General features: G+C 46.9%; 8 protein-coding genes and 3 long non-coding RNA genes across 23 annotated transcripts in view; 5 read left to right on the top strand and 6 right to left on the bottom strand.

Annotated features, from left to right (window-relative positions):
- dnajc5ab (DnaJ (Hsp40) homolog, subfamily C, member 5ab) overlaps positions 1-3,561 on the top strand; it is a 29,218-nt gene extending 25,657 nt beyond the window's left edge. The window contains exon 5 of the mRNA XM_082520077.1: positions 888-3,561. Coding sequence (XP_082376203.1) covers positions 888-985 — 98 coding nt within the window. The 3' untranslated portion in view covers positions 986-3,561. The remainder of the gene's footprint in view (positions 1-887) is intronic.
- Positions 3,562-7,023: 3,462 nt separating this feature from the next.
- On the top strand, positions 7,024-34,359 carry trim101 (tripartite motif containing 101; the record flags this gene model as incomplete). 7 transcript variants are annotated; one of them, XM_082520024.1, is made up of 12 exons in its annotated part: positions 7,024-10,028; positions 11,890-12,096; positions 14,475-14,644; positions 14,731-14,905; positions 15,075-15,170; positions 26,455-26,532; positions 27,187-27,342; positions 27,418-27,440; positions 27,541-27,665; positions 28,629-28,873; positions 30,194-30,323; positions 31,380-34,359. In XM_082520024.1, 10 exons carry the CDS (start codon positions 11,914-11,916, stop codon positions 30,278-30,280), a joined length of 1,338 nt encoding a protein of 445 aa, XP_082376150.1. In that variant the 3' UTR covers positions 30,281-30,323; positions 31,380-34,359. The 7 variants fall into 7 exon arrangements, 6 of the variants coding, with proteins under 6 accessions (XP_082376150.1, XP_082376151.1, XP_082376152.1 ...); XM_082520025.1 differs by having other exon boundaries at positions 7,024-10,040; XM_082520026.1 differs by having other exon boundaries at positions 7,024-12,096; positions 28,656-28,873.
- On the bottom strand, positions 15,069-26,179 carry LOC309697875. The gene is made up of 4 exons (XR_014273944.1): positions 25,246-26,179; positions 15,695-15,909; positions 15,484-15,561; positions 15,069-15,154 (listed from the first exon to the last, which is right to left on the bottom strand). It is a non-coding gene; the product is annotated as an uncharacterized lncRNA (long non-coding RNA).
- LOC309697874 lies at positions 16,210-16,644 on the bottom strand. The gene is made up of 2 exons (XR_014273943.1): positions 16,460-16,644; positions 16,210-16,266 (listed from the first exon to the last, which is right to left on the bottom strand). It is a non-coding gene; the product is annotated as an uncharacterized lncRNA (long non-coding RNA).
- On the bottom strand, positions 23,525-23,958 carry LOC309697872. Its single transcript, XR_014273941.1, has 2 exons — positions 23,775-23,958; positions 23,525-23,581 (listed from the first exon to the last, which is right to left on the bottom strand). It is a non-coding gene; the product is annotated as an uncharacterized lncRNA (long non-coding RNA).
- A 1,130-nt stretch (positions 34,360-35,489) lies between the features above and the next one.
- Positions 35,490-51,375, top strand: tpd52l2b (tpd52 like 2b). 5 transcript variants are annotated; one of them, XM_082520066.1, is made up of 9 exons: positions 35,490-35,711; positions 38,641-38,798; positions 39,772-39,920; positions 44,073-44,120; positions 46,617-46,718; positions 47,304-47,330; positions 47,838-47,879; positions 49,062-49,110; positions 49,465-51,375. In XM_082520066.1, exons 1-9 carry the CDS (start codon positions 35,693-35,695, stop codon positions 49,549-49,551), a joined length of 681 nt encoding a protein of 226 aa, XP_082376192.1. In that variant the 5' UTR covers positions 35,490-35,692; the 3' UTR covers positions 49,552-51,375. The 5 variants fall into 5 exon arrangements, with proteins under 5 accessions (XP_082376192.1, XP_082376191.1, XP_082376193.1 ...); XM_082520065.1 differs by having other exon boundaries at positions 47,835-47,879; XM_082520067.1 differs by lacking the exon at positions 44,073-44,120 and having other exon boundaries at positions 47,835-47,879.
- A 1,827-nt stretch (positions 51,376-53,202) lies between these two features.
- Positions 53,203-56,336, top strand: ppdpfb (pancreatic progenitor cell differentiation and proliferation factor b). Its single transcript, XM_082520086.1, has 5 exons — positions 53,203-53,389; positions 54,620-54,714; positions 54,798-54,875; positions 55,718-55,811; positions 55,891-56,336. Exons 2-5 carry the CDS (start codon positions 54,660-54,662, stop codon positions 56,003-56,005), a joined length of 342 nt encoding a protein of 113 aa, XP_082376212.1. The 5' UTR covers positions 53,203-53,389; positions 54,620-54,659; the 3' UTR covers positions 56,006-56,336.
- Positions 56,337-59,602: 3,266 nt separating this feature from the next.
- LOC309697690 (uncharacterized protein) lies at positions 59,603-96,147 on the top strand (the record flags this gene model as incomplete). The annotated part of the gene is made up of 3 exons (XM_082519804.1): positions 59,603-59,619; positions 95,309-96,082; positions 96,130-96,147. Exons 2-3 carry the CDS (start codon positions 95,591-95,593, stop codon positions 96,145-96,147), a joined length of 510 nt encoding a protein of 169 aa, XP_082375930.1. The 5' UTR covers positions 59,603-59,619; positions 95,309-95,590.
- Positions 61,606-72,391, bottom strand: LOC309697870 (uncharacterized protein). Of its 2 annotated transcripts, none has more exons than XM_082520087.1 (4): positions 72,192-72,391; positions 63,974-64,069; positions 63,035-63,193; positions 61,606-62,910 (listed from the first exon to the last, which is right to left on the bottom strand). In XM_082520087.1, the coding sequence occupies exons 2-4, from the start codon at positions 64,026-64,028 to the stop codon at positions 62,807-62,809; spliced, it is 318 nt and encodes a 105-aa protein (XP_082376213.1). In that variant the 5' UTR covers positions 64,029-64,069; positions 72,192-72,391; the 3' UTR covers positions 61,606-62,806. The 2 variants fall into 2 exon arrangements, with proteins under 2 accessions (XP_082376213.1, XP_082376214.1); XM_082520088.1 differs by having other exon boundaries at positions 63,098-63,193; positions 72,192-72,343.
- ptk6b (PTK6 protein tyrosine kinase 6b) lies at positions 75,267-101,809 on the bottom strand. Of its 2 annotated transcripts, none has more exons than XM_082520021.1 (8): positions 101,181-101,809; positions 88,782-88,903; positions 88,167-88,327; positions 87,873-88,038; positions 85,794-85,955; positions 84,458-84,639; positions 84,226-84,379; positions 75,267-78,542 (listed from the first exon to the last, which is right to left on the bottom strand). In XM_082520021.1, exons 1-8 carry the CDS (start codon positions 101,585-101,587, stop codon positions 78,367-78,369), a joined length of 1,530 nt encoding a protein of 509 aa, XP_082376147.1. In that variant the 5' UTR covers positions 101,588-101,809; the 3' UTR covers positions 75,267-78,366. The 2 variants fall into 2 exon arrangements, with proteins under 2 accessions (XP_082376147.1, XP_082376146.1); XM_082520020.1 differs by lacking the exon at positions 75,267-78,542 and adding an exon at positions 82,935-83,235 and having other exon boundaries at positions 101,181-101,807.
- A 15,476-nt stretch (positions 101,810-117,285) lies between these two features.
- The window catches only part of srms (src-related kinase lacking C-terminal regulatory tyrosine and N-terminal myristylation sites), a 29,289-nt gene continuing 26,574 nt past the window's right edge, over positions 117,286-120,000 (bottom strand). The window contains exons 6-8 of the mRNA XM_082520022.1: positions 119,953-120,000; positions 119,366-119,522; positions 117,286-118,864 (exon numbers count right to left, since the gene is read on the bottom strand). The exon at positions 119,953-120,000 is cut by the window's right edge and continues 134 nt beyond it. Coding sequence (XP_082376148.1) covers positions 118,665-118,864; positions 119,366-119,522; positions 119,953-120,000 — 405 coding nt within the window. The 3' untranslated portion in view covers positions 117,286-118,664. The remainder of the gene's footprint in view (positions 118,865-119,365; positions 119,523-119,952) is intronic.

Here is a 120,000-nt window from a genome sequence, read left to right as displayed (position 1 = left end):
AGTGTTTGGAGATGCAGAGACTAAGATGTCAGTTTGTGTTTTCTTCCAGCATGCTACTAAGGGCTTGGTAATACTGTCCTGCATCGTTATAGAACTGTGTAGACTCAAAAATGTTTCTCTTGTTGGAGATAGTTTGCCATATTCAGGTGTAGGATTCACAGCTAGGACTGTTGATTGGTTTTGTTATTTACGTCTAAACATTGGGGCCTTATGAGTTGAAAGTTCCAAAAAAATTGCTGAGATGTTTTTCAAAGGATACAAGCAAACAAGTGTTTGTATATTTACAATAGAACACAAGGTAATTAATTTTTATAGTAAATTCACAGTATTTCATGCTAAGTGCTCAGGCGCATGTAGTCCACTGGAGTGGACAAGTTTATAACTTTATAAAAAAACATATTTTTGGGGAAAAAAGAGTTGAACATTTTTTTTCATGTCCTGAGAAGAATAAAAGCACTTAAGAAAAAAATCTTGACCAAGGCTTTCATAATTCATGCATCAGAGGGTTAAAAGTCCTTTTACCTGATGTTGTACATGTGCGTTTTGTGTTGGCGCTGTGGAGCTGTTGTGTTACAGTTGCTCTGGTATACAGAGGTTAGTCAGAAACGTGGAACCAGAGTTACTTTGATACATTGATGAAGATATATTAGTGGAAACATGCCGGCCACTTTATTAGGTACACCTTGAAGGGCAGTGAAGTTTGCCTAATAAAGTGGTGATTTTATATTTCTGTGCATCATAGTTTGTTCAGTGTTGTAATTTAGTTCTATTCTAGTTCATTTATGCAGTTAATGCATGTTTATTTTCATTGTGTGTGTGTGTGTGTGTGTGTGTGTGTGTGTGTGTGTGTGTGTGTGTGTGTGTGTGTGTGTGTGTTTTGTCATCAGATGGCGGCGACCCCATCGTGATGCAGCCATCTTCAGCCACAGAAACCACTCAGCTCACCTCTGATGCCCACCAAAGCTACAAGACCGATGCATACTAAACACACACACACACACACACACACACACACACACACACACACACACACACACACACACACACTCTCTCTCTCTCTCTCCTGGAAATCCCACTCAGCTTCTGTCACAATGAGCTCAGCCCAGATTTTCCCTTTTTCACGTTTCCATGTTTGAATTTCTGAGGTGAAACGAGGAAGAGGAGGGAGGAAACCACGAGGAGGAAGAGAAAAAAACACTTGCAGTAACGCTCTGGTTTGGTTAATGTTCAGATGAAAGTATAGACAGGAAGTGACACGCTGACTCTCTCAGCTGGGCGCCAGCGAGGCAGCTTCTTCTCAGCTCTGAGGTTTCATCAGGTAACCAACAGGTGAACAAGGTCAGGTCACTTTTAACCGTCCAATCACTGGACGGAAGGCGGGACAAATGCTAAACCAACCCACCGCCATGGCCTGCTCGTCTAACAGTTTTCACTTCCTCACCGGTGAGAGTCGTTACTAACAAAGTAACTACACATACTGCATTACTTCTAGGAAAAGTAACAAGTATGTTGTAACTAGACTGTTTGTTACATTACTTTCTCATTACTCTGCAAAATGACCTGAAACTCATCGTCTCACAATCTACGGTGGCCCTGAGAGGTCAAACATACTGCAACTCAATGACAAGCTAACAGTACATGGCTAATAGCAAACATGTTATTACAGGAATCATGTGATTAAAACACACATTAGCAGCATCTCCCTCACACTGCAGGTGAATGCTTTTTATTCAGCACGTGCCAGTGCGACACGTTCATGTCTCCATCATGTTAATGTCTCCATCATGTCTCCATCATGTTAATGTCTCCATCATGTCTCCATCACGCCTCCATCACGTTAATGTCTCCTCAAAAACCCAGTTTTTGCGCCGTTTCTGTTTGCTGGTGTTTTGAGTTGCCGTGGATTTGTCCCTTCAGAGTCGGCGTATTAACAATATAAACCTGAGCCTACAGTCGCGCACACACGAGCACTGAGATGAAAACCAGCCCAAAGCCGCGGTGATAAAACATGAGACACCAACGGCTCTGGCTGCCGGGCTGGAGTCTGCATACACTCGGCTTTAACATCACTCGGGATTCTTTGTTTGTGCAGATGTTAGCAGCATAATGCAGATGTTTCTGTCAGTCTGCACTTCCCCAGCACACGCCTGGTAATTCTGACCACTCCGCCATTTTCCTCCATCAGCTGATTGCCATGAGAATAAAAACTTTGCTTAGTTTTTAATTTTTTCTGCCTGCCGTGCTGATCACTGAAGAACTTTTGTAATGCGAGTAACAGCGTACTAGTAACTGTAATGTGATTACAGTAACGTGTTGCACAAACACTGAGCAACCACAGCGTCCCCATGAAAACAGAGATCAGGGGAGAGCACGCCATCAAACAAGGAGTCACGTTTCCGTCAGAGAGCGCCGAGCACGCAGTTACCAAATTGGTAAATCCAATGATGAATCGTCACGGACAGCACACACAGCGGGATGGCTCTCTTCCACTCAGTTACTTTTTAGTCTAAGAGTAATCAGACTACTGTAGTTCTCAGCAGTAATTAAGCTCCAGTTTCCTCCTCCGAGCTTCGTCCCTCCTCCTCCTCCTCCTCCCTTCATGTTTATGGTCTTCCACAGGTGAAGGATTGAGGCGCTGTGTGTCTGCGTGCACACTGATCGAGCCCCGTGTTTGTTGTAGTTTAGTGTGCGGAGGTAGCGATGCTGTACATGTGGTGTAAGTTTAGACCTCACCGTTCTTCCCTCTGTCTCTAGGTTTGCTTTTCCTTCTTTTTATTAATGGTGTTGATGAAGGGACGCTTTCACATCCAAAGTCTTATTATTGTTCAGACAAGCAGTTTTCTAGCAGAACAATCAGTTTGTACCAATCACACAAGTTTTATTTTGTAGGCTTTTATTTGTCACAGAAGTTTCCTGTTAGTTCGTGTCTGTAGATTGATTTTTGTAAAAACAAAAAACAAAGAAAAAAGACGACGTTGAACCAAACGGGCTAAATTTCTTCACCACATCTCGATGCTCGATCAGACACTCGTTGATGTCCATATGTATCGATGCTAGCGGCCGAGTCGACTCCTGACTGGTCTGAGCCAAACTGCAGATCCGTGAAAATCAGAGGTTTTATTTTCCCAAACACGTTTAAGTTGCTGTGTTCCTGTTTTCACATTGACCCCATTGCTGGGTTAAAAAGGCTTCTGAATGAGCTTCGGTGAAACCTGCAGACGCCTCGTTACCTGATTGGCTGACCAAACCTGGAGTCGGCACATTTCCATCATCGAATAATGAAACCGATGTATGTAAGAAGATAGCAGCCACATGGTGATAATAATGATGCATTATTTAATTTATTTTGATTTTCTGATCTTTGTAATGATTGATGAACTAGCCGCTGTGAGGAGGATGTAGACATCTTTAGATGTGAACCGTTCTGATGGCGAGGTGACAAATGGCAGACGTGCTGTACATACACACAGAGACGTAGAGGTTTGTGTTTGTAGCGTGGACGTTTGCCTGAAACGACTATCTGATGTACTGTTGTAAAATAAATGTTTCTGATGCTTCGGAGCCTCTTTGTGTTTAATCTACCACTGTAATCTGTAATCCACACATTGTATCAGAAGTCGTTACTTTATTCTCAAAGAGTACCACTCTAGTTGTAAGAAAGAGGTAGGATGCAGCCTTAGCCTTACTAGCTGAAGGCTTTCAGGGAGTTTTTAGGACTTCCTGATAATAATGAATTACAGTCGTCCAGCCTGGAAGTAATAAATGCATGAACTAGTTTTTCAGCGTCACTCTGAGACAGGATATTTTTAATTTTAGAGATGTTGCACAAATGGAAGAACGCAGTCTTACATATTTGTTTAATATGTGCGTTGAAGGACATGTCCTGGTCAAAAATGACTCCAAGGTTCCTCACAGTGTTACTGGAGGCCAAGGTAATGCCATCCAGAGTAAGAATCTGCTTAGATACCATATTTCTAAGATTTTCAGGGCCGAGTACAATAACCTCAGTTTGATCTGAATTAAGAAGCAGAAAGTTAGCGGCCATCCAGGTCTTTATGTCTTTAAGACATTCCTGCAGTTTAACTCATTGGTGTGTGTTATCTGGCTTCATGGACAGATAGAGCTGGGTGTCATCTGCATAGCAGTGTAAATGTATGCTATGTCTTCTAATGATGCTGCCTAAGGGAAGCATGTATAATGTAAACAGAATTGGTCCTAGCACTGAACCCTGTGGAACTCCATAACTAACCTCAGTGTGTGAAGAGGACTCTCCATTTACATGCACAAACTGGAGTCTATTAGATAGATATGATACAAACCACTGCAGCACAGTACCTGTAATACCTACAGCATGTTCTAATCGCTCTAATAGGATATTATGGTCGACAGTATCGAACGCTGCACTGAGGTCTAGCAGGACAAGCACAGAGATGAGTCCACTGTCAGAGGCCATAAGAAGATCATTTGTAACCTTCACTAAAGCTGTTTCTGTGCTGTGCTGAGCTCTGAAACCTGACTGAAACTCTTCAAATAAACCTCTGCAGATGATCTGTTAGCTGTTTGACAACTACTCTTTCAAGGATGTTTGATATGAAAGGAAGGTTGGAGATTGGCCTATAATTAGCTAAGACTGCTGGGTCTAGAGATGCTTTTTGAGTAAAGGTTTAACTACAGCTAGCTTGAAGGCCTGTGGTACATAGCCGATCATTAGAGATAGGTTGATCATATTTAAGATCGAAGAATTAATTACGACCAGAGTCGTACGTAGTGAGGAGGTAAAATTATTAACAAGATGATCGACCTCTGTTAGCGTTCAGATAGCTGCTCTGCTCTGTGTTGGTACAGGGCATTGAAGATGATAACAGTGGGTGGATTATATTCTTAAACTTAGTTACAGCGCTTTCAGAAAGACATCTACTGTGATGAAGTCTACTCTCCACTGCTCTAACCAATATGTGGCTGGTCAAAACTAACAACTGACATCAAATCAAATCAAAATTTATTTATATAGCACATATTAAAAACAACAGTGTTGACCATAGTGCTTCACAGTCAATAAAAACATGAGACAGTTAAAAAAAACAATAGAAGAGGACAACAAACAATAGGTAACAACGCAACAAGCTAAAACAGCCAACTAGACAGAATCAAAAGCCAAAGTAAAAAAAAATAAGTTTTAAGACGTAATTTAAAAGACTGGATCGACTCGGCAGTGCGAATATGAACGGGGAGGTTATTCCAGAGTCTGGGTGCCACGGATGCAAAGGCCCGGTCGCCTCTCGACTTCATTCGAGTCCTAGGTTGTGCTAGGAGCCTGTGGTTGGATGATCTAAGTGCCCTGTTGGGATTGTATGAATGGAGTAAATCAGAAAGATAACTGGGCGCTAAATTATTCAAAATATTAAAAGTGAACAAAAGAATTTTAAAATCTATACGATATTTAACAGGGAGCCAATGTAATTTGGCTAAAATTGGAGTTATGTGTTCATGAATTCTCGTACCTGTTAAAAGACGCGCAGCTGCATTTTGAATTAACTGGAGCCGGCAAAGAGAGGAGTGTTGGAGGCCCGAGTAGAGGGAGTTACAGTCGTCCAATCTGGATGTAATAAATGCGTGGATAAGCTTTTCAAGATCTTTTAAAGGAAGGAACGGCTTTGCTTTGGAAATCTGACGCAACTGGTAAAAGCTGTTTTTTACCACAGTGGACACCTGTTTCTCGAGTTTAAAAGAGCCATCCAGGAACACTCCGAGGTTTCTTACAGTGGACGAAAGATGGCTAGCGAGAGGGCCTAGGGCGTCAGCTAACTGGTCTAGCGGAGTGTGACTACCAAAGACTATGATTTCGGTCTTATTCTCGTTCAATGTAAGAAAATTATGTGATAACCAAATTTTTACTTCATGCAAACAGTTGAACAGAGGTTGCAAAGAAGCAGTCACATCGGATTTCAAAGGTAAATAAATCTGGATATCATCGGCATAACAGTGAAAGGAGATGTTATGTTTTCTAAAAATTAATCCCAACGGCAACATGTACAAAGAGAAAAGAGCAGGACCGAGCACGGACCCTTGAGGCACACCACAATAAATAGGGGCAGAAGCCGAGGAGTGTTGCCCCATAGCAACAGAGAACGACCTCTCTGAGAGGTAGGATTTAAACCAAGATAAAACCGTACCTTTGAGACCAACAACATGTTCCAATCTTGATAGAAGAATGTTGTGGTTAACCGTGTCAAAAGCAGCAGACAAGTCAAGTAAAACTAAGACCACAGAATATCCAGAATCTACAGTTAAAAGAAGATCATTAAAAACTCTAAGTAAGGCTGTCTCTGTGCTGTGGCGAGGTTTCAAACCAGACTGAAACTTTTCATTAATACCATTTGCATCTAAAAAGGCCTGAAGTTGTTTTAGAACTACCTTTTCCAATATTTTGGAAATAAAAGGGAGTTTAGAGATCGGCCTGTAGTTAGTGAGACCATTAGGGTAAAGATTTTTCTTTTTCATAATAGGTTGCACAACAGCATGCTTAAAGACAGACGGTACACAACCTGATGACAATGATGCATTCAGCAGAGATAAGCTACAAGAACCAATAACATGTAAAGCTTCCTTAAAGAAACGAGAAGGAAGAATATCATGCGGGGAACCAGAGATTTTGAGATGATCAATTATATCTTTTAAAGCAGAATAAGACACTGGCTCAAACTGTTGAAAGACAGTCAAGCATTCAGGAGCTGGAACTGGGTCTAAAACTGATGATGGATGAGATGGATGAGAAGCCCTTAGAGCTGAGATTTTATCAGAGAAATACTTTAAGAATTTATCACAAAGAGCAGGGGAGGCATCCCTATAAGTGGTAGTGCGAGGGTTTATCACAGAGTTAAAAGTATTAAAAAGTGCTCGGGGGTTGTGGCTATTAGTCATAATAATGCTGGACAAAAAGGCAGATTTGGCAGCTTTAACAGACTTTTGATACTTAGATAGACAATTTTGAAGGATGGCCAGAGAGACGTGGAGTTTGTCTTTCTTCCATTTTATTTCAGCACGACGACATTCACGCCTAAGGGCGCGAGTAGTATCATTTAGCCAGGGTTGGGAGGATTTGCCACGTTTAATCCTCAGAGGTGCCACAGAGTTAAGGATGTCAGCGCATGTAGTATAAAAGAGGTCAGCAAGCTCATCCGCTGATAAAACCCCATTACAGTTAGCATCAGAGAGGGGAGAGTCAAGGAAAGCATCAATGAAGTGGGCGATTGACTGGGAGTTAATCGTGCGCGATTGCCGCACAGGACCATCACTGTTCAAATCCACATCGCTCGCTACAGTATTAAACAAAACCGGAAAGTGATCTGAAATCCCAAAGTCCTCTATGTCCGTGATGCAAATATCCAGACCATAAGATAGTACCAAATCAAGTATATGACCTTTAGTGTGAGTTGGTTCACTTACCCACTGGGTGAAATTGAGGGTGCTAATAAGAGCGAGGAAATCCTTAGCTAGCGAACTGTCCTCACAGCAAACATGAATGTTGAAGTCACCAACAATTAATATACGGTCATAACGTGGCACTAGGCTCCCCAGTAGATCAGCAAATTCTGGAAGAAAATCCTTAATAAGTTTCGGGGGACGATACACCACAGCGCAGAGGATGGAGGGGACGCAGTTCACTTCCAATAACTGCACCTCGAAACTGCGGTACAGAACAGGTGGCAGCTGCCGACATCGAAGTTTGTTTTTAAAAACTGAAGCTAGCCCTCCACCTCTTCCAGTGGTCGGGGGTGAGCTAATAAAAGCATAGTCAGGTGGGAGCAGCTCCGAGAAGGGAAAAAGGTCGCCGTAGCGAAGCCAAGTTTCCGTCAGGAATAAGAAATCCAGTCCCGACGATAGAATAAGGTCATTTAAAATAAAAGTCTTATTCGTCAGTGACCTTGTATTTAATAAGGCCATACGGAGAGTGGTCACACTGTTACTGGTAGGAGAACGCCGCAGCAGGCGAAGGTTGCTGAGATTCACGCCTCCTCTGGAGGACCGCACCCAGCACCGACCGGGTGGAAGATCAGCTGGGAGGTTCAGGTAACCATAAGGTCCGACAGGGCGAATCCAGCGATGACAGAACAGTCTGAAGTTAGCATGGTCCCGGAGGGCAGAAATACATGACAAAATGTTTGTAGAATAGCGATCATTTATTGCAACATAGGACTTTAAAAGGGCCTTGATACGAACACGGATGCCGCCACGTTTACCCCTTCTCCGTGAACATTTCCTTTGAGAGAAGGTAGATGGTAAGTGGCGGAGGTAATCAGGAAAGTCCTTCGAAAGCGGAGGAGGATCGTCAGATCTCCATTTAAAATCTTGTGTCTGGTAGTCCAAAGGCCGGAGATTCAAAAGAGTTTGGCGATCATAGACAAGTAACGTGGAGACATCAGGGCAGCACATAGAGAGAAGGACAATAAACAACAAACAAAAACGGAGGAGACGGCTTGCCGTGAACACTGGTGCCATCTTGTTATGTAAAATGGGCCTTAACATCCACCAAGGCAGGAAGAAGTGCCTCAGCGAGCTGAGAAAGGGGCCTGGCATTGACACATACTTTTTAAGAAGTAAGTCAAGAGGCAGGAGAATCCCCACAGTCCTCAGGGCATCAGCACCCCGTTCGAAGTTCATTGTCGTACAGACCCTCCCATAGTTTTCAGATTGGAACTCCAGTAGCAGTTCCCAGTCTACAGTTTAGCAATCTACACTCAGTATTAGATTCTAGCCCAGCCGGCCATTTAATATCAGCCCCTAGCTTGGAGTTTAGCCACCAAATGCTAGCAACACACTTGTGTACAGATGTAAGCCAGCTAGTGAGCTTCTCTGACTCACTGACTCGTATCATACTCCTTTCACAAAGTTTTACAGCCTCCCCCAGAGCATTATCATTCCCAACGTGTAACATACGGACGATTCGTCACATTCGTTGGTATGTTTATATTATTCTAATACGGTAAAATATATTTGTCCTACAGCGGCCACCATAGCTAGGATTATGCACTTCAGTTGGGTAGAAGACAGAACTCTGCTGACATCTAGTGGTGAGGTTTAACACGCTGTATCTCAAGTATTGTAGAAAAAGAGTGTGGAGACAATAAAGATGCATTTAAGCTTAACTACTGAATTACAGTGATGAGATTTAATTATTATATAATAACTGATCCTGTGTGAGGAATAAAATGTAGTCTGGTTTAGAAGTGTGCAGTGCTGGGTTCCCTTTCATAGAATAATATTATCAAGATGTGTCAGTACCAAAGTGGTCAGCAGGAGGTGCTGTTGTGTCAGACTGAACAACAAAAAAGCTAAAAACCCAAACTGCTGCGAGTGTTTCGCTGTTTCAGTCTCACAGGCTTACCAGCCGGGTGCCGGAGCTCTGAAACAAATGATTTTCACAGTAGCACACCTGAACTGCCCCGCCAACATGACCTCACTCCGAAAAAAAAACAGAGAGCCCTTCAAAATAAAGGCCCACATAGGAGACGGTTAACTGTTGAGGATAAACGCTGTAATCTGACAGCCATTCTCAAACACTTACATCAGACAGATATTGTAAACTAGCAGATAAAAGCTGTACTGATGTGTTGTTTTCCTCTGTGACCTGTTTGTGAAATACTGCTTCAGATCTAAAACTTTAAAAGGTCGAAGCAGAAAACCAGAGCTGAAGGATCAGGCTGAGCTGGCTGTTCCAGCACGGCCAGGGCTTAATCTGTCCACATACCAGCCTCCTCATATGGAAAGTGTGTGTGTGTGTGTGTGTGTGTGTGTGTGTGAGAGGCTGAAACCTGACGCCCCCTCAGGTCAGCCCCCCTCCACACTTTTCTGCAGATGGTGAGGAAGTACAAGCAGACTCAGAGAACAGGACAGTTTTGGTGAGGAAGACGTCTGGACTCTTTCTCGCGGGACACATTTGGAGTCTCTGAAGAGAAGAGCTCACGAACCGTCTGACCTCCGGCCGTCTCTGGGTGGGTACTCGCAGCACCAACCGGACGACGGCAGAGGTAAAACATCCAGTGAGTCTTTGACAATCCATCTGAACTATCAAGAGGACCACTTCATGCTAGTGGCTGCCTCTGTTTAGGAAACTGTGTGCATCACTTAGAGCAGAGTTTCCAAAGTGTGGGGCCCATCCCTTAGGGGGGCGCAGAGCCATTGCAGGGGGGGGGTATGAAAAGAAAAAAGTAAAAGAACGCTTGGACGCTGCTAGCATAACGGTTTTGATGAGGCGCCCACACAAACGCAATCAGGAGATGAAGCATCGCTGAATGTTTCCAAACCAACTTCATTCTGAGCCAAAGACTAGAAAATATGGTGAAGCAAATCTTCCCTTTGGCTTCACCTGCACAGGTGCTGAGGTAGGTCTCCCTGCAGGATTGGTTTTCCCTGCATCAGGAGCAGCGCTGGGCTCTTCAAATCACGGACAAACAGGATCCCACAGCTGTTTATGTTTTTGAACCCATTTTGCACAGAGAGGCATTTTTTGAAAAATGTATTGATGCAATGTTGAACATTATTACAGAGGAAAAACAACATGTAAAATAATCACAGCGTGACGCCTCTGCCTTTGTAAGCGGAGGGACAGTAACTGCGTGTAAACCTGCAGACAGTCAGATTAACAGTATTTTGTCGCTATCTGCCATTCTGCTATTCATCTCATGTAAACAATAACGTGGCCAAAAAATCTCCGTTTACGGTGATTCGAAACGTTTACGTGGACGAAACAGCTGCGTGTTCAAAAATACTCGTGTAGGTGCGGACGCAGCGTAAAAGAGTTAGTAGTTTGTTTTATTACTACCTGTAATTTATTGCAGTTTACTTGCATTTGCTTAATTGTTTGCTAAATGTTTGAGGTGAAATAAACTGCAATGCGGCAAAATATGGGTGTGTGTGGTTGGAGGATGTGTTTGTGCGGGGGGGGGGCATTTTTCCTGGGGCCTAGCAAAAGAGGTTTGGGAGCCACTGACTTAGAGAGTTCCTGAGTTTGACAGCCTGAACTCTTCCACCTGCGGCAGATACGCAGGAGTTTGTTTCCTGTCTCTTTCTCGTGGCGCAGCTGTGGGGTCTCTCCATCATCACCTCCGCACTCGTCAGCCTCGTTAAACTGAACCACAACTCAAACTGTGTTGAGGAATGGGCTCTGAGTCGGGTGTTTGTGTTGTGACCGTATGCATGGAGCTGCAGACAAACACAGCATTTCGATTGGCTTCTTTTCCCTAAAGTCCGCACAGCTGACTGAGAGGTGCACAGGTCTGTGTGAACTTCAGAGCCGAAGGGGAAACCTGCAGTCTGAGCTCGTGTGTTCACAGGTGTCCCAACCGCGATACTAAATGAATTATTAATAATTGCATTAAGTCTGATTCAGAGTCTCATCTGTCACCTTATAAGAATGAATCTCCTGTCAGTGTAGCAAAGGCATCGCGCCTCTATTTTGAAAGGCTGCCAAAACCAGTCCAAACAGTGTGAATAACAAGGCTGGACAGATGTTAACGATGGATGATTTTAAATGATCATCCCATGAATCAGCACAGCTGCCAAACACTTGTCACTTTGCACAAACAGGGTCGTTCACAATTAACAGCCGCCTCACAGTCGGGGTCATGCAGCCATCTTGAATTTTGTTTCATCAGCAGGCTGATTAGAAGAGCAGATGTGCAGATGTTGGTACCTGTGAAATGAAATGTTCCGCTTCTCTCTTAGAAAAACTGCAGATTTAAGTTTCACATCTTAGACCCCGAGGTTACGTCCACCTTTTAACTACAGTCTGTGTGTGTGTGTCTGTGTGAGTCACTGGTGCTGCTTCACAAACGTCACAGCTTTGTGTCTTTGCTGATGTGAAGTGAGTGTTTGTACTGCTTCTACCAGGAGGTGAAGCTCGGCGGAGCGCCCATGTCGCTGTCAGCTGACCTGAGCTGCCTGCAGGGCAGCAGAGGCGCCGAGCGCGAGGCGGCGCTGACCACGCTGGAGAAACAGCTGATCTGCCCCATCTGCCTGGAGATCTTCAACAAACCCGTCGTCATCCTGCCGTGCGAGCACAACCTGTGCAGGAAGTGTGCCAACGAGCTCTACCAGGTCTCTCTCTCTCTCTCACACACACACACACACACACACACACACACACACACACACACACACACACGTGGTGTGCGGACAGATTAAGTGGATTATCTGTGGCTAAACTGGGACATGTGGATGTTTAACTGGTTTGCTCACGGAGGCACCACAAAGTCAGCTGTCATGAACACATTCACTGTTATTGTTCTGTGTGTGTGTGTGTGTGAGTGAGCACAGCACAGACACACACAAGTAACCAAGTAAAGATGGCCACAGTGATGTCACAGGTTGGTGAGCGCTCGAAGCTCCCCCCTCATACAGAGGTTACCTGTCCATCACTGTGTAGCCCCGCCCTAATCCTCCTCCACTACCTGCTCCTCTCTGACTCTAACAGGACCATCATTTCTAAAATGAACTTCCTTTTTGTTCACTCACACCTGAAACCATGAACCAATCAGGAAAGACTTCAGGCGATCGTGGCTCAAGAGTTGGGAGTTCGTCTTGTAATCGGAAGGTTGCCGGTTCGAGCCCCGGCTCCGACAGTCTCGGTCGTTGTGTCCTTGGGCGAGACACTTCACCCGTAGCCTGCTGGTGGTGGTCAGAGGGCCCGGTGGCGCCAGTGTCCGGCAGCCTCGCCTCTGTCAGTGCGCCCCAGGGCAGCTGTGGCTACAACGTAGCTGCCATCACCAGTGTGTGAATGTGTGGATGTGCGAAGCACTTTGGGGTCCTTAGGGACGAGTAAAGCGCTTTACAAATACAGGGCGTCCGTCTTGTCACAGACCGCAGCTGCCCTCTGCTGGACATTACAGAGAAGGTGTATTGTAAACACAGCGTGTGCCCTGCAGAGCCTTCTCCCCCAGCAGTTCCTCCACTCGCACATCCAGGAGCATCAACATCTACACTGCTGCCATTTTTCTTATTTCACTGTCTGTGTATGAAGATATGACTCCAAATGTGCAACATGGTAATGAAACCTGCTGCTGCCTCACATCTGCGAACATTTTCACGTAAATCAGAGCCGTGCTAATGTTGACCTCCTCCGGTGCTCCAGCCTGAAGACAGAGGAGGGGAGGGGGGAACAAACGCTGTGATGGTAAAGGAGGAGCAGAGCGAAGGTTTATGGAGGACAGGCAGAAGGTTATGTTACAGAGGAAGATGCTGGGATAGGAGGAGGTGGAGCTAAATCTCAGGGCTGTGTGTCGTCACTGATTTCTAGAATCGATTCGATTGGAATCGGGGGAATTTTGCCTCAGACAGTCAGAAATATTATAATTCTGATCACGCATCAGCACATTTCCATATTTTTGCATCTATAAAAAGGAAGCTGACACTTGTGAGACTTTGTCACAGGTGTGAGCATCACAGCAGACGCCTTTGTGTCAAAGTAACTGAGGATAAAACAGAAAAACATGGAGGTGGTTTTCCTGGTCTGGGATTTATACAAATATTCTGCAGTAGATCAAAAACGAAAGAAAACCATTAATCAACATATGAACATGACCTGATGCTGCTGACGTGAAGCAGAGCAACGTTATGGAGGTTTGATTACAGACACAGCTGAGTTTTGCTCCTCGTCATCATTTTAAAAAGTTTACATCTCTTCAGTCTTGAACCGCAGAAAGGAGACTTCCTTGTTGGAAGTCAGCACATAACAGTAGACTGGTGGGTAACAAGCCAGTGAAAATGCAGAAACAGATCTGTAGATGGGAAGCTGTTCGTGCCGTTCACTGAGACACAGAGCTGTGCATTACGTGTGATGGAAGCAAAACAGAAAAGCTAAGAGGCAATTCATGAGAAAGTGAACTGCGAAGCGTAGTTTGGATCTTCTTTTGCTTGGTTGTGTCAACTTTGCTTGGAGAGAGATGAAACCTTCAGCTCAGAATCTAGCACAAAACAACCGAGCACCGACTCCAGCTGTGAGCTGAGAGCTGAGAATGAAACTGAAGGTTGCTGAAATCCGGACAACGGCTTTGTTTGTATTTCATTAGTAAAGGCTGAACAGAAATAGAGTAGAAGGAAGCTCGGTCCGTCCTGTAAGGGAGTGCAGACGTGGAGCTGTGATCACAGTAAAGCAGTGAGGAAGGACACAGGTGGGCACAGGTAAGCCGGGGCTGGCAACAACAACAGGAAGTAAAACCACAATAAGACAGACCGCCAAAGTAAAACTGGAGGTGACCAAGCACAGCTAACAGTACAGCAGATACACAAAGATCACGTAGCGAGGATCATTTCTGTCACTTTGATGTTGTGTGTTCGGGCTGTGTTGTGTGTCTTCGATGCTCCAGTAACAGATGTTGTGTGATGGGAGGCTCGGCCGCTGTTTGCCGCCCGGTTTGTGCGTCACGATGGCGTTCGGGGTTAAGCTGGCATTTTGGTTTCTTGCTTCCTGTGTGCAGCCGTCTCTGTTCCACGCTCGGACCACCATGTCGGTGAACAGCGGGCGTTTCCGCTGTCCGTCCTGCAGACAAGAAGTGCTGCTGGACCGCCACGGCGTCTACGGCCTTCAGCGAAACCTGCTGGTGGAGAACATCATCGACATCTACAAAGAGGAAATCAACAGCACCAGGTTGAGTCACAGCCAGGTGATGTCTGACGACAGGTGATTAAAGCAGAGACGCGGTGTTTAACCACTTCCTGTGTGTTCACCTCCAGGCCCCTCCCTCCGCCTTCACCTCCACCTCATTCAACATGCTCCGACCACGAGGGAGAAAAGGTGAACATCTACTGCCTCACCTGTCAGGTTCCCACCTGCTCGCTCTGCAAAGTCTTCGGGGCCCATCAGTCCTGCGAGGTGGCTCCTCTGAGCGCCATCTACCAGCAGCAGAAGGTACTGCAGTGACCTGCTGCCTGCGTTATTATTGTTATTAGGCGCTTAAATAAATGATCTCTGTGTTTGTGTGTCCGGCTCACACTGTTGCTCAGCTCTCACAGCTGTTTTCTGCTGAATGACCTGCAGCTGTTACCACCTCATGCAGTCACTTCCTTCTGTTCTCCAGGACCAGCTGCGCGAAGGCGTCGCCTCTCTGAGGGCGTTCAGCGACAAAGTCCAGACTGTGATCAATGAGCTGGAGGAGACCTGCAGACACATAGAGGTGTGTGATGTCAGCGATAACCAATAAACAACAATAACATTCATTGTAGAAGTCTTGTGATTGGCAGCTCAGTTCACAGTGTTAGAAACAGTCTGAGCTATGAGACGGTCACGGTTTGCCTTTCAGCATCCGCACGCAGGAGTAGCAGTGGCGTGTTTCTGTTGGGGGGCAGGTAGGGGCACAGATAGTGTTAAAAAAAGTCTATCAACTGTTAACCATAATGCAATAACCCTATAACCCTAATAACTCTTATTAGAATGAGATTTTAAAGGCTGTCAATATTAGTCTATAAGTAAGACTGGAGGTTCAATACCATGTGGATGGCCCGGTGTCGTACATGATGTTTCAAAAGGCACCGCATCCTGGTTATCTGGTGGATCATGAACAGGTGCTGGGATAATATCAAAAGATTACATTTCATTAAATAATGTTACGATTTGGGGTTGGCAGTGTATTGTTTTAGTGTAACAATAAAAAAACATGTTATTTAAAACAGGATTTTGTTTTACTTTCCAGTTATGTACCACAATACAAATATTAGGATTTGTCCCCTATGGATCGGTTGAACATCCCTTCCTTGCATTTTCCTTGTTCGTTCTCTCTCACACACCTTCATTTGTAGAACTCACAGGTGACAATGATGACTGCGGACATTGTTCTCTGCTTCTGGGTGTATTTTAGCCTTCTTAAGGAAGAAATCTTTTCATTCTTCCTGTTCTTTTATCTCTACTGGTTGGCTCTGAAGTAATAAAGCAAAAACTTGTGTTACAAACAACAACTTTCCTGATGACCTTGACTAGAAGTCAGGGATGTCAACTTCCGGCCCTCGTGGACCCTATCCTGCACGTTTTAGATGTTTCCTATCCGGTTGTTCAGTCTGACGTCACTAGCCGTGTCTGGGTCTAAACTCCGCTGCAGGTCCATATATCAAACGATCACTGTGGCATTACTGAGAGTTGAAAAACTGTCTAAAGTCTTTCTGTAGCATTCCAGCCGGACTTTATTCAGACGATGCACTCAATGATCATTACGGATGGACCATGGTGGGGTATTCCAACCCATTTATTCACAAATTGCCATAGACACATCGTAAGAGCTGTAATCATAACATAAAACAAATAAACATTCACTTGATATAACCACGTTTCTGTTATGCTAATCAATTCACAGAAAAGGCACAGGAGGTGCTAGCATCAGCCTGCTAGATCGCTCATAAACTTATTAACAATCAAGTAATACATTTACAAATTGTCCGAAATGTAAACAACAAGTACAACACACAAACATACCTGTTCGCCTTCCAGCTAGATGCTAATTTTAAGATGGATGGAAAACGATAACCTTCTCATTAATCCTTTCTGCGGCAAGCAGTTGCGGTACGATCTTCCTTCCCGGAAGTTGCCCGTTCCGAATTTCAAAATAAGAGTCTAATCTATATTATAAGGTATAATTCGTTCAGGGATTTAACTGTTTGAAAAATATCAAGTAAACAAATAATCTGGGTCATTTACACTCCCACCAAATCATTAGTGTTCAAAAACATAACTCCATAAACATAGGAAGAAAGAACACAATGATTTCATAATACAAATAATGACCAAACAACAGAAGCATAGTATGCAAGGAATGGACTAGTCACCTTCCAACAATAAGACTAGTTTTTGAACTGGCCGTTCGAGCACTGACCGCTTAGTAAGACGTTCAACATTTTTGCCAAGTTTCCTGTCACCTAGACAGAGCTTCACTCTCCTAACCAGTCCATCTCTGTCCATTGTAGTCTCTACAACTCTTCCCAACCTCCATTCATTTCTGGGCAAGTCTTCATCCTTCATTATGACTATATCCCCGATCTGCAGGTTTCTCTTTGGGGTGTGCCAGCGTTGTCTAAAGGCAATGTTGGCTAAGTACTCTTTTTGCCAACGGCTCCAGAACTGCTCGGCCAAATATTGTACGTGGCGCCATCTCTTTCTCGCATACATATCTTCCCTTATGAACTTGCCGGGGGGAGGAAGGGCCATGGTAGACTTCAGGGTAAGTAAGTGGTTTGGTGTCAGTGGCTCAAGACTGTTGGGATCATGTAGGTTTTCAATAGTGAGAGGACGACTATTAACTATCGTCATTGCTTCATAGAAGAATGCTCGGAGGGAAGCATCAGGTAGGTTTCCAGGTGAGAGTCCAAGGGTCGCGTTGAGAACACTCCTGACTGTTCTAATTTGACGCTCCCACACTCCACCAACATGACTTGATCCAGGAGCATTTAGGATGAAGTCACACTGCTTCTTAGAAAGGAAGTTCGTCAGTTTATCACCATCTAATTCCATGAGGGCTTCCTGCAGTTCATTCTTGGCTCCTAGGAAGTTACTGCCTTGGTCAGATTTGATCTGGCGTACGGCTCCACGTATAGCAATGAAGCAGCGCAGTCCAATTATGAATGAGTCTGTAGATAGATCCTCCAGCATTTCAATATGGATGGCTCTGGAGGAGAAGCAGGTGAAAAGGAGACCATATCGTTTTCGCACACTACGTCCTTGCTTGCTATAGAAGGGTCCAAAGCAATCCATTCCACAGTAGGTAAAGGGTGGAGATGGATTTACTCGCTCTGGAGGGAGATCGGCCATTTTCTGTTCTTCAGTCCGTCTCCGAAGCTTCCGACAAACTACACATCGGCGAAGATAGGATGCAACCGTCCTGCCAATTCCTGGTATCCAGTAACCTCTTGTCCTAATTGCACTGAGAGTCATTCCCTTGCCTTGATGTTTGACTTCTTCATGACAGTATGCTATGATCATCCTTGTAACATGATGTTCCTTTGGAATGATGGTAGGGTGTTTAACTGAGAGAGGAAGGTTTGAATCACGGAGTCGACCTCCCACCTTAATCACACCATTGTTGTCCAAGAAGGGGTTGAGGTGATGTAGCTTGTTATGAGGTGGCAGCTGACAACCTTTCTTCAGTAGCCGCACTTCCTCCGAATATGTTTGTCTCTGCAGATCTTTGATGATGAGGCGCTCGGCTTCTTCTCTTTCCTGCACTGTAGAGAGGCCGATTGACTTATCCTTGTTGATCCTTCGAAGAATGCGAGCCACTGCACAGATGGCGCGAGTCCAGGATGAGAACTTTGCCAGCCGATAAGTAAGAGAATCTTGTTCTACAGTTTCCGTGTTTAGAGTCCGTGTTTCCTTAACTTCTGGATCTCCGACTGACAGTTCCGGAGCCACCTCTTCTGAGAGGTCAACTCCCTTTTCCCATAGAAATGCAGGGCCGGTAAACCAGTCCGATGATATTAGCTCATGGACAAAACAACCTCTAGAAGCACGATCCGCAGGATTCTGGTCAGTAGGGACGTATCTCCATTGCCTTTGATTCGTGTAGAGATGTATCTTCTGGATACGGTTGGCTACGAATGTATGAAAACGTCGAGCCTCATTATTGATGTACCCTAGTACAACCTTGGAATCGGTCCAAAAATGCTCTTCAATGTCCGCATATCCAAGTTCTTCCTTCAAAACATTGCTGGTTTTCACAGAGATGACTGCAGCCGTCAACTCTAATCTTGGGATCGTGGTGACCTTTGTTGGGGCGACGCGAGATTTGGCCATGACTAAAGCACAGTGGATGTCTCCTTCTTCATTGCTAAGCCTTAGATATGAACACTGTCCATAGCCAGTAGTGCTTGCGTCGGAGAAGTGATGTAACTCACGTTTAATAACCCTTCCGAAATCTGCCGGGGCATAACTTCGGGGTATATTTATCCTCTCCAAGTTGTTGAGGTCGTTTTTCCATTTCTCCCACCGTGGACGAAGTTCGTTGGTTAGAGGGTCGTCCCAACCTGTTCCATGGCAGCACATCTGCTGCAGCACTTCCTTTCCAATGAGCAAAAAGGGGGCTATGAGACCCAAGGGATCGTACAGGGATGCAACAATGGACAATATGCCTCGACGTGTTGCAGGCTGTTCCTTAAGGTTGGTGCTGATCTTCAGGCAGTCTGATTCGACGTGCCATTGGATACCCAACGCTCTCTCTGAAGGTAAGTTATCAAAGGCAAGGTTGAGGTCTTTAATGTCTGATGCACGTTCAGTTGCTGGTATGCTTACCAGGACAGCTTTGTCATTGGACACAAACTTGTGGAGCCTAAGACCACCCAGGGCACAAAGTTTTCTGGCTTCTTCTGCTAACTTGATAGCCTTCTCTGAGCTGTCTGTACTTGTGACTCCATCGTCGACATAGAAATTTCTCAGAATGAACTGAGAGCCTAATGGGTATCGGTCTTTATTTTCTGTAGCCAAATGCTTCAATCCGTAGTTCGCACAGCCAGGCGATGAGGCTGCGCCAAAGATATGCACCCTCATACGGTATTCTTGGGGCTGTGCACCGAGATCTCCTTTCTTCCACCAAAGGAAGCGCAGGTAATCCTGGTCTGACTTCTTCACATGAAATTGGTGAAACATTTTCTCTATGTCGCACATCAATGCAGTGGAGTGCAACCGGAAGCGAAGAAGTACACCGTTGAGATTGTTCATCAGGTCAGGACCAGTGAGCAGATGATCATTCAAACTGGTTCCCTTGTACTTGGCAGAGCAGTCGAACACCACGCGCAGTTTGCCTGGCTTCTTGTCGTGGAATACACCGTGATGAGGTATGTACCATTTTTCGCCCTCTTTCCCATCATCGTGGACTTCCTCTGCATCACCCCTTTCTATGACCTCCTCCATGAACTTGATATACTGTTCTTTGTACCCTTCATCCTTTAACAGCTTCCTCTTTAGATGGCTCAGACGTATGACTGCAAGCTGTTTGTTGTCAGGTAAGGTAGGTCTCTCCTTAAAGGGCAACGGCATCTCGTAGTGACCTAGACTGTTCTTTTCGATGTGGTTCTTGAGTTTGTCCAGGAACAGGATGTCCTCCTGAGACACTGGTTTGCCGTCTTCCTTAGCATCCTTAAAGTCAGACTCTAGAATGCGAATGGCATCTGCCGGAGTGACTGGTGGGAGCTCCCTGACTGCAACTCGGAAGCACTGTCCCGCCGTACTTGAGGTGTCGGGGCATGTCGACGTACCACCAACTATGCTCCATCCTAAGTCGGTATGAATTGCATAAGGCTCATCGTCTCCTCCTGATATGACGTCTCTTGGTGCCATTGCTCGTGCGCAGTTATAGCCTATCAATAAACCAACCTCACAGTCCTGTAGAGGTGGAATCTCTTCTATGACCTTGGAGAGATGATTCCACCTTTTAGCTGTCTCGCATGTTGGGATATGGGCTCTGTTTACTGGTATGCAATCCTTGGTATAAGCAGGAGGAAGGTCGATGAGGAGGGAAGAGCGATAACCCCGAACACAAAGCCCTGAGACTCTTTGGCTCTTTACGATCACGTCGCGTCCAATCATAGTAGTTAACTTCAGCTTAACTGGACAGGAATCTGCCTTTAATACATCACTCAGTTCCTGGTCAACAAACGTCGTGTCGCTTTGCGTGTCCAGCAAGGCGTAAACCAGTTTCTCAGTTCCTGTATCCTTTTTTGACACCCACACAGGCACAATCATTGATGTGTTAGTTGGCTGTCCAGTAATCACTGACATTGAAGTTGCAGCAGCCTCCGTTTGGCCGGCATTGCTCAGGATAGTGGTTTCCTGTGGCAGAACTCTTTCCTTCTTTAAATAGTTGTCATCGTGTAAACAAGTGGGATGTTTACCCTTGCACGTGTTGCATGAGTGTCGATGTCGACAGTCTTTTGCACTATGTCCAGGTTTGGTGCAGCCATAGCAGAGCTTATGTTCTCTGACAAAATCTCGACGCTCCTCCAGAGTTTTAGCAATAAACTTGGGACATCCATGTAGTCTGTGTTGATTATTTTGACAGAAGGCACAAGGAGACCTTTCCTTTCCTTTAACTGGCTTGAGCCTCTCGGTGTCAGCCTCAGTCTGTGTGTTTAGAACCCTTGCCTTGTTCCTCTTAGGGTCTCTGCTGCCTTGTTTTGCTGTGCTCGACTCAGAGCCGCGGAGGGCATAAGCTGAGGTGATTGGATTACAAGCAATCTCTGCCTCTGTCGCCATAAATGCGGCGAAGTCCTTAAAACTGGAGAATTCCTTATTGCCCTTTAAGGCTTCAGTAACCTTCCTGTTCCAGTGAGATGCTATCCACTCTGGTAGTTTAAGGATTAGCTTCTTATTCTCTTCACAGTCGTTCAGTATTTCGAGGCTCTTCACATGTGTCATTGCATCTTGGCAAGCGTTTAAGAAATCTGAGAAGTCTCTTAATCCTTCTGCATTTCTTGGTTGGTTCTTTGGCCAATCTGTGAGCTTATCTCTGAAGGCTTTCTGTATAATAAAGGTTTGGCCATATCTGTTATCCAGTTTGTTCCACGCATCCTTATAAGCGTCGCTGTCATTCCTATAGAAAGTTCCTTCTAATGTTTTACGAGCTGGGCCGCCTACATACTTCCTCAAGTAATAAAGTTTGTCTGCTGGGGAGATGGCCTTTTTGTCAATAAGTGACATGAATGAAGTTTTCCACTCAATGAACTGAATGGGGTTCCCACTAAATACAGACGGCTCTGGAACTGGAAGTCTATTTAGAGCCATACTGTCTTGTAGGGCTTGGGCAAGGGATGACACGTTTAGGTCGGGTGGCGATGCTGTGACGGTGGGAGTTGGAGGGTTGATAGCAGGGGGAACATGATGATTTCCCACTGAACTATTAGAGGAATGGGGACTGCCTTCCTGCGAGGCTACCTGGCTGTAGACTTGCAGTTTGGCCCGAGCAGCCCTCAGATTCCTTTCTGCTTGAAGGCGTTCAAGTCTGCGCTTTTCTACTTCCATTTTTCTGTGCTGTTCCTCTATCTTCTCCATTTGTCTCTCTTCTTCCAGCAACCCTTCAAATTCGACTTCCTTAGCAGCTAGCTCTGCTGCTGCATCCGCCTGTTTGAGTGTTAGAGTAGTGCTTTTGTGACTACGGATTGACTTTGTCACTCTAGATGCAGTGGATCCATAGATGGAGCGTGCGTAGCTGTTCTTAAGCAGCTCCCTGAGACGGCAATGTACTTGTTCTGCATCATAATCACCATCGAGATCTGACATTCTCTCGTAGGTAACTTTCATAATTTCGGCTGTAACTGCCTCACAACTGTCAACGTGACGTCTTAATTCTGGAGAAGGTGTAATGTGACTTCGTATTTCAAGGTAAGTGTTTAACACAGTTTCTTTCTCTTTCTCCAAAGAATCCATCAAAGATGCCAGCTCGCCTTTACTAATGTCTGACTTGAGCTGCTCTCTTGACTCTCGGGCTCGAATCTTCCATCTTTCGTACGTTGAGATGAACTTTCTTTCCCTTTTTCTTGCTTCCTCCTGCTGCATTTCGAGCGCCTTTGGAGTTGGGATTTTTGTTCGAGTGGAACGTCGGAGGCCTTCCTTAAGCTCACCTTGTAAGTTGTTCAACGTTTCTTCTCTGCGTTGAATTTCCTTCTCCAAAAGTTCTATTTCCGTAGTTTCTGATGTGTCTTCAAGAGACGCCTTAAGCCCTTTGATTTTATTCTGCAGGTCGACTACCTGATGCTCTAGTTCTGTTTGTGAGGAGGGAGTCTCCATTTCCTTCATGTTTATGTTATTTACTTATCTAATTTGCAGGCTTTAGTTAATGAGCTGCTTGTGGTTACTATAACTTAAAGGCTGCATTAACAGATGGGAGGAGAATCTCTGCACTTTAAACCAAGTTGAAATAGAAGCGGATAACCAACACAACATTGAGAAGAAATGTATAAAATAATAAATGCAACCTGCTAGCTGTTGCAAACTGATGTGGTAAAGTAAACCTCTTATGCTAAACACAGATCAATACACCATTACTATTGTACAGTTACAAATTGAACTAAATGCCCCTCTTTCACCCCCTTTTTGGTCAGTAGAAAGAATGATAAATATACAGTAGTGGTGGTAAATACCAATAAACAAAATTACTTCACTTGTTATTACTTCATGTCCGTTGTGTCTTAATGCAGCAGATGTCCACAGTAGTTGACGACCTTCTCTCTCCCTTTAACCACCACTGATGAGAATGAATGTCCTTTCCTTGTCGATTAGAATGAAATGTTCCATACCTTTTCTGACCGTCACATCAAACCATTAAGCCAGCTGCATGATGATTATAAAGTCTCTGTCTAGAAGACCCATAGAATGGCACTGAGTTGCTCCGTGAAATGTCTTGTCAATCACAGACGAATAGCAACACAGCTCCGTGACTCGTCCTCGTGGTTCCGTGGTGCAGGATGGCAGCAGGATGATGCGGGGGATCAGCTCTTACTGTAGCATTCCAGCCGGACTTTATTCAGACGATGCACTCAATGATCATTACGGATGGACCATGGTGGGGTATTCCAACCCATTTATTCACAAATTGCCATAGACACATCGTAAGAGCTGTAATCATAACATAAAACAAATAAACATTCACTTGATATAACCACGTTTCTGTTATGCTAATCAATTCACAGAAAAGGCACAGGAGGTGCTAGCATCAGCCTGCTAGATCGCTCATAAACTTATTAACAATCAAGTAATACATTTACAAATTGTCCGAAATGTAAACAACAAGTACAACACACAAACATACCTGTTCGCCTTCCAGCTAGATGCTAATTTTAAGATGGATGGAAAACGATAACCTTCTCATTAATCCTTTCTGCGGCAAGCAGTTGCGGTACGATCTTCCTTCCCGGAAGTTGCCCGTTCCGAATTTCAAAATAAGAGTCTAATCTATATTATAAGGTATAATTCGTTCAGGGATTTAACTGTTTGAAAAATATCAAGTAAACAAATAATCTGGGTCATTTACACTTTCATCTTTAATAAAATGATCAGCGTTCTGCTCTACCAGGTGTAACAATTGAGTTTAACATCCAGGCATCCATGAAAACGGAATTTATGACATTTAACGGAGTTAGAAGTTAGCAGGGAGTTAGCTCGCTAGCTTCTTTCTAAATACAATATAGCATGTCCTGACTGCGGGGTTTTGGAAACAAATTCAAACGTACAGCTCTGCTATCACTTCCAGCATAAATGAAGACAGAAAACTAAACAGCAGTGACGTTTGTAGGGTTACTGAAGTTGGGCTAGCTGCTATATAATGATGTGCTACGTGACCGCTAGCGACACAGCTATGTTAGCATAATATAAACAAGCTAACTTTTTTCCACTCGATAAAAGTTAACGTGAGTGTTCTCGGTGGTCAGGAACAAATGTAATCGCATGGCAGGATGCTGTAAAAGGACCAAACTTCAGCCAGGAGAACAACTGAGATAATCCATCCACAATACGAGGTTAGTCATTCATATACTGCTGCATGGGCTGGGCTGTAGTTACATCCTAAGGTTTTAAAGACTGAGCTTAAATAAATGATTAGCGGTAATAAAAGCCGAGGGAGGTCAACAGGGATCACTGACTGTTTTAGGAGCTTTTTGAGATCAAATAGAAGAAAATACATAACATTAAACATGTTAACAACACAAAAGCCATATTAAACGCAGACTACTTTAGGCCCGGAAGTAGGATTCGTCACGTCATCACTGAACAACCGGATACCAACAGAGCCAGTTCAAATCAAACAATCCCCAAACACCTACGTGTTTGTAAATGATCCTTTAAATCAGCTGTGTTGAAGTCTGGAAACATCTGGAACCGGGAGGACCAGAACTGCACATCCCTGCACTGAACATGGCACAGGGGTGATTCACTCTATTCATAACATGGAGCTGGCAGATAGGATCAGTAATGAGAGAAATTAGCTGGACCGCACGGTGCAGTGTAAGTGCTGCCTCATGGTAAACTTTGGTAATATTGATGTATACAGAACACTGGCTGATGATACAGTCAGCTGGCATGGTGTTAACCTGCAACCAAACCTGCAGCTCCACACAGCAATGCTACGACTTGGATTGTATCTTATAACTCATAACTCTTATGCTAGCTCCCCCAGCAGCCGACTGTCTCAAATATGCGACGGCTGCAATAATTCTTCAAGTGTTATTTTTTCCTTGGGATTCTAATTTAAGTTTACTAAACTCAACAAACTTAATATTACTTACTGGGACATTTATTCTCTCCTCATTTTCTTTCGCTGAAAAATTATTTTCCGCGGTGTCTCTTTCGTGCTTGGTTCTCCTTCCTTTGCTACCCTGATGCTCATAGTGCAGAAGCCAATGCTGCATTCACTTACACTCGGACATCTGAGCTTCACGATGAAAACATAATCGTACATTGGCTATTTGATTGAATTTTATTGTTTTAGCTTCGGGGTGGCCAGTCTGGTTGGGGAGGTGACCTGTGCCCCCCCAGGCCACCCCGCTGGACACACCACTGCTGAGTAGCCAGTTAACAATGAAAGTTTTTTACAATCTCTTCACCGAGTGTATTTACAGGCTGTGCGGGGATAGTGCTATATACAAGACGTGAGGGGGGCAGGCCTCCAGAAATCTGGGGAAAAGAGGATCACACACACGCTCCTCCCTCTCTCTCAGCTTTGTGACCAGTCGCTCCTTCCACACACTGCTCCTGGAACAATGCGATGGTCCGAGGAAGCTCGATACAAACAAATGCACGTTAATATTCTGCACACGGGCACGAGAAACTTTGGCTTGAACTTGTTACTGACCGGAGTTTAACAACGATCCAGCGCCAAACAGCAGACCTCTCCCCTCTTCAATACCGGCTGGTCCTGATGAGGTCCAGGTGTTTCCAATACAGGGAGGCGTGGGCCGAGGGCGTGAACCCACCATGATGTCCGCCCCAGCAAAACAGGAGAGAGAGAAAGAGCGAACATAATGACCAGCTCCTTGCTGATCCCGCAGGTCGTCACAGGGACGTGTTTCAGATCGTTTCATGACACCTTTGCTCATCTCTTCACTTTGTCAATTCAGCAGATGGCCCCGCCCCTCCCTGAGCCTGGTTCTGCCGGAGGTTTCTTCCAAAGGTTTTTCCTTCCCGCTGTCGCCAAAGTGCTGCTCACAGGGGGTCATATGATTGTTGGTGTTTCTATGTATTATTGCAGGGTCTACCTTACAATATAAAGCACCTTGAGGCGACTGCTGTTGTGATTTCGAGCTCCTCAGACTGCAGCTGCAGAACATCTGCACAAAAGCTGCTCGTTAACACGTGCACACACATCACGATCCAGTTATTGAGCATGTGATGAAGCAGAGTCTGCACGAAGATGAATTCAAAAGTGTCAGGAGTCCATGAAAGAGCCTCGTGGTTTATCTGCGTCAGACCTGACTGACTGTGTCGTTGCTCCTCAGGAGAACTGCAGCATTCAGAAACAGAGCGTGTGCGAGAAGTTCAACCGCATGTTCTCCATCCTGGAGGAAAGACAGAAGGTCAGAGTTCAGCCCTCGTCCTCAGTGACGTCGGGACTTTAAAATATAAATGTGTGCCGTGCGCGTAGGTTTCCTGTTTTATTTTGGTAGTCCCGTGTTGCTTGTGCTTTGTCTTCAGTCTGACTTCCTGCCCTGTGGCAGTGTCTGCTGTGTGTCCCTGTGTCTCCTTTCCCTGGTTACCCTCAGTGTGTCTGCATGAGGAGTGAGCTTCCTGTTTGGACTTTGCACCAATAAAAGTACGTTTTTGTTTTTGAAAGCTGCAGACCCAATCAGACGACTGCAACCTCACAAAGTCCTTCTTCTTTTACTTGGTTGCCTCCATCGCTGCTTCTGTTTCAGCAGGAAGCTTCAGTTCCCTGACGTCACTCTGTAAACGCTGTGAGCAGGAAACTGATTTTACAGTCCCAAGCAGAAAGAAGCAGTCGCTGTTTTGTCACCGCACAGAGACCCGCCTGCTGCTCTGTCGTGTCTTCGTCTGAGGGACGTAATCAGGATAACGTCCTTCGGATGAGGACACGTGTCCTCAAACACGTTGCAGCCTCTGCGGTGAATGTTCTTGCGCCTGCTGTCTGTTTGTGACAGAAAGCTCTGTACTACGTCTTGTTTGAACACGATGGTCACGCCTCATAGTGTTTCTTTTTACTGTGATCGAAGGCGATGGCGCAGCGAATCAGCTCTGAGCAAGAGGAGAAGACGGGCCACGCGCGGGCGCTGGTGCGTTGCCATGATGACAGCATGGCAGCCAACAGCAGGCTGGCGGAGAGTGCCGCGAGCAGCATGGAAGAGCCCAACATGGCCGCCTTTGTTCAGGTGAGCGACTCCCGTTTCCTGTGTGCGGCGGTGACGAGTCTGACTCGGCTCATTTGTCTCCTCCTCCTCTTTCAGAGTTCAGCAGAGATGATCACAAAGTGAGTGACGGGAAATATTCTTCACGCCTTCCTTCACTTCGTCAGCATTAACCAACCTTCTTTTGCTTCCTATACCTCCTCGCGTCCTCGCCGTCCTCAGGGTGAAGGCGGCGAGTGCCTCGGGTCCGTCCGAGACGCTGAGACCAAGTTACGAGCGCCTGAGTCGTTACAGGGTTAACTTCAGCGAGCAGGAGAGGGCGCTGAAGAGCATCGACTTCATCAAAGGTTCGACTCGTTCGGCTCATTTCCACCTCCCCAACCCGACACAGGGCAGCTCTGCATGACACGAAGGCTACAATAAGCCATCTTTATATGATCCTGCAGCGCTTCCTGTTTAGCTCCTCCCACTTTAAAGTGCCTTTCCTCTGATTGGTTTAAATGCTGTGGGTGTGGCTTCTGTTTGGAGCACATTACTGCACAATGAGCTGGTTATGGGTTGTTGTTGGAGTAACCTCACAGCAGCCGTGTTATCGGTCAGAGGATCCGCAGTGTGCGACGCCATGTTGGCACCAACACTCTGAGGATGCAGGAGGTCAGCTGTCATCAGTGATACCTGCCCAGGTGCTTCCCTGTGATCATCGTAACACAGATGTCTTCAGCTGCAGCGGGTTACCAAACTAATCAGGTTGTAGTGTTTTATCTCCACAATACAGACACGTGCTTTAATTTAACGTCCCCTCCTGAAGAAGCAGGGCGAGGGGCGGCGCCTTCACATGTAGGTGTAGTAGGCGCCAAGCTTGGTCCTGGAGGTCCTGAGCAGAGGCAGAATAACTCACAGTGAAGCTGCTGCAGAGCATCAGGAGCCACGTCAAGAAACAATAATGACGCCGAGTATGAAGGACTGCAGCTGCAGACGAACTAGTGTGAGCAGTATTCATTGGTCCAGCTCTCAGCCGTTAGACGCGGGCGTGCATGTTAAAGGTCACTTCTATAAAACCCCGCCCATTTTTAAGTCTTTGTTCATTTCTGTTCATGCTCAGATTTTCTGAAATCTTCTAAAATTCAGAAAATGGAGCGATGCAGGAGAGAAAACAAAAATAAATTGAATGAAAAGTCGTGGAGTAAAAGAATGAAGCAGCAAATACATTATGAATAAATAAACATGTTTACATCACTGCATTATTCGTGTTGCATTTACATCAGTTCATCTCATTATTTCCTTTGTGATGTTGGCTCCTCCTCCCTCAGCATCATGGTTTTGTGATATCTCTCCAGTCGTGAAGGATGTTCCTGAAGAACCAGAGCCAAAAGAACCCAAAGATTCTTTGATCCAGAACACAGAACCAAACGGCAACCAGCAGGCCGCAGAGGAGGTTTCAGAGCAGGAGACTCCTGAGCTGGACTTGGGTCATATCACGGAGGGAGAGGAGGAAGCCGCCGCCGAGCTAGCTAAAGAGGGCGGCGAACGGCAGGAGGGAATGAGCACACAGCAGGTAGAGTATCACACCTGCTTTAAAGACGCTCACCTTTACATTTGATTGTAAACTACTCAGAATTTCTCTAACATATAATCTAATGAAAGAGTCCATCAGTAGCCTCAGAGCTGCCAACAGAGCTGAGGGTCGGCTGTGAGACATGAAGGTTGTCCAAATATGGTCACTTCCTGAAACAAAACCAACATGGTGGCAATTGAAACGTTACCAATGAGGCTTCAAAATGCTACAAACCGTGAACAGCTGGCCCTCACTGACCAATGGGCTTGAGTCTGTGTCCGTCTTTTGTATACAGGGTTTGCAGGAAATGCATGTTTTACTAAGAGAACATTTGCAGGTCTCCAAAACCATCACGGAGGGATAAACACAGCGAGTGGTTAAACATGTGGCTGTAACTGTCTTCACCTGTCAGTGTGAGGGGATGGATGAAGAGGAGGAGGAGGATGCTGACTTTTACCCCGGCTGGTGCACAGCTGGCTTGAGCCCCTCAGCTCCTGGACAAACCCTGCCGGAGGTCCATCGATGCATCAGCGAGGACGGGTTCACTTCATGCTGCTGGGGTCAAATCTCCTCCCACAAGGCTGCCTATCTGTCCTCCATGAGTCCCCATCTGCTCTCATATCTGCTCAAAAAATCCAGCAGAAGAACCTCAGAGCGAGGAGGAGGAGGAGGTGCAGGGCTGGGCGTACCTGTCCGAGGCCGCTGAGGAGCAGCTGAACGAGGCCGAAGGAAAGGGAAGCAAAGGATGCTCGTCACTGGTGCCGGCGCAGTGAGCTCAGGGTGAGGCTGGGGAGGAGCGAGGAGGATGAAGCTGTGAGGAAGGAGAAGCGTCACACGGAGAGCAGAGACGGCGAGTTTGGAGCGTCGAAAGGAAGAGAGGACGACGAGAAGAAACCCAAAGGCTCTGACGTCACCGTGGAGACGAGAGGTGCTGAAGACGCCCGTTCTCAGGTCAGTGTCATCCTTCGTCATCATCATGGACCAGGCTCTGCACGCTGCTCCCACCCACAGATATGGCTCCACCTCCACAGCTGCTTCTTCTTCTCTTTTTATTCGTTTTGTTTCTGCGAGCCGAGCGTGATGCCGGGCGCCGGCGCAGCCTGCAGGCTCAGACATCAGTTTAAATATGGAAAAGGGAATAATCAGAGCTTTAACCCTCCATGTACGGGAGCAGGAGGGAAGCACAGCTACACCTGAATGAACAGGTGGAGACGTCCCACCTGAGCCGCTCAGCCGGCTCGTTAGAGTTAGCAAATAATCCACCGCATCTCACCTCCATCCTCTTCCTCATCCCTCCTCCACCCTCCTCTCCACCTGCAGGCTGTCACACTGTTCTTCTACCTGCTCGCCCTCCTGGTCATCCTGCAGAGGGCGTGGGCTTACGTCGGCTGCTTTATTTGCACATAAACGCCACACGGAGCCGCACGAACATCACTGCCGCACAGCTCAGGTATGCTCACCTGCGGCATGCTTTTATTGTGAAAAGCATGTGACTCAGAATACTTTTATTTTAAAAGGATAAAAACAGCTTTTCTAGGATCCTTTTGGTCAGACTACATTAAAGATGAATTAATCTTTACTTTTAGACGATCACTGATGCGTTTTATTATAAACATAATAATTCTGCTTCTTACAGAAAACACTTTAAACTCACAGCGACTACAAATAAATGAAATCAGGTTACAGTCAGTCGAATTTGTTTTTAAAGCGAGCACTGATTGTCTAAAAAAATCTATAATAATAAAATTATTTGAACTTTATTCTTTTTTATTTTACTTTTTTTTTTACCCCCATACTACTATCACTGTTACCGCAGTACTTATACTATTAATACTCTTACTGTGTGGTACTGAGTGGAGCACAGGAGCGTGGTGGGACTGGACAAACTTACAGTGCAGACAAGGAGCGGAGACTCAGCTCTGCTGACACCCTGTGGTCGGTCTGTGTAATGACAGTTTTAATTCTCTGTAGTATAAATATGGAAGCATTATCACTGTTTTATTCAGGCTTTATTAAAGCATAATATTATATCATTCATGATAAACATTTCCATTTATTAAATATGTAAATTTCTCTCCCACCACACGTCTGTCATTAACGTTGCTCTAAAATTGAATTCATAATAATCATCTGAAACATGTCTTTGGGCCAGTTTGCTTAAGCTCTGCGGACACTTGATTTAATATAAAGAAAAGCTGTTTATAATTATGTAAAAGCTCATTCATGCAGATTAAAATACAATAATGCAACATTCTGTAATCGTGACATCAGAGCGAGAGGAAATAAAGACCAACCAAATCCAGCAGGAAGTCAGTTTGGAAATAGAAAGGTCAAAGGTCACCATTTTGAACATCAGGACAGGATTTAAAATAGTTTGGAGCAAACAGGAAGTTTATCTCAGGTATGAGACACCAGGTGAGCTTCCAGGTGACGTCTTGGTCGTCTCTGCGTGTTAGAGAGCCAAATCCGTTTTAACCATCTTTTAATCTGAAATCTTAATCTGCAGGATTCAGGAGACTCGTACTGCTCACGCTCACCTCCACCTGCTGTCCCTCCAGGAGGGAGACCCACGGCCCCCGCATCGCTGCCTCCACCTCCTCCACTTCCTCCTCATCTGCCCAGTTTTTCTCCTGGCTGAGCCCCACCCACAACAAGAGTTAGGCGGTGGGTGGATGGTTGGGGGGGATTCCTCTGAGAGATGTTTGGTTGTTTGGGCTCTTATTTTGAAATTGTGCCTGAGAAATTACATTTTTGGGCTCGTTTTTGTAGAAAGTGTGACAGACGATCGCTGACCTGACAGGAAGTGAAAGCAGAGAAATAACGAGGTTCACAGGCCGAGGAGGCGTGATACATTTATGTGCGTGTGTCGTGATGATGATGATGATGATGATGCTTCTCACATATTCATTGTTGATTTTTAAATAATAATTTTTCTGATGCTGATTTTGTTTCATGACTGACTCATTCAGTCTTTGGACACTTTGAGTTTCTGCGTGTTTTGTCAGTGATGCCTGAGATTAGGGACAAAACAGGTTTTAATTTTCTAAAAAATATTTTTGATTTTTCAAAATCATATTTACATATAATTGTTACACAAAGTTTTGGCCGTCTCACCATGTTTTGGTCTCCCAGGTGTAACATTTTTTAATAATTTATGTTTTTGCTGGAGAAGTGCAACGTTTTTGTCAACACCATCAGACACAAAGAAATGCAAAATATATATTTTAAATAAAGTGTTTCAGCTAGTTTGACTTTTAGCAGCTTCTCTGTTCTACTGTTTATGCTTTCAAACTAATTATACCACATTTAAAAGTAAGATTGTTTGGCTTTTTGTTATTAGAGTTACAGTCGTACATATTTTCAGAAGCTTGTATTTAATCTCCATAAGAAACAATCATATTTAGCAGCATGAAAATTACACATTTATTGAGAAAATTAACGTTTTTTATTGGAATATCATGAGGGAGCAAAACATATGGTTCTTCAAAAGGGAAAAATAAACAAAAACCCAGAATTTTGGAGTTGATAAGGTGTTGGAAGCGTTGGGAAGGTTACTTTTCAAATGTATTCCACTACAGATTACAGATTACATGCCCTGTGGCTGTGACGCAGTTTTATCACAAAGTTGTGCCATAAATGAAATTAAAACAAAAAAACTCACCATGGCATGTGTATCGAACAGGAAGTGGTAAAGGGGTCCTCAGAGTGTAAGCTGCCCACAATCATTCCTGATTTTTTTGTACTTTTTTAAAAATCTGATGGTGTTGACAAAAACTCTGGACACGATTTTAATCACTTAAAATATGCAAAAATAAATTTCAGGTGTACATTTTGATATTAAATAAGGTATTGACTTAAATACTTAGTGACTTGATGTTTCATTTTACATTACTGTTCATTTTTCTCTCTGTTTTAATATCATCACACCTGCTTGTGGACAGTGGATTTTTAGGGTACTGGTAATGTATTGTACCATTTAAAGTAAATATATATGCATAACAAAACACAAAATCATACTTTTGTTGTGTAAACATTGCCTTGGTTTGTCTCTTAGTCAGCTGGGTTAACACTTGTGTGCATATTTTTAACCCCAAAATCGGGTTTTATCGGCGGACGTGTTTTGTCCCTTATCTCAAGAATCACTGAAATCCACGGACGTGGTGTTTGCGCGTGTGTCATGAGGGCGTCTCGCAGGTTTAAAAATCACATCGGTCAGATTTCTGAGGCTGGAGACGCTGTGCGTGCTGCGAAGAGCTGTTCTGCATTTCCATTCACAGATAAACACAAAGTGTCAAACCAAAGTATTTCAGCAGCATTTTGCAGCTGTGCTGAGGAGAAACCACTTCCTGTTTGGATGACTGCCCTTTAAAAATAAAAGCACACCTGCCTTAAAGCGCCAATCAGAGCTCAGCAGACCTGTCACACTCTCTGTGTGTTTTTAGGTTTACACACAAACACGTCAATGTGACGTTTTTGTGTTTCTGCTGCTGTAAAATGTGTCGTCATGATTTAAAAACACGTTGGTCTAAAGTAAATCTGTCACCTGTGCTCCTGGAGTCCACGCAGAGGCCCACTCACAGCCGGGTTTCTGCCACAGCTAACAGTAATGCTAATTATTAAAACATTGTTTTCTGTGTGTTATAGTAGGTCTTACAATATAAAAGCACCCGAGGCATCTGTTGTTGTGATTTGTTGTTTCTGTAACAGGTAACCCACGAGCACGCACAAGCTCTGAAAAATATTAAAGTTCATCAATATTATTTTTGATTAAGGTGCTAAATTACATTTATTTACACAAATATGCATTTGAGAGGTTGAATGTAGTGACTGCTCTCAGACGTGCGAGGTGCTCGCTCATGTTTGTGACTAAAGTCAGTAGTTCAGTTTGAAATTCATCGCTCCTGTTTAAAGAGGCACGACTCACTATATTAAATATATATGAAATTAAAATGAATGTTTGTCTTTTATTGTTTTTATGACAGGTGTGCAGTGAATCTGATAAGCACTGTACCTGTGTGTGTGTCATAGATAATCTCAGAACAGCTGAGTAACAAACCGAGAAGAAACATCTGCTTACTCTTCACGTCGAGAACATCTGTGCACTGTGATGTAGAGATGCAAGCCGGAGTTAGAACAGGCCTGGGCTGTACCTTCATGTTTGTACCACAGGACGCAGCAGTGAGTCAGGGTGACCTTTATTTAGCAGGTAAAAGCATAGCAGCATCCGGAGGAAACGCAGCTAAAATAAACGAATAAAATAAAAAACCCGCTGATGCCGTGTCGCCCCCTGCAGGTCAAAGTTTACAGTGGGTTGTTACAAAAAACACCTTTAACCAGAGTGATGACACACCTCAGTGTGATTGGTTCACTGTGTTTCTGCCAGTTTGGAAATGTAACGTGTAATCTGTTCTTCAGAATTGTACTCGGACTGTTAAAAAAACGTGAAGTCTCAGACACTGATGAATATATCGATAATGGATTTTTTTTAAATTTCCGAGGCAGGTAATCCACTATTTCTTAATAAAATAATAGAGGAGTCATCTGATGACTCTGCAATAGTCGGCCTCATCACTGATGGGGACGACAAGGAGTACAGAGGTCTGACTCAAGACTTTGTGGACTGGTGCCAGCTGAACTACCTCCAGATCAACGCCAGTAAAACCAAGGAGCTGGTGGTAGACTTCCGCAGGCACAAGCATTCTCCACTGCAACCACTGAACATCCAAGGTATGGACATTGAGGCTGTGGACAGCTACAGGTACCTTGGTGTTCATCTGAACAATAGACTGGACTGGACTCATAACTCAGACGCCCTCTACAGGAAAGGGCAGAGCAGGCTGTACCTGCTGCGGAGACTCAGGTCGTTTGGGGTGGAGGGCCCACTCCTGAAGACCTTCTATGACTCTGTTGTGGCTTCTGCTATCTTTTATGGCGTGGTCTGCTGGGGCGGCAGCATCTCTGCTGGGGACAGGAAGAGACTGAACAGGGTGATCCGAAGGGCCAGCTCTGTTCTAGGATGCCCTCTGGACCCAGTGGAGGTGGTGAGTGACAGGAGAACGGCGGCTAAGCTGTCATCCCTGTTGGACAACGTCTCCCACCCCATGCAGCAGACTGTGACAGCACTGAGCAGCTCCTTCAGTGGGAGACTGCGGCACCCACGGTGTGGGACGGAGAGATTTCACAGGTCTTTCCTCCCACTGCTGTCAGACTCCACAACAAAGACTTTAACTGAACAAACACACACATCCATACATGTGCAATAACACTAAGTGCAATAATCCTTTCTGTCATCGTTGTATTTTTACTCAGTTGTATATAGTATTTGTATTTGTATTCTATTTTTATCTTATTGTATATTTTTATTCTATTTTATTCTACTGTATATAGTATTTTATTTTATTCTATTCTGTACAGCTGTGTACTGTATTTATTCTTATTGTATTCTAATTTTTGCCTCATAACTTTTGCACTGTCCACTTCCTGCTGTGACAAAACAAATTTCCCACGTGTGGGACTAATAAAGGTTATCTTATCTTATCTTATCTTATCTTATCAATAAATATTTCCCAGTCATCGCCTCCAGGCACTAACGTAATATTTTGAAATTCCCCGCCGGATGTGCCTCTGTTGTTTGGCGTTAATATCACGGACCGTGGGATAAACGACTGCTGCTCCCCGTGTGTTCTTGTCGACGACTTTCTGTCAGCGAAGCTGTAGTGTGGACGGTTTGTGCTCAGTGTGCCGCTCTGCTGTCCGCTGCGCTCCACCTGAAACTTTAAATCTTCGAAAGAGGAGTTTAATCCGCGAGAGAGCGACGCCATGGACCCCGCCAGCCAAGGTAACGCTGAGTGTTAGCCTAGCACGGAGCTAGCCTAGCCTAGCCGAGTGTGAGAGTGCGCAGAGCGGCTCTCAGCGGATACTTTAGCCACTTTAATCGGTCATAAACGGCCGACAGCCCACTGTGTGAGCCCGGTTTGATTGTACGAAGCTGGGAGATCACCGAACATTGGCCACAGGCCCGGTTCCCGGGCTCTGAGCTCGGGTTTGTGGGTTAGCCGCTGAGTGGAACTTGAATCATATTAAAAACGGAGCTCCGTGTTTACGGACACGGACACTGCCGACGTGTTTAACCAGCTCAGACTCCAGGTAGGATTGGCTGGCTGCCACAAACGCAGCAGCAGAGGCTCCTGTATTTACCTGGAGCCTCACCTGAGTGAGTCACCGACCCCTCCTGTCAGGTGGACACAGCTAACTGGCTGTTAGCATGCTAGTTGCTGCTGTGTCATCACTGACTTTTCAGACTGACAGCTTCATGTTGTGTTGACGCTGTGTTTACAGCTGAATCAGGCTGTGTTCTCTCACACTGCCAGGGTGGCTTAGCATGATTCACAAATCAGAATAAGCCTTACAAAGGGAAGTTTTAAACAGCAGGTGGGTGGAGCTTTTGTTTGTCGTGATGACATCATACAGCTGGAAGAGTAGAAAAAGTGCAGAATAGGTCAGCCTTAAAAGCAGCATTTAGTCAGACTGTGAAGGGAGCTTTGTCTTTATTTTAAGGTGAGGCGTGAATTCAGGTTTCAGGACAAAAAGGAAATGACTTCCTATTGATCATCTGCTTTTAATAAAGCCAGCACGTGCACCTTTCTGTCAGTGGGATTAAATTTACTCGAGCTCAAAAAACCCAGATTTGTTAAACGTTCAACATCAGTTCAGGTGAAGACGCTTGTTTTCAGTAAGACAACCCCAGAACGTGAGGAATAAACGGGACAGACGTGTCTTGCGTCAATGCTTGAGCCAATAGGATCCGAGGTGACCTGATGACGCCTCGGTCGGCTCCTGCAGGCCCTCTCTCTGTGAACTCCCCGCGCTGCTCTGCAGCTCTAATGGACGTTTTCAGAGCAGAGGTTACTGCTGCCTCTCGTCTGTGCGCAGCAGGGCGGATAAAGAGGGACGTCCGAGTCTGTGGAGTGACCCCGCAGTAACTACCCGATGAAGCAGGAAGAGGTTTGCTGACTGCTTTGGGTCGGCCTTCAGTAACGAGGCTCGGTCGCTGCTGGCTCACAGGGCGAGGCAGCAGCTGTTGTGTTGTGTTATCAGCAGAAGTGTAAGGAAGGTGTGGTTCACATGCAGGACACGGCTCAGCGTCTGCAGACTCGTCAGACCGCTGCCACATCAGATGATGAAGCTGATAACGCGCACACACACACACGGTTTCTCTGTGAGGGCAGTGAGGAAGTGAGACCGCAGCCGGAAGCATGAAGGATTAGGAAATGACTCTTCTTCAGGGGATCATGGAGGGATGTGCGGGAACAGACCCACAGTGATGACACTGTCGAGAAACCCTTTGAGGCAGCGTCACCTGATGCTTCCCACCTGACCCTGTCAGAGTTACCTGAAATATTCCAGGGTCTGATGTCTGGTCCCTGCTGTGTTAGGTCAGTAAAATCCTTTGGGGGTTCTTAATGTTTTGACCATTTTGGGTCAGGTGGTGTAAGCAAACGTGGAGGTGGAAGAAACTTTGATTTTATTTGTTACTCCCGCTGCAGTGATGTAAACTGGGAACGCCCCTATAGCAGCGACTCAACTTTCAAAATTAGAGTGGGGGGTTTGTCAGTCATAGATTAATACTGTAGCCCCACCCCCACCTGTGACACTAGCAGGACCATTTTTGTATGTCACATGAACGGTGATGTTGTTGCTATGGCATTCACGTAAACACGAGAAGGTCATTTTTACTGTGATTAAATGTTCCTTTGAAGGCGCTGCCCAGGTGCTTGCATGCGGCCTGTGCCGAGGGTCCGGCTGTAACGCTGTGTCAGCGCTGCTGTAACCAGGAAGTGTGGAAGGACGTCCTTCAGTAACGACATGAATGATGCCGGCGAGCATCGAGAGAACATTGTGTGGTGTTTTTGTGCCTCTATAATTGCAGATGTTGTCTATTATTTTGAAATGCTGGGCTGTAATTCCGAGGCTGAATCCTGCACACTCGGGTCAGTGTAGCTGCGCAGACACACACACACTAAAGGGTGTTTGTGCGATGTGAAACCTGATTTAATGCATTATGACTGTCAGCACAGGGACAGCGTTACTTTAATGCACCGGGGGACGCTGGGTAAGAATCGCTTTGACTGCCATCTGTCCATCGACACACCCCCGCCCAGTAAAGTCTGTGACAAAGGCGGGCTCAGACGGACGCACAATCGTACAATAATCTGCTCTTCGACCGTGAGTCAGGATTTATTGGGGCCCAGCTGGCTGTGCTGGAAATGCGGGTAAACCTGCGTTGAGGCCATTGCTCATTGGCTGACACACCTGCGAGGTCACCATTATGGTGGTCTGTGTCGTCTCTACAGTCGGTCATCAGTGAGATTTTTTTTCTCAAGTGTGGATCCTGGTTTAAATGAAACGGGTGGAGGTGGTGGAGGTCACAGGGTCATCCTGCTGATTTTTACCATTTGCCGGTCTGACCGGGGTCGCCAGCGTTTCCTGCTGACTCACGTCCACCGCCAGAGGTCCTCCGTGTTGGACCGCACTGGTCCACAGGCTGCTACGCCCATCAGAACCAGTCCTTCTGTTCCAGCATGACTCAGTTTCTTTCTCAGTGTGGCGGTGTTCGCAGCAGCTGCTGCCACTTCCTGTTTGATATCAGCTGCCGCCAGCACTCGCCTTTTCCTGTGTGTGTGTGTGCGCGTGTGTGCGCGCGCCTCTGTTGCTTTCAGCATTGTCTCAGTGTCTCTAATCCCGCCTCCTCCTCTTCCTCCTCTCAGATATCAACCTGAACTCTCCTAACAAAGCTCTCGGCGTGGATCGCACAGACAGCCTGTCCGACGTGCCCGTGGAGGGCGCTATGGGGAACCCAGCCAACCCTCCTCCACCTGGCCTGACGGAGGAGGAGGCGGAGGAGCTCCGCACCGAGCTCACCAAGGTACACACCACACCTGCTGAGATCCCAGGTGCTCGACAGCACCTGTGTGGTGGGGGCGGGGCTTCTTTAAGTGTTAGTTTGCAGTGTTTGGATCCAAAACTGGAGCTCAGGAGTTTTGAAATGAAGTGTCAGGTGACTGATTACAGCGAAAGGTTTCACTGAGCAGCTGTTTAATTTAACCCTCTGATCCTGTGACTGTCATGACATCATGAGCGCTGCGTTTACGCCACGGCCTCTGCGGTTAAACCGTTACTTGAGCCTGAAATAAAAATGGTAAATGGCCTGTGTTTGTATAGCGACCCCAAAGCGCTTTACATATCCAGTCATCCACCCATTCACACACACATTCACACACTGGTGATGGCAAGCTACATTGTAGCCACAGCCACCCTGGGGCGCACTGACAGAGGCGAGGCTGCCGGACACTGGCGCCACCGGGCCCTCTGACCACCACCAGTAGGCAACGGGTGAAGTGTCTTGCCCAAGGACACAACGGCTGCGACTGTCTGAGCCGGGGCTCGAACCGGCAACCTTGTGATTACAAGATGAACTGCCAACTCTTGAGCCACGATCGCCACTTGAGCCTGTTTTTTTTTTTTAAATTTTTTTTTTTATATTGAGATCAGACGCCCGGACTCGGCGGTCGCTAATGGACCGGGTGCTGGTTACCTAGGTAACCTTCTAATGTACTTACTACCACTTCATCAGTCAGTCAGCAGTATCCTGAGCTCTCACTGGTAGTCGCTACAGTTGAGAACAATTTTATTTGCCCCGCCCCCTTTGTGTTGCCAGTGTGTGTTTGTTTTCTTCCTTCCTGTGTGAACGCAGCTTTCTCCAAGCCTCCAGAAAACAGTTTGAGGGGTGGGGGTGAATAAGGATGGTGGTGTTTACGGTCTCTCCATCAAATAACGTGACTTTCTGTGGAGTTGGATTTAAAGCTCCTGTTTTAAGAAAGTCTGTGAATGTGTTTCAGGTGGAGGAGGAGATCAACACCCTGCGGCAGGTTTTGTGCGCAAAAGAGAGACACGCCGCAGAGCTGAAGAGGAAACTCGGCCTCAACCCGCTCAACGAACTCAGGCAGAACCTCACGAGGAGCTGGCAGGACGTGCAGACCTCCAACGCGTACGTATCTGTGAATGCGCCGGGAGGTTAGGCTGTCCTCGGAGAGCTTTCGTATATCTCGGTGCTTTACGTTTCAAATGTTCTCCACAGCTTAGACTAAATAAAGGCTCCATTCAGTCCCAGCAGATATCGCTCACAGCCTTCAGCTCAGCTCTGAATAACAAGAGGACCGAAGGTTGGACTCATGCAAACATTGATTTGTTCTGGATGGCGTCGCGTTTAATTAGCCTAAATTCATGTGTTTGATGGCTTTGGCTTCCTCAGCTGGTTCTGTCAGAGGTTTCTTCCTGTTAAAAGGGAGTTTTTCCTTCCACCGTCACCAAAGCTGTATCTGGTTTGCCACGATGTGGACTGAACCCCGAGGCTGTCAGGCTGGGAGGTCCCCACAGGTGAGGAGACGAGCTGTTGAAGCATGAGTACTGTTCAGCAGTCGGAGGCTCGCTTCACCGAGGCTGGAGGTTCAGCCCGAGTCTGTGGATCCTGATTGGTTTGCAAAGAAGAAACTGAACAAGTTGAAGGCCTCGGCTTGTGGCACAGCCACATCTGCACATAGAGTCCAGCTTCACCTGGTTTGGATCCCACCTCCTGATGCTGAGGAGGAGGTGTGATCCTGAGGATGTGCAGGGAGCACCTGCTGATAGACGAGCTTCTGGCACAGGATGCGAGAGGGTGTGTGCGAGTCCCTGCGGGCGCCGGTAGTAACGAGCTGCAGACTGACCCATCCGGTTTCACGTTGCATCGTTCAGATGAAACGGAAGCTGCAGAGACAGTTTCATCTCTGACGCGCTCAGACGCAGCGGCGCTCTGCGCTTTAATGGCAGCAAAGCTTTTCTGAAGGAAGGAGAAGTCACTGCTGTCTAACCTTCTGTTAGTGAGGGGCAGCCAATCAGCAGAAAGTGGGTCTATAAGGGGCGGAGCTTGTTTCAGACAGAGCTGCAGGATGACAGGAGGGGTTATACTGAAGTGTGATTCAGGCTGAGCTGACGCCGTCCTGTGTGTGTTTCCAGCTACGTGAGAACGGCTGAGACGCTGGGCGAGTGGAACGAGCGGGTGACCCGTTCAGATCTGTGAGTCGACGCCGTGCTCGCTGCTCGCTCTGTTTGCGCTCTCACGCTCTGACTTTGGCACCCAGCTTCTAACGTGTGCGTGAACATTTCAGCGGTCTAGTGTGGGAGCTGCTCAGGCTCACCTGCAGCTGTCTGCTCGGTCTCAGGTCCCTGAGCCGGACCTCTGCACCGTGTTTGTGCTGTCGGAGCATTTTTAATGACATCATGTGACCGATAACATGGCTGCTGTGACGTTTCTGTACTAACAGACCAGGAAGAAGGCTGAGCTCCAGTTACTGAGGACTGAGTGTGAGTCTGTGATGCTAGCATCATGCACCGTGGTGTCAGCGGACAGAGCAACTGCTGGAGTGAGTGCTCTGCTGTGAGGTAGCACTGAGGTGGGATTTGGTGTGGGCGTCCTGACCACAGCAGCCTGAGCTGCATGCCTCACTCACCCGAGTGTGTTTGGTTATCAGATTCTCTGTGGAGGAGCTAAAGGTTCAGTGTATTTCTTCACTTCCCCTCTCAGAGATCAGGTGTCTTTGCCTCCAGATGTGACGGTGTCCTCTCCTGCTTCCTCTCAGCATCAGTCTTCCTCCGTATTTTTGGCTTCTTCAAACAGCCTTCCCCCCTCTGCTGTCTGAGTTACAGGCTGTTCACTGCAGTCAGTCATTCATTGTTCCCCGCTGTTAGAAATCAAGCGCACCTCCTCTAAAGGAGGCGTGGTCACACTTCCATGTGTAACTATTGTGCTGATAATTACATGTTTGTTTTTTCATTCAGTAAAAGGCAGCTATTGAACCGATGAAGGTCTTTGCTGGTGATTGGAAGCCACGTTGGTTTGACTTGTGGCTGTAGCTGGAGTAGACGCGCTGGGAGCTCGTGGGGAGAAAACGCTGCCGTGCCGTCATGGAGATGGGTGCGCTTGATTTATAAGGCGAGGCAGGACAGAGCTTTGAAACGTTTCAAAGTCAAACCCAGTGACGGTAAAACGCGACTCGTTTGTCGGACCGTGGTTATTCACCATGCAGCTGCAGGCCTGTGTCTCCCGAGGCCAGCGGCTTCCGTCGCAGACACACCTTGGCGTTGGCGCCACGGGTGTTTTTACGGTTGACGTTAACGTCCAAAAACCCTGTTAAAGGTGACAGCGCTCCCGGACACGTGGAGTTGGAGACCCCACAGAGGATGAGTCGTTCCCAATGAGCATGTGCAGAATTGCTGCATCACTCAGAGCCTCAAGCACGCCATCTGACCCCGGGCGATCCCGGCTGACCCCTGAAACGACTTCCAGTCTGGGTCAGTCCGAGGGACACGTTTCTGTGCCAGCAGAGCAAAGACACGCTGTGAATCGCAGCGTTCCCGCCCGGCTGCTGAGGCCTGAGGCTGCTGGAAGTTTCCAGGTTCCGCCTCTGTAATGAACCGGATTGGCGAGCTCGCTCGGATAGTTGGCGTGACCTGACGGGGCGGCGCTGCTGCACCGGCAGGTTTCTGGTGTTTGTTCTGCTCGCAGAAATACACCAGCACGTCGGCGAGCGCTGTCGGTGTTAGTTTGTGGTCGTTCGTCTGCCGCAGACGTGCAGTCAGCGTGGATTTTACTCTAATGCAGCTGGAAACGTGTCTGCAACCACACGGACAGCTCGGACTCGCTGCTGCAGGAACGAGTGGGAGGAAAGGAATGCGAGAGAGGAGGAGGGGAAGAGACGGTGTTTTGCTTAGTCACATGATACGTGATATCCAGGAAGACGGGCAGGCGGGTGAGGGGCGCGCAGACGCTGTGAGTTATGAACACGTCACGGCCGCATGAATATTTTTAGATGTTCTCTTTTTTTCCCGTTTCCTCGTTTTGTGGATCAGCTGACTGAGCGTCTTGTCTCAAAGTAAACCGGAGGCGGTGGAGACGGAGCCGTTTGGGTTGATGTGGCCCGTGCAGTGGGAGGGGACAGTTGTGGGCGGAGGCTGGCCTCGCGGGGCGGCTCCGGTTTCTGTAAAAATAACTCAGGCTGTCTGCGAGGTCAGAATCGGATTGTTGCACAACAGGAGTCTGCTGTGCGTTGGATTCGACCTTATGCTGCAGCTCACCGTGTCATGTTTCACAGATCAAAGTTTAAATATCATCACATCATCCATCCGTCCTCTGATCCTTATCAGGTTGGCGGGGGGTGGAGCCTGTCCCTGCGGTTAATATTTATCGCAGAGCTTCAGATAAATGGGTGAAATGTTCGGTGAGCTGATTAAAATGACCCTGAGTCCAGTTTTAACTCCATGGCATCATGTGATCACCAACACGCACGTTTCTGTGACTGTGGACTGAGTGGACGCTGACCACGAGGGAAGCAGAGACGGCCTCCTTCCTGACGCTCACAGCTCCGGTCTCGGGTTTGAGCGGTGCGGCCAAAAGTCTCATCACCATGGCAACCACAATAGCAGCTTCACCAGTGCAGGTGTTTGAATGTTAGTGGACACAGGATACGGCTCATTGTGATTGGCTGTTTAAACCGGGACCTGCACAGGCCCGTTTCTGATTGGTGGGCTAGGTCAAAGGTCATCACGACAGGCCTACAGCTACTTCACAACAATTATTCGAACAGCAACACAGTCAGCACACACACACACACACACACAGGCGCACACACCTGTAGGTTCCTCGGTCAGGGCGGCGTTCCTGTTTCCTGGCTCCGCCCTCAGCTGCGTGGCTGTGTGACTCCTGTGAACTCCACGCTGATCCTCTCCCTGCTCTGTGAGGTCTGAGTGTTTACCCGTGTACCTGCAACCTCGCTTTACGCCCCGCCCCTCGCAGCGGACCGCCGCCAACACGGATGTGCTGACTGTGTGACTGCTGTTCATCTGTGACGGCTTCTTTTCAGCTGGAGGTTTTTATGTTGCAGATCTGTATTACATGTGAATATTCTTTTCCATCAACGTGTTATATGAACGTGCAGCTCTGAATCCACGGCGGCGGCGTTTTTAAACCTCCTCCGTGTGCTCAGGAGAGTCGGCGTTCCTGTCCGGCCGCACACAGCGGCAGCTTCTAGCATGTTTTGGACGTTTTCAGCTGACGTGTGCTGTGAGTGTCTCTGTGTGATTTTTCCTGCTGTTGTGTCTTCAGATATCTGTCTGCCTCGGCCACTTTGGATGACATTACCCACTCCGACGCGTGAGTTGACCTTCGTCTTTGTGCTCTTGTCTGTCTGTAGATGAGTTAAGGTTTCTTTCACTTTGGGATTTGTGGAAGTTTTCTGTTTTCCTTTTGCTTCTGTGGTGCCACGGCGGTGGAGCTGTTGCTAACGAGACGAGGAGACGTTTTCTGCTGTGGACGCAGCTGAAGCCTCCTCGTTACACTTTTCATCGTCTTCAGTGTTTGAACCAAAAATATTCAGGCCCTGTCGATGCTGACCACGTTTTCTCCAGTTATTAATCTAAAACAGACGTCATGCAGAGCGTTCAAACAGTCAAAGCTGACAGGAAGTGAAGCGCCACCGCCATGCACGTCTGGCAGGGATCATTGATTACAGTAAGTGTCACACGGACACAGTGGCATTTATTCTCAGGTGGAGTAACTATCAGCTCGTCCAGAGCGACCCTCCAACGCGCCACACAGCGGCGCACACGCAGAGCTGCGAGCAGGAACCTGGAGCTCTTTGTTTACGGCGTCATCGTCAGCTCCCAGTCTGTTTTGGAAAAAGCAACAGTGCAGAGGTTCAACAGTTTAAAAAAAAAAAGCAGAAGATGACATCATAGGGTTAAATGTTTTATTAATATTAGGGTTACAGCAGGGGCGGGGCGCCGGGGGGCTCCAGGCCTCGAGGGCCGGCGTCCTGCAGGTTTTCAGACATGTCAGCTGATTTAAATGGCTAAACGACCTCCTCAACATGTCGTGAAGTTCTGCAGAGGCCTGGAACTGAACTGATCATTTGACCCAGGTGTGCCGACCCAGGGTGATAAAGCTCGAGGCCTGGAGTTCCCACCCCTGGGTTACAGGAAGTGTTATTGAAGCTGTGATGGTGGGTTGAGAAAGAAAACTGGAACCAAAAAGCAACAAACTCAGACCTGTGTGCTCGTTTCCAGCTCCTCGTCTTTCTTCTTGGGTTGTAGTAGAGTAGCTTTGCATGATTCACAGTTTATCATAATCCTCCTTCATCTTGTGCTGCTCCTTGGTGGAGGTCAAAGGTCACAGATGCTGCTTTGCCTGATGACCTAATGTTGCGACTGCTTTTCCAGACTGACACAGTTTTCCTGTTGTTCCTGGCTGTGCGTCCTGGCTGACGTTCAGAGTGAAGCCGGCGTGGAGCTGAAGCTGTCGGCCGCCCGTGTGTGTGTGTGTGTGTGGGGCTGAGATTTTTGTGCTCCTATTGGTGGACCTCACAGAGGCCTGGGTCTGGGGGTTACGTTGAGATGCAGAGTAGAGTAGCCGGGGATCGAACCACCAACGAGCCGCTGGTCCTCCCGAGCCGCAGCTGTCAGTGCTGTTACTCTAAAAATGTTTTTCCCCCCCAAAAGTAACCAAGTTACTTTCTGCAAGTAACAATCCAGCTCTGAACTTTTCACGTGCTTCAATCGTGCTGCTGCGTTACTGTAGTGTTGACAGACGCCTGCTGTGCGTGGAAGCAGCGAGAGCACGGCGTGTTCTGCTTGCCGCACGCGTCGTCCTGTCCGTGCTGGGATCAGAGGTGTTTGGAGGTAAACGGGAGCTCGACTGCAGCAATGAAAACAAGCCGCTGACTTCCTGTTGTTTTCACAGCTGGTCAGGCGAAGCCGTCGGTAAACTGCTGTTAGGCGAGTTATAGATCCGGTCTCTGATCCATTTGAACTTCAGCCCCTGCGTTTCTGAGCTCCTGCATGCGTTTGGCCGAAGAGCCTCCACAGGTGGTGTGCTGCTTTGTTAGCTGCTGGACGTTTTCTGTCTGGAAGCGTCCTCAGTCTGGACCCGATAAACCTGAGGTTCTTGTCTCGGGACCGCAGATGGACACAGCCGCTGCGAGCTCGCTCTGCGGTCTGCAGGATCAAAGTTGGCCCTTGTTGTTTCGTGTTTGGATGAAAGGGCGGACAGCGACGTACGGGAGCATCACACCTGCTGATCAGTAACATCAACATAAAATCCTTAAAGCGGAGCTCCGCCTTCCTCAGCGCTCTGTTACAGTGACCTCACAGCAGCCATCTTATTGGTCACATGACCTCATTAAAAGGGCTCCGGCAGCACGAGCACGATGCCCTTTAAAGCTGTGTTACGGAGGAGGATCCACGGACCGTCAGGCTGTAACATGAGTCTGAGGCACGGACTCACTGCTGCCTCTGCTGGACGCTGTTGCATCTCAGGTCTCTCACATCATCAAACCAGTAGTGTGGCTCTGTTCGCTGTAACGCGCTCGGCTCGCCGCTGGTCGTGACCAGCCATCGGTCTCCCTGTCATGTTTTCCTCGTGCTGTGAGGCGAGACTGAAATAAGCTCTTCCTGCCGGCTGACTGGTGCCTGCTAACACTCCTGGGTTCTTGTTCCTGTTTCCAGTTTGTTCCAGAGGGAGGACGCTCTGCTGTGTTTAACTTGCTGTGTGTCGCGGCTGGTCTGTGTGAACACTAACACTGGTGCGTTTGTGTGTCTGTGGCGCTGCAGCTCAACACTAACGCCTCTGTTTCTGTGCTCCTCCTCTCTGCAGGTACAAGAAGACTCAGGAGACGCTTTCCCAGGCCGGACAGAAGACGACCGCGGCTCTGAGTACAATGAGCACGGCCCTCAGCAAGAAGATCGGCGACATGAGGTACAGTGCGACAGAGCCAACATGGCCACCGCGCCGGCTCAGCTGCAGGAACAAATGTCAGCGGGGACGTGTGGACCCATCCTTACACCGTCCCCTGCTAGGCAACCTGGTGACGAGTCTGTGGATCGTTTAAATCAGGTGGTGTGTTGGGTCTGCACGCCTCTCCTGCTGTGGGTTTAGCTCCCCGAGTGACAGAGTGCGAGCACTGCTCGGGCGACGGCCCGTTAACGTGGCTCACAGCATCAACCCTGTCCCGTCCTCGCCAACGCGCTCTCTGAGCCCCCGCGTTGGCGAGGACGAGGCCCGCCTCAGACCGTCACCAGGTTAAACCCGGCCACGCGTTTCTTCCTGCAGCTCTGACTTCATCTCCGGTCGCGTCCTGCCCACCTGCAGCTTCACTGCTGTGATTGGGTCGTTACCCAGCTTCAGTGCTGAGTGTGAGTAAAGCAGCAGTGGGACGCGGCCCCCTCCACTCTGCAGTTTAATCCCTGTAGCTCACTGTGTGTGTGTGTGTGTGTGTGTGTGGGTGTGGCCTCACGCTCTCTCTCTCTCTCCTTCTTACCGCTGCCTTGGTCTGACCCGCAGAGCTCTGCCGTTCTCTAACTCCTTTAGGTAAGCCTCCACATGTTGTCATCCTCACACGGTCAGTCACATGACCTGTAATTATGTAAACGCAACACTGGTCCACTAAGAAGTCAGGTGACCCTTTAAAGTGCCTCAAGGGGACTGCTGTTGTGACTTTGTGTTGTGTCAATAAAGTTGAATTCAACGTTTGTAGTGATGCTAGGCTCAGGTTGCTGTGGAGACAGCTTCATTTCAGTTTGATGGTTCTGTATGTTCATGTATCAGCGCCAGTTTAAAGTGCTGTGCTCTGATTGGCCAGCCTGACAGGAAGACGTTTCGATGATATGAGCTGAAAATAAAGTAAACGAGTTAAAGAAACGACGCTGGGCGTTCCAGCTGTGCAGAGGATGTTTGAAAAACTCAGTTCTTTCAGCGTCAGACTGCTCTGCAGGCTGTGACAGCTGATTTAACAGCTGTGTGTGTGCGTGCGTGTCACTGCTTCCTGCATTGTAACACTTGCTTTTCTGTCTCTTCTCTTTAACGCATTCAAAGTAGCAACTATTCCATTCGCCACTCGATAAGTATGCCCGCCATGAGGTAACGTAACACACACACCTGTACCTGTCTGTGCTCGCTAACATCAGCTCACTGAAGGCGTTCAAACCTGGGGGCGTTTGATGTGGGGAAATGAGGTGGAGTTTTTATTGGCTACTTTTATTCGAATACATTTATTCGACTCTGCCATCAGCTGATCTGATGTTTCCGTGGCAACATGAAAGTTTTTGATTTTAGTTGTTATTGTGTTGAAGTTTGACGCTGCGGTGACATAATGAAACTTTGCTGCGGTGGCTGTTTTTCTTTGTTTGTTCTTTCCAGTCGCAGCTCGTCTGCAGTGAAACACAAACGATACAAACATGTGTACATTGTTTGTTTTTATTAAAGCTGCTTTTATTTCATGATTGAATATTTTATCAGGTCTATGGCCCAAAACGTCGGGCTGCTGTGAGTCTGCAGATCTCAGAAACTCACATTTTATTCACAATAAAACATAAAACATGACGGGTCTGACCTCAGATCAGTCTTAAAGGAGTCCAGAGCAGATGGCGCCATTTCTCCATCGTGGTCACGCGTGGTTCTCCTCCGTGTGATGGAGCTGTAACCTGCACGTGTGGACTGCACGCCGAGCTGCTCGCATACGGCGGTTTCTGGAAGCGTTCCTGAGCCCGTGCACTGATTGATCACAGAGCGGCGTTTGAAGGTTATCGTCCCCGCGCACAGAGATTCCTCTGAGTATGCTGATGATGTCATGTTCACAGTGAGGATTGCTGTAGGTTGGTGAAGCTCTGCCCGATCATGTGACCCAGCTGCTGACAGAATAGAATCGAATAGAATAGAATAATCCTTTAATTGTCCCACAAGGGGAAATTTGGTTGTAACAGCAGCCAGAAAGACACAACACACAGGACACCTGATCAGCTGATAAATCTTCCTCCGGCTGTTTCTCTTCTCAGTTTTCAGCGTTTTGTCGACCCGTCCCAACTTTGACGCACGTGCTGCCGCCATCAAAGTCAAACTTTATTGAAATGGTTCATTTTCTCCTTTAAATGTTTTCTGTGAATCAAATCTGGATTTATGAGACTTGCAGATCATCACATTCAGTTTTTATTCACACGGCATCCTGACGTTTGGATTTGGCGTTGTTATTAAAGAAATGTGATGTTTGTTAGATTTGATGTGGCGGTGTTATTCTGACTCTAACCTCGTGTCTCTGCTCCGCAGAAACTCTCCAACCTTCAAGTCCTTTGAGGATAAAATGGGGAACCTGAAGGTGAGCAGAGGTCTGCAGCAAAGTTTAGTGTTTGGAAAAGGATCAAAGTTGAACATTGAGTTCAGATATCTGCAGGACGAGCAAAGGTCAAAGGTTAATGCAGAGTTTCACCACAAGGTGGCAGCATGTTCTGTGTCCAGTGTCGATTAGTTTCTTCTTCTTTGCATGTTTTTGCTCACGGTGCTCCGTGAGTGTGGGACAGGAAGTCAGCTTTTCTTTAGTTTCAGGTTTGTGTCTGAAGGAAGGTTTTAAAATGAAGACGAGGCTTTAAACAGAGTAAACAGGAAGCTGATGAAGGGACGCGCTAACCGCATCACTGACCCTCAGCTGTTTCCTCTTCCTCTCTCTCTTCAGTATAAGGTCGTCGGTCAGAGAGGAAATGGAGACGCCGTCAGCTCCCCCACCGACACCACCCCCACTCAGGAGAACCCATCTTTCTGAACACTCGCTCCCTCCTCCACCACCTCCTCGCCGCCACCTTCTTCACGACCTTAGACTGTACTGTTACCACCTCGTCGCAGAGCCACACCTCCACCTCCACCTCAGCAGCTCGCTCTGTAGCTGGTGGCAGAGTGCACAGCCCCGCCCCCGAGCCCCGCCTCTGTTTCAAACCCATCAATGTTTCAGAGGCCACCCGGCTAAACACCAGGCGCTAAAAGATGTCATCTTCTGAAACTTGACCCCCCCCCCCCCCCAAGTGTTCATACGCATCCAAAAAACAAACACGCAAACCTCCTGCAGGTGTAGCTTTGGAGGCGGGGCTTCTGCAGGTGGAGGAGGACTATATGGGCCTCTGTGGGTGAGCGTGCTCTCTTCTTTCTCTGCATTCACACTGTGAGCACACGCTGCACAGCGCCCCCCGCCGCGCTCTGTGTAAACGCAGGCAGGTGTACAGGTTAGCGCTATATACCTGCGAGGATGGGCGGGGTCAGGACCCGGGAACCCCCGCCCTCCTCGACCTTCTCCACGTACACGCACATCCCACCTGAAACCCCCGCTGTGTAAAAAAGTCCTTCAGCCATTTTGTATTCTCTGAACTCTTTTACAGCTTTGCAGACGTTTTTACGTAACTTCTATCGGCGCGTACCAACACAGGTAACCAAACTGTCTCCGGTTCACAGGCGTGTCGCTGAAAACGCAGCTTCCTGTTAGTGAAACTGGCGTCGCCGTCGGGGCGCAGCCGACGCTTCAACGATGCTTCGCCGCGAACGCTACCTGCTGAATGTCACCGCTTCTCAGTCGGCCTTACTCGCGTTAAAAGCTTCGCCCGCTCTCTGATCCAGCCGCGGGACACGCCCACCCCTCGCCCTTTGGTTTTTCTTCTTCTTCTACTCTGGGTTTGGTGAAGGACGGGACGCCCGGGTGTTTGTGGTGTACTCACACGGGGCGCGAACAACTGACTTTTCAGGTTTTTTTTCATTATTTGTAAAACGCCATGAAGTACCGTGCCAATCTTTGTGTGCTTTGCCAACATCACTCCTGCCCGCTACAGGAAGTGCTGACGAGCTCGTTAATAAGACATCCTGCTCCTGTGGCGTCCGACTGCTCTGTGACAGGAAGTGGTCATTGAGGCGTGCCGCCACGTGTGAGTACACCTGAGAGGGAGACCTGTCATCAGTCTTGCGGGTCTCCGCTGTAGGTGTTTCTGCTGCCCGCGGCTGTCCTGCCTCCTGCGTGCGTCCTTATTCTTTGTGTTGATCATTATGGTAGACGATGAAGATGATTTGTTAGCTGCTTCCTGATTTTCTTTCCTTTGCTTTTCTGAGGTAGTTTCTTCTTTGTAAAATGTCATCAGTTGCCAATCCTGAAATATCTGTTACAGACTCTTTCTTTGTGTCTCTGGATCTCCTCGAGTGTCTCTGCGCTTTGCCAAGATTAAACAAACTTCTGCACACTACAAGAAATACTCCTGAAGTCATTTACTTAATAAAAGAATCACATTTTTCTTATGCACAGGGGAAAGGAGCTCGTCAGTGTGAGAAAAATGCGATTTTGAAACTAAATGGATTTTCCTCCTTGAAAGCTGCACATGAGCAGTTTGTTTTGGAGAGTAGATGATGGATGGAGTGAGTGACTTCTTAGTTTTGGGACGTGCAGCACACCACGAGCATGCTCACTGAGAACTTTCAGCTTTATTCGGGTCCGGGGCCTCTCTCATGTAGATCGTTAAAGGGATCAGATTTGGAAGCTTATGGTGAATTAATTAAAAACATTTTGGTTTATTGTAAATGTTTGGATATCAATAAAGCATTCCTTTAAATGAAATGTGCCCTGTGATCTCTTCACTTCACTGCTGTGCATAAATTTACTGACACATCTTTACAATCTGTAAATTGAATAAACATTAATTAAAGTTTGATTCTGGATTTGAGGCTCTCCTTTTTCTGAATTCATGGAAAAGTATTGCTGAATTTAACTGATTTAAATTCAGATGAAGGCTGCAAAGTTAGAGAAATAAAGCCATGACCATCTCCTGGGTTGCTAAATTTCCTGAGTTTAGAGTCAACTATGACACCTGGGGCTGAACAGGAAGTCAATCTGACGGTTTTTGGGTTTCAATATGAGAAAACGTCAGCTTTTAAAAAATAAGCTGCATGCATATTCTATTCTGTATGCAAACAGCATAGGTGACAGAGGCTGAGGTCACTGAAGGTTAAATATGTTTACAGATTTTCGTCTTGATGCATTCTCAATCATCCAGGAAAGTGAATCTTTGATCAGTGGTTGTTGATCAGTGGTCATGAGAATTAGCATAATTATGATTAAGGAACTGACCTCCCGGCCCATTGTCCCTTCAGTGGGCTGGTTTCAGTCATTATGCAAATGTACTGTTTATAAGATTTGGGGAAACCTGCAGTCAGGTGAGACTGAAGAAGTCACTTGGATGAGTGACGAAACGTTTCTCCCACAAAACGCTACGTGTGAATGCACGCTTCGGTTTTCAGAAAAAGGGCGTTCCCTGACCGGGAATCGAACCCGGGCCGCGGCGGTGAGAGCGCCGAATCCTAACCACTAGACCACCAGGGAGAGTTACCGTGAATGGTCACAATCAGGCTTAAATAGTAACGTGAAACAATCATGTTCGTAGTATTAAAGTGGTCACTCTTCCCCGTTCTGTATCAGTACGGGTCATATGAGAACCACACCTGTAGAGTGACAGGTGTAGGCGGCGGCAGGAGGTAGGTAGGTAGGTTGTCGTGGCCGAGTGGTTAAGGCGATGGACTAGAAATCCATTGGGGTCTCCCCGCGCAGGTTCGAATCCTGCCGACAACGAACGTTTTGCACAATCACTCGTTCCTGTTCTCCTACGAACCTGACCACAGACAGGTGAGATAAAGCTGTGCCACTGTCGAGGCTCTCAGATGAGAGACACCTACATTTAAAATCAGCAGAACTGACCTCAAGTACTACAGTAAAATATGTATATATAGCAAACATGGTAGATAAAATTTAGACATAAACAGTCATAAAAGTATAAAAGCAAATATAAAAACTGAGCAAAAAAACTCTAAACTGCATCAGCGTCATGACCTCCTTTTTTCTCCAGTTTACTGAGTCAGTTACCGAGTCACCCCCATTAAACAGGTTTTAGTCATAATGTAGTTTACTGTGTTTTTATTTGTAGTTTTTACTGGGATTTCTTTAAAAAAAAAAGTTTTTTATGGTATTGTTTACGTGCTACTGTAAGGTGACCTTGAGGGTCTGAAAGGCGCCTCAATAATACAATAAAATGTATGATTATTATTATTATTACCGGCAGAGGGCGCTGGAGGCTGCTGGTAGCGCAGAGAACAAAGAGAAGTGCAGGAAAACGAGCGTCGTGTTAACGGTTACAGCCTCAACGGAAATGAAATGAACGCATGTAAAGTGAGCTTGTACTGAGGCTTACAGGGAGATACACGCGCCGGTCTCGGTGTGCCGGTATTTTGTGATGCAAATGTTGAAATTTTGTTTCAGTGATGTTTCCATGGAAACCCGCTGATTCAGCGCTGACGCGACTTCAACGGGGTGTTTTTTTAGGGAAAGGGGGAAGCGGTGAGGACGGAGCCTTTGTTCGTCCCGCCTCCCACTGGGGTACGTCATGTCCAGTATAAAGGCGGGAGCTGCCCGTTCCTCCGCATACCGCAGCATCGTCGGAACTCGCTCGGGCCTTGGAGGGTCACATTTACCCAAAACTTCTTTTCAAATGGGCCCCGTTGCCTAGCGTTCACTCCCCCAGCCTCGCCGACTGATCGAAGGGAGTGCTCCCGAACATCAAGCACGTCTGGGTCCGCACAAGGTGAGGCTACCGACCGCGACGAGCGGTTAGAAAATGGTGGTTAGCGGTGCCTGTGACGGCCGTTTCCGGCACAAAGTGGGCATTTTCGATGGTTTCACGTCCCCATCTCGTCCCGAAGCCTTTCTGTCCCCGTTATGCTAACCGTTACGTCTCTCTCGGTGTTGCCGTGGGAGCAGCGGGGGGCTGTCGGGCCGTTAAAGGCGGATTAATCGGAAACAAAATGTCCTCCGGGACATCCTCCGTGTGCCCCCCCTCCTTCCCCCGGGGTCTTTTCTCCCACCGGGCCGTTTGCAGGGTGACCCCGATGGGGCGGATTCACGTCAAGATGTCGGTCTGCTGCAGTGACCGTTAGTTGTAAACAAGCCCGGCTGGGATGACGTCATTGCCGTGGACGTGTGTACGTGCAGCACGCGAGGCTGCAGAGTGACCGTGATGCTTTCATGTACTGTTATATTGTCTGCAGGCGGGTTTCGCCTCACACTGTTAGGCTGCTGTGGCAGGTTTACGCCTGTGTAGAATAAAAACAAGATCCTGTGATGCACTCTTGATGTCGGCCTGATGTCTCTGCAGCTGCTCTTTGACGTCAGGCTTTATTGATGAACAGATGATCAATGAGCTGCACGCTCACGTGTCCCGTGTAAGCACAGGCAGGAATCATGTTTAAGCCCTTTGTGGGAGGGGATGTTTGGTTCCTAGCTGGCCTTGTTTACGGTGGGACAGGTTCGGGTGTCACTCACACAGCAGAGCAGCCTCTGTGATGGTGATTATTGGAGTAATAATATCTATGGACACAGGAAGTGATGCTTCACAGACACTGATGCAGGGATGATTGATGGCGTTTGTGTTTATATACCTTTTTGTTTCCATAGAGGCAGCGATTGGTCAGATTCTGCACACAGATTACACAGTAATCTTTATTTTCTCGTGTAATCCTCTGAATTACAGTAGTAACCGTAATCTGTTATTGGCTTTCTGTTTAATGTCAACAGTGAGCACAGCGAGCAGTGTGTTCATTATCATCAGTGCTTCTCCATCACTGGTGTGTATTTTTAATGGATGCGTGAAGTCCTGCCCACAGGACGATCTGATTGGTTGGAGAAAGAAAACAGAGGAGCACATGTAAACAAACTGTCAGGACATGGTCACGTGACTCTGTCACTGCTTTAATGACTGAAATGGTGACTGCAGGTCATTGGTGTGATTACTTCCTGTTTGTTTTGTCCCCTGCAGGGTTCCATCAGCACAGTGTACAGCGACCAACGGCCCAACAATGGCAGCTATCCCAGCAGGAGGGTCTCTCGTGGCGACCACTGATTACTACCGAAGTGAGTATCGCACGAAGAAGAGTTGGCAGGTTACAGTCAGCGAGGTGTGAGGTGGAGACTAACCCGAGGTTTGTGTCCGGCAGGGCGCATCGGCTCTACGTCCAGCAGCAGCTCGTGTGGCAGTTCGGAGTACAGCGGCGAGGTCATCCCTCACCATCCGGGTCAGTGCACAGTGGGACAGGGCGGGGCCGGGAGTCTGGTGGCGTGGGAGCATTCTGTCGCGTTTCTTGTGCCGACATCATGCGGTTTAAAATGCAGCAGTCGGGGCTTTCTGAGATGCTCCACCCACTCGCTCGCACACTGAGTGAGTTAAGCGGCGGCTCTTCTGGCAGGAACTTTGTGTCCTGAAGCGACGCCCACGTGAGCTGATGCAGATGTTTGTCTCTGAGCATGCTCAGTTCTTCCTCCCTCAGCCTCAGTTTGGGAGACTGTGGGGCTCAGAGACCGGTCTGATCCGGTTTGTTGAATTACAGCTCATGTGAGAGTGCTGCTCTTCATCACCACAGCACACGCATGTCGCCAGGGAGCTCGCACAGACGCACACACGCTCAGAGTGAACTGAACACACCCAGTTTCCCCTTTCACCTACTTTCAAGAACAGAGCTGGGAGAGTGTGTGTGTGTGTCTCAGAAACCAGGGCGGTGCTCGGACTCACCGAGACTTTATGAAGGTCTGATGCAGTCATTTCCTGCTTTCTTTTCCTGTTGCCATAGAAACGTCTTTGTTATAAAATAACTGACCAGTTTGAAACTCGTTTAAACTTGTGTGAGCGGCGTCAGTCAGTGATCATGTGATCCATCAGCTGGTCAGGCTGACGTGTGAACTGCTTCCGCCTGTAGATGGCTGGAAAAGTTTGATTTCATTAGTTTTCACGTTTGTGTTCAGAAAGTTTGACTTTTTCTTGTGAGCGAGGTTAACGTCGCCGCTGTGACGGCGGGAAGCGCAGCAGTCCTTTCACGGTTAAACGCTGCTGTCGTGTCTGAATGTTGGACTCTGTCCACAGGACTGCCCAAGCAGGACTCCGGCCACTGGTGGTCCACTTTCTTCTTCGGGAAGCAGCCGGGGATGACCCCACTGACTGAGGAGGCGCAGCACAAGTATGGACACACACGCACATAAATAAACTTTATTAGCAGCGATGGTCTGACTTGGTTAACGCCGCTCTCTTCCTGGCAGGGCGGGGATATCTGGTGTGGTGACTAACGGTCAGATCACCTGTGTCGCCCGGGAGATGGTGATGCAGCGGCAGGCGAGCGAGAGCAGCGACGCGGGAAGCCCCGTCTCCTCGTGATCCCACGGTCTCTCTCGGTCTTGCCACCACACCTGATTGGGGGGAATCGAACCATCAGCCAACGCTAGGTGACGGGAGGAAGTCCCGTTTACAGCCTTAGTTTCTTTTTTTCCTTTTGTACGTGTCGTAGTGTGGCTGCGTGTTCTGTTCCTGTAACCTCACTTTTTAAATTAATGACCAAAAATAAAAAAATAAAAGCAGCCGATAAGCTCTGTTTGTTTTTAACATTTGTAATGTGTTTGTATTCAGCCTGAAGGTGGCGCTGCCACAGGCTTTTCTTAACCTTTCTCACTTTGTCACTGCAAACGAAATAAAGTCGAGTGCATCCCGACGCTCTGTGTGTTTGTTCAGCCTCCAGGTGACATCAGGGTGAGGAGGCGATGCTTCATTGGCCTCAGTACAGGACGGACAAACACCTCCTCCTGCTCCTCCTGCTCCTCCTCAGGGCGATAAACTCAAACCCTGATTTCATAGAAACTGCTTCAGGATCGATAACACGTCACCTGAAAGCCCGCAGCACTGCACGTTATTACTGTGACATCAGCAGCAGCCTCTAATCTGTCATATTAACAAATACTCAGATTACTGTAGCTGGATTATTGCTGATCAGGTGCGAGTGTGGAGATCAGCTGACTGATCGTTCATGAAGCGGTGCTGTGGGCTCAGCTCATCTTTGTCACACAGCTTCAGTCACATAAATGATGAAGACTTTATGACATCATCAGCTACGTTTTCGTTAAACGATGGAAGCTTCAGCGTGCGTGAGAGGATGGAGGCTCAGGATCGCACGCAGACAGGCCCAGGTTGTTTTTGTGATTAACTGATTTAGAAATATTTAATGTGTTTGTCTTAAACTTTCACCCATCGAAGTACAGATTCCAAACACGTATTTTCGGGCGTTTTAGAGGGGCCTCGCTGACCCCCATGAATACCCCGTGTCAACTAGCATGAACAGCTGGTCACGCCTCAGATTTACCTGACAAGGTGAGGTCTCTGAACCGCCTACCGACAGGTAAAGTGAGTCTGTGGAGCAGTGTTGGTGCTCAGGTAAATGAGCAGCTTTCATCCCTTACCTGGGCTGTGTGAGTGTGAAGGCAAAAGTGTGTCACATGACGTACGTGTGATGAGCTGGACTAAGGCCAGAGCGGGCACAGACTCGGTTTGTGATGAGGAGGCCTGCTGGATGGAGCCATCCGTCCTCGGTGTTTTCAGATCAGATTAAGAGTGCTGGCTGTCACGGCGATAGCCTCCATCTTTTATTTACAGTCTGTGGTTAGGCTGAGGGTGAAGCGGTCCCGCTGCGTGGAGAAATCTGCTGTGACGGCGGCAGAAACCCTGACGCGGGCTTTTCTGGCCGGCAGTGAAAGGTTTGTGTGAGCGTTGCTCATCTCTGCGCGTCTCTATGAAACGCAGGAAAGACAAACAATGTTCTGCTCCGCCGCACCGAGGCCTCATTTGTTTCCATGCTGCACTTTTTCCAGGTCACCGGCTGCTTCGAGGAGCTGTTCTCCTCCACCGCGGCCCGGGCCGTGGCTCCGCCTTTCTACCAGGTGAGAGGAATCACTGGCTGCACCGTTCATTCATTTTATTATCAAACTGGGCATTTTAGTCATGTGATGCAGTCATGTGACCAATTAAACAAAGATAGCGGAGTTCATTATACAGCAGTTGTTTTGTTTGACAGCCCTGTTAAAGATTAATGTCAGTCTGTAGGTGCTCCAGCTTTTCTTCAAATTCTTTCATTCTCACTCGCTTTTGCAACTTTATACTTTAGTGTTGTCGCAGCAACAACTGCACCTCATTGTTAGTCTGTTTAAAAACTCGCTGCTTTTCCTCCACATTTTGCCGCCACGTTTCAAAGAGCCGGAAAGTAAATAAACGGCAGACAGCCAAACGAGGCAGGTCGAAACTCGTTTCACGCATGCGCAGGACTGGAACGTAAGCGTTTTCGACCGTTTCAATGTGGACGCACAACTCTGTGACAACGACTGAAAATGGTAGTGTGGACGCGGAGCGTTTGCAGACGAAAACACCGTTTTCAAATCTATCCGGGACCATTGCTGTGAGTCACAGGCAGAGGTGTGGACTCGAGTCACATGACTTGGACTCGAGTCAGACTCGAGTCATTAATTTTATGACTTTAGACTTGACTTGAAAAAATGTTCTAAGACTTGTGACTTGACTTGGACTTTTACACCAATGACTTGGGACTTGAATTGGACTTGAACCGGTTTACTTGAAAAGACTTGATATTTTACCCCAAATATAAAATTTAACATGCATATTATATAGAGATTGAAAATGTGACGTCATTCACGGGTAGAACCGCAAAGGATTCTGGGAACTCGTGGCAAGCGGTACTAGCGCACGCAGGCTTTCAATTAAAATCAGTCACACAGCGATAAAAAGAAACACAAAAATGTCAAGAAGCTGTTGTATTATTAACTGCAATAGCCGGTCGCATGACAGCCACGGGAAGCCGACGGGTAAAGAGATCGGTTGTTATCGGATTACGTCTTTGAAGAGAAATTGTTCGAGCCATGTTTCCGAAGTAACAAAGACGCGACTGGATTGCAGCCATTCAAAGACCAAATATAACGTCCCAGAACACTCCAGCTCACAGGTTAGTCTGCTCCAAGCATTTACACAAAGGTCAGTCTGCTGTTGTAGTTAATGCGTCATTTTCATAACATAACTGGTGATATAGGTTACAAGCAAGTCTGGCGCTGAACAGAAATTGTCGCGCTATGCTCCTTTGTTTATTGTGCATAAATAGTGAATTATCCTGACACAATATTGCGTTTCGCTTCTGTTATTATGGTACATTGACAAAAACATATGCTTTTATTCACAGGATAAAACAGGTTTTTTGTATCACTAATTGCCCAGTACGATTACAGCATACAGTATTATTGTCACTGCTACATTTCTGTGATGGGTACTGTTAGGTATTTTAGTACCATGGGAGCATTTACTGGATATTGTTTTATAGTGACATTATGCAGGAAAACTCTGTCATTCAATAAGGCCCCTTTGTTTTAGTTATTTTTCTCTTTGACCCAAGAATTGATGTGTGAGAATCACAGGCTGGTACAAGGTTGAAATACCACAGAGATCACTCCCTCAGCTACATTAGTTTCTTAATCTTTTAGACGCCTGTTGAGGCCAAATGGTTTGTTTCAGATTTCACTAATGTAAGAACTCTTCGTTTTGTGCCTTGAAAATATGTCGCTGAGATAATCACAATTGTAGCTGAACTGATAAACTACACAAAGGATGCTTCTTCACCCAAGGGCAGGAAGACGCTGCCTTATCTTGGTCTGTACTGGTTTAAACTGATAATCTGCTGTCTCATGAATTTTACCCTCTATATAAACTGTTGTACTTGTGAATAAAGTTGAGTCACTTTGGGAAGACAATCTAAAGCAGTCTCTGTTTTCTTGTTCTCCCAAGCTGCTCCCGAGCTCGTACTAACACACTGAATGGCATGCTTGAATATTACTTGAGAATATATTTGACTGTGTTACAGACTAAGGGACATTCTCTGCTGATAGACGTCCACGCCTCGAAGGAAGTCGATCCACGGATTAGGCCCTGGAAACCGTTTCCTTCAGGTACCAGAAATTATTTCCACTACTAATTAATTACCGTTGAGCTCAAAGGTCCTATTAATAAACGGTTAACGAATGTGTATTTATGACGACGATTTGTGAGACTGGTAAACTTATGATACGTACGATGGTCTTTCGTTCTACACGGTGCATTTCAAGGTCCTGTACCCATCCGTCGGTAAACTGTACCTGGGCTTGTTGCAGTGACCTGAAGTTACTAAACTTCATGAGTGTATGCACTCACTCCAAGAACCGTATGATTATAAATATGCATATAAATATGCTACGATGAGATAGCTGACTTCATCTAACTAGCAAATGTTGTCCAGGCTACGTTGGTGATTCAGTTTTTTTAATATGTATGATATTTTTGTCATGCGATTTTAAAGCCGGTCCTACAACCGCATCCAAGAATAACATGCAGCTTATCTCAGAACTGTCGGTGAAAATTATTCTAGGAGCTAGGTTTAATTGAGCTGCATTTTAAAGAGGTGCAATTTCACAATTTGTGTATATTTTCTAAGTTCACTATTTTGTCATGTGTTGAGAAAAACACAGATTTAAAATTACATGGTCTAATATTTACATTTAGCATAACTGCAACATTATTTTTTCGTGTTTTTTTTTTAAAGACTCGAAAGGACTTGAAATTCAAAGTTTCAGACTTGTGACTTGACTCGGACTTTTACACCAGTGACTTGAGACTCGACTCTGACTTGCCTGACATTACTTGAGACTTGACTTGAGACTTGCAAAACAATGACTTGGTCCCACCTCTGGTCACAGGCTACGTCCACACGTACACGGGTGTTTTTGAAAGCTGAGATTTTCCGTTTTCGTTTTAAAAAATAATCCCGTCCACACGTAAACGCAGAAAAGAAGGAAAACGCTGCTAGGAACATGCCAAAGCAGCAGGTGGCGCTAAATTCCTAACCGTGCAGAAATGTTGGCCAATCAGAAGTCTAGAAGCCTCGGTGGGAAAAAGTAAACAAAGCTGGGGCATAGAAGCAGAACCGAGTCGTATGTGTGGAGGGACAGTAACTGTGTGTATATGTAAGCATTTAAACACTGCAGAGAGTAGAATTAACAGTAACAGTATTGTAGAAATTCATTTCACCTAAACAATAACATGGCGCACAGTGGGACCTCAAAAAAGGCGCACATCTTTGACGCTGTGTTTTCTCGTCCACACGTAAATGCAAAAACTGAGTTTCTAAATATCCACCCTGGCCGGAGTTTTTAAAAATCTCCGTTTTCAGTGACCGAAAACGCCGTTTACGTGTGGACGGGAGGTGCAAACGCATAGAAAAATCTGCGTTTTCAAAAATACCCGGGTACGTGTGGACGTAGCCTCAGTGTGAGTCACTAAAAGACAAGGATCCAGAATTTGCTGCGCTGGCTGCTGAGCTCTGTGGGGTTTTACCTGCACTAGATGCACCTGCTCCGTGTCGTTTCTATCTCGGACTTTATGTCCTCTACAAGAGTTTCTGGGGTTTTTTTTGCTGGTTCTTCAAATGTTCAATAAAAACATGTATGTTAATTCATAATGAAGAAAGCTTTGTAACTATCCCCACTAGTGAAGACTGTCATTTCCACAACACAGAGGTGCGGCACACCTGGTGAAAGCTCGCTCAGCTGTTGCACTTTATTTGATTTCATTGTTGAAGCAGATTGAGACGTAAAGCTCACACCGGAGGCCGAATACCTGATGAAATATCAGCGTCAACCCGATGCGACGGGGAAATGTCTACCTGTCTGTGCATACCTGTAGACACCTGTCACTGGATTTATAAATTACCTGCAGATTCACGCGTGTGGAATTAGTGTGATAATCGTCACACATGCAGTCAGAACGTGTAGATTAAAGCCCTCGTCACAGTTTGCACATGTGGCCTCAAATATCACAGGAACTAAAACAGGAAGTGAGACGAGCTTCTGTGGCCGAGTGGGGCTCTTCATCCGGGCGCCCTGCTCTAACATCACCATCACTTCACCAATTTCACATTTTATTCACTGAGACCTGTAAACAGCGACAAAACCATAAACCAATCAGGAACGAGTTCACTCTTTGGTTTGAGGAACCATTTTTCAGACCACGCCCATCTTTTAGCCATGACCTGCTCCTGGTTCTGGAGGGTCACTCAGTGGACGTGTCCAAATTCATGGGCTGCGTCCTCCTGAGGCCGCATTTGTGGACCGATTACGTCACAGCGACACGATGAAGGCTGTCCAAATTCGTAGACTCCTCTGAATGCAGCCGACAAATGCGTCTTCCTTTTCCACGAATTTGGGGTCGGGTGTGTCTTTCGTGGCCCACGATATCCCAGAATTCATAGCGCGGCCCAGCCAAACTCCAGTTTCCAACGATGGCAGCCGCCACTAAGTTTTAAAATTACTCTTATTAATCTTTCTGGGTCACAAAATAAACTTTGAACATATTTTCAGCTGTGTAAACTTCAAATATCTGCTCAGTTTATCAAGATATCGCATATTTGCAAAAGTGCTTCGACGTTTTCAGAGACATCTTTTACCCACCAGCTCGATAGCTAGCCGGGAGCTCGAGGGTCACCGATGCGGCCGAGAACGGCACAACTCCGGCACATCATGTTCAGATCACCGCGGACTTTCACTACTCAGGTTAAACGTAATATATAAGTCACTTAGACAACCTAAAATGTTGTTGTTGGGCTTTTTTCAGTGTTTTGTTTGTTCGTGAGTAAATCGGTTTGGCTGAGATCAAAGTTATTAGTTTAGATAAAATAAAACTTTATTAATCCATCGGGTGGTTTTCACACAGCTGAATAAACGTCAAACAGAAAACTGATTAAACAGACGTGTGAGACGGTCGAGAGTTTCCTCCAGTGTCCTGTTATATTTTAGATAGCAAGGAGCAGACGGCGAGTTTATTAAACTCCACCGAGGCAGTGGTGACGCTAATCAGAAGGCTGGACCGTCCAATTTCCCCAACCTCGTACTTCCGGCCTACCCGATCTTCTGAGGACCCGGCCCATGTAGACCGCGAAGGCCGGGTCCTCAAGAGGATGCAGCCCATGAATTTGGACACGACATGTGGTTCGTTTCCTTCTACGGTGAAGTCGGGGGAGGAGCTTGTCCCCAGGGGATCGCCGCCCTGTTATTAAGAGTGGACGTTCACAGGAACGACCTGCAGGGTGAGGTGCGCTTGTTTCATCTACTTGGCTCTGTGGTTGCTTGGTTTGGAGGTGGAGGAGGAGGAAGAAGCGCTGAGGATGATGCTGACCCATAATCCTTTGGTTCCCACGAGACCCGGCAGTCCTGAGAGGAGAGAAGCGAGGGGGAGGGCCATTAAAGCATTTAAACAGGTTTTAGTGCAGACGCCTGCTCTGCTCCGCCCTCTGTGCTTCACACGTGAATACATTGAAAACTGGATTTCTACAACCTGTAGCTGTTTTCTGGCGTGGCGTTTGAGGATCAGTTTCAGGCGTGTTCACTGAAGGTTTACCTGGAGCTGTTTCCACGGTAACCCAAAGCGTGGGCAGTCTCTGCTTGTCCTGACAGCCGCGTGCGGGCTTGGTGGGTTCTGGACTCGGCGGTAGACCTGAGGAGAGCAGACAGACGGGTGAAAACCACGTTTCGTGCGACAGAACCGACCAGCTGTTCTGAGATTAGTTTGGTGTCGGTGGTCGAGTCCGTCATTTTTACCCACGGCTGTCATCGTCACCCCGTGACCCAGGCGAACAACGTGGACCCGCGCTCTGACTCATGTGGCGTCGAAGCGGCTGAGCATGCTCAGTGTGGATGTTTTCTCTCTGCTCACTGATCCAAACACACTGCTGCAGAGGAGCAAAGCGTCCGTCCTGCTGCCTCAGGCGAACGTTACCCTCGTTACCCTCGACTGTTTTTTAACCCGTGACACATGACTGAGTGAATGTTGATGCACACCTGCTCTTCTTCTGCTTTGCTCATTTCCTGACGTTAAACACAAAGTTTCTGATGATGAGCTCAGGTGGCTCTGAACACTTCATCACACCTGCAGCTCGAGAGAGGCAGCCAATCAGAAGAGCCGTTGTTGCTGCTGGTTTGTCGTTGTATAACAGGATGAACTGGTGCAGAAAACTGAATGAAGACAAATGTTTGTTTTACATGCAGGAGTTTGTCTAGTGGGGTCAAAGATTCAGAACATGGTGCTCACTTTCCAGAAGATGTTTGTTTGCAGTTATCTTTATTCTGAGCACGACCAGGACGCATGCACGCCAACACGCCAACACACCTTTGTGCCACATCAGAGATTTACCATCACAATGACTCACAAGTTAAAAATACAGCTTGTGTGTGTGTGTGTTATGTGTGTGTGTGTGTGTTATGTGTGTGTTCATACTTCGGTAGAAGTGGTTTCGGGCGAGCACGCAGGCTGGAGAGTTGACACTGGTCATGGTGGTTCAGGGTGGGTTTGCTGACCTGCAGGATCCACAACCTGCAGACAGACAGATGGAGGTCAAAGGTCAGATCCAGTTTGAAAGGTGTAAATAATGTAACAGAGGCAGGAACAGAAACAGGATGAAGTCAGGAGGAAGTAGAAGAAATGAATAAAAGCAACGAACCAGAATAGAAAACTGATTTATTGGAGCACCCAGACTCCCTGAGCATCGTCTCTGAGATTCCTCCGGCCCGTTTCCATCGGCACCTCGACTTTAAAAGCAGTGACGGAGGGGGGAGGCTGCCAGCCGGCTCCCAGCATTTAAACAGTGATCGATAAACTCTGAGGAGCTGAGCGGCTGCACACCGTGCCTGCAGGAAGTAGGAGCAGTGCTGACGTCCACGTGTTGGTTTAATGTAGCGTCTTAAGGGGAAGATGCAGGAGTTTGGGTCTGACTCATTACTCCTCACGAGAAAGAAGCTGTTTCCATGACGTCTGCTTATGTCGGTGATAAAACCTCATACCGAAATGAAGCTTATGAGCCTTTATCACTGCTTTGAAGCTTCTGTGCTGACATGAGACAATGTGCTCACAGTTCAAATGTTATGGAAAGTAATTCAACTTTTTTGGGTTTTTTATTATTGGTGTGTGTGTGTGTGTGTGTGTGTGTGTGTGTGTGTGTGTGTGTGTGTGTGTGTGTGTGTGTGTGTGTCTGTGTGTGTGTGTGTGTGTGTCTGTGTGTGTGTGTGTGTGTGTGTGTCTGTGTCTGTGTGTGTGTGTGTGTGTGTGTGTGTGTGTGTGTGTGTCTGTGTCTGTCTGTGTGTGTGTGTGTGTGTCTGTGTGTGTCTGTGTCTGTGTCTGTCTGTGTGTGTGTGTGTGTGTCTGTGTGTGTGTGTGTGTGTGGATTTAATATCCAGCACAGGCTTACAGGATGAATCTGCTCACATGCAGCCAGCTGCCCCACAGAGGCCGACGCCACATAAACTGGAGGCAGGACTGTGAGAAAAACCAGTCAGAGGCGCATCAAACCAGTATTCAACCAAACATCTGTCACTGGTGTTTCCGTTCAGCAGCAACTGAGAGCCTGAAAGTGACATCATCCATACGTGGGAGAGAAACAGGAAGCTCACTGCGGGCCTCAGTTACTGAGTCAGCTGGAAAAATTCATAACTTCAGTTTTTCTGATGATCAGATACGTTCAGCGTTAATGTTCGACCTTTGTAAATGTTTGGTTTGCAAAGACCTCTGGGGTCAAAGGTGGCATCAGCGTAATGTCAGCGGCTTGAGGAGGAGGGCGGAGCATCCGAGCTCAGCCTCACACTTTGAGTCAGCTTAAAAGGCTTTTAGCACGAGCAGCTATTTCTGCTATAGGTGGACAGCAGAGAAGAGCCCCCCCCCTCAGGAAACGCTGATGCCTGAGTCAGTGTGACCTTTCACCTGAGCATGGGCGTAGGAGCTTGGAGGGGGACGTCTTTGCCGTGTTTGTGTTCCTGTATTCGTGTGTACTCGGTGCTTCGACCTTGTTGAAATACATCTGCCTGGAAACCTCTGGAGGTCATTCAGTGTAATGTGATTACTTTGGCAGGTGTGTTTTCCTGATAAGCTGAGGTCAGAGTCGTAGACCGGAGGCCGGTGTGTTTGCGTCCTCGTGGTGTTCAGTGGCAAGTCGACCTGTTGGTTTTAGATAAGTTCCTTTTTTTGGTTACAGAAAATATTTGCTGTTGGAGGACTCTGGACTGGACGCTTATTTTTAAACCCGCCGGCTCCGGTTTGGCCCTCTGGGTCCTTTACAGTGAGCTCACATACAAACTTCCAGACACTTTATCTGCACAGATGATCTTAACCTGAAGCTGTGACGCTGCGTGGCTGCGGCCCACGCTAACATTTGTACACAAATCTCTGAAGTTTGTAGATTTTAAAATCAGAGCTGTTACTTTACATTCAGCTGTGTTTACTCTGCAGAGCGCTCAGCGATTCTATCAGCTCGACCAACATCAGCAAACACACAAACTGTGTGTGTGCAGCTGAAGGTCCAGCTGCTGTATCTGACTGAGAGGGAAAAGACGGAGAGCTCAGAGATGCAGACAGATCAGAAAGGGAAGCAAACGCAAAGCTTACATGTGACGTAGAATCACATGTTGCATCTGTGTATGACGCCTTTTTGATAAATGTCCTGCAAAACAAACTAAGGTGCACAAACTTGTGTTATTCAAGTGTTGCATGATGACACTGGGCAGTGTCCTCCTGGACAAACAGGTCAGCTTTCATTAGTGTGGTGAATCCACAGGAAGCTCTGTGTGTGACTGATACACCGTGGAGCTCGTGCTTACAGTCAGGTCACAGCGAGTGTAGCAGGGATGAATTGATCATATGATGATGCTGAGATTCAGTCACTGAACTGCATCTTTATTAGGGATGGGTCCCGGTATCGTTCTGACATAAACGGTAGTAACCAGACCGAAAAGCAGCGCACATTTCGGTGCTTTTTTTCCCCCCTGAAATGTCAGACACTTTGGATCCTAGCCAATCATTTTACGTTTCTGAGGATAGTAGGCGGGCCCAGGTACGTAGGTTCTTTTAGAGCAGAGCTACAGATTAAAAACGCCCAAGGCGAAGCGGTCAAAGTCTGGCTGTACTTCACAGCAAAAGATGCAAACTCAGCAGCAACAAGTGCTTTAAGCTGATACTGTGATGCTGTCAAAGGAGGTAACACCTTGAATCTAATGAAACACCTGGCGACACATAGCGTTTTTTAAAGCCGAGAAATGAACCGTATTTGATAGCTTGCTGCGAGACCTCACACGGAGCACATCTACTGCAGGTGTGGTGCCTGTTATGACCCGGAGTTAGAACATCCCCCAAAAACATGAAGAGGAGAGTCCTGGCCCCTAGCCCTGCCAGTGTAGCAGAAATGATGAGGATGATGATGCAGCAGCAGCCGTTCTTCTCTGCGTGAGTAGCTTCATGTTGTTCGTGTGTAATTTACGTTGAGTAGGCTAACCACGTTATTACATTAATGCATGTAAGGTGAACTAGCAAACACCATCATAGCTACATGCGGCTGTCTTCTTGTTTGATGGCAGATACTCCCTTCACCCTGGCCAAAAAGGCTAAAATGACCAAAGAAAAAGAGGGAAACAGCTAAACATGAGAGGTTTTTGGACAAAGTTTGTGTTTTTTCCATTGTTTAAGCTTCCAGCCAAGAGTGATGCCATATATGCCCTATAGCTGCAGAAAAGGCTAACATTGATATCTTTTTACAAAAAAACAGCTGAACATGAGAGGTTTTTGGACCAATTTTGTGTTCTCCATTCTTTAAGCACCGGTTCGAGCACCGTTTGAGCACCGGCACCGTTTCAAAAGTACCGGTTTGGTACTGGTATCGGATAAAAGCTAAACGATACCCATCCCTACTCTTTATACCAGCTGCATGCAGTCCAGTCTAAAGACGGTGTAAACTGTGAGTGTAGGAAATCAGCTGTGATCGCTGTGAAAAGTCTGCTGTGATTCTTTCCCCACGCTGATCTTAGCATCCCCCCTCCTGTTGAACCCACTGTGGCTGTTCTCGTTGTTTCGGTGTGGAGGGTCACCCTCCAGAACAGAAGGCTCTGCCTCCTTTTGTTTCCAGCGTAGTCGGCCCGTCAGCAGGCCCGGGTCACAAGACCTCAGGGACCTGCCGGGACATGTGGGAGCTGAAGCCTCTGATACAACCTGGTGCTGTCCAGTAAAGCCTCTTTACTGCACTGTGAAACAAAGCAGAAGCCGTGCAGCTGCGTGAAGATTAGAGTCACACGTGGGGATTTTGTCAGAAACAGCACTTTGAACAACGTGCAGCAGCTCAGGGAAGGTTTGCGCAGCAGAAACAACCAAACGTGGGAGTAATCATTTCCCGTTCAGGACGTGACAGAGTGCAGCTTAGTTTGGCAATATCTGTCCGATGATACAAACAGGAGCAAACATGGTCATCCAGACTGAAACAAGGTCAAAGGTTATGTAACGTTCCTAACCCTGGATTCTTCCAGGTGTCTCCTTTATCCTGGACGCGCCTCTTTCTGGAGCTCAGGGCATTTTTTTCAGTTTTCCTAAATAACAGATTCCAGCTGAGAGCACTCTTTAGAGTTATCACTTACATTCAACACAACATTCGTTTGTCGTGCACTAATAGTGTTTTATTATCATGTAGAGCACAGCCGTCCTTCAAGGAGCAGCTTTTACTTTTGACTGAGTCATTTTTCACTTTCAGTATTTATGACACAAGTATCTGTACTTCCACTGAAGGGAGGACGGGCTGCCCTCTGCACAAGTAGGGGAAAGTGTGTGTGTGTGTGATGTTTACACACTGAAGCTGTAAATGAAAACTGAGGCAGGGAAGAGGAAAGGTGAATAGTGACAGAAGGAAACAAGGAAGCAAAGAACAGTGGTAAGGAAAGGAAGTGAGGATCCATGGAAAAGCTTAGGAAATAGGAAAATGGAGGGAAAAAAGGAAGCAGAGCCTCTGATGTGGGTGCGGGGCGGAGGGAAAGGTCAGCAGCCGTTTTTATCCGACAGATGCAGCGTGTCATTTCAGCTCTGTGCTGACCTACGCGTGTGTGTGTGTGTGTGTGTGTGTGTGTGTGTGTGTGTGTGTGTGTGTGTGTGTGTGTGTCTGTGTGTGTGTCTGTGTGTGTGTGTGCGCGTCTGTGTGTGTGTGTGTGTGTGTGTGTGTGTGTGTGTGTGTGTGTGTGTGTGTGCGCGCGCGTGTGTGTGTGTGTGTGTGTGTGTGCGCGTGTGTGTGTGTGTGTGTGTGTGTGCGTCTGTGTGTGTGTGTGTGTGTGTGTGTGTGTGTGTGTGTGTGTGTGCGCGTGTGTGTGTGTGTGTGTGTGTGTGTGTGTGTGTGTGTGCGCGTCTGTGTGTGTGTGTGTGTGTGTGTGTGTGTGTGTGTGTGTGTGTGTGTGTGCGCGTCTGTGTGTGTGTGTGTGTGTGTGTGTGCGAGAGAAGCTGAGGTGGTGACAGGAGGACACTGAGCATGCTCTGAAGCCTGAGCTCTTGGTCCTACCTGATAGAAGCAAGAGAAGGTCAATACTCGAGTATTTTACTCGAGTATTCTGTCAGTGAAGCTTTACATACTGAAGCTGAGTGTTTGGAGGCTTGCAGGGAGCAGTGCACACACACGGATCTCATTACTGGGAACTCTGGTCTGTGTAACATGAAGACCAGCAGGAGCAGAGGTGAGTGCTGGCTCCAGTCATTCAGGCTCCGCCGGCTCCCTCGGAGCGTTCAGCGTAATCTGGATGATTTTAATGAGCTTTCTGCTCCTTGGCTTCTGAACGTGGACACGTTCTTCATCCTCCTCGAGGCGGCAGCGATTCTCACGTTTTCCCTCCTCTGTCTCCACCAGCTGACTGCAGGTTATCCACATGAAAACCAGCTGTTGTTAACAGGACTTCCTGCTGAATCAGGAAACGGCTCCGTTAATTCTGACCGACGACACGGCGGCGAGGAGATCTGCCCCGTCAGAGAGGCCCGAGCAATAAGGCCTCGGGATGCAGATTACAGCGGTGAGCCGTAAATCCCTCAGAGGTCGCGTGCCTCGTAAACACAGCCCTCATACTTCACAGCACCAGTTTGCTGACCGGGTCGGGGTGACGCACAGGTGAACCGTCCGTGTCACCGCTGCGTGTTTAAAGCCGAACAGCTTCATACACAGAACTGGGAAACTGCACAGCAGGATAACGACTGCCTCGCTTTCTGCAGCCGATCTGCCTGCTGATGATTCATGACTTCCTGATTAATACCAAACGCAGCGGTGTGGGAGAGGAACAAACGGTGTGTGGGTTAAAAAAACAGGAGACGGGGATGCAAAAGTGTCATATTAAGGACTGAATTATTAATGTTTCTATTAGTAATGAAACTAAAGACGAGCTGCTGTCACCATTTAAAGCAAAAAGGAAAGTTTGAAGCCTAATCTTGAAAGTAGAGATAGTGTCTGTCTCCTGAATCCAAACTGGAAGCTGGTTCCACAGAAGAGGGGCCTGAAAACTGAAGGCTCTGCCTCCCATTCTACTTTTAAATAGAGATGGACCGATCCGATATTACGTATCGGTATCGGTCCGATACTGACCTAAATTACTGGATCGGATATCGGAGAAAAATAAAAAATGTAATCCGATCCATTAAATATCACGAAAGCACCTCACAAAACTTGCAACACGCCGTAACTCACCTCAGAAAGTTAGCACGTCGGAGCAGTATGCATCACGTGATAGAGCGGCTGTGGCATGCGGGACCTGTCGGTGGTCTGGATAGCATGTGGAGCTTCGCTAGCAACCCGGCATTTCATCTCCGACAAAGTTATCCCCGAGAGAAGTAAAGCAAGTGTGTAAGTCCATCTCTGAATGTTTGTAAAGCATTCCCACATTAAGCTTAACGAGCGACTGCCTCTCGCTCTCCGGCTGCTACTTCAATCGTGAAACTGCTTAAATGATCAGCTGATCGGCTTTTCTGTCGCGAGTCCGTCTTTGTTTTTGGTCCACTTTGCAGCAGAAAGAGGAAACCAGCGGCTGAACAACAGCAGCACGTTTAAGCTTGATCAGCTGTTGTTAGAATGTATTTAATATTACTTTCTACTCGAGGATCTTTTTCTACGTAGCTGACGTAACTGTGCAGGGGCGGATCTAGCAAAGTTTAGCCAGGGGGGCCGATAGGGCATGAACAGGGAAAAGGGGGCACAAAGACATACTTTTCTTTCTTATTCTCATTTAAAATGTCAAGCTTTTAATAAATAATTATCTGACACCCAAAGTTTTAATTTGATGTAAAATGAATAGAAGTCCATTACTGTATATAGTAACTATTAAGTCTAATATATATACCCTAGTAAGCTATAGTACTTTTTACTTTGGGAAGGTACCATCTGTGCAGTCTGCAATTTTGTTGAAGAAAGATGTTGAATCTATTTAATATTTCTTGAAAAATAATTGATTTCTGTGCATTTTTTTTCACACTGCATCAAATTAAGGTTGATTACGTCGATTAAGCATCATGAGGTGGCGCGTGAGGGGTGGTTCCTTATTTTTTATTTATTTATGTTTGTTGTTGCTGGGAGTTGGAACCCTATTAGTTAGGTTGCTTAATATTTACGCTAAGTACTCTTTAAAATACCAGAATAGGGAGGATGGTGTAGGTCTAAGTTTATTAGATTGATCAGTATTGCTGAACTATGAAATATTTTTTTTGTATACAGGTATAACAGAATAGCTTTAGTGTAGTTGTTGTTTTAAACTTGAGTATGAACTTATACAAAATGCAGCAAGATATTTAAAAAACAGTTTTGTTGATTAAAAAACACTATATCAGATTCATATCGGTATCGGCAGATATCCAAATTTATGATATCGGTATCGGACATAAAAAAGTGGTATCGTGCCATCTCTACTTTTAAATACTCTAGGAACAACAAGTAGGCCTGCAGAGCGAGAGCGAAGTGCTCTAATAGGGTGATATGGTACTACAAGGTCATTAAGATAAGATGGGGCCTGATTATTTTGTGTGGGAGGATTATTATCCTCTGACAGGTGGGTGATTCTGATCTTGGTCACATGGTTTTTATGTTTTTATGTTTGGCTCAGCTGATGAAAACAAAATGAGCTGAAGTGGTGAAACAGAAGGGAGGGGCTGAGTGCTTCGGAGCCCAGAGATCTGCAGCTCAAAGGTTAAATGACGACCGTCCTCTAACCTCTGAGCTGCAGATTTTCTCCTTCAAATCTCAGCGTGCTCGCTCGCTGCGTGAACGCACAGTTTATCGTGCCAACAAAGCAGCCGTGTCACCAAAGACGCTTCAAACCTGAGAGATCAGGACTCGAGTTTATCTCTAGGCTTTTAAATATGGAGAGTTCATATTTTTATCAGGTTTAAAGTGCAGTGGGCTGATTCCAGTCTGCAGAGCTGGCTTCTCTCAGTTTGACAGACACACTCAGGCCAAGTTTCCGGGAGAGAAAAGCTAAATGTGACCTTCTCGCCTCTCTTAACGTCAGTTTCCTCGTCTTGCGTAATCTTTGCAATAACAGTGTCTTTGTTTTGTATCCTGGCAGTCTGCTCTGTGTCAGTAACACGACGCTGGACCGCGACGCTGACTCACAGGATGAACACGATGTTATTTTGGAAAGTGAGCATTATCACAGACAACTGAGGGAAGTCTTACCGTCACTTAGTTTGCTTATACCGAGGCTCCTCACATCACACGGATAAATCCGGGACCGTGAGCTCTGGCATGGTGGTGGAGGATGGAGGTGACGGCGTTGCTGTGTGTCGCCCTCGGCGGGCTCTCTGCGCTCACACTCAAACACGGTCACTCCTCATTATCTGACACCTCCTCTCCTCCCTCCACCCCTCCCTCAGCCATCCTGGTGAATCTCTTTAACTTCCTGTTGCTCTGCAGCAGTCACCACCTCACACAGTCACAGCACAACCCACACTCAGTCTGTCCAAGCAGAGAGCACTCATCTCACCTGCACAGGTGCAGCAGCAGGGTTCCCAGGTGGTGTCCACAGACCACTGCTCTCTGCCACCTGTGGTACATCCCCACCTGTGGAGACGAGGACCCAAAGCATGGAGCTGCACGGTGCCGAGCACAGCTCCAGCTGAAGCATGCCGGACCCCCACGGGGCGACTCCTCTGGTCTGGCTGTATGGAACGAACGGTTTGATGGTGGCTTTCTGTCGCAGTTTCAGGTCTGGCTGAATCAAGTGTGATGAGGTCTGTTCACCATTAAAATCATTACAACATTCGTCAAATCACAACAGTCACCGTGAGACGCTGTAAGGTAAAGAGCCTCCAGTCATACAGAGAAACCCCAACAAACAGTCAACAGTGGAAAGGAAGAACCCCCATCTGACAGGAAGAAACCTCGGGGGGGCAGGTTTGTCAGTTTCTGACAGAATCAGGACTCCTGATTGGTCCTCGGCTCCCGGCAGAGATGACTCATCAAACCAAACCAGCGTCACAGTTTCAGGATTCAGCGGAAGAGGCTGAATGACTTTATTATTTCTACCTTGATGTGTCCACAGTCCCACGAACACCACTGTGAGGCCCACGGAGAAGGCCGTGTGACGGACAGGAAGTGAGCGAAACAGCGGATTTATCACCCTGACTGAATGCTGCCTCTGCTCTCATTGGAGATCTGAACAGTTTAATAAAGAAAGAAGTGCCTCACATTGTGAAACAGCAAAGCCATCCTGTCCGAGGCCGTGGGGAGGGTCTGTGTTCGGCACATTAGGCTAAGCTCCTCCTCCACGCTGTGCGCTCAGGGTGGAATGCGAGTGGGCGTGTTGGCTTTGTGGAGCCGAGGGCCAGCGGGTTCACGGGCGGGAGTGCAAGGAAAACAGCGTTTTGCACTTGCAAAACAGGTTTTCCCGGTCAGACGTTGGGCACTCCTGGAGCACATGATCACTGTGTGTGTGTGTGTGTGTGTGTGTGTGTGTGTGTGTGTGTGTGTCTGTGTGTGTGTGTGTGTGTGTCTGTGTGTGTGTCTGTCTGTCTGTCTGTCTGTCTGTCTGTGTCTGTCTGTGTCTGTGTGTCTGTGTGTGTCTGTGTGTGTGTGTGTGTGTGTGTGTGTGTGTCTGTGTGTGGGAGGGGGACTATTTCTGGAAAAGTTGCTCTAATTACTGTAAATAGAGCTCACAGTAATGTTGCAGACTGACATGCTGGCCTGAGGTCAGGACACTGAGTGATCCTGATGATGATCCTCCGGTTGGAGGGCGCGTCCCAACAGAACTCATATTCCTGTGTTTAATAATCTGAGCTGGTGCAACGCGCTCAGGGTTCAACCTGACGCCTACAGGAGGAGCGAGTGATGCAGAGGCGCCTGTGACCCGTCTCCTTTAAAGCTCCGTCACTCAGAGTGTCGCTCTATTTCTACCAGCCCTGTGGATGAACTGGGTTAACGGGGCGTGCACGCGCAGCGCTGACCGTGTCTGCTGGAAGTTTGTCGTGTTGGCGCCGCTGTGCTTCTATAACTCTCCCAGCGCTGTGTGAACTTGAGCTGCGCAGGATGCCAGGCGTTACTGACCCAGTTACCTGCAGCAGATGTAACAGCACTGATGGAAACGGCTCCTTACGCACAGAGCGCTGGCTGCGCCCCGCTTTCGTTTCATTAAAACATCAAAGAGCAAAAAGATTCAGGTTTGATACCTGCGGAGTCAGAGCCTCGCTGCTGCACGCGCTTTAGCCAGGCTCCAGCCTCAGAATGAAATAAGAATGATAAAGCAAGTAAAATGTATTTATACAGATCTTTATAAGACAAGATGCTGTTACAAAGTGCGTCACATGGGAATATAAAAGCATATCAAATAAAAACATTTCACAGGAACATTACCCTGACGCCTGTCTAACAGAAGTGTTTTAAGAGAAGCCACAGAAGCGCGATCCCTCGTTTTCAGACGGGTCCGTGGACTAATCAGGAGAGCGCTATCAGGGGATGTCCGCTTTGGAGAAGCGCAGTGATATCTGTGAGGGCCTCACCTCCTACAGATATGAACGTAAACGTGAGGATTTGAAACTGATACCTGTACCCAACTGGAAACCAGTGCAAGGACTTTAACATGGGAGAGATATGGGAGAGCTTATTATTGTGGGTTAAAAGCCTTGCTGCAGCATTTTGGATCACTTGGGGGGAAGGAAGCCTTAGACAGACAGGAAAAGAGTGCGTCACAATAGTCTAACCAGGAGATGAAGGCGTGGACAAGCATCTCCATTTCACCTTTGGAGATGAGAGTCCTGAGTTTAGCAATACTTAGATGAAAAAAGCAGCAGCGGGTCACAGGCTTGATATGAGCATCAAACGGCACAGACTGATCAACAATGATCCCAAGATTCTGAGCGGCGGCTTTTATCGAGGCTGAGAAAGGACCCAGACGTTGACTAATTTGGGGCTTGATACTCTGGAGCATAAACATTGTCATCCAACATTAATGTCCTCACGACAGGATTTTCCAGCAGCTCACTCAAACAAAGATGAAGATGAAAATTAAAGACGATGCCTCTCAGTTCAGCGACAGAAGATGTCCTTCAGAAAGTTCAGAGGAAAACTGGAGCAGATTTCTGGAAACGTCTCCTAGAGAGCCAACCAGAACCTACCAAACCAGTCACATGACCTCAGTGCGCGCACACACACACACACACACACACACACACACACACACACACACACACACACACACACACACACACACACACACACACACACTAAAGTTCTCATACAGCAAAGAAATAGTGAGTCTTTGGTTTGTTGATCATCAGATTTTTTTAATTGATTTTGAAAAATGAAGAATGGTCTGATTTCAGAGTAAGCAGCGTCAGCCTCTCCTCACAGCTGTGCAGGAAAAACTTCGCTCTTCAGAAACTTATAAAACTCATATTTAATATACTGAGAGCAGCTCCTGAGACTGCGCTGCCCCCTGCAGGCCACAGATGGACACTACAGCTGCACCGTTACTTTCTAATCTTATGCAAATTGATTTTCTTCTTCTTTTATTCTCTGCATGAAATGTGTTTGTAAACAAAGTTCACATAGAAGAAAATATTATTCTGAGACGACAGAGCAGAGCTGCTGAAAGTGTTACAGAGCAGGAAAATGTCAGTAATGATGACCTACAACACAATCATTCGCTTTAAAAAGTGCATCACAGTGACAACAAAATAAAACCTGAAACAACGAGTGAAGCCCGAAAAAGTGCAGGAAGCATTTCTCAGCACCAGCCTCTCGAGCCTCGCTTCACTGCTGTGTTCGACGCTTCAGTTTGCTGAGTAAACGTTTGCAGCGTCGCCTCGTCAGGCCGCAGAGACTCAAACTAAAGCGGTTTGACAGGGACCAGGAACCTGCGACATTAAGGCATTTTATTACTTTTCCAAAGACACCGTGACTGCTGGGACCTCATTCCAGGCAGAAGCTTTGGTTTTGTCACACGTCCTGTTTAGTTTAATGTAAGTCACTTTCATTTAATTTAGGCTTCTGCATACTGGTACCTGAGGGCAGTAAGAGGTCAGATCAGAGGTCAAAGCGAGGCTATGAGTAGCTTCTAAACAGTGTTGGGAAGGTTACTTTTAAAATGTATTCCAATACAGATTACATGCCCCAAAATGTATTCTGTAACCTATTCCGTTACGTTACTCAATGACAGTAACGTATTCTGAATACTTTGGATTACTTAATATATTGTGGCGAGTTCAGACAAGGAGGAGACGGAGGTATCGTTTGGTCTTGCTTCCCGTGAGCTAGCCAGGGAGCACAGCCGTTTATTACATTTGCAGAAGAACACACTGCCACTAGCTAACTGCTCAGCGCGGCAACCACAACACACATAGGGCGCCCTCTGACCCCGGAAGGACACACCGTCGCAGCGAGAGGGCGTCACCCGTCACCATGGCAACATACACAAAACATAACTGTACAAGCAGAACCCCGAACAGCCCTGACCCGCTACAATATTATCATGCTTTTTACAACAACGTGAATGTACTGTTGCTGTGTGATTTATTACTATTACTGAAGGTCCGCGACTCCGAACTGTAGTAAAGGGACCTCTGACTAATGCTGGGCTCACACTGTGCGATTTTTGGCCCATTTTGAGCCGATTTTTGAGTCGTGCGATCGTTTTGGCGATCGGCCCGATTTTGGCCTTCATCGTGCGTCGTGCATCGTGTAGTATACGTGGGGTAACGAGAAGCGATTGACACCTCACGACCAGCTCCCGATCATCAATCGCTTGGTCGTGAGGGTGTCACCGCAGTTTGCCACACTGCGCACGCGCAAACACAAATGTCAGCGAAAAAGACGGCGTAGCACGTCAGTGCAGCGTGTGATCTGGACACAAGCGATGGAGGCACAACCTGTAGAACCATCCGAGCCCTTTCGATGTGGCCTCACAAAATTATCACGACCACAACAACCGTGAAAATAGTTGGATCGACACTGCTGCTCAATCACAGCTGCCTGATCATGTTTTTCATTAGCAATTTAGCAAAGTTGATGGTGGTGGTGTGTCTGTGTGAGTGAAAGACAGAGAGGGAGAGCGACAGAATTTCTGTTATAACCTTCATTTTTATGGACGCACAGTGTGAGCACTCAGGTCGCATCAGAGCATCGGGCCGTATAGTGTGAGACCTGCATCGTGACCTATGAACTTCTAACCCCTGCGAGTCAATCGTGCAGTTTGAGCAGGAGCTGAATCGCGCGACTGAAAAAATCGCACAGTGTAAGCCCAGCTTAATACGGCGGGGTCCCTGTCGGCTGGTAGCCGAAAAATAGCTTTACTTTGTTGTCTGGGTCAACTTTTCTTGCGACAGACAGAGAGAGGCGTTGAAAGGCTGCTCCAACGGAACTTGTTGTTTTCGGAGGAAAACACGAACACGGTGTACAGTCGAGTCTTAATAGCTTACTTACAACTGGGCTCGTCAGGCTCTCTTCTTGGCTGCAGTGGTTATTATTATATTTACATGCTTCCAGCTCCCGTTTTTCCTCGATGACTGCTCGTACCTTTCCACTCCCCTTTTTCTCCCTCCTCGCGCTCACAGACACATAACGTGTATGGCAGTCCATTCTCCCTGCAGCACGGACTACACTGCCCATGATGCTACATTCTTTAGAGCTATGCTTGTAGCATTCTGCCTGTTAGCTTAGCACAACAACAACAACAACGAAAAGGCGCTCTCTCACCCAGGAAGCACACAGTCGCAGAGAGAGAGAGAGCGTCGCCCTGTAACCATGGCAACCGTAACGCTGCCGCCTGGAACAACAGCACATAGCTGTCAAACAAACCCAAACAGTCCTGACCCGCGACAATATGAAACAGGAAAGTACCGCAGTGTAATCCATTTATTTCAACAAAGTAACTGTATTCTGAATACCACCTTTTTAAACGGTAACTGTAACGGAATACAGTTACTCATATTTTGTATTCTAAATACGTAACGGCGGTACATGTATTCCGTTACTCCCCAACACTGCTTCTAAAGCATCACGTGAGGCGTGTGGTTTCATCTGTCAGCTCTGAGGAAAGCTCGTGAAACATGATTAATGTGATTAAAAACACTGACGGCTCAGTGTCTCGGCCGTCCTCCAGCTTCAGCCATGGAGGACAAAACAGATAAAACAGTTTGTGAACCCGTCTTTCGTCCTGCAGTAATCTGCAGATGATTGGCTCACTAAACTCGTTAGCTTATGATGGGAGCTGTTACCTAAACTCCTCTGTGCTCTCAGGGATGACCAGATGAAGTTTTGCAAGAAGACGAGCTTCAAAGAGTCCGTGTGTGTGTGTGTGTGTGTGTGTGTGTGTGTGTGTGTGTGTGTGTGTGTGTGTGTGTGTGTGTGTGTGTGTGTGTCACTCCAGCTCCTCTCGGCCCAGCTGGGCCTTCAGGGACTTGAAGTCGGGTCGGTCGGCCGGCTCGGCGCTCCAGCACTGGAGCATGATGTCATAGAGAAAGTCTGGGCAGTTGGGCGGTTGGGGCATCCTGTATCCCACGGTTACCTGCTGGTACACGTCCTGGTTACTGTAAGCTGAGGGAGGAGAGGAGAAGTGATGAAGGTCAGAGGTCAAGTTTACTGAAAATCTGAATGCAATAACCTGCACGTGTGAGGCTGAGTATGCCATATAAAAGCTGACATGTTGTAAAACGCCTGTGCTCGTAGTCGGTGTAATAAACCCGATCACAGGAAGTCACCGTGCTCTCACCGGTTGATGATTTTTGCATTTGCTTCTCAGCTCACGTGCACCGCATTAAGACCACAGAGGGCAGCACCGACCGCCCTGCGATCTAGGAACTGAAGGAGCGCTTGGACCCACAGATGCTTCATGACGCTGGTTGATGAGAGGACATGATATGCAGAGTGTATTTGTAGCAGTTTGTCAGCATTAACAGGAAAATATCATATTTCACATGTTACATCACTTTGTGGAAACCTGCATTGGCCAATCATCTTTGAGGACTCTGAAGCGAGCAGACTGTTCATGGTGGTTACAACATCAGCAAACCTCAACTGCAAGGCTGGGACCTATCAGAGCTGCAGGGAGGTCCCAGTTAGGGGGCGGGGCATCAATGAGAAGGGACTGAAAGGATTCCAGTGTCTCTAAAGACAAGAACGCAGAGACGCTCTAAAGATTCATCAGCTGTTCATTCGAGCAGGTCTGACGGCCTCACCTCAGCCACAGGTGAGTCCTGGTAGGTGGAGCGAGACAGGCCCGTGCTCAGAACCTCGCCTGCAACAAGCCTGGTTTATGGTTTCAGCCCAGCCTCATAGCACAAACAGGCCTGTTCATGTTTATGGTAACGACTCATAAACAACGCTTCCTCCAGCTGCTCGTTGAGCCACGCCAGGCTGTGACCCTGTCAGGGACCACCGGCACAAACCGGGGATCTCTGGGTGCTTACTACGACACTATGGACATGCTGGCCTACCCTAAATTACAATAATTATAAATCTGAATAAAAAGAGACTTTCCCATGTTTGACTCCAAACATTATCACTCCCATTACTGGCAAAGAGCCACCACCAGCCCCTCCACACCCCCAGATTCCCTTCAAAAGTGGGAAATCTTCACTGGTAGCATGGACCTGAGGTAGGTCTGAGATCAGTCTGATGGAAAACCAGGAGGAAAACACCTGTCCAGGAACATAAACTGACACACAACACCTGCCAGTGCCGCAAGTCTGTCTGGAGTTCTGCGGGCCGGGTTTAGTGAACCGGAGCCTGAAATAACCTGATGGTTAGTCAGGCACCTGCAGCCTGGATTACTAGCGCGAACTGGCAATGACCAAGCACAGTGAGCGGACTGATTTTAAAGTCAAAGCTCAGAATTTATTTACCATTGGTAGAAAAACATACGAGAATATGATGAAAATGACTCATTTAAACCCAAAGATGCTCACATGACAAACTAACATGCTCATTAATCAGTGATACAGCTGCTCATAAAGAACCCTCTGCAGTCCTCAAGGGTTTAGCTCCATTTCAACAACATCATGAAATGACACGATATCATGACGTGGTGGGGATGGAGGTGATGGTGGTGGTGGTGATGATGGTGGTGGTGATGGTGTTGGTGGTGGTGGTGGTGATGTTGGTGATGATGGTGTTGGTGATAACGTTGGTGAAGATGGTGATGATGGTGGTGGTGAAGATGGTGATGATGTTGGTGGTGTTGATAATGTTGGTGAAGATGGTGGTGAAGATGGTGGTGATGGTGATGTTGGTGGTGGTGGTGGTGGTGATGGTGGTGATAACGTTGGTGAAGATGGTGATGATGGTGGTGGTGATGATGGTGATGATGTTGGTGGTGGTGGTGTTGATAATGTTGGTGAAGATGGTGGTGAAGATGGTGGTGGTGGTGATGTTGGTGGTGGTGGTGGTGATGATGGTGGTGGTGGTGATGGTGATGATGTTGGTGATGGTGGTGATGATGGTGGTGTTGGTGAAGATGGTGATGATGGTGGTGATGGTGGTGGTGGTGATGATGGTGGTGGTGATGATGGTGTTGGTGATAATGTTGGTGAAGATGGTGGTGATGGTGGTGTTGGTGATGGTGATGATGGTGTTGGTGATAATGTTGGTGAAGATGGTGGTGATGATGGTGGTGTTGGTGAAGATGGTGATGATGGTGGTGATGGTGGTGGTGGTGATGATGGTGGTGGTGATGGTGATGATGGTGTTGGTGATAATGTTGGTGAAGATGGTGGTGATGGTGGTGTTGGTGATGGTGATGATGGTGTTGGTGATAATGTTGGTGAAGATGGTGATGATGGTGGTGATGGTGGTGTTGGTGAAGATGGTAGTGGTGGTGATGGTGATGATGCTGTTGGTGATAATGTTGGTGATGATGGTGGTGGTGGTGATGTTGGTGAAGATGGTGATGATGGTGGTGATGATGGTGGTGGTGGTGATGGTGATGATGGTGTTGGTGATAATGTTGGTGAAGATGGTGGTGGTGGTGATGTTGGTGAAGATGGTGATGATGGTGGTGATGGTGGTGGTGGTGATAATGTTGGTGAAGATGGTGATGATGGTGGTGATGGTGGTGGTGGTGATAATGTTGGTGAAGATGGTGATGATGGTGGTGGTGATGAAGATGGTGATGATGTTGGTGGTGATGGTGTTGGTGATAATGTTGGTGAAGATGGTGGTGGTGGTGATGATGGTGGTGGTGGTGATGGTGATGATGGTGGTGGTGGTGATGGTGATGATGGTGTTGGTGATAATGTTGGTGAAGATGGTGATGATGGTGGTGGTGATGATGGTGGTGGTGGTGATGGTGATGATGGTGGTGGTGGTGATGGTGATGATGGTGTTGGTGATAATGTTGGTGAAGATGGTGATGATGGTGGTGGTGATGAAGATGGTGATGATGTTGGTGGTGATGGTGTTGGTGATAATGTTGGTGAAGATGGTGATAATGGTGGTGGTAGTGATGATAATGGTGGTGGTGGTGGTGTTGGTGATGATGGTGGTGTTGGTGATGATGTTGGTGGTGATGTTGGTGATGATGGTGTTGGTGATAATGTTGGTGAAGATGGTGATGATGGTGGTGGTGAAGATGGTGATGATGTTGGTGGTGGTGATGTTGGTAGTGGTGGTGGTGTTGGTGATGTTGGTGATGGTGTTGGTGATGATGATGGTGATGTTGGTGAAGATGGTGGTGGTGGTGGTGATGGTGGTGGTGGTGATGATGGTGGTGGTGATGGTGATGATGGTGTTGGTGATAATGTTGGTGAAGATGGTGGTGATGGTGGTGTTGGTGATGGTGATGATGGTGTTGGTGATAATGTTGGTGAAGATGGTGGTGATGATGGTGGTGTTGGTGAAGATGGTGATGATGGTGGTGATGGTGGTGGTGGTGGTGATGGTGATGATGGTGTTGGTGATAATGTTGGTGAAGATGGTGGTGATGGTGGTGTTGGTGATGGTGATGATGGTGTTGGTGATAATGTTGGTGAAGATGGTGATGATGGTGGTGATGGTGGTGTTGGTGAAGATGGTAGTGGTGGTGATGGTGATGATGCTGTTGGTGATAATGTTGGTGATGATGGTGGTGGTGGTGATGTTGGTGAAGATGGTGATGATGGTGGTGATGGTGGTGGTGGTGGTGATGATGGTGGTGGTGGTGATGGTGATGATGGTGTTGGTGATAATGTTGGTGAAGATGGTGGTGGTGGTGATGTTGGTGAAGATGGTGATGATGGTGGTGATGGTGGTGGTGGTGATAATGTTGGTGAAGATGGTGATGATGGTGGTGATGGTGGTGGTGGTGATAATGTTGGTGAAGATGGTGATGATGGTGGTGGTGATGAAGATGGTGATGATGTTGGTGGTGATGGTGTTGGTGATAATGTTGGTGAAGATGGTGGTGGTGGTGATGATGGTGGTGGTGGTGATGGTGATGATGGTGGTGGTGGTGATGGTGATGATGGTGTTGGTGATAATGTTGGTGAAGATGGTGATGATGGTGGTGGTGATGATGGTGGTGGTGGTGATGGTGATGATGGTGGTGGTGGTGATGGTGATGATGGTGTTGGTGATAATGTTGGTGAAGATGGTGATGATGGTGGTGGTGATGAAGATGGTGATGATGTTGGTGGTGATGGTGTTGGTGATAATGTTGGTGAAGATGGTGATAATGGTGGTGGTAGTGATGATAATGGTGGTGGTGGTGGTGTTGGTGATGATGGTGGTGTTGGTGGTGATGTTGGTGATGATGGTGTTGGTGATAATGTTGGTGAAGATGGTGATGATGGTGGTGGTGAAGATGGTGATGATGTTGGTGGTGGTGATGTTGGTAGTGGTGGTGGTGTTGGTGATGTTGGTGATGGTGTTGGTGATGATGATGGTGATGTTGGTGAAGATGGTGGTGGTGGTGTGAGTCAGCTGCAGTCTTTGCGGACTCTCGGTGGTTCTGCTCTTTGAAGCGCGTCCTCACTGAAGAGCTCTGCAGTCGCTGCTCTGTGTCTGCCTCTCTGCTGCCTCTCTGCTGCCCCCCTGTGGCGCTCCATCTGTACTGCAGCAGTTCAGGGTTGTGCCGTCTCTAACTCATACGAGCTGCACTCCAGTTTGACCCTCAGTACCCTGAAGTCGGGCCGGTCGGCCGGCTCGGTGCTCCAGCACCGCTTCATGATTTCATAGAGAAAGTCTGGGCAGTTGGGCGGTTTGGGCATCCTGTATCCCAGGGTTACCTGCTGGTACACTTCCTGGTTACTGTAAGCTGAGGGAGGAGAGGAGGACAAGTGATGAAGAGTGCTTTGTGTTAGCTCAAATATCTGCAGAGCAGCTGAGCTGTGTCGGGCAGCAGCTCTGTAAACCCTCACCTTAGTGTGCAGTGCATCTCCATCACACAGTGACACGCCAACACGAAATCAGACAAACCTCACAAAGAAGTGCACCTGGACTCTGATCCCGCATAAAAACGGGTTTACCCAGAATGCACCGTTTGGTGAAGTTTTCAGATCAAACTTCAGGATACCAGCACTTCTCTGTGCTCCTCTGTGTCTGATAGATCATCAGAACTGGGCTCAGTCCTCAGACTGACAGGAGTCCTGCAGTGGGACTGAAACTGATCTGAGAGCAGTTTTTAATCACAGCTTAAATGTTTTTCATGTGGAGATCTGCTGGATTTATGTAGCTTTGGAAAAGCTGTAAGTGCCTCATATGTATGTGAAGGCTGTAATTCTGAATACGTAGACAGTATGAAAGTCAGATAGTGGGAGTGGTCAGCTGGCTCGCTCTGGTTATTTATTCTGGTTACTGCAGAGATTCATAAAGTCCACATTTATGCACGTTTAAGGAACTCACTTATCTCTTTTCCTTGTGCAAACCGGCCAATCGCATTCAAGCACACGTGGACTGTGACATGAGCAGAGTGTGCAGCTAGAGGGCTGCACGTGTTAATAAATACTGCACGAGCTGCGAGGTTGGGGGGAGGCCACCGTTTTTCACCAAGCGCTCCTTCAGCTCCTGAAACACAGCGATGCAGCCGCGGCGCTCGCTCAGCTGTTACAGTAAAGTTTAACGTGCAGGCGTCCCTGAGAGGATTTAAAGGTTACTCAAGTTAGCAGAAGTTAGTCTGACGTGTTCGCTGCATCCAGATGAGCAGAGTCAAGCTTTTGGGATAATCACGATTATTGTGATAAAGCTAAAGACACACACGTGACGATCAAGACATCAGTAATTGAATGAATCTCTCTCGTGGACTAACCTGGGTAAGGAACTCCTCCACGGGTGATGATCTCGTAGAGCAGAATGCCAAAAGACCAGACGTCGGACTTGATGGAGAACTTCCCGTGGCTGATGGCCTCGGGAGCGCTCCACTTGTAGGGAATCTTTTTGTCTTCTGAGATGTAAAACGGCTCCTGAAGGGAAAAACAAGACTCTGCCGTCAGAGCTGAGCCGTGCTCCACTTAGAGATCGACAGCTCCTCCTCCGCTTACCTTGATGACTCTGGCCAGGCCGAAGTCGGCCACCTTGCAGATGTAGTCATGTCCCACCAGGACGTTTCGAGCCGCCAGATCTCTGTGGATGCTGTTCATCTCCTCCAGATATGACATCCCATCAGCCACCTGGCCTCCCATGTCAACGAGGGATGCGACATCTTGTATTTGGCCCTCTGGACCTGAGTGAGAGAACGATGCAGATGAAGTGAGTGCGCCGGTAAGTAAAAGGTCTGAGTTTATCGAACACCCATCTCCTGCTGCTGATTCAGTGGACAGTGGCCCCTTCCCTCCCCACACACAGTCTGACTGTCTCCCACTCGTCAAGCCCACCTGTTGAACAGAAGCGCCTCTCCACCCAGTCATGGAGGTCCATCGAGTTCCAGAAGCCCGACCACGGGTTCTGGAACTCGATGGTTCTAATTCTCCACCTGAACGTCTCTGGATCAGCAGATGGAGCTGCTCCACTGAACACCAGAAACTCCAAACCACCATCAGTACCTGCTCCAGATTTCATCCACTCAGCAGCTGTTACAGGAGCTCGGTGCTGCATTCACGAGCTCCCCTGAGGGTCGGATTTCACAGGTTGGAAATCGTTTCTCAGATTTAAGTGAAAATTGATCATGTGTTTGTATGTTGATGCTCAGCTGCGATTTCCTGACAGATAATGATTTAATATCGCTGTCTGCGTGTGGGGAAACTAGCTGTTATGATCATAATGAAATGTAAGCAGAAAGGAGTTGCACTAAGTTTCATTCTAAACAGAAGAAATAAAAAAATAGATATAAAAATGCAGTTACAGCGTTAAGGAGATTTTAATGAGATTAACGCCGACAGCATTAAAAAAAAAATCTAGGTGGGAGATATCACCAAAGGTGGTGGAGGATAACAAGGCTAAGGTTCTGGGGGACTGCCGCTGGGACAGATGTGGAAGATGGACAGATGGTTCCAGCGGTAAGAGGAGGGTCAGGAGCTGTAACCCAGAAACTGGGACCAGATCACAAACATGATGTCTCAGGAATATAAAATTGATTTCAGATATGTGAAATCTATATCTGAGATATAAAATCCATCTCTGAAATATCTCCCTCCCATACGTTTGTGACTTTGCTGAATATAAATATACGTGTGTAACTATCTGGCACGTTTCCGAGGCTTTGCAGCAGCTGGCAGTTTGACAGCTGTTTGTTTCCCTGAGAACAGACAGAGAGCGCCCCCTGCTGACCGCCCGCTGAGCTCGATGCTGAGGCTGTAACCATAATCAAAGCCCTCGCTGTCCAACGTTACACAGCACACTGAACTCTGATCTTTCACTGGAAACAAAGCTGAGGTTTACTTCTGAGGAACTTGAGCAGGCTGCCCTTCTCCATCAGCTCGGTGATGATGTAGTACGGCATGGTCGCCGTGCACACGGCGAACAGCGAGATGAGGTGACGGTGGCGCAGGCGCTTTAGGATCTGAACTTCCCCGTGAAACTCTTTGTGGTTCAGCTCCGAGTCTGAGAGCAGGACAGAAATAAAAAGGCGAAAACAGACAGACGAGAAAAGAGGAAGACGGGTGAGAGAAATGACCTGAAAGGCACAACAACTGTACTCAAAGGTGGAAAACATGACACTGTAATTATAAAGAGAAATGTGCCTCTTGTCTAGATTGTTGTTGGATAATAACAAAGACTGTATTAAAAAGATGATCAGCACGACGCTGGTGGATCATTCAGCGTGTTACTGAAGGACCAGTTAATGACTGGGGTATACGAAGACATTTAGAGGGAGGCGCGCTGAGATTTCGGAGACCCCTCTCTGAGAAATGCTCGGCTCCGCCTGAGCCGGATGTTTCAGGAAGATTTCTCTTTCCTGATTTTGAAGCTGAGCTTTGAAAGCCTCACTGAGCAGCATCTCAAATTAAAGTCCTGAGAGCCTGACCCTTACTGTATCGTTGCTGTAGGGCTCAAACATTTAAATGTACCGTATGCAAAGCAGACAACAGCGGGAAACAGCCGGTTGTTTCCATGGAAAGTACTATTGGATAGTTTGCCCAGCTTATCATGGAGACCAAACACCAAACACGAGCTCTGCTTTAGAAACGTGGCGCTGGTCTCCCGCAGCATCGCTTGCATATGCAAACCTGCGGAGCGTGCGAGCGCCTCTTTCTTTGTGATGCTGTTTGAACCGATCCTCGGAAAGAGCTCGAGTGGCTCGTCGATGTCGCCCTGAAGTGCCTCTCACTGTCAGCTGACCAATCACAGGCCGGCCCGTCCTCATCTCCTGCAGCCCCTGCTTCACGGCACGGAGCTGGTTTAGAAACGGATGCATGACAAGACTCAAGCGTCTAATGTCACCATAACTTTGCATATTTCTATCATCTTTGTTTCAGTGTTTTAACCTGAAACATCAGCTGCAGGTTCCAGAACAAGAACATTTCTAACGTGCTGAGAAGTTCACCTGCAGCTCAAAACCTGCCCGGAGTCACTCATGCCAGACGTTTCACACTTTATAACTCAAGCGGGAGCCTGCTCCTGCTCCCGCGCTCCTGCTCCCGCGCTCCTGCTCCCGCGCTCCTGCTCCCGCGCTCATGCTCCCGCGCTCATGCCCTCACGTGTAAACCTGCGTCGGGTGTCCTTGCGCCCCGCGTTGAGCTGATCAGGCTGACCTTCGGATCACGTTTAAAGTCAGGTGACGCGTTTTTATTGCGGCAGCCTGTAATTCCGTCTCTTTCAGCCTGTACGCCGCCATTATTCACACGCCGGGTGAGTTTCCACGCTGGGGCCCTTTCCCACTTTCTTCCTATTTTGGCCACACTACATTGTTACTCTTGGCCTTGCAGGTGAGATGCGGGCACTACGGTAACCCTGCAGGTTCAGAGGCTCCGACTGCGGCGTGACGCACATTTATCCGATGCCCAGGAACGAGACCGGGCCTGTGGTCCAATCACATCGAGGGAGGGATCTACAGCTGGAAGAAGACGCATTTCTGGAGCCGCAGACTATTTGATGACTTTTTTGTCTTTTATGTCCACCTGAGTGTAATTTTCTGTGGGTTTTGGGTTGTTGGATGGACAAAAAACAAAACCAACTTGTGTGTCTGTGAAAGCATCAGCGGCATCGTTCAGCATGTGTTCACATTTGTCTTTGAGTTTCTCTCCATCCTTATGATGTCTTATTGGCCGGAGGTGCTGCTGTTTCCGGAGGAAGGAAAACTCTCACTTCCTCATGACAGAAATAAAATTCTTCACCGTGTGTTTCGTTTGTAATGTGCTGTCTGCATGAGGGTCAGCGTGCTGTCCTCAGTGTTTCCACAGCCGTGTTTAATGTTTTCAGTCATGTTACAGCACTGAATGAAAGGCGGGGGGCGGGGCTAATGACGGCTTGAAAGCGTTTGAGCAGACTTGTGTTTGTGAGCAGCAGAAAATAAAATACCGCTTTTCAGGATCTTGATGGCGACGCTGATGTGGTTTTTCCAGCGGCCGCGGTAAACATCAGCAAAGAAGCCGCTGCCCAGCTCCTCCTCCAGCGTGAACTCCTCCTTCGGGAGCTCCCACTCGTCCACCGTGAAGTGGTTCAAATCCTGGGTTTCTGGCCTTTTCTGATGGAGGAAACAGAAGCGTGCACCTCAGACATTCACATCCATGCAAAACTAAAGGCTGCTCCCGGCCAGCGGCCCCGTCACAGACACAAGAGGAGCGAATAAATGATGGCGGTATGAAGACTCACCTTCTTGCAGGGCTTGCCCAGCTGGCCGGTGGTGTTGAGGCTGTTGGCGCAGTAAAAGTCGACCACGTCGATCAGCGAGCTGAAATGATGCTTGGGCTCGATGTGGAAACCATCATCTCCTTGGTGGATCTTGAAGTGCTTCACGCGGCTGCCGGATCGCACTACAGGAAGACGGACGGAGTCAGAGACGAGTCTCAACAGGACACGAGACCTCATTTTTATTGCTACGGTTATTTTTTATTTCTGCTGTCATGACCTCAGAAAACAGAAGCTAAACATCAGTGGAAAAAGCACAGCTCTCAGTGATAATCTCAGTTATAATGAACACTGCAGCGCCGGCTGCAGAAACGATTAACCAATCAGCTCCCTGATGAACCCAGAGACTCACCTGGCTCAGGTGAAAAAGTGTCAAAATCACAGCCCGTTTAACGCTGTCTCTGCTAGGCCTGGTTTTTATTGGCTGATTCAACCTGTTACCTGTCGACAGTATCCACCTTTGGAGCACATGTTCACTGCATCATCTCAGTGCTGACATGAGGAGGATTCGTTAGAGCCTCTGTTGGGGTTTTCTGTAGCCCCTCCTCGTGCTTGTAAAGGCCCTCCCTGTCCACTTACCTGACAGGACGTATCCGATGTCGTCTTTCTCGCTCTGCCGGACGAGGAAGGCTCCCTCTTCGTTTCCTGGGGCCATCAGGTGATTTTGGGCCTCGAAGCGGCTCAGCTTCCCATAAAACCATCTGGATCGAGACAGAAAGATAATTATCAGGAGCTCGCTGTGCAGGTTCAAACCTTCCGCCTGATGTTGTACAGCACGGACAGATGCTAGCTAACATTGGGCTCTCATTAAACCTGCGGCAGTGACCTGAGGCTGAAAGCTCAGTCAATTAAAACATGTCTTTAAAGAGGAGAGGATGCATGATTCCTCTGCAGTCTGTCGTCACAGGTTCAAATCTGCGACCATAACAATGAACAGAAGTAAACAGTCAGAACTACCGTCCACGTCCAACCACAGTGACAACAGTTTCCGACGGCTTTGTTTGCATCATTTGCATCTTTTCATTTTTACGGTTGCAGATTTGAGTCTGTGGTAATAAAGAGTGCAGACAAAGACACTCCTGTTTCAGCTCATTGAGGTCTGCAGCATTCGTTCATGCACAGCTCTCTGAGCTCTGCACTTCGGACCGTCGCAGCCGTTCAGTTGGAGATTTGCTGCTGCGCTTGGATCGTTGTCCTGCTGATGAGCCAGTTTGGTCCAGGCTGTGGGACAGACGGCCTCACACTGACTCCAGCACACAGTGGTACAGAGGAGTCCACGGTCCGCCGAGGAGGTGTTTGGGTTCCTCCTTTGTACAGATGCAGCTTTACAAACCTAAGCCGTGCTCCTGCAGCACTTCCAAACAGCTACAGTCATTCAGTTTGTTTCCAACTGTGTTGTCATGCCCTTTAACCTACTCCTGTGAGGACTGTTGTGTTAACACATCTGAATGTTTCAGACCTGCACACTGCAGAAACCTCTGCTTCATGCTGTGGGCGTGGAGAGGTGGCCTTAGTTTCTCACTTGACTGAGTTAAAAATTTACACAACAATAAATTTTAAACTCCTGCAGGATGTAAACACTTGAGATGAGGTGTGTCAGTTTACTGTTTGTACCGGACCCTGGTGTTTATTATTACCTTCTTATTATTCGAAAGATTCAGGAAAACAGAGTTTGAGTAAAACTATGTTTGGGTTGTAACGTAGAGTTCGGTGGTCTTAAAGAGGCATCGCTATGAGCTGGATTGTAGAGACTGAGCACCTCCTCCAACAGCACCCCGTGTTCTTAAAGTAAACAGCTTTACAAAATAAAACGACCGCGCTCGTCTGAGACCGGACGATACTGGAGACAGCTCCTTCTTCTTCAGTGTTTAATGGCAGCTGGTCCTTGTACATGCAGTGCTGCCATCTTCTGTCTTACACTCTTAAATCTTACTGCTTATTCCTGCGTCTTTCAGGATCTTACAAAGCTTCAAACGACGCGTCGACTATTAAATTAAATTTTGATAGTCGACTAATCGTGGCAGCCCTAGTAAACCGAACCGGTCCTAGCACTGAACCCTGTGGAACTCCATAATTAACCTCAGTGTGTGAAGAGGACTCTCCACTTATCGAACGCTGCCCCGGTCTAACATGCCAAGCACAGAGATGAGTGTGCGTGCTGATTTTTCCCCATCAGTAAATGCTGTGATGGCAGCGAGCTAAGGCGAGTAACTGACATTAACTTTCTACAGTAACAGCTAACTGTAACTTTGAGCTCGATAGCATCGTCAATCAAAACTGCTCCCAGCAAACACAGATGTTTACGTCAGCGCTGCAATTTCCACCAACCAAACAACTTCTACTGTTACAACTTGCACATTACTTTTCTCAGTTTATATACGCCAACTTTTTGGAAGTTACATGTCTACTTTTTAATGCACAGGTACAATCACACAATCTGCACTCTTCTAATGATTCTAGATATTCTTAACTATTTAAACATCGTTCAGTATCCTGCTCTGTTTGCACACTACAACCTGAGTTTGCCACTTATCTGTAATTTAATCTTAATAACTGTGCAGTACTCTGCTTTGGTAAATACCGGTGTCCTGTCCTGTTTGTATGTGTTTTTTTGCAACCAAATTTCCACTTGTGGGACAATTAAAGGATTATTCTATTCTATCATGTCCAGGTGAGCTTTACCGACCCACAGGTATACGGTGTACACACTGCTCCCTGAGCTGCTGGACAACATACAGAGCATACAGCAGGGTCATGTGACAGAGCCTGCGTTTGAGCTGCACAGACACTCCAGCAGAAGGATGATTGCTGATCGTGTAACAGCTGCCTGGGCCACTGACGGGCCCTCACATTGAACAGTGTTTGATATCAGCTAGGATTTGATTTCTAAACATTTTGCCACTGGCTGCATTCAATTTAGCTTCTTCCAGTTTCTCAGTGTTGGGAAAGAGTTCACCACGATCATTTACTGGAACCTTTAATGGATCTGAGCCCAAGCTAATCCAGTTTGAATGGCCTCTGCTTTCTGTTCAGTCAGCCAGAAAAGCGAACAGTACTTTCTGAGGTGAGAATCGGCCTTTAGGTTTGGACCGAAACTTTCCGAGATTCAAGCGAGACATTTTTTATTTGATTTGTTCTGAGTCTGATTAAAATAACCAGGACATGAATCAATAATGAAACTGATGTTTGGCTGCAGCTCTGCTAGGAAAAACCAAATAAACCACATGAGTGAAAATATGCTGCTCAGCTGCGAGCTGGAAGGCTTTGCCGAGGAATGATAACCTAAATTTGTACACATGCCGTTCATGCTTTAAACAAAATTATCTATTCATGTCCACATGTTGTGTTCCTTTCACACTCTGGTTTGGACTGCATGCTGTTTGACCTCACGGCTCTAAGCTTTGGCTGTGAAACATTATTTAATCTGAGAGCCGTGTGACAGTTTCAGGTTTTGAAGGTCGCACATCTTTGCTTTGTGCCCTTGCAGGATATAGTGATGGTAAAGTCAGTACTGAGGGTTTATTGGGAGAGCAGAGAAGCTCTATAATTAAACGGAGCAGCTGGTGACATACGGGAATAGCCACACTTTGCACACTTCCCATTCTGCTGAAGCAATAAACTGTGAGTGAGAACGGCAAAACGAGAAGTGGTGAGCTGACCGTCGGTGTGTGCGTCCCAGTTTGCATCACAGCTGAAACACAAACACGGGCTGGTGTGATGTAAAGCTGTGACATTTCTCATGGTGCTCACAGCGTACGGCTCAGTCAGGATCAATAAAGCTGCCGCAACCACAAAAATAAATGAGCAGCACAAAGTGCGACGTTAGAAAGACGAGCAGCTCGCTGGGGTTTTATCACACTGTAAATAGAAGATGGATGTAACTTGTTTATACGTTCACATTTTGAAGTCTCAGTCCATTTCCAAAGGTGAACACGTTTGGATGAGTGGGTGGAGCGCTAGGTTATCAGCTGATGCTATCTGGGGCAGCACAGACTCTATGGGAGCATCACTCGGACACCTGCTGATCCATAACATCCAATCAAAATACTAGAATTTCACTCTGCAAACTTGGAGCTCCGCCTTCTTGGATGTGCTGTTAGTACTGTAACCTCACAGCAGCCATAATACTGGTCACATGATGTCATTAATAACTCAGAGGTCCGACTAAAAGCCTAGCAGACAGCTAACAGCTACAGCTACAGCCGCCTGTGTCACCTCCACCTGTCAGTCAATGAGGCCACGCCTCATTAATGCAAACTCGAAGAACAAAATATCTCCAGGGACCAACAAGTTTGTGCATCAGGCTGCAAACATGTTTGTTTCTGCTGCAAAGTGTTAACATGAGAGACTCGCTGGAGCCCCTGCTGGACGTTACAGAAACTGCAGCCTTTGAAGCTTCAGTTTTTGTGTTTTTTAAAAGGTCAAAAACATGATAAACAGCATCCAAATATTCATATCAAATGTTAAAAAGCTGAGCATTAATAACATTTAACCTTCATAATGTGAACTGTTCATTTTTTCATCTAAAGCAGAGCTGTCAAAATCCAGTCCTCGAGGGCCGCTGTCCTGAAGCTTTTCCAAAGCTGTCCCAACACGTCGGCTGCATCCTCCGGAGGCCGCATTTGAAGGCCGATTACGTCACAGCCAGGCGACGAAGGCTGTCCCAAGTTGTCGACTATGCGTCCTCCTTTTCCCTGAATTTGAAGGATGGGTCAGGTGTGTCCTCACACCTCACCCAAATTCCAGTTTCCAACAATGGCGGCGCTGCTAAGTTTTAAAATTATTCTCATTAATCTTTCTGGCCGCAAAATAAACTTTTAACATATATTAAGGGGAGAAAGTAGCTGTGTAAACATCAAATATCTGCTCAGTTTATCAAGACATCGCATATTTGCAAAAGTGTGCGCCGACGTCTTTGGAGACGTCTGTTACCCACCCGCTCGATAGCGAGCCGGGGGTTCAATGGTCACTCCAGCCGGCGAGAGCAGCGGACTCCCGGCTTCATCGTTTTCAGACCCCCGCTGTCTTTCGCTACTCAGGTTAAACATGATATACGTCACTCGGAGAAATTAAAAATGTTATTGTTTGCCTTTTTTCAGTGTTTTGTTTGTTCCAGAGTAAATCGGTTTGGCTGAGATCAAAGTTATTAGATTATTAGATTAAATAAAACTTTATTAATCCATCGGGTGGGTTCCTCCGGGATTTTCACACAGCTGAATAAACGTCAAACAGAAAACTGATTAAACAGAAGAGTGAGACGGTCGAGAGTTTCCTCCAGTGTCCTGATATATTTTAGACAGCAAGGAGCAGACGGCGAGTTTATTAAACTCCACCCACACAGCGGTGACGCAGATCTGAAGGCTGGACCGTCCCATTTCACAGCCTCGCACTTCCGGCCTTCTCGGTCTTCGAAGGACCCGGCCCACATAGAACGCGAAGGCGGGCCCTTCGAAGGACACAGCCGACGTTTTGGGACACGGCTCATGTGTCCCTGCTGCAACACACCTGGATACAATTAGTAGGTCATTACCAAGACTATGGAACCTGACTGCATGCCGAGGTGGCAACCCCGAACCCTACTCAAGTAAATTTAAATATAAGTGTTTGTAAAAAAGTACTTTTATTGCACCGTGTTCAGTCAGTCATGAGCTGCTGTAACATGAATGAAGTGGCTGAACTGCACCTCAGCATGCGGTTCTGTAGAGTCGGGCTAATGACCTACTAATTGTATCCAGGTGTGCTGCAACAGGGACACATGGAAACGTTTCAGGACTGCGGCCCTCAAGGACACCGGTGACCTAAAGCGTCTGATTAGCGGGGCTGCTGTTTAACCCCCCATGCTGACTGCCTGCATCTTTTCACAGAAGTGACAGGAAAGCAGAACTTACAGAAACTTCCACTTTTAGGCAGAGCTGTAAACAAGACGCACATGCACACTTCACTGCAGTAGAAAACAACCGTTTGACTCCCAAAGTGTCTTTTTACAGCGCTCTGCTTCACTGCTTACCTCAGTTTTACTAATGCGATAAAGGATAAATGTGTGATAAAGGTTAAAGGAAGCGTTTACAGTGCTGCGAGTTCCTGGCAGGTAGGTGGACAGTGTGGACTCTGGCTGATAATAAAGGTGTTACACTGAAAAAAAGGCCATGTTGAATTCACTTGATTCAATAGTGGCTCAGGGGGTTGGGAATCGCATCTGTAACCGGAAGGTCGCTGGTTCGATCCCTGGGCTCTCTGTCCTGGTCGTTGTGTCCTTGGGCAAGACACTTTACCCTACTTGCCTACTGGTGTTGGCCAGAGGGGCCGATGGCGCGATATGGCAGCCTCGCTTCTGTCAGTCTGCCCCAGGGCAGCTGTGGCTACAACTGTAGCTGCCTCCACCAGTGTGTGAATGTGAGAGTGAATGAATAGTGGCATTGTAAAGCACTTTGGGTGCCTTGAAAAGCTCTATATAAATGCAATCCATTATTAATAGTGGACATTGGTTGCACGCAAACAAACAAGTTAAATCAACACAACTTATTCATATTCAATAAATTTTGTGTTCATAAAAGGCGATTGAAACATGTTTAGATGGAGTAAGTTGAGCTCTTGGAATATTTTAATCCTCCACAATGTCATTTTATTTCAACACTATTCAATAACTTTTAACCCAGTACTAGTTGGTCACTTAAATACTACACGTTGTCTTCATATTACATAATGTTCAACAAAGTCTAGAGTCTGGTTACCATAAAAAGTGAATGGATCTACAACAACTACCATCCTGGTCTTTATCCTGGTTGCAGGGGGGCTGGAAATAACCCTGAAGTGATAGTTACAGGGCAGGGTACACCCCGGACAGCTCACCAGTCTATCACATAGAGACAAACAACCCTTTGTGCCAGATTGTGGGTTTGAACCAGGACCTTCTTACTGGGAGACAGCAGCACTAAGCACCATGCCACCAATACAGGCTCATCAGAAGTAGGAAAGCTATGATTTCAAGGCTTGATGCAGAATTTTCTTTACGTTTTTGCCCTTGACAGGTTAAACCACAGTAAGCAGCAAACACGTGGTGGGTGTGTAGTTGTCTGCCTCTTATAACTCCAGTGATTTTCCTGCAGTTTGACATCTCAGACTGGGACACATTGAAGGCTGCTTCTAACAGCTTGGACGAGTTTACGGACACTGTCACCTCCTATATCCACTTCTGTGAGGACAGCATTGTGCCATCACGCACCAGGGTGAGTTATAACAATGACAAACCCTGGTTTACTCCTAAACTCAAAAAGCTGTGGCTGGAAAAGAGTAAGGCGTTCAGAAGCGGAGACAGGGACTGCTACAGAGAGGCCAAGTACAGGTTCACTAAAGAAGTGGACATTGCTAAACATCAGCACTCTGAGAAGATGCAGCAGCAGATCTCAGAGAATGACTCGGCCTCTGTGTGGAAAGGTTTTAGGAATATTACAAACTACAAGCCTAAAACCCCCCACTCCACTGATGACTTGCTCTTAGCCAACACCCTCAACGACTTCTACTGCCGTTTTGACGAGCCATCAGGCAGCCTTCACACCTCCAACGGCCCCAACAATAGAGGCACTTTGGACACTCATTCCCCCACCTCTCCCCCCTCCATAGAGCCATCACCACCTTCAAACCGTTCACCTACAACACCCCCCTCCTCACCCCACACAAAAGAGGATTTCACACCACCTCCTCCGACCACAACTCTTCATATTCATGAAGCAGATGTGAGGAAGCAGTTTAAGAGTCTGAATGCTCGGAAAGCTCCCGGCCCAGACGGTGTGTCTCCTGCCACCCTCAGACACTGTGCAAACGAGCTGGCCCCAGTGTTTTCTGGCATTTTCAACTCCTCACTGCAGGCATGTCATGTGCCTGCCTGCTTCAAGTCCTCCACCATAATCCTTGTCCCCAAGAAACCTAGGATCACTGGACTAAATGACTACAGACCCGTGGCTCTGACATCTGTGGTCATGAAGTCTTTTGAGCGCCTAGTTCTCTCCCATCTCAGGACCCTCACGGCCCCCCTCCTGGACCCCCTGCAGTTTGCATATAGAGCCAACAGGTCTGTAGACGACGCCATCAACATGGCCCTACACTTCATCCTGCAGCATCTGGACTCCCCAGGAACCTACGCCAGGATCCTGTTTGTGGACTTCAGCTCTGCCTTCAACACCATCCTTCCAGACCATCTCCGAGGCAAGCTTTCCCAGATGAATGTGCCTGATCCCATCTGCCGGTGGATCACTGACTTCCTGACGGACAGGAAGCAGCACGTGAGGCTGGGAAAGAATGTCTCGGACTCCCGGACCATCAGCACCGGCTCCCCTCAGGGCTGTGTTCTTTCTCCTCTGCTCTTCTCCCTGTACACCAACTGCTGCACCTCCACCCACCAGTCTGTCAAGCTAATCAAGTTTGCAGATGACGCCACCGTTATTGGACTCATCTCGGACGGGGACGAGTCTGCCTACAGGAGGGAGGTTGAACGTCTGGTGTCCTGGTGCAGCCACAACAACCTGGTGCTGAATGCCCAGAAGACAGTGGAGATTATTGTGGACTTCAGGAAGCACACAGCCCCACTCCCCCCCATCATCCTGACTGACACCCCCATCACCTCTGTGGACTCATTCCGCTTCCTGGGTACCACCATCACCCAGGACCTGAAGTGGGAGCCCACCATCACCTCCGTCATCAAGAAAGCCCAGCAGAGGATGTACTTCCTGAGGCAGCTGAAGAAATTCAACCTGCCAACACGGACGATGATGCAATTCTACACCGCAATCATCGAGTCCATCCTCACCTCCTCCATCACCGTGTGGTACGCTGGAGCCACTATCAGGGACAAACAGAGACTGCAGCGTGTTGTGCGCTCTGCTGAGAAGGTGATTGGCTGCAGACTCCCATCTCTGCAGGACCTGTACACCTCCAGGACACTGGGGCGTGCAGCTCGGATCTCAGCTGACCCTTCTCACCCTGGACAGAGTCTGTTTGACCTGCTCCCCTCAGGCAGGAGGCTCCGGTCCATTCGCACCAGAACCTCTCGCCATAAGAACAGTTTCTTCCCCTCTGCTGTTGGACACATGAACAATAACCACATGACTGTCCCCGCCACTAACACATGACCCTACGCTGTGTTCACTGCATCATTTCATGTTTGGCACTGATCACCACCTGCACTCATGTATATATCTTTCCACGTAGCACTCATAATTCTTATTCTCATGTATATATCTCATGTATATCTCATGCACATATCTTTCCACGTAGCACTTTTAATTCTTATCCCTACTTTTATTTTTTCATGTCTATTTAAGTGCTATTTATGACACTATGTTTGCACTGAAGCACCGCAGCAATTTCCTAATGTTGTAAACCTGCTCAACATTTGGCAATAAACCCCTTTCTGATTCTGATTCTGATTCTCATGTGATTTTGCGAATTTCATGAGTCCAGCAACGAACCGCTCTTACTAGATTGTATGATGTCATCTCAACAAGAACAAATTAAGTTGTTGAATTTCATGCAGATGCTACATGATTTTAGGGCTGAACGATATATCGCATTTGCGATAATATCGCGACATGATCAAGTGCAATTTTCTAACCGCAAAGGCTGCGATTATACTGCGATTATATTATACAATTCATGGGCTGCATCCTCCTGAGGCCGCATTTGTAGACCGATTACGTCACAGCGACGCGCCGAAGGCTGTCCAAATTACTACCATATCCCAGAATTCATAGCGTGGCCCAGCCAAACTCCAGTTTCCAGCAATGGCGGCCGCTACTAAGTTTTAAAATTACTCATACTAATCTTTCTGGGTCACAAAATAAACTTTGAACATATTTTCAGGCGAGAAAGTAGTTGTGTAAACATCAAATATCTGCTCGGTTTATCAAGATATCGCATATTTGCAAAAGTGCTTCGACGTTTTCAGAGGCGTCTGCTACCCACCAGCTCGACAGCTAGCCGGGAGCTCGAGGGTTACTGATGCGGCCGAGAACGGCACAACTCCCGGCACATCATTTTCAGATCACCGCGGAGTTTCGCTGCTCGGGTTAAACGTAATATATAAGTCACTTAGACAACCTAAAAATGTTATTGTTGGGCTTTTTTCAGTGTTTTGTTTGTTCGTGAGTAAATCGGTTTGGCTGAGATTAAAGTTATTAGATTAGATAAAATAAAACTTTATTAATCCCCCGGGTGGGTTCCTCCTTGGTTTTCACACAGCTGACTAAACGTCAAACAGAAAACTTATTAAACAGAAGTATGAGACAGTCGAGAATTTACACCAGTGTCTGGTTATATTTTAGATAGCAAGAAGCAGACGGCCGAGTTTATTAAACTCCACCGAGACAGCGGTGACGCTAATCAGAACTAGACCGTCCAATTTCACGCCTTTAAACTTTAAAGGCGTGTTTGTGTGTGTGTTTATACAATTGCTATTATGTTTGCACTTTATGTGTAATGTTACTGACTGCAGAGATCAGTAAGATGTGTGTATTTTTTATTTATTAGTTTTATTTATTTAATATTATTTTTTAATTGAATGACTGTCTAGTAGTTCACAGATGTCGAAAAACTGAGTGTGGTAAAGCCACTGATTTTTTTATGTATATTTCTGCAATCTGCACATTGTACTGACTTTCATTTTAATGTTTACACCAGGGTTCCTTGTCAGCACTTTATGCTCAGATGTTTGTAAGCTAAAAATAAACTATTGTGTATGTTCAAATATACTGTTGTGATTGAAGAAGTTAAATAAAAATGTCAGTCATCAATTCATGCATCACCTCATGTCATCATAACAGAGGTCTGTCTTCCAGGAAAGAACAGTTTAAAATTAATGTAATATAGTATTGGCCATACTATATGATGTATTGCTTGTCTTTGTTTAATAATACAGAAGACAAAGACCTTAAAAAATAATCGCATATCGCATCGCAATCGCAATATTGGGGCAAAAAATCGCAATTAGATTATTTTCCATAATCGTTCAGCCCTACATGATTTAATTACGTTCACCATAGAAACATGGAATTATTTAGTTCAAATTACAAGTTTGGATCTTATGCATGTAACAACCACCCAATTTGATTTTGGAGGTCGACTCACGAAATTCACAAGATCACATTAGATGTCAAACCACAGGACAATCAGTGGGGTTACAAGAGGAAGACAACCACACCACGTGTATGCTGTTACTACTTCTTATGGTTTAACTTGTCAAGGACAACAACATAAAGCATCATCAAGCATAGCTTTCCTACTTTTGTTAAGTCTGCATTGACACATTAATGCCATGGTGGTTCGTGCTGTTGCCTCAGAGCAAGAAGAGCCTGGGTTCAAATCCACAGTGTGGTGAAGTTTGCAGTGGGTTCTCTCTGCGTACTCTGGTTTCCTCCACAGTTAAAAGTCATGCAGTTGTAAGGGTAACTGGTTATTCTAAATTACCCAAAGGTGTTGAAGTGCAAATGGTGTTTGTCTCTGTATGATTGACTGGCGACCTGTCCAGGATGTACCCTGTCCCTCTTGCCCTATCACTTCCGCAGCCCAGATAAAGCTAAGAAGATGGGTGGATTGGAAGTTGCTGTAAATCCATTGATTTCTTTTGGTTGAACATTATGTAATATGAATACAACATGTACTACAGACATAAGTTACCTTTCATTCATTCAACAAGATTATCATTGGTGTAACAAACAAATATTTTACTAGTTCGTGTAACAAGACTGACTTTTGATGTGCCAAAGTGTTTAAACAAGATAAGACGGATTTAAATAAATGTAATTAGACTAACGTGGTGCAAACATGTTGATTGAACAAAAGTCAAATTAATTGAATGTTAATGTTAATATTATGTTAAACCTACACACATATATCGTGTTGACACAACACAATCAAGATGGATTAATATAACATGATTTGTTTAGATGGAATATAAGTGGCAAGATAAAATTACGTTCATCCAATGAATTATTTTTTTGAGTGTAATGTAACAACCACCCAATGTCCTTTTTTCGGTAAACCAAAAAAAGTAGAGGCGGCTACTCGACTTGACTGAGGCGGACGTCTTCCTCAAACCAAAGCGCGCGAGACTGAAATCCCGGTGTCGCGGGATTTAATATTGCGATATTATTGACTTCACTCAAACATGATATGAACAACTTAATCTAGCTCTGCATATTATGTAGTTTCTACACTAGTTACACTTAACGTTAAAGCATGAGGCACTTGTGTTAAATACACGATGCTTACATAAATCCACGAGCTGGCCAGCCCCCTTTTTTCAGTGTACACATCCTGATTTATGCATCTGCAGCTGGAGGCACAGCAGCCTCGTGAACATAATAAAAAACGTGATTCTGAATGTGAATGAATTTCTGCCTTTAAGCTGGAAATCTTCTAGCTTTCCTGTCAACACCTTTACCTGTTCAGTGACATATTAATAGGAAATTACTGTGACACGTTTTCAAAGTATACACTGAATGTACTTGTACATTCTTGAAATACCACTCTGCTGCACTGCGTCACATTTCCAGTGTAAACATTTAGAAGCTTGAGTGTCTTCCTGTTGTACTGACTTTATGATGAATCATATGATGCTGTGTAAATAAAGGTGCCCCAGTGTGGAGGTCATTAAATCCCCTGCAGCTGCCTGCAGCATTAAATCAAATCATGGATGATTTTACTGCCGCACTTTGTGCTGAAGCCTTGCTCCTGTTGGGTTTGAGTGTAAACTCTGAGTTGGACAGGAGAGGCTCACAGATGAGACACCTGAGCTGTCTACACTCGGGGCTGGATCAGGTGTGTTACCCCTGAAACGATCCTGGAAATGTCCTACTCCCTCTAAACACCTGCTCTACTACAGACACGCCGCTCACGTGCTTCTGTCTATCGCGGACACCGGGATGGCCCTCGGAGCTCCGAGGTCAGAGCTGCTCTCTGGGAGCCGTCAGAGGAAGCTGCACTCACGGCTGCACGTTGATGGACTCTGCCCTCGCCAGGTAGTTGTTGGGGACGATGCCCTGCGCCACGACGTGCCCGTTGCGGTCGATCTTCCGCGCCGTCCACCAGTCTCCACTGCGGCTGACCACCCTGAACAGGTCTCCCTCCTGGAAGGACAGCTCCTCCTGGTGCCGGGACTCGAAGGGCCACATGGCCGTGTAGATGCAGCTACCCTCGGAGGCGGTCTCCTTCGGGGGCTTCGGGGGCGGCGTCGGGGCCTGGGGCTGCTCCCCGTCGCTGCAGGTCCCTCTCCGTCCTCCTCCATCCTCTTCTTCACCTCCTGCTCCCGCTGGCTGAGGAGCCTTCTTGCCCGTGAGGATCCTCTCCCACAGTGACTGCAGGCAGGGGCACGCTCTGCGCAGACACTCACCCATAGGTGACCACGAACGGCTCCGCGCGCGCTGTGTGTCTCCGCAGCTCGGCTCAGTCAACCCGCCACACCTGTCCGACAGGTGCAGAGCAGGGAGCGCGGAGAATGTCGGGAATGCCTGCGCAGGGAACGGTGCGGTGAAACTGTACTGGGCGAGCCCACGGAGGGACTTCCTTTAGTTACAGAAACCACGGGAGCCCCGCCCCCAGAGGGTGTCATCAATCTGTTCGTGCGCTCTCTCTCTCTCTCTCTCTCTCTCTCTCACACACACACACACACGCACACGCACCGGGGTTTTACAGGTAGGCAGGTGTCAGCGGAACCAGTTGACTCCGCCTCCATTCCAACCGCAGGACAGGACGTGGTGACGTTTTACTTCAGTGACAGGTGTCGACACATCAGCGCTCAGCTCGCGGGTTACAGCAGAACACATTTGTTGGTGCCAGTTCAGGCCCACATTATTCCAGATCTCGATTCAAACAAAGAGGAAACAAGGCAACTATCCCAAAATGTAAAGAACCACATTTATTTACTTTGTATTAAAAATGTAGAAGATGATTATTAGTCTTCTCGCTGATCAAAGGAAAACGTTTTATTGCCGTTGAAGCGCTCAGAGCAGCTTTTTGCTCGCTGCTTCTGCTATTTTGACATTTTCCTCCGTGTCATCACTATAATCCCAACTATCAGATTCAGGCTCCAAAATGTTGAGATGACTTCAAACCTGAACAGGGCAGGGGGATGAAGCGTTTGGAGCTCATCTGTACGTTTACACCTTGAAGCATCCTGTTGATATCATATTCTCTTCAGTCTCTGCTCCAACATCATGTGTCTTATTCCTCCCCACGCTGCCGCGTCTGTATCAGCTGTACCTGCAGTAGAGGGAATCTACACAGAGCCAAGCTTTGCAGCGTTCCCCACCTCTCTGTACCGCGGTAAAGTGAGCCGTCATTTGTGAGCCGCGGTCAAGCCAGCCGCCTCTTATCCGCCGCATAAATTTCCTTGCGCTTTTACACCAGTCTTTACGGTAGCGCCTTTTCGCTTCATGTGCCGATTGAAAGCCTATACCCGCGCACACGTGCGCGCGCGAACAGTCGCACGCACATGCGCGCACACAAATTACAATGAAACAGCCCGATACAGTCAATACAATTATGGAAATGTCAGAAATTCATTAAAAATCATCCATAATAGTTGAGGTCCAACTTTCAACACTTTCTTGCTCTGGGCGTCCTACCGTACCTCTGGGCCAAGTTACATCTCAATTCACTGTAATCTTTATCAAAAATTGAAAGAACAATTATATGTCAATGCTGGATGTGTGTCCTTTCAAAGTGACACTAAATAACAGAACTCAGGCACATCAGGGAATAATCCAAAAGGCGGATTTATTAAACAAAAACAACATACAAAATATCTCTAACCCATACTACATAACCTAAAAAGAAACAAAGGGACACTTAGAAGCACAAGAAAACAATACTGAAAGGGCAAGAGACACAGCCCAAACATAATCCACAACTAAAACGCCAAAAGAACAAGTCATCCCACATAGCAGACGGGTCTTGCCTGGATCTGGTGTCAAGCCGGCACTGCTGGCTGACTTCTGGCATGGTAAGATGGCACTGTTTATGTGATGGCATGCCACATTTGGCCTGATTGGGTGAATGTGACATGTTGTATAGAGCACTTTGAGTAATATGGGTGAGTAAAAAAGTGCTGTATAAGAATCAGTCCATTCACTGTCTGAACAGAGTCTCGTCATGTTACTTTTGCACTATTATGTTCCAGCACATGTTGTTATTACATGGCTTACATGGCTAAGGTACACATTAGGCTGACATCTGGGGCCAGAGCTGAAACTGTTCTGGGCCAGCACAGGGCCAGCAGTGTGTCTGCAACTGGCCTTGTGTTGGCGCATGTGTGGGCCACCTCTGGTAAACCAGATCTGGGCCACCATAGGGCCGTCATTCTTTGCGGTACGCAGGCCATGTGTAAGCACATTGTGTGGGACAGATCCAGGCCATACCAATTTTGCTATGTGGGAGGAATTATGTAAAAATAGAAACATCATAAAAATGAAAATGAACATAAAGTAAAATGTACTGAAAAGAACATCAGTATGGCCATCATTATTTGCTTGGAAAGTCTAAAGTTCCATGGCTTTGAACAGCCAGAGAACGCAATGCCCAGCTTAGAATGACTAAAAGTAACTTCTTTTAACATTCTGTCATTCTGCTTCTATATCAAACATCCACTAAAAATAGTCATTTGAAAAAAAATATTCGCCACTTTTCATCAGTTTGGGTTCCTCTGTTTATAGCAATTTTTAGAAAAGAACCCAATACCTTTGTCACTATACAGTTGTACAGTGAGATACAGAGCATCTCCTACTCATTGCAAACATGCTGGGAGGGTGGCTCTATCCACCTTAGTGCAGCTGCTGTACCATACTGTGATGCAGTAAGTTAGTAGGCTCTCAATGGGCGAGTGGTGGAAGGGTGAGCTGTAGTCCACAAAGAGCATTCTGGCGTAGCTCTGCCGCTGTTCTAGGTGACTCAGCACCGAGTGGAGGGTGATGGCATCTTCTGTGGATCTGTTTGCACGGTATGCAAACTGGTGGGGGTCGAATTCTGGGGGGAGGTAATCCTTGGTGTGCTGAAGGACTAGTCTCTCAAAGCATTTCATGATTACCGGTGTGAGGGCCACAGGGCAATAATAGTTCAGGCTGGTGATGGGAGACTTCTTTGGTACTGGGATGATTGTGGCTGATTTTAGACAGGATGGGATGGCTGCTTCATCCAGTGAGAGGTTGAAGCTTCTGGTGGAGATGAGGGTGAGCTGGTGGGCACATGCTCTTAGCACTTTACCACGTATTCCGTCTGGACGCCTTCCTGGGGTTCACTGCTAGGAACACACATCTGACATCGTGCTCCGTTACAGTGAATGGAGCGGTGCAGGAACCAGGTGAGGATGAGGATGGGAGCAGGGCTGAGGCAGATGAATGCTGCTGTTGTGGTGTTTCAAAGCGGGCGAAGAAGCTGTTTATTTCCTCTGCTAGCTGCACACTCAGGTTTTCTGTTTTCACAGTTCTGCCTCTGTGGTTTATGATGTCTATTATTCCATGCCATGTGTTGTTGCTGGACAGGTGGGACCCCTTTTCAGGTCAGCTCGAGCAGACCTGTACAGAGCTCTGTCAACAGACCTACAGGGAGTGCAGAATTATTAGGCAAGTTGTATTTTTGAGGAATAATTTTATTATTGAACAACAACCATGTTCTCATTGAACCCAAAAAACTCATTAATATCAAAGCTGAATGTTTGTGGAAGTAGTTTTTAGTTTGTTTTTAGTTTTAGCTATTTTAGGGGGATATCTGTGTGTGCAGGTGACTATTACTGTGCATAATTATTAGGCAACTTAACAAAAAACAAATATATACCCATTTCAATTATTTATTTTTACCAGTGAAACCAATATAACATCTCCACATTCACAAATATACATTTCTGACATTCAAAAACAAAAACAAATCAGCGACCAATATAGCCACCTTTCTTTGCAAGGACACTCAAAAGCCTGCCATCCATGGATTCTGTCAGTGTTTTGATCTGTTCACCATCAACATTGCGTGCAGCAGCAACCACAGCCTCCCAGACACTGTTCAGAGAGGTGTACTGTTTTCCCTCCTTTAAATCTCACATTTGATGATGGACCACAGGTTCTCAATGGGGTTCAGATCAGGTGAACAAGGAGGCCATGTCATTAGTTTTTCTTCTTTTATACCCTTTCTTGCCAGCCACGCTGTGGAGTACTTGGACGCGTGTGATGGAGCATTGTCCTGCATGGAAATCATGTTTTTCTTGAAGGATGCAGACTTCTTCCTGTACCACTGCTTGAAGAAGGTGTCTTCCAGAAACTGGCAGTAGGACTGGGAGTTGAGCTTGACTCCATCCTCAACCCGAAAAGGCCCCACAAGCTCATCTTTGATGATACCAGCCCAAACCAGTACTCCACCTCCACCTTGCTGGCGTCTGAGTGGGACTGGAGCTCTCTGCCCTTTACCAATCCAGCCACGGGCCCATCCATCTGGCCCATCAAGACTCACTCTCATTTCATCAGTCCATGAAACCTTAGAAAAACCAGTCTTGAGATATTTCTTGGCCCAGTCTTGACGTTTCAGCTTGTGTGTCTTGTTCAGTGGTGGTCGTCTTTCAGCCTTTCTTGAACTGAACATGAGTTCCCTGCAATTTCTGAAGAATTCTACAGTAAATCTGGCTGAAACTTGGCCCAGACGTACAGCAGGTTTCCCGGAGGAGGGATGTGTTGAAAGTTGGACCTCAACTATTATGGATGATTTTTAATGAATTTCTGAAATTTCCATAATTGTAGTGTATTGACTGTATTGAATTGCATATAAATGTCCTTTAATTTCTGAGTAATTTTACAGTGAATCTGGCTGAAACTTGGCACACAGGTACAGTAGGTGTCCTAGAGGAGTGATGTGTTGAAAGTTGGACATCAACTACTCAGGATGGTTTTTAATGAATTTTTGAAATAAACATAATTGTAGTGTATTGACTGTATTGCACTGAATATGAGTTTACTGTGATTTCTGAGTAATATTACAGTAAATCTGGGTAAAACCTGGCCCAGAGGTAAAGTAGGTGTCCGAGAAGAGGATTGTGTTGAAAGCTTGGCATCAACTTTTAAGAATGACTTTTAATGAATTTTTGAATATGCAACCAGACTGTCACGATGGCTGTATTGGGCTGTTACATTGTAATTTGTGTGTTCAATCAGGATATAAAGCGAAAAGGCGCTACCGTAAAGACTGGTGTAAAAGCGCAAGGAAATTTATGCGGCGGATAGGAGGCGGCTGGCTTGACCGCGGCTCACAAATGACGGCTCACTTTACCGCGGTCTCTCTGTGACTCATGACCACTGATCAGCGGTTATTATAATTTGCACATTAGTGATCATAAACTGACCTCACAGCCCATTGTTAGTCATTGTGCTAATGTGCTGTTTACAAGTCCCAAAGGCTTCATGGGAGAAACGTTTCGTCGCTCATCCCAGTGACGTCTTCAGTCTTGGATGATGAAGAAACGTTTCTCAGTGAAAACGTCCAGATGGACAGAATCCGCTTCCTGGGATCCGGATTCCCTCCTGAGGTGAAGGATCCTTTGGAGGGGCCGTGGCTGCGCTCGAGCTGGTCTTGGAGCTAAAAGACTGACTTCACTACGTCACCATGACACTTTAGTGATTCTACTGTTAGAACTTTACCGCTGCACCGTATCTCGCTGGAGATGAGCTGTATGTGTGACCGTGTTGAGTGTGAAACACAGATAACTGCTTAAAGAAGTGTTTTTGTTTATTGGCTTACTGTTTTAAAGTGTTTAGAATTTATATTTTACACAGGTTTGGTTTACCAACAAGTATTTATGACAAACACTGATAACATGTTAAATAGCAGTTTAAAAGACATAAATAATTATTGGAATAAAATTATTATATTGGTTTAACATATGGGAACTAAATACACTTAACATTAAAAAAGTTTAATCCTAACAAACATTTTGGGTTATTTAAACAAGAGGGGAGAGTAAAAACATGAATGAAAAACAAAAATAAATCCTGTTTGTTTGCATATTGTGCAGTTTTAACACTGAAGCTACACATAACATTTATCCTGTGTAACACATGAACATATTCTTTGTTGTTAATCCAACAGGTCATTTTTTCATTTTTTCACATTTTCTGCACTCTCCAGACGTCCACTGCACGGATGCTACCCGTGCGAGACAGACAGCCAGGTCAAGGCATATGTGAGCAACGTAGTGACAAGCAAACCTATCAAGTCACATAAGTTGGAGGAAATTCATAGAGCTACACAGAGGGACCCGGAGCTTCAAAAAGCAATCACCTTCATCAGATAAGAGTGGCCTCGGAGAATGGCAAAGAGCTCACCACTGCAAGGCTTTTATGCAGCCAGAAGCCACCTTTCAGAATCCAATGGTCTAGTGCTCTACCACGATCGCATTGTAATTCCCACAGCACTCAGACCCAGTGTCCTTCACCAATTACATGAAGGCCACCAAGGACTAGGGATGGGCATCGTTTAGGTTTTATCTGATACCAGTACCAAACTGGTACTTTTGAAACGGTGCCGGTGCTCAAACCGGTGCTTAAAGAATGGAGAACACAAAATTGGTCCAAAAACCTCTCATGTTCAGCTGTTTTTTTGTAAAAAGATATCAATGTTAGCCTTTTCTGCAGCTATGGGGCATATATGGCATCACTCTTGGCTGGAAGCTTAAACAATGGAAAAAACACAAACTTTGTCCAAAACCTCTCATGTTCAGCTGTTTCCCTCTTTTTCTTTGGTCATTTTAGCCTTTTTGGCCAGGGTGAAGGGAGTATCTGCCATCAAACAAGAAGACAGCCGCATGTAGCTATGATGATGTTTGCTAGTTCACCTTACATGCATTAATGTAATAACGTGGTTAGCCTACTCAACGTAAATTACACACGAACAACATGAAGCTACTCACGCAGAGAAGAACGGCTGCTGCTGCATCATCATCCTCATCATTTCTGCTACACTGGCAGGGCTAGGGGCCAGGACTCTCCTCTTCATGTTTTTGGGGGATGTTCTAACTCCGGGTCCGATAACAAGCACCACACCCGCAGTAGATGTGCTCGGTGTGAGGTCTCGCAGCAAGCTATCAAATACGGCGCATTTCTCGACTTTTAAGAAAACGCTATGCGTCGCCAGGTGTTTCATTAGATTTGAGGTGTTACCTCCTTTGACAGTATCACAGTATCAGCTTAAAGCACTTGTTGCTGCTGAGTTTGCATCTTTTGCTGTGAAGTACAGCAGGACTTTTGACCGCTTCGCTTTGGGCGTTTTTAATCTGTAGCTCTGCTCTAAAAGAACGGACGTACCTGGGCCCGCCTACTATCCTCGGAAACGTAAAATGATTGGCTAGAATACAAAGTGTGTGACATCTCAGGGAAATAAAGCACCGAAATGTGCGCTGCTTTTCGGTCTGGTTACTACCGTTTATGTCAGAACCGGTGCCATGATGGCACCGGATACCAGGACCCATCCCTACCAAGGACTAATTAAATGTAGAGCGCACGCAAGATCAACAGTCTGGTGGCCCAACATTGGACTTCAAATAACACACAAGGTGAGGTCATGCACCTTTTGCAGAGAGCACAAGCCTACACAGCGATGGGAACCCCTCGTGACTACTACTCTGCCCAATGGCCCCTGGCAAAAGATTCCAGCTGATCTGTGCGAGCATGAGGGTAAGAACTTTCTTGTCGTTGTTAACTATTTTTCAAGAGACATTGAGATTGTTCCCTCACTACAACACCCAGCAGACAGGTCATTAACAAGCTTAAACACATGTTCGTTAGATGGGGCATCCTGTTAGAACTGGTCAGTAATAATTGGACACAGTTCACATCATCAGAGTTCCAAGACTTCAAACTGAGTTATGGCTTCACCCACACTACGTCGAGCCCTCATTACCCCCAGTCAAATGGAGCTGCTGAAAGAGCTGTCCAAACGGCCAAGTACATTCTCAAACAGCCTGACCCCTGCTGAGCCTTAATGAGTCACCGCTCTACACCAATTGCAGCAACCGGTGCAAGCCCAGCTCAACTTATGACAGGACGTCAAATCCGCACCGCGGTTCGTGCTTGAGAACACTGCGTCTTATTGCCTCCGATCATGACAGTGTCTGTCTCCTGAATCCAAACTGGAAGCTGGTTCCACAGAAGAGGGGCCTGAAAACTGAAGGCTCTGCCTCCCATTCTACTTTTAAATACGGGCCGAAGTGGAGGAGTGACAGTCTACAAAAATACTTTTCACCTGTCCCTTTCTCCAGTTTTGAACTGAATATGTTTGAGCTTGGTAGCAGTCATCCTGTTCTTTGTGTGGTGATCTACCGTCCACCTAAATATAACAGGAACTTTGTTAATGGCTTCTCTGAGTTCTTGGCTGAAATAATGCCAAAGTATGACAAAGTTTATGGGTGATATGAGTATTCATGTGTGTTGTCCTACTAAAACACTGGCAAAGGACTTTTTAAATCTACTTGATGCTCTTAATGTTTTGCAGTCTGTCACTGGTCCCACACATAAACATGGACACACTCTGGTTTTGTCTCATGGTTTACCTGTTTATAACCTTCAAATTTATGATGCCGTCTTTTCTGATCATATGCCTGTATTGTTTGAAACTTCCCTGTAATATCACTACCTGTGGTCCTCCAACTGCTTCTCGCATGTTTAAACCATCAAATGCTGCTCAGTTTTCTACCACCTTTAATGTTGATTCAGAGCTTTCAGCCTGTGCTCACACCGAGGAGCTGACTGCAAAGTTTTTCTCTACTTGTGAAAACATTCTGGACGCTGTTGCTCCTCTGAAGGTCAGGCGGCCTAAATCGAAGTCTGAGCCGTGGCTGAACGACATCACTCGGGCTGCTTGAAGAGAGTGCAGAAAAGAAAGAAACTAAATTTTATTCATCGTCTGCCCTCCTCCCGTGTGGTGTACCTCAAGGATCCATCCTTGGGCCCCTTCCTTTTAGCATTTATTTACTTCCCCTTGGCCATATTATTAAAAAGCATAAAGTCTCATTTCATTTTAATGCGGATGACTGTCAGATGCATCTACCCCTGAAACACAATGAGCCCAACCCCCTCAGGCCTATTTTAGACTGTCTCAAGGACATCAGAGCATTTTAATGAAAAAAGACTGAGGTCGTTATCTTTGGGCCGAGCGGCCCTGGTGTCCCACCATCTGACTTGGGTCCTCTCACACATGTGTCAAACCAGTTGTCACCAGTTGTCAACCAGTTGTCAGATGTCTATTCATACTAATGTACAGAATTCACCTGCTTGCTGCTACTACTGCACATTCACCCAATGTATGTATATATATATATATATATATATATATATATATATATATATATATATATACATACACTCAACAAAAATATAAACGCAACACTTTTGTTTTTGCTCCCATTCCCCATGGGATGGACATAGAGACCTAAAATTCATTCAAATTTCAAATTTTATTTGTCACGTACACAGTCATACACAGTACGATATGTAGTGAAATGCTTGGACAACTGCTCGTGACCTAAAGAAAACAAAAAAGGAAAAGGCTATGAATAAGATAGGAAATAAATATGAAAAATTAAAAAGGGTAAATTTAACTAGGAAGGAATAAAATATAAATTAAGGTTAAAAATGAAATAACTGTACAACACAAATTAGAATGAAGGGTAAATTTAACTGGGAAGAATAAGATAAAGATAAATATATAAATTAAAGTTGAAAATAAAATAACTGTACAACAAAATACACAATACACAATATAGAACTATATAAGAATGTATGAAGAAATCTAAATATAAATAAATATATACACAATAACAGCAGCTGTACAAGTATTAACCGGAAATGAAGAATATAGTGACCAGTGTTGTGCAAAACCAAAGTCCAGAAAGTCCAGTGTGTGTGTAAGAACCATATGTGTGGGTCAGTACTGTGTGGTGGTGTGATTGAGAGACCGTATCGCCTGCGGGAAGAAGCTCCTCCTCAGTCTCTCTGTGTTGGTCTTCAGGGAGCGGAATCGCTTTCCTGACCTCAACAGAGAGAACAGTCTGTTGTTGGGATGGCTGAGGTCCTTCACCATCTTCCTGGCCTTGGTCCAGCACCGCCTGCTGTAGATTGAGTGCAGGTCAGGGAGCTCGGAGCGGATGGTGCGCTCAGCTGACCGCACAACCCTCTGTAGAGCTCGTCTGTCCTGCATGGTGCTGTTCCCGAACCAGGTTAAGATGTTTCCCGCCAGGATGCTCTCTATGGTGCACGAGTAAAAGTTCCTGAGCACCTTGGAGGGCAGTTGGAAGTCTCTCAAGCGTCTGAGGTGGTAGAGACGCTGTCGGGCCTTTTTCACCACGGTGTTGATGTGACAGGACCATGACAGGTCCTGCGTGATGTGAACTCCGAGGTATTTGAAGCTGTCCACTCTCTCCACTGGGCACTCGTTGATGACGGGGGTCTGGTAGTTCCTCTCCTGCTTAGTGCTGAAGTCCACTATCAGCTCCTTTGTCTTACTGACGTTTAGAAGGAGGTTGTTCCTCTGGCACCAGTTCTCCAGATTCCTAATCTCCTTCAGGTAGGCCGTCTCGTTGTTATCAGAGATCAGGCCCACCACGACGGTGTCGTCAGCAAACTTGATGATGGTGGTGGAGCTGGTAGTGGCCACACAGTCATATGTGTACAAAGAGTACAGCAGGGGGCTCAGAACACACCCCTGGGGGGCTCCAGTGCTGAGAGTGGTGGAGGCTGAGACATGTCCGCCCATCCTTACTGCCTGTGGTCTGCCAGTTAGGAAGTTGGAGTCCAGATACACAATATAACCATCCCTCCCAAACAGTGGTCACAACTCAGTCCAAATGTGTGGTAGTGGGCACATCTGCTATATTGAGATAATCCATCCCACCTCACAGGTGTGCCACATCAGGATGCTGATCTGACATCATGAGTAGTGCACAGGTGTACCTCAGACTGCCCACAACAAAAGGCCACCCTGGAATGTGCAGGTTTTTGCGCTATTGGGGGTCTGGGGACCCAGAACCGGTCAGTATCTGGTGTGACCACCATTTGCCTCATGCAGTGCAACACATTGTCGCATGGAGTCTATCAGATTGTCAGTTGTGGCCTGTGGAATGTTGGTCCACTCCACTTCAATGGCTGTGCGAGGTTGTTGGATATTCGTGGGAACTGGTACACGCTGTCGTATACGCCGGTCAAGCACATCCCGAACATGCTCAATGGGTGACATGTCCGGTGAGTATGCTGGCCATGCAAGAACTGGGACATTCTCAGCTGCCATCTGCCCTGAACAATGTGAACCATGATTCATCCGTGAAGCGCACACCTCTCCAACGTGCCAGACGCCATCGAATGTGAGCATTTGCCCACACAAGTCTGTTACGGCGACGAGCTGGAGTCAGCTCAAGACCCCGATGAGGACGACGGGCATGCAGTTGAGCGTCCCTGAGACGGTTTCTGACAGTTTGTGCAGAAATTGTTTGGTTGTGCAAACCAATTGTTCCAGCAGCTGTCTGGGTGGCTGGTCTCAGACGATCTTGGAGGTGAACCTGCTGGATGTGGAGGTCCTGGGCTGGTGTGGTTACACGAGGTCTGCGGTTGTGAGGCCGGTTGGATGTGCTGCCATATTCTCTGAAACGCCTGTGGAGACGGCTTATGGTTGAGAAATGAACATTCAATGCACGGGCGACAGATCTGGTTGACATTCCTGCTGTCAGCATGCCAATTGCACGCTCCCTCATTGCTTGTGGCATCTGTGGCATTTTGCTGTGAGACAAAACTGCACATTCCAGGGTGGCCTTTTGTTGTGGGCAGTCTGAGGTACACCTGTGCACTACTCATGATGTCAGATCAGCATCCTGATGTGGCACACCTGTGAGGTGGGATGGATTATCTCAATATAGCAGATGTGCCCACTACCACACATTTGGACTGATTTGTGACCACTGTTTGGGAGGGATGGTTATATTGTGTATCTGGAATGAATTTTAGGTCTCTACGTCCATCCCATGGGGAATGGGAGCAGTAACAAAGGTGTTGCGTTTATATTTTTGTTGAGTGTATAATGTTCTTCCTCTACACCCCCCCCCCCCCCCCCCAATTTTTTTGCACATATCAAGGAGCGTGTCAGGCTACATTTCACTGTGTGTTATACTTGTATAACTATGCATGTGACAAATAAAGAACCTTGAACCTTGAACCAACGTTGCAGTAAAAATGGACCCAGATCTTAAAATGGACAAACAGGTAAATACAGTGGTGAGAAAGAGCTTTTTTCAGCTGAGGCAGCTCTCTAAAGTCAAACCTTTTATTTCTTTTTGTGACTTGGAGAGACTTTTACACACATCTGTGACCACTCGCCTTGATTATTGTATTGGACTTTATATTGGTTCAAGGTTCAAGGTTCAAGGTCCTTTATTTGTCACATGCATAGTTATACAAGTATAACACACAGTGAAATGTAGCCTGACACGCTCCTCGACATGTGCAAAAATGGGGGGGGGGGGGGGGGGGGGGGGGGGTGTAGAGGAAGAACATTATACACTGAACAAAAATATAAACGCAACACTTTTGTTTTTGCTCCCATTCCCCATGGGATGGACGTAGAGACCTAAAATTCATTCCAGATACACAATATAACCATCCCTCCCAAACAGTGGTCACAAATCAGTCCAAATGTGTGGTAGTGGGCACATCTGCTATATTGAGATAATCCATCCCATCCAATCCATCCAGATAATCCAGGAAGAACATATATATATATATATATATATATATATATATATATATATATAGTATATACACTGGGTGAATGTGCAGCAGTAGCAGCAAGCAGGTGAATTCTGTACATTAATATGAATAGACATCTGACTATTTTACAGGATAGACAATATAAACATATTTAAAATTAAAGGAATTGAAATGTACATTGTGCCTTGGTTTAGTGTCTGGAAGAGTCCTGACTCAGTCAGTTATAGATGATGTGAGAGGGCGGGTGTGTGTGTTTAGGGCACGGATGGCTTGGGGATAGAAGCTCCTCTTGAGTCTCTCTGTCCTTGCCCGGAAGATGCGGAACCTTCTACCAGATTGCAGAAGTTGGAACAGTTTGTTGCCAGGATGGGACGGGTCCTTCAGTATCTGCTCTAGTCCGGCATCTCCTGGTGTAGGTGTCCTGAAGCGGGGGGAGAGCAATCCTGCAGCAGCGTTCTGCTGTACGGATCACTCTCTGGAGAGCTTTTTGGTCCTTCACACAGCTGTTCCCAAACCACGATGTCATGTTCTGTGTGAGGATGCTCTCCACAGCGCCTGTATGGAAAATCCTGAGGATCTTTGGAGAGACCCTGGTATTGATCAGGCTTCACTATCACGCGTGCAAATGGTCCAGAGTGCTGCTGCTCGCCTGCTGACAGGGACACACAAACGTGAGCACATTAGCCCTGCTCCTGCCTCCTTACACTGGCTCCATCTTAGAATTCATTTTAAAACTGTGTTTGCTTTGAAAGCTTTAAATGGCTCCTTCTTACCTGTCAGACCTTTGACACCGATACACTCCACGAAGGTCTCTCAGATCAACTGACCAGTCACTCCCTGCTGTCCCCATGTCGAGACTGAAACACCGGGGGGACCGAGCTTTCGCTGTTGTGGCCCCCAAATGATGGAATAAGCTGCCCCTCTATATTAGGCTGGCCCAACACTTGAGGTGTTTAAATCACTTTTAGAAACACAGTTCTTTTTTCAAAGGCTTTTCAGGAGTAGCACCAGAGTCAGCTGTTGGTCCCTCTTAATCTTTTTATTTTGTTAATTTTATTCATTGAATAGAATAGAATTCAACTTTATTGTCATTGCACATGCACAGGTACAGGGCAACGAAATGCAGTTTGCATCCATCCAGAAGTGCTTTAGTGATATAGATATATTACAATATATATTAGCAATAATATAGATATGTGAGTATATTACAGAAATGGGTCTATTATGGTATGTTATAATGTACACGGTATGAAGTATGTTGTGAATATTCTATAACTATAAGTATGTACAGGCTGTAGTGAGTACAAGCTATGTACAGGATATGAACAGGATATAAATATGAAAAACTATACAGAATATGAAATAAATAACTTTACAGAATCTGGGATATACAGCTATACAGAAATGGGAACTATGCAAGTTGTAAACAGTTGTAGGATTAAAAATTATCGTATGTACAGAATGATTATTTACACAGAGCTATACAGCAGTGCAGTTAAGATAAGTGAGGGTGTAGATAGTTTCTACAGAGGCTATATAAAGTGCTGGTGGTTGTGAGTGGTGGTTCAGTCCATGTTATTATTGTGTTTGAGGGTACAGTTGTCCATTGTGTGTGTGTGTGTGTGTTCAGTCCATGTGTTAACGTGGGTCAGATGTCAGGAGGCAGAGTTCAGGAGTCTGACAGCTGTGGGGAAGAAGCTGTTCCGGTACCTGGTGGTCTTAGTCCGGAGGCTCCTGTGGCGCCTCCCAGAGGGCAGGAGGGTGAAGAGTCCATGTGATGGGTGACTGGGGTCTTTGATGATTTTCCCAGCCCTTTTCAGACACCGCTTCCTGTAGATGTCCTTTATGGCAGGAAGTGGTGCTCCGGCGATGCGCTGGGCAGCTTTCACGACCCTCTGCAACGCCTTCCGGTCCGAGGCAGAGCAGTTCCCGTACCAGACTGTTATACAGTTGGTCAGGATGCTCTCGATGGTGCAGCGATAGAAGTTCACCAGGATGTCTGAGGACAGGTGGTTCTTCCTCAGAGTCCTCAAGAAGAAGAGGCGCTGGTGAGCCTTCTTGACCAGCTTGGAGCAGTTGGTCGTCCAGGTGAGATCCTCGGAGATGTGGACTCCCAGGAACTTGAAGCTGCTCACACGCTCCACAGCCGTCCCCTTAATGTGGATGGGTGGATGTGGGTCAGCATTCCTCCTGTAGTCCACGATGAGCTCCTTGGTCTTCTCGGTGTTAAGCAGCAGGTTGTTTGTGTCGCACCACTCAGCCAGACGATCCACCTCCTCCCTGTAGGCGAGGAGGTGTATATCTTATCGTCTATTTTACTCGTGTTTTAATATTTTATATACATACTGATTTATTTTTATCTTCTTTTTCATTCATGTATTTATTTTATTGTTGTTTATATTCATTTCTTTGTCTGCTTGATGTTTGGTTTTCAACTGCTATCTCTGCTTTATTGTTGGAAAGCACTTTGGTCAGCTTGTTGTTTACGGTGCTTTATAAATACAGTTGGGTTGGATTATTTAAGACCTTGTATGTGAGGAGCAGGATTTTGAATTCTGGATTTAACAGGAAGCCAATACAGGAGAAATCTGCTCTCTCTTTCTAGTCCCTGTCAGCGGGATGAGACAGAGCAGGGAGAGTGCTGGCGTGAATCAGGTTTTCTCAGAGGTTTGGGGCATTGCTGTAATCACACTACTGTAATCACACTACTGTAATCACACTACTGTAATCACACTGACTGCTGGCTTTGTGGTCTTTCGTAGCGAGCAGGCAGATGTTTTGGTGCTGTGTAGGCGTGTCTGATCACAGGCCAAGACAAGAACTGCTGTTTACTGTCAGGCTGTTTTTATCATTACGATATCTGAAAGGGAAATACAAACCTGTTCAGCTGAATTGTCTCTCACACACAGCAGAGGTCAGGGCTGCTGTCCACCATCTGTGTCCAGACTAAAACTATGATTGTGATGTTGTGCAGTCTCTAACACGTGCTCGTGTGTTAACGCTGCTTCAGCTGCTTCTGCACACGTTTCTGCTTTAAAGCAAAATTCCATCAATAATGAAACTTTATCGACACTCTCTGTACAATCGTGTCCATGACAGTTTTTGTTTATTGTTGTTAGAAGATTAATTCAAAGAAAAAGATTTAAGTTGTTTGTTAGATTTGGGATATTTCTGCTGTGCTCAGTTTGGAGCCCCGCCCACTGCCGGTCGCTTGGGAAGGCTGTTGAACAGGTTACACACACTTCAGGAAGTGCTGCACATCAGTACGGCGTTATGCCCTGTGACATGTGAATGAGTGACGGCACACACACTCGTTTCCACAGTGTTTAAAAAAAACTTTATTTGCAGCGCTGTCACAGGTCGAAGTCGGACGTGTGATTTGGTGTTTATGGCTCAAGTTTCCTCAACTTGGCTTTGTTGCTCATGCATAAAAGACCAAAGTTGCATTGTTCTTAAATTGCATTGCAGGTTGCAACATAATGTTGTACAATTTAATGGTGCAGAACCCCACACAGCTCACCCCCACCCACCCTGAAGAGTGTGGCTGAGTGTGGCTGAGTCACTGTCAGTGTGTGTTGGTGTCGTCTCTAAGTCCACCTCCTGCAGTGTGTGTGTGTGTGTGTGTGTGTGTGTGTGTGTGTGTTGTAAACATAGGCACTGGAGCTGTAACTAGCTGTTAGAAGAGCATGAACGCGCGGCGCTGCATCGAGCTTCGATGTGTAACGCGGGTCCAAACCTTCAGAGAGGGAAGACAGAATACTTCACGCCTGTGGGTTCATCAGATTAACAGAGTTCAGCCAGAGAGCAGGCAGCGGTGCATGGGCCCAGCCTGAGAGGACAGGTGTGCAGGTGTGACTGCAGGTGTGGCTGCGTATGCAGTTTTTAACATTAAAGACACGGACGCCTGAACACATCTCTGATTCACTGCACGTGTGCAGGGAGGAAGTGGTGGCGTGAATCAGGTTTTCTCAGAGGTTTGGGGCATTGCTGTAATCACACTACTGTAATCACACTACTGTAATCACACTGACTGCTGGCTTTGTGGTCTTTCGTAGCGAGCAGGCAGATGTTTTGGTGCTGTGTAGGCGTGTCTGATCACATGTGACACGTTAATGACCCCAATGCTGAGCGGACACTTTTAGGAGCAAGGCTGTCGCTGCTTCTCTGCATAGATTTGGGTCTTTTTCGTGTCTCAAACATGTTTCGATGTCCGTGTTACAAATAGACGTCTGGTTAACGTTGGCTGTCGAAGCCGCTCTGACCAATCAGGACTGTGGGAGTCCACCGCTCCGCTGCTCTGTGACGGCAGCAGTCGGACTCTGAGCCGAGCCGCTAGCGTGGCTAAAAGACCCCAGCAGGCGTTCTTATTGCACAAAATATTTTTACCCAGAAGGCTTTGCATTCAAAACACACGTCATTCATTCAGGTCGTGACCTGTGAGTCCAGAGTGCGCACGCACAGACCGACACCGCACTGAAGTAATAAACTCTCATTTAGAAAACCGATGGTAGAAAACTAAAAAGAGGGTCCGGGTCGTTCCAGGTACGAGCGGACCTCCACGCCTCCCCCACGCCGTTCACTCTCTCTGTAAACCCGAGTGTCGATCACGATTCCTCTGAGGAGTCCCGATGGAATTGGCAGAAGTCTTCCTCACCCCCTCCCTCCCAGTACAGGAGGAGGATACCTGTGCGGCCTACACCTCTACGGTCTTAAAATATATCTTGGCATATATGGAATCCAGCTGGCTGTGCAGGGCGTGGAAGGAGGGTCTCTTGGAGGGCTCAATGGCCCAGCAGTCCATCATGATGCGGTAAATGTTCGAAGGACAGCGGCTTGGAGAGGGCAGCCGGAAGCCCGACGTTAGCAGATCCATCACTTCCTTGTTGCTTTTACCTGGAGGAGAGGACAGACAGGCAAACACGAGCACAGGAGAAAAGAGCTCAGTCCAAACTCAAACTCTGAATGACAGAAAGGAGTGTGGTGATTCACATAACTGACTCTTTCCTAAGCTTACTGAGCGCTCACAGCTCACACGACAGCCAATCAGAGCAGCCACGCAGGGACAGGGAGAACCAACCACCGAGGAAGAAAACCGGACTTTACAGCTGAAAGTAGGCGTGTAGTGTTACCACTGCACTATCCAGCTGTGTGTGTGTGTGTGTGTGTGTGTGTGTGTGTGTGTGTGTGTGTGTGAGAGAGTGTGTGTGTGTGTGTCACTTTTACACACACACACACACACACACACTTTTGCTTTGCTACGCTCAGTCTGGCGCGTGATGAAGGTGTGCCGGTACGACGCCCGTTGTTGCTGCTGTGAGGCTTTTGTGAGGCGGTGCGCTCTGAATAGCTGCTCTCTGTTAAACAGGTTAGACACACTGAGTCTCGCTGCGGTACCTTCATAGGGCATTTTGCCCCGTGACATCATCTCATACAGCAGCACCCCGAACGACCACACGTCCGACTTGACGGAGAAGCGCTGGTGAAGCGCCGCCTCGGGTGCCGTCCATCGAACGGGGATCTTTGTGTTCCTGCTGGCTGTGTACACGCTGTCCTGCACACACGGGGACCACAAAGATTTCAGTTACACTCCAGGACCTGCTGTCCACCTCATCGTCTCGGCAGCACGTCCCCTCACACCTTACTCCCTCCCACCGAGGACGTAAGGTGTGAGGGGACTCGAGGTTCATTGAAAGGCCTCTGATCTGATGTCTGTGCAGAGTTTCATCTCTAATACACCCTGAAACATCTGCAGGGAACACAGATACATATATATGACAATAACAACAGTAATAACACTGTTATTACAGCTATCACTGATTCATTTGATGTGTGTGAAGCTTCAGGTTCAGCAGTGACGTTTTAGAGCTTTAAGCAGAGTAACATGCCTGAACCACTTACATATTTCACATATTTTGTCCTTCAAAATAAAAGCTCCTTCTGTTCTTGTACAATAAAACGGCGTGATGAACAGGAAATGTTACCCTGATGATGCGAGCCAGTCCAAAGTCGGCCACCTTACAGACGAGGTC

Source organism: Aulonocara stuartgranti (genome assembly GCF_965226115.1).
Source record: "Aulonocara stuartgranti genome assembly, chromosome: 20".
Taxonomy (NCBI): Eukaryota; Metazoa; Chordata; class Actinopteri; order Cichliformes; family Cichlidae; genus Aulonocara; species Aulonocara stuartgranti.
Note: the sequence above shows the minus strand (reverse complement) of the source record. Positions and strands in the feature narration are given on the sequence as shown.

What these genes read in the sequence shown, in the direction of transcription:
- tpd52l2b (XM_082520065.1), top strand. An exon ending in TCCGCACCGAGCTCACCAAG is followed by an intron (nt 38,799 to 39,771) that starts GTACACACCACA and finishes AATGTGTTTCAG; the next exon opens with GTGGAGGAGGAGATCAACAC. An exon ending in ATAAAATGGGGAACCTGAAG is followed by an intron (nt 49,111 to 49,464) that starts GTGAGCAGAGGT and finishes CTCTCTCTTCAG; the next exon opens with TATAAGGTCGTCGGTCAGAG.
- ppdpfb (XM_082520086.1), top strand. Translation starts at nt 54,660, where the DNA reads ATGGCAGCTATCCCAGCAGGAGGGTCTCTCGTGGCGACCACTGATTAC. An exon ending in GACCACTGATTACTACCGAA is followed by an intron (nt 54,715 to 54,797) that starts GTGAGTATCGCA and finishes TGTGTCCGGCAG; the next exon opens with GGCGCATCGGCTCTACGTCC. An exon ending in GGTCATCCCTCACCATCCGG is followed by an intron (nt 54,876 to 55,717) that starts GTCAGTGCACAG and finishes CTCTGTCCACAG; the next exon opens with GACTGCCCAAGCAGGACTCC.
- LOC309697870 (XM_082520087.1), bottom strand. Translation starts at nt 64,028, where the DNA reads ATGACCAGTGTCAACTCTCCAGCCTGCGTGCTCGCCCGAAACCACTTC. An exon ending in CCGAAACCACTTCTACCGAA is followed by an intron (nt 63,194 to 63,973) that starts GTATGAACACAC and finishes TGCTCTCCTCAG; the next exon opens with GTCTACCGCCGAGTCCAGAA. An exon ending in ACGCCAGAAAACAGCTACAG is followed by an intron (nt 62,911 to 63,034) that starts GTTGTAGAAATC and finishes CTCTCCTCTCAG; the next exon opens with GACTGCCGGGTCTCGTGGGA.
- ptk6b (XM_082520020.1), bottom strand. Translation starts at nt 101,587, where the DNA reads ATGGGTGAGTGTCTGCGCAGAGCGTGCCCCTGCCTGCAGTCACTGTGG. An exon ending in CCTGCTCAAGTTCCTCAGAA is followed by an intron (nt 84,640 to 85,793) that starts GTAAACCTCAGC and finishes TCTCTCACTCAG; the next exon opens with GTCCAGAGGGCCAAATACAA. An exon ending in GCCTGGCCAGAGTCATCAAG is followed by an intron (nt 84,380 to 84,457) that starts GTAAGCGGAGGA and finishes TTTTCCCTTCAG; the next exon opens with GAGCCGTTTTACATCTCAGA.